The sequence below is a fragment of the Candoia aspera genome, chromosome 2 (genome assembly GCF_035149785.1).
Source record: "Candoia aspera isolate rCanAsp1 chromosome 2, rCanAsp1.hap2, whole genome shotgun sequence".
In the NCBI taxonomy this organism is placed as follows: domain Eukaryota; kingdom Metazoa; phylum Chordata; class Lepidosauria; order Squamata; family Boidae; genus Candoia; species Candoia aspera.
In genome coordinates, this window is record NC_086154.1 from 167,399,144 (window position 1) to 167,521,039 (window position 121,896).

The window sequence follows — 121,896 nt, forward strand, 5'->3', positions numbered from 1 at the left end:
TTTGTGTAAGGGAATGGTGGAATTCTTCCAATCATCAGGCATGGATGCATCTTCACACACTGTAATCAACTCCATAAGCAAACTGCCTCTGTATTTTAACATTTCTCAAAATGGTTCTACATGTTCAGCCTCCTCACCTTTTAACAACATTCTTGCAGCATTGATAACTTCCTTTTCATTATTTTTTTTTCTTGGACAAAAGCATTCATTTCAATTCCACTCTCTGAAACATTGCAATCATTGCCATGCAAATCTCTGCAAAACTTCTTCCAGCATTTACAAGTTTCATCCCACTTGTTTAATTTTGTTGCTTTTACTCTTAATCCCATTCATTCTGCTAAGACTTCTTGTTTAGCCCTTTTCACCCTTTTCTTAAACACTTTTGTTGATTTCTATTAAAATTGTTCTGCGTGATCCTTTCAGCTTTAATCTTAACCATTCCTTGTTGTCTTTGACTATATAATTTGCAACTCTCATTTTTCTCTATCTGTATAATATACACTATCTTTCTTTCATCTTCATTTTGGCAGTAATTACTCTCTTATATGTATTTTCCCTTCATCTACAACATTCTTCATTTCATTCCATTAAACATCCTTTTTCATGCTTCTCAGTAACATAACTCTACACTTCTCTGACCCTTTGCAACCTAATTTTTTTCACTCTGTTTGAAGCACATATAGAAAATTGTTTTCTGAATTAAAACAGAACATGTTTATACAAGCTTGGGTGGATGGAATACTAAAGGAGTGAAGGGGACCTTTTTCAGTCTTCCCCCAACTTCAGCTGGACTGGCATCATGGCTTCCCTGTAATAGCATAAGACAGAACTTGTGCAGTTTGTGCAATCATAGCATCAGGATGTCAGCTGAGAAGTATCAACCATCCTCCACGATATTGTATAAGTTGAGCCTGAAAGTCAAGGAGAGAGGTTTTACAGGGATTGAGAGGAGTGACAGAGTTAGCATCTTTTTTACAACTTCTGGGCCTCTCTGACATATCTCTCGCTGTCATGAGCAGAACTCTTATTCACTGCATTGGCTGAAGTGTGGCCTTTGTTTGCTCTTCTGCAGAGTACAGCTGTGGACTAGTTTCAGAAAATAAATTGGTAACTAGCTAATCTCATCCCATTCATAGATGCCATGCAAAAGATGCCCCTCCCCTAATCTTGATGTAAGTTTTTTGTGAGGGGGGTGGGTTTTTTCTTTTCTGTCTTTCTTTTTTACCTTTTTGTGAACAGCATGAATAAGCAGAAAAGTGAACTTTGCCACTAGTACCTGAGATCTATTGTCTTATGAATGACAGATTGAAAAGAAGGTGAAAAAAACCCAACCCCAGAGACTGTCAACTGGGTGAAAGCATTCCTTCTCCTGCCCCTGGGTGGTCCTCTCTGAGGCTCCCATCATTTCAGCACCATTCATCCCAAAGAGGGAGCAGCCTGGGCGTACAAAAGCAGGCCAACTTAATTCCCTGACTTTTAAAAGATCAGGTTATTGACTACATATTTGTTCTAAGCATTGTATGCACTTGATTGCAATCTTTTAAAAGAAAAAGGAACGCATCAATAAAAAGCAAGGTAGCGAGAATCACTTCCAAATTTATTTAAAATATTTTTATTCCACTGTGGGTCATCTTACTTCAAAAAACACTCCAGGCAGCATTATACACTTTCTTTCACTCACCCTTCCATTTGTTCATCCCATGTTATCCGGATCTCTTCAATTCTTCCCCTTTCTCCCTTGTTTGTTCCCTAGATTTTTTGTTATGGATTCTTTTTCATAAAAAGAAATAGTTAACACACCAGCCCCTAGCACCACCTTATGTCTAAGCATGGCTCTGGGCATAAGCCCCACAGGCATTCTTATAAAATCAAAATGATGGTAGGTTAGTAGCTTTGGGCTTTGATTAGGAATGTACACACTTGCCCAGAAGAAAGCTAAGAGTAAACTGGGTGGATAGAGAGTATTCTATAGACTTACAGTAGCTTTGTAGGATATACTTTATCATACTCAAGTGCCCTCTGCCAAACAGCTGTTCTGTGACTGATTCTGCCCACCCTAGCAGGCAAGAAGATTAGGAAGAGGACCTGACTTTCTGAGCACTGACACTCAGCATCATGCCTATCAATTCTGGCAGAATCCTCATTCCTGGAGCTGATATAATTGCTCAACTATTAGCAGAGAGACAGGGAGAATCAATTATTCATATTCAGTAGATTTATTTTCCAAGGCACATCTCAGTTTGTCTCAAATGCACTTCTGGAAATCACTGATTATTATTAATCATTTGTTTTAAGACATTTGTGGGACTTAGTTATTGTTCTTCTTAGTGTTTGTCTGCTTGGTTGCAGGGTCCCTTTGTTTTGCCCTGTGCTTGCCTAGTTCACACAGCAGAGCTATCAGTGCAAATATTTGTAGCTCAGGGTTGAACTGTGGAGTCCTTGGTGCTGTCTGAGCCTTGTTGTTTTCTTGCAGATGTTTCATTGCCAGACTAGGCAACATCTTCAATGCAAAGAGGGAGTGGGCCCCGCTCTCTGTTTATATACCGTGGTTTGTCCAGCTTGTGTTGGTGGAGGTGTTGTTCTCACCTTGGGAGTTCCTTGATTGGGCTGTTGTTTGCTGCTTGATTGATTGACTGATAGTTAATAGTTCCTTGATTAGGGTATAGTGCTTGATTAGGGTATAGTGAGTAGGGTATAGTTCATCTGGTGTTAATCTTAGTGTTAAACAACACTAACAGGAGTTATCTACAACATACAGTATAAGGACTGTAGCAGCCACTATGTAGGACAGACAGGCAGAAGACTAGCAGAGCGCGTCCACGAACACCAACTGGCAGTCAGAAGACACGATGAAAACTCCTTAATCTCACAACACATGGACAGACTTAACCACACTTTCAGCTGGGAAACTATGAGCATCCTAAACCAAGCCAAATCCAAAAATGCGAGAGAGCACAATATACCCTAATCAAGGAACTATTAACTATCAGTGGACAGTCAAGAAAACAAACAAATGGATCATTGAATAAATCAACCCACAGTTCTTACTCAAGGCACAAATGACCAGGCTCAAATTACCCCAGTTCAGACACATTATGCAAAGACCTACCTCTCTGGAGAAGGCTGTAATGGTAGGAAAGGCGGAAGGAAAGAGAAGAGAACAACCAGCAGCAAGGTGGATGGACTCAGTTGCAGTGGTGATGGGTGTACGGTTGGAAGACCTGAAAGACCTGAGTCAACAATGACTTGATGGACATAATTAATCAATCAAAAAGTCCAGCACCTTAACCATTACACCACACTGGCTCTCTTCATTGGTGAGACTTGGGACCTTTGTCAAAGGAAAGGCCAAAAGAATAAGCCACTGCCTTAAGGATAAATCCAGCAATGTTTGCCCTGCATGTTGTATATGCCCACTAACCTAATTCTGAAAATGTATCCCAACCCCATCTCAGCTCAAAACCTGATATAATTCTTCGATCAAAAGAAGGAAGTATGCCAGAAACTGAGAGGAAGGAACAGAGAGGAAGGGGTAATAAAAGAAAGGCAGTTTCCCTGTCCATCTATCTCATATGGAGCTAGGCAAAAGTTGGGTGGATTCTCCAGGCTTTGTAACCCTAAATTAGAGTACATGATGGATTCTGTATTAAGTGTGAATGACAGAGACTCTTCCGGTTCCTCCTCACAATATTTTTCAATGAAGAAGGAAAGACAATTCTGAAAGTTTAATCCCTACATTTTACAACAGAAATTATCAGAGGGTGGAGGACAATAGTAGCACTATAATAACTCTCTCTCAGCCCAACTCACCTCACAGGGTTGTTGTTGTGGGGAAAATAGGAGGAGGAGGAAGGAGTAATAGGTATGTTTGCTGCTTTGACTTATTTATAAAAATAATAAAGGTGGGATATAAATAAATAAATAAATAAATAAGATTTAGAATGTACACAGTATAATTGAAATACAGTCTTTCTTGTATTTTACCTCAAAAAAAATCATATTGCAGTAAGCTGATTCAGTATCACTATCAAAATCCCCCAAATCCTATAGTAGCTTGTAGCTGAGGTCAGATTTGATTCAAGGAATAACCACCTCACACTCTTAGAACGCTTCCAGGCAACCAGCCTGTCTGCCTCCCAATCCTCCTAATTCCAGATTAAACCTGCCTGAGATTGTGCAGATTGTCTTCATTATTTGTAGATTTATTTTGACATTAAACAACTTGGTCATCTCTATATGTATGTGAGTCTAGAAGTTGCTGAATCTCAGGGTTAGGAGTGCAGAGAAGCTTCACTGCAGCTGCCAAATAATGATGGAAGGCACAGCAAGGCAAAAACTCCCCCCAGTAGGAAAATTGAGCACTCCTCAGATTGGCAGAAGTGACACAGGACCTCCTTGCCAAATCTGGTAACATCGTTCAAGAGAAAGTCAGCTTTTCCCCACTTACAAAAATAATGGGAAAGACAGATCAATCACTTTTGAATGGAACCCCTTTGACATCCTGAGAATAACTGTTAGGCACACTTTTTCTTGCAAGATTAATGTGGGTATGTGGACATGCCCCTTTGATTTTATGAAATAAAATTTCCTTTATCCCTTGCAAGCACTTTGTGCCAATCATGAAGCTGAAAAGTAAAGGCTGGCCCAGGGCTCTTCAAGAATGAGCTCTATATTCCACACATCTCTATAGAAGCATCTTTAGTTCAAGTCCAGCACTATTTATTAATTGTATTTATATTCAGACTTTCCTCCCAGGAAACCCCCCTCCCCATGGTTCCCCCTCTCTATTTTTATTCTGCCAATAATCTGAAAGCTAAACCCCGTTGAGAGACAATTATTGCTGTAATGTCGCTCACTCAGCTTCCAGGTTGAGTGGGGGACATGAACTTGAGGTCCAAGACAAGTGGGAAAATAGGGACTGTTGGAGCATATGAAAAATGAGAGTAAGTCCCATCCCTCCAGTCAACATGACAGGATGTGTAATTCAACACTTTTGGCATGGGAGAGACAAATTATGTGCTGTTTCTATTCCTACATTTATGTGCCTTTGAAACACGATCCCATCCATTTCATTGGATGGAGAAGGCTGGGAGGTTTATTGAGCATGATTATGGAACAATAACAAGGGTGTCCATGAGGAGGGGGTGTCAGAAAGGTCAAGATGCAACAGCAACCACACAGCTGAAGCCCTGCCCTGCATAGTGTTCACTGCCACCTTGACCTTTTGACTCTGCCCCCCATGGATACCCCCTGAACAATAAATGTATGTCCTTGCTGCCCAAAAGACCAATGAGGGATTTTCTGTATGAGATGTGCCCAAAAAGTCAACAATGCTATGCAAAGGTTTATATTTAAATCTAGATGTTTGTATGCTATTTTGAAGGGGTTTTTTTAATGAGCTTTTTAAAAACTATGATGCTGGGAGGTTATAAAATAGTGGAAAAGATGTCAACAATTGTGCTGGTCTATTACTCATTCCTTGTTTTTAAAGAGGACTGACTTCTTAAATGCAGTACCTTCAAAGGATGAGATTATTTAATCCACTGGGGTTCTTCCTGAATGTGTAATTCATTTAACTGAACACAAATATTACATGAGCAGAAAAGTGTGAAAATGGCAATTCACCAGATCCAAAGTTCCTGGTACAGATGTAGTGACTGGTAGAAGAAAGCTTCAGCTTCTTTCTGAGGCCTTTTTAGGTGGAGGAGAGAGAAAATATTTAATTAGAGAGAACTGTGGAGAAAATGGCTGCACTTACATGTTTTTGTAGTCAATACTTTTCAGCTGCTGAAATGTAGGATACACGTTTTTGTGTACTTAGTAAAGTCTCCAAACAAGTGCAGTGGTTCGGAACGCTGCCTTCTGTTGCAAGTATTTGATCAAACTGGTTTTATTTCTTAATCCCTGGAATGTAATTTCAGCTTGCAGAACTCAACAGCCAACTGCTCATTCAAGATACTGAAAGCTTAGTATGCTGCATCAGTTTTGAAGATGTTGCTCCAATAATCTAAAGGAAACTAATATTTTGCTTTGTGTATTTAAAACACATCGGTGCATGGGGGAGAGGATTCTAGAAAACAATCGCTTCTTTAAATTGAGCTTCCTCCAGGTATATGGATTACAAGTCTGAGAAGTCGACGGTCAGCATGGCTTTGGCTGAGAATTCTAGTCCAGGGAAATTTGTGGTCCTGTTTGGTTGACGATGGGTGACAATTTTATGTGTATTTTTCTCCCCAATGTTTTGTATTTGTGTATTGGGTTTTAAATTTGTATTTGTATGATGTTTGTTATGCTGCCTTGAGTCTTGATTTGGCAGCCTTCTATATCCAACAAATACAAAATGTAAATGTATCTTGATGCTGCCAAGATTTGGGAATATTTGAGAAGCAGGGAAAGAGAGAAAGGGAAAGAGTGTTCTCAAAGTAACTGGGCAATAGACTCCAAGGATGTGTTGCAAATATTATTATTTATTTAGATTTTTTTATCCCACCTTTATTACTTTTATAAATAACTCGAGGTGGGGAACATACCTATTACTCCCTCCTCCTATTTTCCTCACAACAACCCTGTGAGGTGGGTTGGGCTGAGAGAGAGTGACTGGCCCAAAGTCACCCAGCTGGCTTTCATGCCTCAGGTGGGACTAGAACTTAACAGTCTCCAGTTGGTCTGGTGCCTTAACCACTAGACCAACTGTTAATCATGTGACAACATCTATGCTCTGAACCCTATTATGACATGAGACAGAACAATCAGGAAGAAAGGGGCTGGTTTTAAAAATCCTGCCAACCCCCTTGTGGCACCTCATACCCACAAATATCCTCCCGGCCATTTCCAGCCCCTTTCTATATTAAAAGAATCTTGCAAGTCTGAAAGCATAAGTCTCCTGCTGTCTCTTTTTACAGCCTGATCAGTTAGGGCATATCCTTTCTTAGTTTCTTTCTCTGTCCATTACTCAGTTGTGGGCTCCTCCCCCTTTTATCAGATCATTCCCTAGCAGCATCTCTTCACCCCGTCTTCCAAGGTCATTCTCACATTCCATTACAGATTCACGTGGCGGATCTGTGTTAACATTTGGAAAGAAGTCCAAAAGAAGCGAACTTCTCAGAGAAGACATTTCATTTTCTAATGAGACTATCAGGAAGGCCACAAACAGACTGCAACTTGATCATCAAGTCTGTCATGCATATTTGAAAGGTTCCCAAATATTTGGGATGGCCTTAAATGCTTTTAAAATACAGCAGGTGGCAGCATATAGTTGACCCTGGCTGATCTTGAGAAAAGACTAAGCAGGATTGGAACTGGTTAGTTCTTAGATAGGAGATTCTCAGGAAAACTCTGGGCTTGAAACTAGACTGAGAAGCTTTAAAAAAAAAACCTGGAGGAACGCAATCACAACCTACTTCAGTAATATCACCAAGAAAGCCACATGGGCAGATCTGTGTCCATGACCTCACCTGGAGTCAAACTCAGCTTAAGGAAACCTTTACCATGACCTTTTCCTACTGAAATGCCACTGTGAAAAAAGAGGGAAGTAAACATTGTCTGCCATCCTGTCATGTCATTTCTCAGACATACAAATTGTATTTGTGGTCATGACCTGAGACTGGGAAATTGCTGAGAGATAACCACATCAGACTTTATACATTCACACAGTCTTCTATGGGGAAGGGAAGTTGAAATGGGTTAAGAAGCTGGTAGGAAGGTAGTCCAACTTCAGTGTTGAAGTTGGACTCAGAGCAGGAAAAGAAGAAAATGGCTAGCAAGCATAGACGGAATTAGTCAGTTTTGGGCTGCTGAAGAAATGGAAGTGTCTGGCTGATTCAAGAGGAGTGAAGAGGAGTCAGCGTAGAAATTTCTATACAGGGAGGAGTATGACATAGCATGAGATTTGTCTGTCTAGTGTAGATGCCCAGAAGAAGAATATTTAAAGGAACTGAAAATATGAAGGTTGCACTAGCTGCAAGAAGTTTGCTAGATAGGTTTTATCTGAAGATCTTGATTAACTCTTCGGGGAATTTAGTTATAGCTACATACCTAGGTACAGCTTAGGATAGGCACATTGTCATATTAGAAGAAGCTACTCTATTGAAGGCACTGAGATAGTTAATGTTGGAATGGTAGTAAAATCAAGCTATAAAGCAATTTATTACATTCCTTTGATGGCAGAAACCAGAAAGCATGGGGGGTCGGGGTGGGGGGAGACTGAAGCTCCGTTGGTATGCTTTAGCTGATGGCTTCATTACTTAACTGGAAGCCTCTGTCAGAGAAACTACTATCTTTCTATCCTTAATATGCTGTGAATAGGTAAAAATTGATCTGGTTCACAAGAAAGCTCTTGTGTGCTGTGTCTTGTCTGATCAATCTTACCAACTCAAGACATCCACAAAAACAGGAGAAATAGGTACATCAACTAGAACCTGAGCAAGTAGGTTAGCAAACACAAACAGTTAGTGCTTGCTTTCTGCATACAATTATTTCTGAATTTGAAAAATTTCGTACGTTGCTTCAGCCTGAAGAACCCATGACCCACAGATGTCTCATGCCATAATGAATTTTTTTGTAGCTCCTTTAGGATGTTTTAATATGCAACCCTTGAGGAGACAGAAGATGTGCCAGCTGTTGATATCACCACAGAAGGCTGTCAGAAGTCAGACCAAGATTTGTTTATAGTATTACAGCTAATTGAGAAGCTGGATCTTGATGAATAATTGGAAATCGTCACGTTCTATACTGAGACAATAAGATTTTACGTAAGGTTCTTTCTTAAGAGGGACGATGGCAACCAGGCAGGCATTGCATTTTTTATTACAAAAGGTCTTTATTATACAAATATATACAAAATATCCTGGGTGTTCACTTGCTAAAGACTGAGATTTTTTATTTGTAATACTTTTAATTTTATCCCTTAATATTTCTAAGGGTTTGTTCTTGTTTATATTATTTTAACCCAATTCTTTCTAAACAGACTTCAGTTTTTGACACTTCTTTATATATAAGATCTTTCTCTGCCTGAACACTGAATTCTTCTTTTGTGGACTAGAGTCCATACATTAGAACAGAGATTCTCAAAGTGTCCACCAGGAGGTCTGCCTCAGCCTCTCCCCATGCACCTGCCAGACCTTGCTTGCTGCCAGGAGTGAGCATTGACTTAAAAGCACACCACAACCACAACCACCCTCAAAAATTGTCCTAACCCTGAGAGTTTCTTTCTGCAGTTGATTGTCCTGATCCTAAAACAATGAATGGCTGACCTAAAGACCTGGGAATAAAAAAGCAGAGTCTGCAGAGACCTAGGAAGGAAAATTAGAGGGGAAAAAAGAACTCCAAAAAGGGAATTTAAAGATGAAACCTTAGCAAAGGTAGGAATGAACATCATCAGGATCTGTAGAGGTAGAGAAAGCTGAAATGTATACAGAGACTTGGAAAAACTATCCACACACCCCTGAAACTCATAAAATCAGAACAACACAATACACATACAGTAACCCACGAGACCCCAGACAAGAATGAAGACAGAGCATCTCTCAACTGATTTTCACTTGACAGAGGATTCACTTTTTATACTTAAAGCACCCTTATGTGTTGTGGGGTGACCTTGATCTGCCCTCAGATTGGCCACAAGATTTCACCATGTGCCAGAGCAGAGAGGAGCTATGGATGGCTAGTAGAGCCACACCTTGCTCTCATGATCCTGGCAACAAGTAGGGACTGGAGACTGTGCAGCACATAAGGGATTAAGCAAAGGCCTTGAAGCCAATCCAGCCCATTCAAAGCCATAGGCATTATGCATCCGCCACAGGCATTTTAGAAGGATTATTCACTGCAGCACTGTCACAATGTCATGGAAAAGAACACCAGGGCTACCAAAAAGAGTCAAACTGTTTTGCAGTAGACCTCTGATGCACCACTAGTTCTCCATGTTCCTCTTTGTCAGTAGATAAAGGAAAGCCTTGGCCTCCCTCTTTTCTGGATTGGGCTGCATTTGTCAGTGCATTTTTTGCAAACCAGGTACGCCTTTTATCTGATCAACAATAGGTGACCTTTTCTGACTTCAAGGGAAACAATGGAGCGGATTTCGCAGCAGAATTTCTATACATGACAAGATTCACTTTTCGTCTCCTAGAAAGGAGTTTTAAAAATGGATGGCTGAAAGAATGAATGAATGTGGTTTTTCTTGTTGTACATTGCTGCAGGTGTGGCATGTTCATCATAATCTTTAAGTACCTAAGAATCTGAATGCAGTTGTTCCATGCTCTGACTTCTAGTTAAGCACTTGCATAGGCACTCTTGGGGTACCCACAGTTCCTTCCTTGGAGCCATGTCCATGCTGGAGCTGGGAGGAGATGATCTGATGGTTGAGCCCAATGGATGAACCCAACCAGAAAACACAGCACCGAAGCTGAATCTACCCATTTTATAGCTGCCGTTCCATGAGATCGCAAACCAGTGAAAGAAAATTAGCTGTGCCCACAGCACTTCTGAGAAACTGCCTAATCTTCAAAGCTCTTCCTCAAGCTACTACCGCAGGCTACATGAACAGTTTTCATCCTAGTTTGGGGTTACATAAGAGCTGTAACAGTAAACTGTTGGTTTGGCTTTTTTTTTATCCTCCCCCCCTTTTACCCTTTTTCATGTTTATCTATCTTGTAAGCTGCCCAGAGCTTTTCAAAAGAGAGCAATGTATAGATATAAACAAATAAATAAATTAGGAGTATATTGGATTGTAAGCCCTGAAGGCAGGGGATTGTTAAGTGGTTTTTTTTTTAACTGAGTTCCTTTGAGTGGGTTTTGTTGAGAAGGCCCTGTTAAGCTTCTTAAAGACTCAGTTTTACTTGTGGTGCGTGTGTATCTGAGGGAAATGTTCATGGTGTTAGCCCAGAGTCAAATCTAGCTGGCTTGGGCAGGAAGTGTCATCCTTACTCTTAATTGGATTTGTGATGTCACATCGATCCAGAGATGATTGGCTACGCAACAATATTGTGAAACCATCATGTTAGCTATGTGGTTTATGATTGGCTCCATGCTTGTCTAAAACAGAAAAAAAAAGGCAGTGAACAATTAAATAAGGGAATAAAATACAATTTGATTCAACTCCAATTCTAGTGCACTTACAGCAGAGGGCTGGATGTAAATATTGGCACAGTTGATTAACTTCAAGAAAGTTATTTTGTTTGAGAAATGTCTTGTACTCTTTGGCCAGCCTTTCAGCAGGGGAGGAAAATACTAAAAATAAATAGAGGGTATTTGTTTATTTAATAGGCCTTCCCTGGGCTGAGCTAGCTGCTTCAAATACCTTTTCACGTGTTTAGATGTCATGTGTTTTTTTGGCACAGTAGTAATAAGACACAAGGCATAAAAATACAGCAACCTCACCAAATCATCACGCATACACAGACTCATACATAATCATCCACCACTTTTTTTCTGGAAAGAGATCTTCATATCACTAAATTAAATGTGCAAATGTTTACATAACAATGAAATGTGTAAGAGGACTATTCTCATTTGCATTTGCACATATAAGAGCATGCAAAAGGCCAGAAGCAAATGAGCTGTTGCACCTTTGATTGTTGGGCAGAAACAAGAATGTCAGAAGGGGTTTTGCCAACTCTTACTGCCACACACGTTATTCAGGTAAAAGGCTCTCTTATCAATTTTGAATTACAACACTGATTTCAGGTATCTTTCCTTGAACACAATCCTTCTCACCACATTTTCCTTCTGATTACAGGTGGCTTTGGGTGCTTCCAAGAGACAAAATCAAAGCACAGCTTTACTTTAAAAAAGAAAGAAAGCACATATCATCTTCAGCCGTTCTTCAAAGGAAATCTACACCTTGGTTTGGCTTCTGAGCAAAACTGCTCCCACCTCCACTCCATCCAACTTATCAACAAGAGATTTCCAGAATCTCTGCAGCAACATGAATCACTGACCACGTTCAGCCTGACTGAAAACCACTGGCTTCCCCAAGGAAATCAGCAACATTTATTCCTCTGCCATTCCTGTTTAGACCAACTGTGGTGCAAATTCAACATAAGCTCAGGATAGGAGTAGGAATCACTGATAGACATGTATGGACAGCATACAAGAACTGCTGTGCCTTACAAATGTAACATCAGTAGGGAATTGTTTCCTGATTTAAATTCCAGCTTCAGAGCATGGAATTTCCTGTGGTCCAAAGCAAAGGGAGGAGTTTACATTCCTGCTATGATCCAGAAAATCATCAATGATCCGTCTGCCTTCACTGAAGCTGTTTTAAAAACCCTGCGATCCGGCAAGTGAACTTAACCTCACATCTACTTTAGTGTCGGTCTATAGGTGAGAATCGTTGAGCAATGAAAGTTACGCATTTGTAAAAGAATAAAAATAAAAATGGGGAAGATGGAAGAAAATAAAAGGTGACAGTGAAAGCGAATAACTGGCTGTGCCTGTAACTGCTCATAGTGTAGAAGGTACACCAGATCTTCCAATAGATCTCTATTTTTCATTAGATTTGGAAAGGTTTTAATTTCATGTGATAGAGTCCTAATGACTCAGAAGCTTTACTCCCCCTAGGTGGGTAGTGAAAAAGAAATTTCGAAGCAAAACTAGGGTGGATATTTGTTGAGAAGAGTCGAGAGTATCACTGATCCCATATGCCTGGGCTGAGCATTTGTTCACAGTTACCCAAGCTCTTTATGTTGCAATGGTAAGGTTTTGTGTGAATGGAAGTTCCCTGTCCCATGGACCTGAAGCCCCATCTGATAGTCTCCTTGGGACACATGCGCCCCACTTGTACCACTCTTATAGACTTGGATTCTCACTGATAAACCTAAAAGGCCTAATAAAACAAAGGAGATTCCATAAGTTGAATATCTGTCCATTCCTAGCTTATAGTGACTTGGAGGTGAGCATTGAGATCCACAGATGCATTCCATGAGGTTAATAATTCCACCGCAGAACTCCAGTGTTGCAAGCTGCCAAGCGGAAGTCTTGCCGTTGGAGCCATGGCACAGCCAGCCAGAAAAAGTCAGTATGGCTGCCCAAAGAGGAAAGGTCCTGAGAATCCAGCAGCACACCATTGATGGTCGATCAGTGTCCCTCCACTTGCCATAATGCAGAAGCAGCTTTTCAGTGGCTACTGCTTATTTATTTATTACATTTGATATAACCATCCACTCCAATGGACTCTGGGTAGGTTACTGTTGCTCCGAGAGCGAGGCCTCAGAGCTCAGCCTGCGTGACTCAGGAACTGTGGTGCTTACTTCACAGAAACTACCCTTTTTCATATTTGTTAAATATTTACTTTCTGCTTAGGTAACACTCAAGGCAACTCACAACGTTTAAAACAAAATGCCAAATCAAAAACATGACAGTATTATCCATGCAATTAAAATCAATTAGCAGTAACATATTGGGCAAAAGAGATGCATTTTTGCCCTTTTCCTAAATACCAGGAAGGACTTCTGTGTAACTATATGAAGGAAATATGAGAAAAAGAGGTACAATAAAAGAAAAAAATTAAACAACACTTTTGTTCCTTTTTTATTGAGGACAAGGGGTCCAAGCAATTTATTTTATTTCTTTGCTGTGTGGTATGGCAATAATGCACGCACGCACACACACACGCACACACATACCAGGCCTGCAACACTTTGGGGCAAGAAAGTGGTTAAAACATGCTCTTTACTCCTTCTCAAGGTTTTGAGGCTGACAGAAACAAAGATTCCTGTGGATCATCTTAAACTGCTTTTGGGGAATTAGGAAATGGAAAAGGTGATGTGCAAAGGTGCTCTGAACATGCATGCCCAATGGCTTTGTTGCCCAGAAAAATGCTTCCTGAATTAACATCTGTAGCTGACCTCAGCTCATGATGACTTATCTCAGGTACCAGGGTTATGGCTAGAAAGGAAGAGCTGTTAGAATGAGCTTCAGTCACATCTTACTTTCCTCCGCACATTTTTAACGATCTTGCCTTGAGGACGTTCTTGGAAAGTCTAAGCCTATATTATTTTGTGAACCTTCACTGACTTAACAATGGAAGTGCACCGAGAAGGAACTTGGACTGCATTCCAGCGATCAGTGAGGCTGCTTTTAACAGCAACAGCAACAATAACAGAAGTTGACTTCTTGCAGATGGCAGGCAACAAGTAGTTGGGTGGATGGAAGAGACTCTCCAAGAACCTTTTGTTTGCTTTGGAGGGAATTAACTCTTACCTTTAATGTGATCTGCCTAGGTGTGGCCTGTTCCTGCTGCCTGTACATGTATAAATAAAAGGTAACTAAGAAATACTCAATTTTCTCCCCGCAAAGGGAACAGACTCATTAAACAGGTGCTGCTCAGTCTTCCCTCTGCTTGGGGGAAATGTGATGTCTCCTATGAAATAGGTCGCATAAACCTTGGACAAAACCACAAAAGGCAAAGGCCAGAGTAAGTGTATCATTGCGTTAATATTCTCTGCAAATCAGGCTGTAACTTACAGCCTCCCTCCTCAGGATCCATGTAACCAACAGCATTCCTCTTCTCTTGAAGTGTTCCAGTTAGACAGACGGATGGCCCTTAGCTGCTTAAAGGCTGAACATCACTCAGCCAGGCGTGCAGAGATGATGGAAGAGGAGCAACAGCTGCCCAGATACAAAACCAGATTGCTTACAATACTTAATGCAAGTGTGGCAGACCATGGTAGTGTTGTTACAGCTAAGGACTTTGAGGGACAGGCTAGATGCAAAAAATAAGAATGACAAAAAGGAATGGAATCAAAAAAAATTAAGCAACCCCTTATATCTTACTGATGGATTCTTCAAAAGCAAGGAGGGGGGATGGATTTCAGGCTTTGTTTTTTAATAGCATTGCAAGATTCATGAAGCAGCACCAAACATAAAAGCATTAGGGTCTATATGTATTGCTCACAAAAGTAAAAGAAAGCTTTTTTTTTTATCGTGTCCGATTCTCAAAGACTGCCTGGAGATGTCCCTGCAGTTTTCTTGGCAAGGTTTTTCAGAAGTGGTTTGTCATTGCCTCCTTCCTAGGGCTGGGAGAAAGTGACTGGCCTAAAGTCACCCAGCAGGCTTTGGGCCTAAGGCAGGACTAGAACTCACAGTCTCCTGATTTCTAGGCTGTTGCCTTAAGCACTACACCAAACTGGCTCTCCAAAAAAGAAGGCTAGTTTGTGTCCAAATATTCTTTACATCTTTAAAATGTTTTCTGATTCCATTTTACTTCTGAGCAAAATTTGGAGCAAAGCATTTACTGTACCCTAATCAAATTTGATAGGACTGTCTGGGTCAAAGAAGATTAGCTTGGGGACAGTTCTCCTTGCTCATTGATACTCTGCCAACTCTAATTTTAGTGAAGTATCTGCATTTAGTGGACATACCTGTTCAAGTATTTATTGAGGATGACTCCCTCGAGAGAGAAGAATACCTTCTCTGCACATATTTAATGCAAAGCACATAGTATAAGAGTCCAGAGAATCAGTGTCCTTGTGCAGAGTCCAAGGTGGTTAAATTCTGAATCACCCCTCGTTGCCGTGGTCTGCATATCAAGCCACTATTAAAATCACTGGCGCAGAAATACTGTAAGTTGAACAAACAACAAGTTATTATCATCATGATAAGTTTTTCTCCAACCTGTTTTGGGTGGCCAGTCTCAGTTGACCATGTAGTTGGGAATTCTGTGAATTACATTTGGCGAACACCAGCTTGAGAAGGCAATTGTAATACTTTGAGGCCCTATATCTAATAATTTGTTGGGCTGTTCTTATCTCAAATGCATAATCTGCCATTTCCAGGGAATGAAGTGCTAAGAAAGCATTGGCATTCAGCTGAAGAATTAAAATGTACAAATTCTAGCCAAGGCAGATCACATGTATTAGATCAGATATCTTAAGCATATTGGAATGAAAATCAGTATTTGACCCCAGACAACCTATGTGGCCACGTACTTTTACTATACCAGTTGAAAGCAAAGGCCAGGAACAGTTACTTTAGAGATACTATACCTAAAGATTTGAATATGCTCAGTGGGATTTTTAAGTCTATTATTTAAACATTAGGACTCCTTAAAATCTAAGGAGAACATTTGAACATTTCTTCTATTGAAAACAAACTTGCTTTGTGGTATTATCATAAGCTGTTGGTTTATTGAAAAATAAGAATCAATGTTTCTTAGACATGTAAGTTTGCACAGTTCTTTAAATTAAAAAAAATCAAGAGGTTAACTATTTAGATTTTAAATAACATTTCACATTAGAGGTTCAAATTCAAAAAAATCACATTCAAAACTGAATGAGGACACTGACAAATCAGTCACAATTCAAAATATCTGTATATTTCTATTTCAGTTCTCATACAGATGTTATTGATCTACTTTTCATATATGCTTTTAGTAGACATCCACTAGGTTCTCTGTTGGCGTTTTGAAGGCCACAGAAGCTCCTCAGAAACACTTGTAAAAAAGAGGATGCCAGATAAAACGGTGGAGTTCCTATGCACAGCATGTCTGAAAGCAAACAGTAGATGCATGTGAAATAGGCTTTTCTTTCTAGCTCTTCTAATATTCCCTGAACACCTTCTCAAATTGTTTCTTGTTCATGTTATTTTATGCATCTGTTCAATACCTCTTGCTGTACCCCTGGGTTTCCATTTTGTTGTTGTTAGCTGCATGATTCCAACCACTAGAAGTCTCAAAGCCAGCATGAGGATGTGAAAAGCCACAAACCTATCACACTCAGCAATATGGTGGCAATATGAAATCAGTTCAGAGTAAAGTCAATCACCATTGCCATAATTCTGGAGAAGCATTGTGAAAGAAGATGTGCAAACGCTTGTACACATGGTCACAGCTGTTGCCACCTCTGTAAAAAAATAATGTAAGGAATAATGCAGTGGCAGTGGGCAGTGGGTTGAACATGTTCACAAAAAGCACTATTAACATTTAGCTGACATAAAATATAAAAAGATACTGCCTTAAGTTATAGAATATTGTCTACATACAGTATATGAGTGACACTTTAGGCAAACTTTTTAGCATACATGATAAACATCTGATATGTGTTGGAAGTGTTAGCAAATCAGCATGCCTCAATTAGCATGTAAATTGAGTTTGTTCCCAGGATGCAAATCTCCATGCTTGTTAGAGGAAGCTGTTTGTTGCCACTCCCACTTCCTCTCTCCCTCTCTCTTCCTCCTTCTTCCACTGAGGGAGAAGCAAGCATGCTGCTCTGCTCTCCATTCATCATGGGCCACGTGCTCAGGCCTTGATGAAGAATTCTGCCCCTATTCTGCATGCAGCTCTTAGCAGCTATAGGGCTGAGAGATCACCAAGTATAGATAAAGAACAGAAGAAACAAGGAACTTCATTTTCCACCAAAGATGAATGTAATTGGACCAAGGAATAAAGTCAGTAAGGCTCTTTTTTACTTTACTCTGAACCTACTCTGTCTAAGCGTGTAATTCTTTATGCTTGGGAGGGCTAAGTATGTAAGATCAATAACCTGTGTTTCTCTGACATGCTCATTAAAGCTATTTTAGATACTATTCTTTTTCTGTGCACAGCTTCCTCCACTGTGATAAGCTCTGCTCCATTTCAGTGGTTCTAGCAGGCCACTAATGGCTTCAATATGGTTATCAGGGACTGAGGTACACTGCATACAAGACATCGGTTGTCTGTTTTGGTTGATCAAGTCTGTAATACATCAGCTCTGCTATCATCATGAAATGCCGTTGACATCAGTGATTTCATAACCCAAATATAATACCAGTCTTAGCTCTCAGGCATGTGCAATACAAAATGCAAAGGAAATCCAATATGTTTAATTGAAATATGTGTCACCTCTTTTGAGATCTTACATTCAGACATGCCATTACTTTGTGGGTGGTGCCATTCTTTTACATTTCCTTCCATTGTTCAAGATGTCAAATAAATGACATGGAACTGACTCAGAGCAGACAATGCTGAAATGTTGCTCCATTTTTACACATAATCATCAGACATCTTCCAGCAGTGTTCGCAATATTCTCATCCATTTATAGGTAATCCTCCTATGCATTTGCAATTTACCAAATGCTGCTCCTGTGAGAAAACTTAAAAAAAATCAAATACCTTAAGAGTGAAAAAAAAGTTCTTCCTCTCTCTCCTCTCCTCTCCTTTCCCCTTTTCCTTTCCTTTCCTTTCCTTTCCTTTCTTCCTAGGAAGGTATAACAAGGAATAATCAGTCTGAGTATTAAGTGGCAAAAATTTCAAGGCTGAGAAGAAATGAAGAAAAGCAATCTCAGTTTACGTTTTACATTTTTAGCATACATGATGAACATCTGATATAGTTATCAGAGACTAAGGCAAAGCGAAGCCAATGACAAATAAACAAGCTTGAGATATTTGAAAGAGCCAGTTGTGGAGTAGGCAGTACTATTTAGCAAAGATCCCAATTCATTTAGCCTCACTGGAACTTAGAGAAAGCCAGAAATTCAGAGAAATTCAGTCTCCAAGTGGGGAGTCACGCATGGATGGGATGCAAGCTGGTTGATAACATACAGAGCAGTTTGAGGATTTTACATAATAAGCCCTCTTATGCTAGAAAGGATAGGAGATGAAAAGCAGTGCTTCTCGCATATTAACTCCAAGCTTGGTGGATACCCCCAGTAAAAATTGTAGCAAAAGTTGAAGTGATGATGTGACCAACTCTCACACCTGAGCATACAACTGCAGAGCAGAAGCTAGCCCTGAGCTGTGCCAGCCCGGCATTCCCCACCCTGCTATCCCTCCACTTCCCACCTTCCTCCAGCTGGTATGGGAGGAAGGGAAGGGACCACCAGGTGATGCACAGCTGGCATCTCTCACAGCATCCTGCCTGACTCTCTTAGCCACCCACCCACCCCTGGTGCATCCCAAAGGGCTAGTCCCCATTTCTCTCCTGGGCTGGCTGCTTTCCACTTTCCACCCACAACAGCCCTACAAGGTAGGTGAGGCTTAGGCCCAAATCTTCAATTTGATTCAAAGCCCCAAACTGCCAAGCTGTCCCATGAATAACATCTGGAAAACACCAAGTGGCAAACTTTTTCTTCTTCTGTGTGACAGAATTATTTATTTCATTGAAGTTTCCATTGAAAGGAATCTGAAATTGACTTACATTTGCAGGAATTACAAGAGGGAAGGCACATTTATTTATTTATTTATTTGCTGCCCAACTCCAGTGGACTCCACATGCCAAACTGAAAAGGAAGCACAATTTTTCCCTCCTTTTGGGTAGTGCTAATACAGTATTTTTATTTCTTGCTTTCAGGCACAGTTGACCCTTCTGAGGTGATAAATCCTGCCAAATGTTCAAAAGTTTTATCTTGTTGTTCAGCAACAATCCGAACCAAATATTGGTGTTCTAGTTCATTACAAATTCTCCCAGATAAGTGGCCTAAAATAGCTGTTTCCCAGTAAAATTATTATTAAGTAAAAGTTTAATGGCATACCCTGACACCCTTTATTTTTGAGTGACTGGAGACTTTTGTGCATATAAAAAGCCAGTGTTGTGGCTTTCAGGCTTATGAATTAGTCCTCAAGTGAGCCTTGTCACTATTTGAGTTTGAGCCCTCTTTTCTATGAGGCACACAAATTCACCTCCATGCTCCAATTTTTCACCATTGATGTCTAACTTGCAATTATTTGCTCCGTTTTCCCTGCAAACACAACTACCTTGGCTTCAATATATTAATGTTCAGATCTCTGCTTTGTTGCATCCCTCAGTCTAACTAACATAAAATGTTTTGCTTTATGAAAATAACTTCAGAAACTTGATCAAGTACTGTAAAAATAGATGCAAATGCACACATTCAATGTACCAATAGGTGGCGCTTGGCGTATGAGGTCATTTTACAGTAATCATTAAATCCACCCCTCCACCATTGTAGACACTATTTGGTTTTCTTGAGCAGAAAGCAGCTGTAAGTGTCAAATGTAATCTATGGCTGTTTTAGCAAAACAGCAGCGGAGAGAAAAGACAATTGTTTTAAACACTGGTTTTTGTTCTTCATTTTAAGAGTAGAGCTCAGAATTTTAAAAGAAAAGCCATACAGTAGTTGTCTGAAATGTCAGTGGTGTGAGGATTACAGATACTTCAAAATGAGCCAGAACTCCATAGAAGAGACCTATAACCTATAACCTATAATTACTAAATATCAGGAATAACATTGCAGTCCTTTACATGTCTATTTAAAACTAAAAAGTGACTTTGTATCTTTAAGGGCAGAAATATAGTTCATTCCCTGATTGCTATGAAATCTGAGGAATCCTGCCGTCTTCTTTTGAGCAAGGGAGCAAGCCTATATTATCTAAGTGGTTTACCTTTGAGAATATTGGAAGACTGCTCCTAAATACTTAGAGCTTCTGACCTGCTCTATAGTTCAATTATTAATATACCAGTAATGGCTTTTGAAGTGACCACAGCTTTAGGTTTATAATTTGTAATTAACTGCTCCTCTTTATAGTGTCCTGCACGCTTAAACATAAGCGTGAGCTGTTATTCAAGCATTGCACATTCCTGGTAATCTCTAGATTTGAAAGCATTTGAAAACTCAGAAGTAAAAAAGGAAGGGGCAAGAGAATCAGCCCAATAACTATTGTTGAGTCGCTGGGAGTCAGGCAGCACATGCATTTAATATATTACGGTTGGTCACCCAGTCAGCCAGATGTTTAGACTGGATTTGGCATTTTTATCCACCTATTGAGTCCCTCCCAAGGACCTAGGATAGGCAGTTGTTGTTGTTTGATGGTGTTAAAGGTATGGATGTAAGCTGTTCCAAGTAAGGCTGTCTTTTGCAATTGACTGATGGTGATTTTGTCAGTGCCGATGGTGTTCAAGTGGTGCTCCAGATGTTTTAGAATTGCACCCAAGGTGCCTTTTACTATTGGTCCTACCTTTGCTTTCTTTGCCACAGTTGTTCTACTTCTTTTTGCAGGTCTTTGTATTTTGTGATTTTCTCCAGTTCTTTATCTTCTATTTTGCTGTCTCCAGGTATTGCAATCTCCACCATCTGGACTTTTTTATCTTTCTTATCAACAATTGTTAAATCTGGGTTGTTGTGCAGCAGATGTTTGTCTGTTTGAATTCCAAAGTCCCAGAGCACTTTGGTTTCTTCATTTTCTATTACTTTGTCTATTTTGTGGTTTATTATTATTGTTGTTGTTTTTGTTGTTTCAGATACAACACATTTGGAAAGCATCAGGTTGGGGAAGTAGGAAGGATTCTAGGCCTGCTGCAATATTGGCATAACAGAAGTATTATGATTGATTATGTGCCTTCAAGTCATTGTTGACTCTTAGTGACCACATAGATATTCTCCATGACAATCTATCCCTAACCTGGTCTTTCAGAGCAGCGGATTCCTGGTCTTTGCACTTTCACCCATGTTTCAAGATGGGTTGTATGCTTGACATGGAATCCTGATTAAACTCATGAATAGGTCTCTGCCACAAAATGAGCTATCTGGATTGTGCTGCCAGGTATAAGCCTGGTCTTCTGTGTTGGAATTATCAGGGGTCAACTCAGCATTGTCTCATGAGCATAAGGGGGTCTTTCTAGTAAACAGGTCACATGGGTCACCTGATTTCCACTTCCTCCTTCTTCTTGGGTTTGGGGATTAACAATCTCCATTACCCTTTTGGCACACCTGCAAGCAGGAGGTGCTGCAGAATGCAGCTCTCGTCCTTTCATCTCGCTTGCACGCAGACATTTCTATTTCCATAAAAATGTCTATAAAGAACCAGTGATGATTAAGTACTTTCTACTATGAGTCTACTTGTATCCAAATCTACTGAATAAAAGTAAGCTATCTCTACTTTTTCTTCATCTAACTACTGTGTGAAGACTGAATTCTTTTCTGAATGTAATTAAGCTTAATGTGCAAGTTTCTTTTGGGTTCACGCTTCTGCTTTGCAAGATTGTTGTTAGCTGCTTGGAGTTCTTTTATTAACCTTTAAAAACTCCATCATTCTGAGCAGAACCATACTGCTGGCAACTACCCATATCACCTGAGCTGTTGTTCCAGAATTAGGAAGTGTGCAGTGCACACCTCTTGCCAGATCCTTTGGCACTTTTTCCAGTGCATGCATGGAGTTCTTGACTGCCTGTCACATCCCATAAATCTTCTGGTGCAATCGCAGGAGATCTCCATGCATTATCTCTTATGCAGTGCACTCACAGTGGTGGAACTTCCTGCTGATTCCTCTCTAAATCCCTTGTAATACTTTCAGCGATGAACTCTGTGCTATGTACTTCCTTTTTCCTCATGGGCAACAAAGCCAATCTGGATGCTGGAGACAAAGCGGTGACCTCTAGCATGGGCTGGGGATGAGGCGAAGGCAACATCATCAGGACATGGCAGGAAAAAAGGGGTTGCCAGGAGATATTCGTGTTGTGCAGGAAGCAGGTGGTGAAGAGCCCTTGGTAGTAGACTAGGGATGGGATAAGGGCAATGTCATGGGTACAAGGGGGAAACCGGTGTTGTCAGAGCATAACCGTGTCATGCCTAAGTGCAAGTAGGCTAGGGCCTCACATCCAAACACACACACAGGCATACGATTTTCCCTCCCTCTAAAAGAAAGCTAAAAAGAATTTAAAAAACAGAAAGAAGGTGGAGGGAGGAGAAGAAAAGATAACTGCACAGGGAAGGGAAGATAAAGTGGGGAACAAACTGGATGGAGATGAAGCTAGGAGAAAAAGTAACTGGACAGGGAGTGTTGGGGGGGGGAAATGGGCAACTCTACTTTTCTACATATGGGTTGAGCAACTGTGACATTTCTAAATTTGTTTGAGAATAGTAAACAATGCTCCATCCTCTGAAAAGGCAAGACATAAAGAATAGAAATTATGTCAAATTCCCCTCGGATGCAAGAAGGAAGTTTTTTTCTTTCTTGCAAAATCAGAAAACTTCAAGAGACAAAAGGAGTAGCTTTGGAGCAGTCATCTCCGACAAAGGATAAGGCTCAGTTGCAACAGAGAGGTCGTTGGCAATGCCCTCAAGATCCAGCTCTCAATTAATCCAAAACAATTTCTGCAAACCTGGGAACTCTCCTTAATCCCATGGCTTCCTAATAAATGGATACAGTCTGGCGTAGACGGGATCGAGGACATAATCTGTTGAGGGGAGAAAAGCATGCTGGGAGCTTCCAGTTGAGGCCTTTAAGGTGGAATAACCCTTAAGAGTTCACATTATTTTATTGAGAGGCCAGATGATGTTGATTTTCATTTGCCCATCTGGAACCACCTAGTGGTCTAAGATATAGTTTAAAGCTATAAGAAAATTCACCAGTCAGCTGGTGGTTTGTGGAGCCCAGTGTTGCCCATTTTGGTTAATAGCTGATTCCAAAGTATTTGGCTACAGCTTTTTCCCAGGTTTGGATTCAAATATCTAACTAGAAATGCCAGAAATTGACCTTGGAGCCAATTTCATACAATAGCTAAGGACTCTCAGAAGTAGCAACAGTATGAATATTGGCATTAGTGTTCAGAGGACTTCATACACATCCTCCTATTGATTCTTATTCTCAGGGCTTATAATACTCAAGTCCATGTTATAAAAAGCTAAACATTCTTTTTAATTCAGAAATCAGCCCTAACATATGCATTTCTGAGTCTTGAATTTTTAAAATGTTGAAGTGTGCCTGATGTTCCTGAGGGTTTCTCTGTATTGCAAAAAGTTATTTGAAACAAAACTGAGATAACAGTATAAATTATGTTACAATTAAATAAATGTTCTGCTTGCTTAACCTCAGACACTAGCTCCAAAGTCTTCCCATAAACATGGCGGCATAAAATAGCTTTCCTAGCCCAGAGTCCTCAAAATAGATTAGACTTTAACTCCAAGAATTCCCAGCCAGCACAGGAGGGAATTCTAGGAGTTGATGCTGAAAGCTCGAGATTGGAGGAAAATTGGACTAAAAGATCATTAAACTTCAGCAAATCTCCAAAAGGAAGGAGTTCTATAAAAGCATGGCTAATCTGTCTCAGTATCACCTGCTTAATCAACAATGGAATCCGTGCTCTAACAAAGTAATGGGCCATTTCAACACAGGGGATTGATACCATCTTATAGCATCACCCAGCCACAGCTGCAATGATAGATTGACACATGCAGAAGAGTGAGGCTACAAATATGAAAATAGCCATACACAATGCTGCATTGTCTCCTGCTTCTGCTCCTAAAGTTGTTTGCAGCCTCCTCTTTCTGCCTTTGCTAAATAAAATTGCCAACCTGCCAGAGGAATTGGGGTGGGGTGGGGTGGGGTATCTTTTCATATATATTCTTTTGTTTAACATCTTAGCTGGAAGCTAGATGTTTCATGTCTGCAAAAGTCAGCAATATGACTAGTATTCAATGCACATGCTGAATATCTGTTGTATATTCACCACCGCATACACCAGTTTGCTACTTGTAAGACTGCAGGATAGGTGCATTCATTGTTCTTCATGTCAGCTCTCCAGAGACTCTGTTGAGACAAGAGAGGTGGAGCAGAACAAAATGAGAATTCGGCAACATCCAATTTTCTCAGTAGCTCCCTCCACTCTGACCTGTTCCAGGCTCAGCAACCTGGTTGCAGGTGAGACACAAAATTGACCAGGAGAAGCGTAATAAATGTCCTAATTTTGACCCAAGAAACAGAGGGGCTGATAAACACTTGGAAGTTGTGCAGGCCCCAGCTAAGCCTTCCTTCTCCACCTTCAAGTTCTTTCTCCTGTGGCACCACAAATATGCATCCAAGATTTGAAGGCATTTCATGGCATGGATTCCAATTCATTAATTCCATGACCTCAGCTACTAAATTAGAGCTTTACAAATCACTAATTGCAAAAGCAGTATTGAGAAGTATTGTTATGAAAGGATTATGTTACCACAATTGAATCTCCCCTGTTAACGACAGGAAACAAGTCTTACTTCATACCAGACATATTGCTCGAGAAAGGCGTCGCCATGGGAAGTGGATGCTATGTGTAAGTACTGCAACCCCCCTTTTCTTATTTTCCAAGATTGCATGCAAGATATTTATAATTGAAAGGGTTTCATGAATTCTGCTGTTGAAAGCTCAAACTCTATTTTGTGACTGGCAGGCTGTAATTTTGTATGAAAGCCATATACTACAAAGAAAAAATTTCAAAAATATTAAGTAACAAGGAGCAAGCAGCTGTGTCTGTTTCAGAAAATCAGATCAGTGGCAAGCAACTTGGGGCTCTCCAGAAATTCTGGATCACATCATGGTGGCTCAGTCAGATGGGAACTAAGATCCCAAATGTCTAGAGGATGGCAATTTGCCTCTATTTTATTCTCCCCCAAAGACTTCAAAAAAAAAAAAGCAGAGTAAGGATAAATAGGACCAGCAACAAAAGAGGATTGCATGAAAAGTGTTCTTTTTAGTATATTCCATTACATTTCCCTTGCTCTGGAATTGGGCTTTGCTTGTTCAGCAATGGCCATTAAGCATGCTCACTCCCCTAGCATTTTTTTTCTAAAAGAGAGAGAGAGAGAGAGAGAGAGAGAGAAACTTCTGAGTTTCCCCAAAGCTGCTAACCCCTCCCTCTTCTGTAGGCAGTGATGCCTTTATTACATCTGCAACGGCATTCAGCTCTGAACATCAAAAAGGGAAGGAGTGATTCTCTGACCTCAGAAGGTACCACCCTCTGTGTTTCTGAGAAATAATTGTTCTAGTGCAACTCTGCAGTTGGAGGAGGCAAGCCCAGAGCAATAAGGCATACAGAGGCAAAACAGCCTGTGAGAGCAAGTCATCCTGCTATCTTTGCCTAGGCATCAGGAATGACTGTACTGTAATCCAGTAAAATGGCTTCATTAACAAAAAAAAAAAAGTAATATAGGGAGACAGCTGTGAATAGTGCTTCTTAGATGCATTATTAAGAAGTCATCTGTATATGCAAGGAAGGGACAAACTTTAGTTCTGCACCAGCTCCCACCCTGTTGCTATTTCCAGGGTTAGGGTTAGGGACATCTTTTTGCAACATGGAATTTACTCTTTCTTTGCTGTTCAGTTCCAAACCTTGCCCTCCAGAAAACATTCACAGAGAGGGGAAAATGTTTAATGCACAAAGTTGCTCTTGAGACCTTTTTAAGACTCTAAGTCAGTGTTTCTCAACTTTGGCGACTTCAAGATGTGTGGCTGGCTGGGGAATTCTGTGAGTTGAGGTCCACACATCTTGAAGTCACCAAGGTTGAGAAACACTGTTCTAAATGGTCCAAGAGAAAGATGTACATTTCTCTGTCTCTCCTGTATTCCACAGAGCTTCAGCATTATGTTGTTCTTGCTTGTCTGGAGGCGTTGTTTAAAACGTATCTCTCCTCCTTTCCCACTTCAGCCACCACAACAACCTGCAATGACAGTTAAACCTGTTGGTTTGTAAAGCTGCTGGTGTGCTATCTTTTAATATTTTAATTGTATGAAGCTTTCACATGCAGGAGGAAATGCTTCCTTACAGTCAAGGAGCTTCCCCTCATATCAGCTACTCAGATTTTTTTTTTCAAACAAACAGACAAATGCATGCAACATACTGAAAACATGGAGGAAGGACATTAGGAAGAGAGATGAGGGGATTTCTGTTGTTGGACTGCTTAGAATCAGGTCACCAGTTGGTTGGCTTTTATTGGCCTTGTTCTTATTGGTTAGCTGGAAGGAGAACTGAACAATTTTATTATGTTACCTGTCCTCACCGTTTGAAGATCAGCAGACATGAGGACTATTGCAAGTAGATTTCAAATTGTTTCTGAGAGTTTGGAAGATGGAAATGGTGATGCTGTGGCAATGCCCTGCGTGTCCTTCAGGGTTGTTGTGGTAACACAGCTTCAGTAACATTTCTATTAAATAAAGCATCCCCTGATATTTTTTCTCTCTCTCTTTCTGCTTCTTTTTTTGATTGTTGTTGCTCACATTTAGTTTTTCATAAAGCAGTTTAAAGACGACCTGAGATTGTCTTTCTCTTCAAGTCTATATAACCTGATAATGCAAGGAACATGCTGAGATCACCATAAGCCAGAAGTGCTGTCCCCAGCTGATTAATCAGGGAATGTAAATTACATTATTCAGTCAGGCTACCCTGAGTCCCAGGATAATAAATATCTCCTCCATGCTAAAAAGAAATAAGATAAATTCCTAACAGCCCCTTAACATGCGTTACTGTAATAGGAAACTTCATTTGTAAAGAAAAGGAAATATCCAAGCTGCCTTGAATCTCTGGGCTGTCCAAAGGTGAAACAGTAACATATTGGCAATGCTGAAGAAATAAAGCCTAAACAATGCAGACAGGCTCAAGGAATAGGATGTTGAGTCTTTATGGTGATGGTGGGGGAGTGATAATTCAGAAGGTGGGATGCCAGTGAGGAAATTAATCATCACCAAGTAGGTTAACAGAGGCTTTCTAATGAAGTATCCATTTTGTGCAGTTTCAGATAAACTACAACAGAGTCCCCCTCTTTCAAATAAAAAAAATCAATTCATCACTAATTTCTTCACATTGTTGTTTATGGACTTTTTTTTTTACTATTAAGTATGTACTATTAATATAGAAAATCAGAGCTGATAGTGCAGAACTGCCAGACTTCTCCCCACAAGGTACCCTAATCATGCAGATGGAATAGGAACACTGAACCTTCCACAATATTATTTCTTTTTTGAAAAATAAACATAGGATTGATAACAATGTGAATGACAGCACTGATAACAGTTTGAAAAAATAGCATTGAAAACAATGATGAATTAAAAGGGGGAAGACACTAATGCTGTACAGGACAAGATAAGTCACATGTTTTAAAAGATCTATGTATGCGCATGTGTGTTAAGCAACTATTAAACCAGGAAGTTGGATCAAAAATTTATATATCAAATATTTTTTCCAAAAATTAAGATGAGCTTGGTGTGGTTGCACTGTAAGTTAAGGTGCTTAACTCTCTTTGAAATGAATCGGAGATAGATGATAGATATGGATATGGATATGGATATAAAGTAGATATAGATATAAAGATATATAAATATATAGATCTGATTTGACCAAGCCATGTCTACAGTAATGTTGACTTTTCTATTGAGTATCATATTGGGGCTAATATTACTAACAGCCTCTTATTTTCAGAGACCATATTAAAGGCAAATGAATTAAATTAGGTAGTTCATTTTACCCTGGCCTATAGGATGGAGTGCTGCAGCAGATGGCAGCAGCTGCCTGGCTTTGGAAGCTAAGCAGGGATAACTCTGGTTACTATTTGGAAGGGAAACTATCTGGAAATTCCAGGACTGTAGACTAGATTAAGAAGTTATGGAAGAAGGCAATAGCAAAACATTCCTGTACTGTTGGCCAGAAAACAGAATGGATGTTGCCATGAAACTAGGAGTAGAACTCAGCTAAAAGAAACGTTACCTTTATATGATGGAACAAGGAGGAGTCTGTAATGAGTGGAACAAAAACCAAGTATGAGCTTTGATATTTGCAAATTGACCTATCTTCATTGCAAAATATACTTTGCAATTATGTTGTGCGTGGGCACACAAATGAGGCTTATGTTGCATTTGCCTGCAGCCTGATATGACCTGGTCATGAACTATATGGAAAAGAGATAATTATATTCAAACTCTTGAGAACCATCTCTAATCTCTTCTTTCACACTATTGTTCAGGTGGGAATAGGTGACACTGAGAAATCAAAGCCAGAAATTTGACCAATAACTCGTTTGACGGATCTTTCTTGCTGCAGAATATTCAGATTGACTCCGTCAAGTTGATAAAAGAGAGGGTCTTCTCTGTGGTAATGCCCGGACGTTGAATTGACCTCTTAAGGAAGGTCATCACAACCTACTTTCAGGTGACAGCTGAAAACAAATAGAAATATATGTAAAATCTGCTCATTTCCTAGTACATTTCACATTTGGTTATTTTTAGCTGGTGGAAAAGTTGGATCTTCTCAATTCTACCCTGCAAGCTTTTTGTAAGGTCAGAGTTCTATGTTATTTTAAATATACCATTGAGTGTTTGAACATTTATATATACTGCTTTGGATTCCATTTTGGGGCTGAAGGTGTGGTTTATAAACCTTTTAAATAAATATGTGCATTTTGCCAGTTAATTTGCAAATCCTAGTTCATTTTCACGTTTCAGCATATCTTACTCAATGTTCAATTAAATGTCCCATTACTAATTGAACATTCAGCCTTCATTATTACATAATCTATTCTTTATAACGTCACCCATTTACAAATCCTTATTTTTGTGCTTAACGGAATTGTTCAACGACCAGTCAGTTTACCCTCTATGAATCCTACTGGTGTTGAGTACCTAACAATGGCTGATAGCTATCCCTCACAGCTTTACAATTTTGTTTGATAAAACGGATTCAGACTAAATGAAGAAGTTAACTGAGTTGCACTTCTAAAAAAAGAGATGTGCACCATCCATCAATATTTCTCATTAAAAAGAAAGAACTCTGTCTCACTCCAATCTAATTCACTAGTCAAAATCACCTCCAAAATGACTTCCATATGCCCTTCCAATGCCACCAAGTTTCATTACTGAAAAAACTTAAAATATGATAAATAGATAAATACATTTGACTTCAATCTGAGGACTAAACTAATTAACTTTTATAATCTTAGTTATGATCCCAAGATTGTGGATTGAAATTCTACCCTTGCCAGCATACCTCTTTTCCCCTTCCTGAATCCCTATTTTATTATCTCAAAATAGTTTAAAGTCCTGCATGAATTTTGTCTTTTAAAAATGCTTTTAGGACATTTGGTCATTTAAAATTGCTTTAAGAATGGATTGCAACATAGATTAGATGGACTGGCACCAGGTACTGCAGCTTATCACTAGTGGCTTCTGCCTTATGTAGATGGGGCGTCTGAGGGAGTCAAAAAGTCAACATGACAGCCACAACCGCACAATTACAGGCCACTCCCTTTTTATGTCCATCACAAGTAACCTGAAGGGATGGGGCTTCCATTGCATGGTCATGGTTACCATCTTGACTTTTTTGACACACACATATAGTCATGAATGTCACTGATTTTACATACAACTCCTTCCTAGAGCTCCTTTGAAAGCCTGCTTTAAATGAATTCTCACTGATATATTTTCTTGGCCATGCCATCATTTTATTGTTATAGGTATGTCTTTGTAATTTATGACTGAACTTGGTAATCTTAATGTCTTATATGGGGGAGTTTTTCGATGTCAGAGCTGCTTTGAAGTTACTATATATTATTGTATTCTTCTTTTTATGCTTCCATTACATACGTATTGACTTCCTTGGGTGGACTTGATCACAAAAGATGCCTTTGCAATATGGTATTTATATAATAAATAACCATAGCAACCTTGAAATTAAGAAGTCAAAAATGAAAAGTAAGCACATTCATTTCCTCCATTTGGAGAGCATTCTCCTAATTATTTTGCTTGACTTTCTTCCCCCTTCACAGACATAGATGAACCTTGAAACTATTAGATTGTTGAAAATTGGTTTTAAAAGAGCAGCCCAATAGCATCTTGCTTTTCATCCAGTGACAGGCAGGCCATTATCGCTAATTAGAAGCCTGTACCAACACAATCCTTCCCTGAGGAGTCAGAACTTTGAGGAAGGCGTGGCTGCCAGGACTTGTGTTCGACATGCAGAGGTACAAAAGAAAATTTGAGTGAAGTTTCCAGTTTCCACCCACTCATCTGTGGAACATGTTGATGGAAAAGAACAATGATGGCCGATTAGATTCTGTTGACAGCTCTTGGGAAATGCTGCCTCAAATCTAGAAAGAGCTGGTGAGGATCAACTAAATGTACTAAAAGGGATGGAAATGTTTAGATTTTTCAGAAAGTCATCCCATACAGGTAGTCCTCAGTTAATGACAGAAGTTGGGACCATAATTTCCTTCACTAAGCGATACAGTCATAAAGCACAACATCACAGGACCACTCCACATAGCAACAGTAGTGCCAGCAGTCCCTGCTTACCATCATTAAGTGAAACACTGTAGGTCATTAAGCAAGGACCTCATGTGACTGCAACTTCCTACTTCATGCCAGCTTCCCCATTGACTTTGCTTGTGGGAAGCCAGCAGGGAAGGTCACAAATTACAATCACATGACCGCAAGACTCTCGGAAATCTGGGCCAGTTGCCAAGCACCTGGATCGTGATCACATAACCATGGGAGTGCTGCAACAGCCAGAACTCTGAGGACCAGTTGTAAGTACCATTCATTCAGCACTGTCCTAAGTTCAAATGGTCACTGAACAAGTGGTTGTTAACCAAGGACTGCCTATATTACAGGCAGCGTTGTTCCCATTTGTGTGCTTGCTTGGTTTTTTTTAAAGACGTTGTAAGGCCATTTTGGCTGCAATGTGGCTGAGAAGTAAGCCCCATCAATCTCAGTGGAACTTACTTCAGAGTAAATACACCCAAAATTGCACTGAATCAAGGCACCCTAGTTCTCTTCACATTAAATAGTGCTATCATCCCTGGAGAGGTTTTGTGCTCCTCCAAAGAACACGGCTGGTATGCTGACAAGCAAACAAGGAGAATCCCATTATTTTTTAATGGGAGAGAATAAAACAGAGGTTCAGTTCTCTGCCAAGGGCAGGCCAGTGGGAACCTTGAATCAGGATCAGCAAGTGGGGGTGAGCTGGAAATGGGCTTGAGTCTGTGCAAAACTGTCAGATATGCTTCTGTTTGCAGGGAAACTCAGGCCAGGGATAGGTATTATGTTGGAAGGAAAAGTTTGAGCTCTTATTCGGTATGTCACATGACCAGGAAAGGGTACCTAGAATAGAGCAGCTGGCAAAATTGCTTCTCCTACAAGGAATGCACAGGAGACTTTATTTTTCCAGCTTCTCCTCCCTCACCAAATTTGGTCCGTTGTTTTTTACAGTTTGGAGAGTTATCATGCTGATGGATAAACAGGCTTGCAGAGACCCAAACCCTTTACATTATTTTTTTCCAATTTCCCATTGTGTTGGAAAGAATAACAAGACTACAATTAGGTGACGATGGAAAACACTGTGGGAGGGCAGAGAGGCTGGTAGAAAACTAGCTAGCCCATTTGCCTTCTATGAGATGCGTTTTGATTGACCAGGCCCATCATGCCAGCCATTTTGCAGGAACCTTCACCATCTGCTCTCCAAATTTGAAAGGTGCCCACAGTTCAAAAGGTACTCTCCTACTCTCTTGTGTCACAAAATGTATACCAGTTCCCACCTAATTTCTCCCAACTCACTGAGATTTTGTGAATTTAGCTGTATGGATGTTCGGGGTCTTTTTCATAAAAGTGTAGAGGTATGAAGGTCCAAGAAATCCTGGAAAAATTTAAGGGGGGAAACTCTTCCTAAAATGGAAAAAAATGGATTATGAAATATTTCCTAACATTTTCTTAAAAAAAAATACTTTAGGTAGTTAATATATGAAACCAATCTATGTTTGGAAATCAAGAAATCAACCTAAGAAAAGAAACTTGTCTCAATACCAAAACATTCAGAAGTTTGTGAAAATAATGAAAATAAAGGATCAGAAGTAGAAATCAATGGTCAATATTATGTCAGATTCAGAGATAAGAGATGATCCTGATACAAGGTGTGTATTTTGAGATATTTTTTTCTCTCCTTCCTTTTTTCTCAAATTTTTTTTTTCCTGAAAATTAGTGCTTTCTGTATCAATTTCAGGTTGAGATTCTGCCCTACCTTTTGTTCTGGTTGTTTTATTATAATGTCGATGATTTCTTCTAGTTTTAACATTAACTTTTTGTCTGCCCATTTCTCCCAAACATGCAAAAACAAAGAGATGCAATATTCATTACAGTCCAGCAATTGTGGTTTGGTTAGAACAAAAAAATTAAAATGTTTTAAAGCAAATTAAATTCTACATTTATAACTATAGCCTGTATAGACAGTATTTTTCACTACTTCCCAGTTTATATGCTAAACATACTTTTTTGAACTATCCTAGGTATCCATAGCACACTTTATATAATAACCAAGAGATTTTATTGCTGCAAAAGGTGTCCATAATTCTATATGTATTTCAAAATTTCCTAAAGTTTCCTTTTTTTGCTAGAAAGAATGTGACTCCCTTCTTTCAATTTCTTTCAGCTTTAGAACTCTGCTGAAAGGCAGTTCAGATATCTGAATGTAACTAAAGCATGAAGGGCAAGGAGCTTCAAGGGGGACAAATGGAATATGGACCTGATGCTAGTTTTGAGCCCAGTCTCTCCATTCCATTCCATTCCATTCTATTCCATTCCTCTGTTTCCATTTTTCACCCAACTCTCCCTCAACATGTATAGCTCTGTAAACATTGGAGTTCCTCCAAGCTTGCCAATGATGCCTCTTGTGTGGGGTGATGTCTTTTTGGTTGCCTGAGCAACCACATTCAGAGTCCACGTTTAGTAGCAGAAGGAAGTGAGAACCGCTGCAGCATGGAGCATTCCCATTAAGGATATTCCAATTTCCATCCCATTCCTGATTTTCTAATCCTTCCCCACTCAGCAGCCATAGTCCTCCCTGAGCGTTCTGTTTCATTTTCCTAAAACCTCTGCACAGTTTACTGTTTTCCTATGCCTGCTGGTAATTGCCTTTTCTTCCTGACTGATGAAGTTTTCACTGCATAAGACCAGCGCTCAGATCATCTAGGCTGCTATTACAGTAGTATACATGGTGCTTTGTTCCAAATATAGTTTGTAATAAAATAAGAATAGAAAAATATTTACAATAAAAGCAAAGGATATTTTTTGAAATAGCTGTATTTGTAAAAGGCAAACGTATGCAGTGCCATTTTTTAAATCACACAGTCAGCCCTAAAATACAAGGGAAACAGGCTAGAGGAATTCCATTTTTAAAATATTGAATCAACCTCCCCGACTTGGTCTTCTCCAGATGTGTTGAACTGCAAGTACCAACATCCCTAACCAGTGCGGTTCATGCTAAGTGAGATGCTGGGTATTACTGTCAGCATATCAAGAATGTACCAGGTTGGAAATGGCTGCAGCTGATGTATGGAAATTTACAGTAAATTTTTAATTCTGGGTGTTTCACCCAATGGGTATGGGAATCATTCTTGTGCCAAGTGCTCACCAACCCCTTCTTACACTGTGTATAATTTTGATATTACCCTAGGATCTAAAAACCTGACAAAAGAAAAATTAAAGCTTGTAGTCATCTCTCCTGCCAAGCCATGCACACTTCACGTTAAAAGGAGTGTGTCGTCTTTACTTCTTCACCTAACCTTTGAATTATATTTGGTAAGCAATTGCAGGTATATTTTTTTCAGGGTGATTGTTGTAATACATGGGTGGTTCCTTGGCATGGTGTCCTCCTCCACCCACCACCCAAACATTACGATAATCACCTAGAAATTCACTCTTTCATTGTTTCGTGTTGTGTAAGCCTTATTCAAGTTGCCTTTGACTGTGCTAAGTGATGAAGGTGCCATGTTACATGACTTGCCATAAGATACTCAGTAAGTAATTCTTGGCTATATACATCACTGGTTTCCCACTGCAGGAGCTAAAATAAGGTACTTTCAAGCAAAGTGTTTCAGGCAAAACCAGCCAAAAATCATTGCACAGCTATTCCATCACTCCTTTGCTAAAATATCTTCTCTAGGCAGAAGTTTGAGAAATGGTGATTTACTCCAATTTTGCGGGTGTCACCAGATATCAATATTCCATAGATGCAGTAAATTGTAAGATATGTGGATATGAATTCATATTTCACACAAAATGCCAGAGAATTTCAGACCAATGTTTCAAGGTGATTTTGGAGATTCTATTTGGGTCAAATATTCAAAGAAGTTTAGAGGAAGCAAAAAGCATTGCATTAAAATTAGCAACGTTCAGAGATTTTTAGTGTATCCCTGTGCAACGATCATGTTAAGTAAACCTGTTCTTTTAACAACAGTTTTACCTTCAGACATTAGCTAATGAACCTTCTTATTTCTATGCAATAGAAAGTTTCACCTGTTAGGTTTGACAAAACAAGCTGCCATAAAAGGCAGAAGAACATGCCAATATTTTTTTCTGTTGGCTGGCAACCATAAGCCTCTTTCTCAGCAACTTGAGCATCTATATAAGCTGTAGAATGTATAGGTAAAGGCTTCCTGACTTGTTGAGATCAACAGAGGGAACACCTGGACGTCCTGATGTTGTTGATCTCATCACTGCCCATGTGGAGGACTTGAAGGCCCACATGGACCTGGAGGCCACATGTTCCTCTTCCTGTCTTGATAAACTATTTCCTCTGGCTATGCTGCTGGTGAAATGGAATGACACAGATGAGACATTTCTGGGAAAAAAGAGAAAAATACTGGGATGTTACTGATGGAGATTTTGCCCCCTTCCAAATTTGGTAGGTGAGCAAGCTCTCAACTGCTGCAGCCTGGAGTGAGAAAGGGGGAGCAGCTGCATTTCTTCCTTGAAGTTTCTTGAGGTTGGAACATACAGTAGGTGGCTGCTCCTTGGTCGAAGAGGAAGAGGAAGGGTGCAGAAGATTACGGGTGGACTACCCCCAGCCACTCTTGTACAAGAGCTCTAAATCAAAACTGAGGAGTAATAAGACAATTCTGGTCTGTAATGTGCTTGTAGTCCTACCACTGTGACTGTGTATGACCACACTTCTTTCTGGATGCTTTATTAATGCACCATACAACCAACCCTGAAAAAAATGCAGTCCTATTACTAACAGGGGGAAGATCCCTCCCTCCCTCCCTCCCTCCCTCCTTCCTTCCTTCCTTCCTTCCTTCCTTTCTTTCTTTTCTTTCTTTCTTTCTTTCTTTCTTCCTTTCCTTTCCTTTCCTTTCCTTTCCTTTCTTTTTTCTTTTCTTTTCTTCTTACTCTCCATAAGCTTAGGAGCTGTTGGGCCACAATGGCTGCCAAGCATTGAATCAGGCAATTTGTTATTTTTTCCCCTGTTCTTTTGGTTATACATCACTTAAACTGTCATGCACCAAGCCGCAAAGTCTTACTGCTTTGTGGCATTTGAACTTCTCATCCCCGCCACCTCTTTCTGCCAATCCCAGAGCCAAAAGTGACTCATTCCATCAGGATTAGCTCTTCTTTCTCTGTCCTTCTATTCTGGTGTTGCCCAGACTAGTTTTTGCTTTAAAAGAAATAGTGACACTCCCCATATAATGGAGCACTATTGCAAATGCCTGGAAGAATAGCTTCACCTCCCAAGGTATTTACATGAAGCTCGCAAGACCATGCTTCTCCACTTCCATGCTGCACTTACCTGTTTGTGACAATGACAGCAGTGGCTTATATGACATGTCTCTCCTTTGCAGAGGGTTTATTATTCCATTGTTTCTGAAGAATGGATTTCACCAGCTATTACTGTCATAGCTGGATTCACTGCAGAGATGGTCTTCCAAGAACTGACAACTTGGGTCACATCAGCATGGAACCTGCCCCAACTCCATCTGGGGCATGAAGCAAAATATAAGGGAAAGATTTGTTTTCAGTCCTAAATGGCCTACACTAGAAAACTCGGGGCCTTTTTTTTCTCCCTACATTTTAGGAGCTAGTGGAGACTCCCATTCTATTGTAGAATATCTGCTTGGCTTACAGTTCATTTTGGGGAGATTTGAACTGAAGAGGGAATCTCAGTGGCTTCCTCATCTTTCTCTCTAGCTCTATGCCAGAGGGAGGCTCACTCACTGGCTGTGTTCACATAGCACGTTAAGACATGGTTCAGTTTACTATTGCCAAGTTATAATTGACTGGAATCACACAACACATGAGGCTATAAATCAGAAATATACAACTGAGGACCAAGTGCCAGATATAACCTCTAAAACCTGTGGGTACAACTTATAGAAGCCTTAGAAGGCTGTTATCCAGTTGTAATTTTAATGTGACAGAAGAGGAAAATTACAAACCGCATTACTAGAAAGCATCATTATAAACGGCATTTAATTTCATTTGAAATGTAACATTAAATCAAATCACATTTTTTGCTCTGATTCTACTTGCTACATTTTGCAGCGTGCCCCCTAACCCACCATTTAAAGCCCAGATAATGTTGGATCCAATAAAGTTGCATATCTTTGTCATCAATCATGATTTACAAAGCACATTAACTGAATCCATATTACACACTTAACCAATATGAAATAACCCACAGTATGACTTATGGTGATGCATGAACCCAATACCTGATCAATGTTTTTCTGCAGAGAGTACCAACATGCTTAAGAGGTGCAATGTCAGGACAGGTCTGAGTTCAGTCAAAGGTGATTTCAAGCTAGTCCCTATTGCCTCCCAGGGTTATTGTGATCATATAATACCTTGAGCATCTCAGAAGTAAAATGGGAGTTATGCATGTGAAAATAGTAAAGATGACCATATAAAGCAGCTTTTAATTTGTTGGCTCTGTTTCTGTGATTGTACTTGCTTCCAATTACAGCTGTTGTTTCACAATTGCTTGGAAAAATAATCAGACTTATAATTATGGAGATGCTTTAAACTTACTTATGTTCATGGTTTTTAATTTTTTACTGTTGGACAATTCCTTGTGGATTTGATGACAGAAATAGTTAAATAAATTGAACAGGAAGTGTGGGAAACACCTCTAACATAAAAGCTTTGTGAATCAGTAGAGCTTCTTCATCCAGGATGGTTATTACATAATTTCCAAGTCTGCATTTGTATTTGGCGTGCCCTCAGAAGAAGGAATCTATAGCTAGTTTCAAGTAAGTTTCTTACTGTGCATCAAAGAAGTGAGGAGGTCTTATTAAATGCAATATAAGGCAACAGCTATATTTATCAGGTTACATGAAATATTTTATGTGTATTAATTTTTTACCCTTCCTGATAAAGCATTCCAAGGATAGTCATATTGTAATACAGTACATGGTCACTGTTTTTAAATTCCAATAAAATACACAATTGTAAGTGTGATTTTAAAAAAATGCTTCAACTGTCCCTCCCTTTTATTTAACCCCACAGTTCAGTAGACTTGGTGGAAAGAACTGCTTTCATCTGGTACCAAAGAGTAGCAAATATAGGTGCCACTAAAACCTCCAAAGGAAGGTTGTGTGTCACGTTGGAGTGCCACTACTGAGAAGGCTCTGGATGTTAGTCTACTAAACCATTTCTTGTTTATTCATTTAGTCGCTTCCGACTCTTCGTGACTTCATGGACCAGCCCACGCCAGAGCTTCCTGTCGGTCGTCAACACCCCCATAACCACATCCAATTTGCCCTGGCTCATAGATCTTACATTCCAGGTTCCAATGGTGTGTTGATCCATAGAAGATCGGATTCGCCGTTCACCACCAGCACCGTCGGCCGCTAGCCGTCCTTTTGGCTTTGAGCTAGCTGCGTCATCACGTCTGGGGCTAGTTAAACTCATCCTCTGTTCCTCCCCAGTAGCATTTTGACCATCTTCCAACCTGGGGGTCTCATCTTCCGATGGTATACCGACATATCTCTGGTTGTACTGATCCATTTAGTTTTCACGGCAAGAATACTGGGGTGGGTTGCCATTACCTTCCCCAGGGATCGCATTTAGTCTGACCTCTCTGTCATGACCTTCCCGTCTTGGGTGGCCCTTCACGGTTTAGCTCATGGCATCATTGAGGTGCTCAAGCTCCAGCACCACGACAAGGTAACGATCCTTTGCTGAAGCTACTAAACCATAGCTTATTATAATTTTAACTGGTTGAATAAACAACATGCTGGGCTATGAAACATGCCACAATGGCTGGGTGTACATAATACCCTAAGCCAAAACCAAGTCAGTTGTGTTATTGCATAGAGCAATGCATGAAACTAAGTTTCACTTGGTGATGATAGAACTCAGAAACGAGGCACTTGTCCCATTCTACTTTTTAAAATGTTCACCCGATTATTTAAAATCGTTTTAAAGAAAAGCACCAGCCTCATATGGCAATAGCCAAGAATGCCCTTGGATTCCACATAATCCCCATAGTTTTTTCTTAGAAAATAAAAAGGATGAATGGTGACAACCCAAAGCTTTATTTCAACATGTGTCCTAATCCAGAAAGTGGATAAAATTAAGTTGGGAATGAATAATGAGTATCCTGGGATTGGGGTGGACAGGAATGCAGGGGGGAAACTTGCTAGTTGTTCTGGAAAATTGGGGTTTTGTGACTGGATACACCCTCTTCAGTAGCCACTTGGAGGATGGGTATGCAGTTTTCTTTGAGTGTCTGAAATATCCTCCTAAAATGTAGAATGTGCTCACTAGTATCCCTGATACAACCACAAAGACATCCTGAATAGATCCCAAAAACAAAGAAATGAAGATTTGAAGAAAAAAGAGGCTCCACCATAACTATTGTAATTTCTTAAGTATTACTGTTGAATCATCAAAACGTACCTTCAAAGTAATACATTTTAAACAGTAGCAGATAAAAGCATTTGAACTGAAAGAAATCTTTCCTTAGTAGAATTTGCTGTAGAGTGGTTGGTCCTTATTTTCCCTTTTCAAACAAACAACAAAACTAAACTAAACGAACAAACAACAAAAAAGCCCAAATGTTTTTCAGTTTGAAGAAAAGATGAACTGAAGAAAAAAAAAAAAGACACCTTCAGTAGGCAAGCAGGCTCTTGTTCCAGTTTTGCCCACCAAAAAGGTTTTGCCCACCAGTGAGTTTTGTGCACCACTTGATTACGTCTGCTTATTTTGGCTGCCTTGCACGTTTTTTTTCACCAAATGGGTTAGAGTTAGCATTATTATCAATGCTTGGCAGTTACTTCACATTTATGTTGCATTACATAATTCTCATATTAATTGTAGTTGTATTTTGCCATTTTCAAGTTTTATCATGCTTTGTCTACTCCTGTTTTCCTGCTAAAATTAATTGGTTGCAAATTTTGTTATATACTCTTCTTGTTCTGTTTTGTGACTGTAATAAATTATCTATCTATTTATCTATCTCTACCTACCTACTTACCTACCTACCTATCATCTATCATCTAACTATTATCTATCTATCATCTAATCTATCTATCTACCTTAAACTGCAGTTTATTCTGTAGACATTAAGAGGTCTACACATTAAGATGTGAGTCATAAAGTATGCAGTATACAATTTTTTTGTGAAAATAATCACCTTATTGCTGAAGAAAAATAAATTGGGATATTTTTTTCTGTTTCCGGGTCATTTGGCATAATAATGAGCTGCTGTAACACTGTTTTCCCCTTTCCATGGGGCTCATATGACTCTGCCTGCCCCTTACCCCCTAACATTATTCTAAATGGGGAAAAGACATAGCATGTGTGGAAGGACCATGTGCCCAAAGAGATGCTACATTTACAATGATCTCCACCTTCCCAAAAAGTAAGATTTTTCAGGTTAAATGATAGGAAACAGGTTCTTTGGGCATGGCCAATTTGCATTGAAAGAGACGGTCTGTGATGAATGCCTACCCAAGTTTCCAACCAGACTCACACAAGAAGCTTATGGATATCTGATTTATTACTGGATGGTATGCAGGTTCAAGAGCAAAGCTGAGAATGGTAAAAGCACGGATCTTTCAAACAATTAAAGTTTAGACAGTTCCAATCCCTCCCCCCAGAGTCAGTAAGAGTCCACTCCCTGCAGCCTGCAGTGTTCCTAACAGTTCCTGCCGGTCTTCGGGAAAGTGTCCTTGAACAGGCAAGAGAACCCAGATAGACATTCCAAAGTCTCTACACCAGTGCCTGGTACAAAAGAACAAGAGCAGCCCCCTCCCGAACAGTAACACGTGTCAGCACCAGCATGGCATGGGAACTGGTTACGATGTTCACAGGAACATTGGAACAGGAACCATGACACAGTCCTTGATATCACTACAATAAAAGAAACCAAAGCTCAATAGCTGGTATTTTTAGAACTATTTTTGCTTACAGTCTTCCGTCATTTTCATATACTGTACATATATAATTTGCTATAGTGGGGTAGGAAGCAGCATGACTAAAACCATGACTGCTTATACAAATGAGGATTAAAATGGAATTAATCTTGAAAAAAGCAACAGTGAAATGAATCTACCCTGGTATAACTAGAGTGACAAGCTTCAGTCTGTGGCAACCCAGATGTAAATCCTTCTAAGCTATGGAATTCAGCGTCTAGGCCCACATAACATGTAAAGCCACAGTCTGATTTGTTTCATTTTTCACTTACATTTATTTATTTATTTATTTATTTATTTATTTATTTATTTATTTATTTATATGTCAAATTTGTCACCGCCCATCTCCTCCAAGCGGAGGAACTCTGGGCGGTTTACAATATAAAACAATAAATATATAATAAAACTTCAATATAAAACACACTATAAAACAGTTTCACAGAACTACCAAATATAATAAAATCCAGATGGCTGTGATCTCATTCAGTCATTGTATAGGAGGGGCACTTCAAGGCACTAGCCTACATATTCTGTGTAGTTTGTAAACCATGGTTTACAGCAATGTGTGAACCCAATAAATGGTTCAATAAAATATATATCATTAAAACAAACCAGGTTTAGTGCAATGTGCATAAAAAACAGCCTCCGGTGAAAAACAGACTAAGCCAAACTACCAGCTGCTACGGCAGCTAAAATACAGCTCCAAATCTGTAGAAACCATAAGATGCCAATTGAGTTGGCTGAGGAAGCAGGATTCCAGTTCCAACTTCATAAAAACACAGCCAGGGAACACCTGCTGATCTTTTTCTTTAATATATACTTTTATTTGTTTTATTACAAGTTTAAGAAAAAATACCAAAAAAAATACAAGATCCCCCTCCAACTAATTACAAAAAAGTACAAAAAGCAAACTTTAAAGAACAGTTCAAAAACAATGATAAAGAATAAGAAATGAAACAAACAAAAAAGGGGGAAAATAATTATAAACAATCTAAGTGTATCACCTTTATATGAAACAGTAAACAGTATATGAAGATTTCAAGTAATAAAAAAATAAAACTGTATTGTAGTAAAATAAAATATGAAATCTGTGCCAAATCTTGAGTCTTTTTTTCTTTTGTTTGGCTTAGTAGAAAAAAGCTGTGTTTTCAAAAATGGATAAATTACACATGTCCTGAATCTAATGCTTAACATCAGAATAATAATACTTCATTAATACTTCATTAATACATTCTGTTCATGAATGAATTCAAATCTCCAAAGGCAGATAGATTACACCCTAGTGTATTGAAAGAATGTGCTAATAGTCTTACCAAATCTCTGTCAATTATCTTTGAGAAATCCTGATGAAGGAATGAAATGTGAAAGGAAGGCAAACATCTGAATATTGGAATAAAGGCAAATCTGGGGAAATACACACCAGCTAGTCCGATATCAATACCTGGAAATAAAGCAGATCATTAAGCAAATGCTCTATTAGCACTCTGAATACATTGGAGTAGTTACTAGAAATCACCATGGGTTATCAAAACAAGATTTGTCAGATTAATTTTACTTCCTTTTCTAATTGAATAACTTTCTCAGTAGATGGTGGGAATGCTACAGACGTAGTATTTATTCATTTCAGCACAACATGCTGATGGAAATGGCTTGGATGGCATGTCTATCCACAGCTGCCTTGAAAACCATAATCGAAGAGTTCAGACCAAAAGTTCCACAACGAATTGGAGTGAGAAGACATACGGGGTGCTGTAGGATATTTTCCTGGGCCTGGAACTCTTCAACATTTTCATTAATGAGTAAAGTCAAGATGTGGAAGGAATGCTCACACATTTGCACACAACAAAAGCTGGGTAGGATAGCTAATATTCTAAAAAAATCAAAATGATCTTGGTAGGTCAGAAGAGTGGGCTGAAAATATCAGAATGAGTATCAGTAATAAAGACAAGTGCAACACTGTTCACTTAAGAAAAAGAAATCAGTTATACAGGTATAGGACGGGGTACCACTGGCTTGCAAAAAGAGTTTTGGAATAGCAGTTGATTATTTAATGGAACACCAGACAGCAGTGGGATGTGACTGCAAAAAAGGCAAAAGCATTTTTAGGTTGCATGAATAAAAGCATAGTCTCCAAATCATGGGAAGTAATAATTTCACTCTCTTCTGCAGTAGCCCAATCCCATCTTCAATACTGTGTCCGGTTTAGAGCAACACGTTTTAAGAAAAAAAAATCAGAAATATTGCAACAAGTACAAAGAATGACAACAAAGAGGATCAGGAGGTGGGGAAAATGCTATATTAGCCTTGAGAAAAAGTTAACCAAAAGGGGACATAATAGCGCTTGTCAAGCACCTTAAAGGAAGCCTTCAGAAGGAGGCCGAGGCTCTGTCATCTTCATGTGCAAATTACAGAATGACAATTTTACTTTACAGGAAATCAGATTTGGCCCAATGTTTTTAAAAAACAACCTTCCAAGCAGTAAGAATAATTTGGTAGCGGCATCAATTTTCAACAAGAGGGTCAACTCCCCTTTGCTGAATGTGTACAAGCAGAGACTGGATAGTCATCTGTTGCAGATGCTTTAATTTGGATTCCTCCACTGACTCTGTTACATAATTAGGATGAAAAAGTTTAATTAATGGCTTAATCAGTCATCCTACAGAGCATGCACTACGCAGTATAATGCACACCCAAAACTCATTAAATGGGATTTACTCCCTAGTAGGTACACCCTCCCCCTATGGAGAATACATGTGCAAACTTTATTACAATTTAGGCACATGTTTTTTTAAAAAAACTTATTCTTTTTGGCATTGATACTTCATGATATTCCTGTATTCGTAGCTACTGGTGTATATGGGTTATATATTTTAACAGTTTTATGACTTTATCAATTTCACTGTTTTGTAAATTTCATGAAGCATATACTTCATGGCACAACAGGCAAAATATAAGTATTTTAAACATTATCTAACATCATTTAAATACATACATTAAATCAATCAATAAAAAGTAGATTTAGGACTACAACTAACTTGAAAAATATGTTTCAGTGATTGTTTAGGATGAAAACTTTATTGGATTTTGTGCCCCCTTAGAAAATATACATGAACATCTTTCGCCTGCAAAGAGAAAGCCATTATACTTTGATTTAAAAAAAAAAAAAGAACATCTCCCATCAGTCCACCAGGTGAGTGCCTAAATTTGGCTGCAGGTGCTGCTTTCTGATGCCTGGAACCAAGGGGACAAAATTGCAAAACGGGCAGTCGAGCATAGCAAGCAGCTTTCAGCTTCAGAATAGGAAGATAGTTTGCTTCTATCCAAAGTACGTCAAGCTCAGTCTGGTACATTTGCATCTCTGTTTCTGATTTGCTGTAAAAGGGAAGGACATAGCTACCATCTCTGTTCTCCCCATTTTTCCTATCTCTTCTAGCCAGCCAGCTAAGAAAGGCCATTCAGGCTGTTCAAAATGATGGAGTTTTAAAGGTTAATAAAAGAACTCCAAGCAGCTAACAAGAATTTTGCAGAGGAGAAGCATGAACCAAAAATTGCACATTTAAGCTTAATTATGTTCAGAAATAAATTCAGTCTTCACACAGTAGTTAGATGAAGAAAAAAATAGAGATAGCTTACATTTATTCAGTAGATCTGGATACAAGTAGATTCATAATAGAAAGTACTTAATCATCACTGGTTCTTTGCAGACATTTTTATGGAAATAGAAATGTCTGTGTGCAAACAAGATGAAAGGATGAGAGCTGCATTCTGCAGCACCTCCTGCTTGCAGGTGTGCCAAAAGGGTAATGGAGATTGTTAATTCCCAAACCCAAGGAGGAGGAAGTGGTGTTGGTTATCACCTTTTCAAGGTGTTGGTTATCACTTTTAAAGCCCTACATGGCATGGGACCGGGTTACCTGAGGGACCGCCTCTTCCCCGTATCATCAGCCCGTCCCACCCAATCATGCAGAGAGGGCATGCTACGGACCCCGTCGATAAAAGAATTCCATCTGGCGGGGTCCAGGAGGCGGGCCTTCTCAGCAGTAGTGCCCACCCTTTGGAACATCTTGCCCCTGGAGGTGAGATTAGCCCCATCGCTCCTAGCCTTCCGGAGGAAGTTGAAGACCTGGCTCTGCCACCGGGCTTGGGGCAGGGAGGAGAATCGACATACTTGGGGTTGGCTAGTGCCTTGAAGTGCCCCTCCTTCATAATGACTGAAGGAGATCACAGCCATCTGGATTTTATGAGCTGGGGTAGTTAAGAAATTGTTTTAGTGGGATTTTATTAGAATTTTATTGTATATTTATTAGAATTTTATTGTATATTTATTGTTCTGTGTTGTAAACCACCCAGAGTCCCTCTGGTCAGAGGAGATGGGCGGCGACAAATTTGATAAATAAAATAAATAAAATAAAATAAGTGGAAATCAGGTGACCCGTGTGACATCCCACAAGCACAATAGAGATGCATTTACTAGAAAGACCCCTTTATGCTTATGAGACAATGCTGAGTTGACCCCTCATAATTCCAATACAAAAGACCCCCACCCGCCCAAGTTATCAGGGACTGGAGATGGGAGAAGAGGACCATGACTCACTCACTGGCCATATACAGGCATTTTTAGATTGGTACTTCATCAGGGGATGGGCCTAATGGGCAGAGCCTCCCTCTCCTCTACAGCTCCCTCAAAATGGTGTATATGTGAGATATGTAGAAGCTGGTTCCTGGCTTCTAATTTTCTTTGACATTCCTGGAGAACAGGAATGGAGGCTCTGGAGACAGAATGTGACGACTCTTATGGAATGTCTTCTACGTCTCATAGGATAATATAAATAGGCTACCACAAGCAAGAATGCCACGAATGAGACGCATCATAGCCATTAGAAGCAAGGGATCATTAGTCATTACTCAAAATGATGAGGATATTCTGCTATTTGTCCCTATTTAAGGACTTCCATTCTCTTCTATGAGAGAAAATCAAGTGCTGTACTTGTCAATGCCATTGCCACAATGGCAATACCACTCCCTGCTATTAGGTGGTACAATGTCCCCTAAGAAGAACCCAAGAGAAAGGACACAAAATATGCCCCTGTTGCAAATGGTCCAGAAACACTCATGAGACTGTGGAACATCACATCCTTCTCCTCTAACTGGCATTTTGTAGTGATTATTAATGTTCATTATTATTGAAGAGATTTATGTAGCCACCCATCTTATGTAACATGACTTTGGGCAGGTCACAAAAACTTAGTTTCTAAGAGTCGAGTTAAACTCAAAGGAGACCAATGCTTTGGCTTCAGCCTACCATACAGCACTTGTTCATTTGTGTTCCACTTATATCCCGTCTTCTCTAACATGCAGCAGAGTTGGGAAATGCCATGTTATGTGGGTGCTACTGATGCAATACTAGCAAAGGACTCGATGTCCACCATGGGAGACAGAAAGGAGGGAAGACCCTTTAATAAAGGTCAGCAATATTATATCTTCACTCAGCAGAGTCCTGTGACGTCATTCCAAACTGGGTCTCCTTGTGTGCACTATTACACATTATGATGTATACTATTGCATAATATCATGCAGGATTAAACTAAAGGGTGGTTATGAGTCTTATTAGCTATACTGATGAGTTGGAGGGCACTCCCACTTCGCCACTGTTTTCATTCCCCAAACGTAGAAAATCTTTGAAGCCTGCATTTGTTCTCACTTCAGCAGTCGCAAACACCGCACTGCTCCTTCCAGATGACCAACCGGAGAGACCAAAGAACAGCATCTGGCCAGTGCTGCCACCATGACGTCTTTATTTCTTGGGTTATTTCAGCTATGGATGGAAGGAGCTGAGACATCACTTCAGTACCAACGTTCAAGGCAAGCTATCCATCAAAAGCTCTCAAGATGCTGGTGGAGAGTGGGGAGAACCCAGGAGTTCCCACCAATGGAGATATCACCAAGGAGCTCCAGCATCTCAAAAAAGAAAATCAGAAAATGCCCTGAAATGCAGCTCAGCCAGAGATAAATCAGCTCAGCTATCTGATGATGACAACAGCCTGAGAGGACAAGTGTGGACTCCCTAGGTTGAAGGGCCCTTAGCTTATCAGGGTAAAATTTGTACACTGCAGTTCAGAAAAGCTTGGGATGCCTTTTTACCAAGTCTACCTGGGTAATTTGTCCTGGGTAAAATCAAGAATCTTATGAGAATGATTTCTATACATACTTACTTTAAAAGAGTGCAATGCATTTTCTTAATATTAACTCTGCCCATCACTGTTTTTAAAGTATGTATTATTGTCAGTCATCTCATAGGCTCATAGGCCAGTCTTGCTTTTAAAATGGCATATAAATGCCTTCAATTAAATGAAGGAATCTCTCCATAAATAATCAGAAACACCTGAATTAAACTAAAAGCTGAAACTTCCTTCCTGATTTCAACCCTGTTGTTTTAGGTATTTCTTCGCAATCTAAAAAAACCAAACAAAACCTGAGTACTGTGCTAGCAATACTGAAAACCCTGACAGTCATCAGCCACAGAAACAAGGCAAAACAGGATACAGTAGTAACAGGAAAACCCTGACTCCTTCTGGGTACAATTAAGTCCAGTGCCACCTAGTGACGAAATACTATCATAACATGATCCAAACACACCAGGCTCCAGTAGTATTCCTGTTTCAGTGGGGCTTGCACTGGGGAACTTCTCTGCTGACTTGAGCAAATGTAAGGTATTAGCCTGGTATTAGCAAGAACTATGGATTGCCTTATAACTGGAAATTCTGGCACAATTACATATTTGTGAAAATTGGACTGGCAACATTGACCTAAATTAGGTTTCCTGGTTCTTATTTGTCATGAAACTAGAAAAACATAGACGGGCTTATGCATTCAAAATAATTCCAGTCCATCCTGAGACCTCCCAGGCCCCATTAAATTCCACACTTAGCTTTCTTTCATCAGCCACATTATAATTCAACACATTGTTATGTCCATTGGTCTGATGCAGGTGAGGCATAGCTGAAAGGTTTCTGCTTATTAGCCCCTGCAATCCCCACCCACCCAATTTGTTGACAAAGTAAGACAAAAGTTAATCATACTTCCTGGCTGACCCTGGACTTAAACAAGTAATGTTGAGGTCATATGTGGATGCCATTCCCTTTTCCAGGGAATGAAATATTACTTTACTCTACTCTAGTCTACTCTACCTTACTTGATTTAAGTACTGCCCAACTCCAAAATAATTTTGGGCAGCTCACAGTATAACAGACAAGATAAAATAACAGTATGAATGAGAAAAAGACAAGCTAAATAAAGAACGAATAAAAATAAAGAACAAGATGGTAAATCCACCATCAACACAGAAAAACATATATAGGTAGTCCTCGTTTAGTGACTACCGTTGGGACTGGTGACTTGGTTGTTAAACAAAGCTGTCACTAAGTGAAAATCACGTGATCATGACTGTGCTAACAATTTTACTTCAGCTTTCCTTTACTGTACAGCATCAGAAGGATATGATCCCAAACAGCCAGGTGATCCCAAGCAGTGGGGGAGGTTTTTGGAACTTGACTCATGAGGAAGCTGGGTAAAAGGGCAAATCTTATAGCCCTTTTTCCCCACTCTCCCACCCTTTGGAATGCTTACCCCAATGCTGGGATAATTAACAAGAAGAGAACTGATGTTTGTATTTACATTCATTGGAGAGGAAGAGATTACAAGAGAGTAAGCAAGCACACAATGGGGCAGGCACCCTTTGAAAGCAATGCGCTGGTGCCAGCTGTTTGCCTAGCTCGCTTGGACTAGCAGCTTAGAAGGCAAAAGAATGCCTTTAGTGTGAAACTGATTAGGGTCTTGTCAATTTCAGGCAGCTTCTGTGTAGGGAGGGTTCTAATCAACTAATTAAGGTCCTGGAGCTGAGCTAGTCGCCCTGGGGAGCACTGTCCTGGGGAGAAAAGCAGCTTAGGAAGAGATCACTTTAGGCAATCCCTCTGTTCTGCTAGGAGGGGTAGGAAAAAACGGGTCAGGCCCAGAACAACCAGTACTAACTGACTGTAATAGCAAACATGTGACTAAGATGAGACGCTGTGAAGGCCGTAAATGCGAGCCCTGATCACAACGTTACTTTTTCATCACTGTTGTAACTGCGAACAGTCATTGTCTGAGGCAGTCGCTAAACAAGGACTACCTGCACAGAGGTGTCACACAAGGGGCCTCAGCCACCCTTGCCAAGACCTTGGAAGAATTGGAAGAAAAGGGAACTGTTCTAAATAGAATCAATTACTTTTTATCATTTCCCTGTAATAGTAAACTCAAGTGCCTGAAAGTCTGTCATTTTTAGAAGTGAAATGTTACATTTCTACATATATGTGGGACTCCTTAGATATGTGCCTGTCTGTGTGTTCAATAAAGATCCATCTAAAATGGCCTGACAATGAAATTTTCAGGCTTATAAGATGCTGGTGACGGATGGACAAAGAGAAAGAGGTCTAAGTCAGAATGAACACGCTTTTATAGCAGGGAGCTGCCTTGTTTCCAGCATTTTCCACCATCAAGAGCAGCAGGATATAGTGATGGCATCATCAGTGGGTGCACAGCCAGCATTTTTTAAAATCCTTTTTCATATTTGTGTGTTTTCTAATTATGTATATGAGTGTTTTATACCTAAAATAAATGATGTAATCCAGGTAAACACAGCTATTTTACTCCTTGTTTTGCATACTTCTTCCTCAAAAAACTTAAAAATTGCCCCACTGTTATTTGGCACTTTGTCACCACATTTTGGTTGGCACAAATTCAGGAAACACGAAGGAAACACATGAAAGGGACTGGAGACTGCATGTGCCTCACAGAGTCAGATGGATTATAGGAGGTTATCAATTAAATCTGTGTCAGAGAACATTAGGGTGTCATTTGAGTAGAAACTGAGAACAGCAGAATAAGAAAATTGGCTTATTAAAATGCTTGCAGTTTACCAAAATTATCCTAGAAGACGAGATTGCAGGTGGTGGAATGTATGCTATGAATTAGCAAACCAAAAATTCCATCTTCCACTGTAAAGGGGTATTTCAGAAAGAAAGGAAAAATTGGACTTTGCCCCTTTCTCATTCCACGGACTAGGTGATCTCTGCTATATGCTCAGGTTCAGGAGAAGACAGAAGACCCCTTAAAAGCCACTGCAGAGCCCCTCTCCCTGACAGCCTGGAGCTCTGAGCAGGATCATGCCTTCTAAACCAGAGGTGGGCCTCTCCAGAGGTTGCTGACTATCAACTTCGATCAGTACTAACAAGAAAGGTCGAAGTTCGGAATAATGGAATCTGGAGTCTGACAACAGCACTGCCTTTCAGATCCCACATGTTATTAATACAGTTATGATTATGATGGTCAGGAGGGTTTGATAAAGAGACCCAACCTACAAATTATAAGAAACTTGGATTTCTACATATTCTGTAACTTCTAGCATCTTCTAGAGTCATCCAATCATTCTCATTCCAAAACCACAGTATGAAATGAGGCTTTATGTTGCTTCAACAGTGGCAGGGTGACATCCAGAGATGTTATACTGTAAAATCACTGATCAGGATCCTGCTGAAGACAAGTTATGCCATTCACGACTTTTTAAAGTTAAGGCTTAACCATCCAATAGGCATTTCTCATCACCACAGAGTGGTGGGATCAGTTTACCGCTTGCTTCCCCACCTTGGAAGTAAATTACTGCTATCTATGTGTACTTGAGGAAATGCTTCCCTTTGGTCATCCACATTCTTTGGGAAGAAGTATTGTGGAGTCCTTGGTGCTCTCTGAGCCTGGTTGTTTTCTTGCAGACATTTCATTGCCAGACTAGGCAACACCATCAGTGCGAACGGGGAGAGGGCCTTGCTCTCAGTTTATATACCGTGGCTTGCCCTGCTTGTGTTGGTAGGGGTGAAGAAGTATTGCTCCTTCATTTCAGCAGGGCTGCAACTAGGGTCTGTGTCACCTGGGGCAAACATGGATTCCACGCCCATTTTGGTGCCCCCCCCCAGCACTCATGTTGGTGCCTCCCCAGCACGGCGCCTGGGGCACATGCCCCGCTTGCCCCCCCCTGCATTTCAGTCATCCCATTGCTAATCCATTGATACCACTCAAGCAAAACAAAAACGAAAACAATCACCCCTTGTTGGATCTCTAGTGCACTACCAGACTTATGCAGCACCCCCTTCCTCAGTCATTACTATCAAATTGCAGTCCACATACAAAACCTTGGTGATATTATTTTTTCTCATTTTCTTAACAAAACCACAGGGAATATTGTAAGAATATTAAGCTTCAGCAGGCTTTACATATGCATTCGCCTTTAAAATAAAAGTCACAAATTCTCCCAAAATGAAAAAAAGCTGAAAATTCCTGTCCTACTCCTCTGATCATGTCACTGGCCCACTATAATTTCCCTGTGACCCTTGAATGCTGCTCCCAAAAATTAATAAATAAATTCCTGGTTGCTGTGATTCTTGGACTATCTGTCTCTTGGCCCAGCAGTCTTCTAACCTTCTTCTAAACACAGAGCCACTTGATGAGACTACTGTCATGAACTGACCAGGCTATTTAATGAAACTGCTTGGGGGTCCATCTATAACACTCCTATATTTTTTTACCACTGCTTTTTTCCCTCAAGAATCCATCAAGAAGGGAAAAATGGAATAGCTGCATAATGTCTTTGGATTGGTATTACCAGAAGCCCTCATCTGGAAGTACGCTTATTCAAAGTTACAGAATAACACATATTGTGAAAGGTGAAAGCTCCACTGTGCAAGCACTGAGTCATGTCTGACCCTTTGGGGGGATGCTGCTTTTGTGATGTTTTCTTGGCAGACTATAGAGTGGGGTGGTTTGCCATTGCCTTCCCTGGTCGTCACCTTCCCCAGCAAGCTGGGTGCTCATTTTACCGACCTCCGAAGGATGGAAGGCTGAGTCGACCTGAGCCAGCTACCCGAGAATCCAGCTTCCGCTGGGATCGAACTCGGGTCATGGGGAGAGTTTCGGTTGCAATACTGCCGCCTACCACTCTGTGCCACACGAGGCTCTATAACACGTATTAGTTATGCTTAATCTTGTTTAAGTACCCTTGTCTGGACACTGAAATTCATTGAGGCACAACAGGGATTCTCAATGAAACAAAAGTAGAACATTCAAGACGGGAAGTACCCAGACTGTCCCAGTTCTCTGGTCCCAACATCTCACTTGCATAACTCCACCTCAGGTCCCATTTCTTTGTCATGTTAGAATATGATAGAGTACATCAGGAACTGGCTTTTATATATACATTGCCTTGAATTCTGTGTTGAATGATATTACTGTATAAATACAGTATTCATGACATAACAAGCACCATAAATGGGACTTCAGTTGGTGGCAATGCCATTGCCTTGAGCCACACAGGAAGTGGAAGCTAGCCACATCTGACTAAGTAAGAACAACATGCAAAACAGCTCACTGGATTAGATCTGCTGGATTCCTATCCGTGGTGTTGAAAATCCAGCCCAAGTTGCCACTCACACAAAGCATTTGGGCCAGGCTGCAAAAAATTGAGGGAAAACTTCCAATAAAAAATGAGCAATGAACTGCAGTAAACTCTTGGGTGGTTTGCAAGATATTGAATGAAATAGGGCTATTGTAGAAGGAAAGCCCTCAGAAAGAGTCTGGTAGCACTTTTTAAGACTAACAAATTTTATTATAAGCTTTCATGAGCTGCAGCTCACCATCAGATGAGTGGAGTGGCTTAACTGAGGTAGTGTCATGTTCACATTCTAATGTCTGGTTAACATTGTAACGTTTCACATGTCATTCTCTGTTCCGTATCCCTTCACCCGGGGTTTTTCCATTCTGTTGCCCTCCCTTGTTTTGAGGGCTTGGAATGCATGTTTGGGTTTGCGCTCCTGTTCAAGGTTACTTTCCCAGGCGCATCTAACGGCATTCAGCACCTGGGAGGGGGAGCGTCCTGACGGGCGATCGGGCGGGACCTGCCCACAAGCAAGGCTTTTAAGTTTGTATTTGGCGCGCTTTTGCTCATTCTCAGCTTTCTCTGTATTTGCATACTATTCCTTTAATAAATCAGTTATCTTTAAGCCCGAGCTTGTGAGACTGAGTATTTGGGTTTAGGCAATCATTACATAAAGCTGAGAATCATTTTTTACATTTTCCGCTGGCCCCATCCAATCCCTGGATAAGAGGGAACGCTAGCGATGACAGAACCTCAACTTCGCGTAAGTGAGGGAGGCGAAGAAGAGCGGGAGGTGGTCAAAAGCCGGCCAGCGCTAACCTCGAGAGCGCAAAGAGCAGCACGTCGGGAGTTGCGAGATACCCAATTGGACGAGCTGTTGACATCCATACAGGAGAGTCTCAGGAGTGAACAGAGATCTGTTATGGAAAGAACCACGGGGAGGGGGTCTCCCCAATTGGCCTGGGAGCACGAAGTCCCTCTGTCACCGAAGGTGGTGATAACCAACCAACCCCCGGAGGAGCCGGTCACTCCGGCCCGTATGAGGGCATTGGAAGATAAAATGGATTTAATAGTAACGATCCTCAAGGATCTACCCAGAGAGGATCAGCCCAGAGAGGCAGAGCCCACCCCGGAGGATTGGGAGGAAGAGCCGTCACAGTACCCCAGGCACAGCACCCTGTCGACCCGGGGGAGAAGTAAGACTCGATCAGCCCATCAAAGGGGAGAGCGAGAGGCAAGACCTCCTAGGGATCGACCACTTGTGGGGGCTCGGCGTACGCTGTCATTCGCGGCACCGCCACAGCCAGCTGAGCCGGCAAGAACCTTCCCACCATTTGGAGTGAAGTTTGATGGGGATCCCGCAACGCTCTCCTTCTTTATTACGAATGCCAAGCATTATATGGAAGATTGGGGTCGGAACTTTCGGTCTGAACACGGCAAGGTCAATTTCATTGCCAACAAGCTGAGAGGAAGGGCAGCGGATTGGTATGTGCAACTGTGCCAAGCTGAGGCAACTGAGTTAGAGGACTTCGATGAATTTTTGTGGGCACTTAAAGAGCATTTCGAAGACCCCCTAGCTCAAGAAACGGCTAAAAATGACCTGCGGAAACTTTACCAAGGGTCCCTCTCAGTTGCCAAATATGCGTTGGAGTTTAAAGCCTTGGCAGGAAAAGTGGAAGACTGGTCTGAGCCAACAATCATCGAATTGTTCAAGCAGGGGCTTGAACCCGAAATCCTTCGATGGGCTCTGGGCAGAGATGATCCCAAAACGCTATATGGGTGGATTCAGTTGGCGGGAAGCGCAGAAAATGCCCTACGAACCTATGCCCATACCAAAGAGCTTAGACAAACACGTCTCGCTAGAGGAGCGCGCGCATCTGGACTTGCCAGCCGCCCCAAACCGAAAACCTGGGAAGAAGAGAGGGAGCAACGGTTCTCCAAGGGTCAGTGCCTCCGATGTGGAAAAGAAGGGCATCGAGCCACGTCGTGCCCGAGACGCCGTCCAGAGGAACGACAGACGAAACCCGCGATAAAGACGCCTGCTCCTGCTCCACCGCGAAAACTGAAGGCAGCCCTCGCGGAACTGGACCCCCCCGACCTACCCTTCGGAGAAGAGGAGGAAGAGTTGCAATTCGAGCAGCCGGCGGGAAAAGCCTACCACCTGCCCTGAAGGGCGCCCTAGGGCAGGTGGAAGAAACCGGGCGTAACCATGATTCGGTGAGTGGAAACTTTCCCACACTGACTGTTAAACTTAAGCTGGGCTCACAAACCAAAACGGTGGAAGTGTGGGCCATGCTAGACTCGGGTTGCTCCCGTTCTCTAATGCACCCTGATGTCGTAGCGGCCCTGGAACTGCCCACGTTCCCTTTGCCAAGACCCATGATTTTCACCCAGTTGGATGGAACTATGGCGGGAGGGAAAGCAGTTAATCTTTCCACGGGACTGGTCGCCTTGCAGATGGGCTCCCATCAGGAAAAGCTGCCATTTGTGGTAGCTCCAGTGGGGGGTCCTCTGGTAATTTTGGGGATGCCTTGGTTTGTGCAACAAAACCCTTTCATCAACTGGCTGCATAGAACTGTGACGTTTGCGGATGGATTTTACAAAGTACCCGAAAAGGACCTATTGGAGGACATGGAGGGTGGAGGGGTAGCGTATACCACTGTACAAACGCTTCAACCTCTTGAGGGGCTACCCAATCAGTACCAAGATTTTGCTGAAGTATTTGGGGAAAAGGAAGCAGATCGCTTGCCACCCCACCGAAAAACGGACTGCGCCATTGAGTTTTTACCAAATGTCAAATTGCCTCACCCAAAAATATACCCCATGTCTCCCAAAGAGCTTACCACGCTAAGGGAGTTCATTGACAAAAATCTGGCTAGGGGTTTCATTGAGCCTGCTAATTCCCCGGTAGGAGCTCCTGTCCTATTCAGGCCAAAAAAGGATGGGTCATTAAGGCTTTGTACCGATTTCCGCGGGCTCAATGCGGTCTCAATATTAAATAAATATCCTTTGCCCCTGATCAAAGATATGTTATCACATCTGGCCAGAGGTAAAATTTTCTCAAAACTGGATTTGAGAGAAGCTTACTTTCGCATTCGCATAAGAGAGGGGGATGAGTGGAAAACAGCGTTCAACTGTCCCCTTGGGGCTTTCCAATATAAAGTTTTACCATTCGGTTTATCTGGGGCACCCGGGGTTTTTATGCAGTTAATCAATGAGGTCTTGCATGACCACCTATTTAAGGGGGTACTAGTATATTTGGATGATGTATTGATTTATACTGAAACCATGTCAGAACATATCCACTTGGTGCGTCAGGTACTGGCTAAATTGGAAAAAGCAGAGTTGTACGCAAAACTGTCAAAATGTGCGTTTCATCAATCGCAAATTGATTACCTAGGCTACCGAATTTCAGCTCAGGGCATTGAAATGGACCCTGCAAAAGTAGAAGCTATTGTAGCATGGGAGCCTCCCCGTACCAGGAGACAATTACAAAGTTTCCTTGGATTCTCTAATTTCTATCGGGCATTCGCCCAAAATTTTGCAGAAATCGCCCTCCCCCTTACTGAACTGTTAAAAACTAAAGGACAGGGGGATACGCGACGTTCGAAGAACCCAGGCGCGCTCCTTAAATGGACTCCAGCCTGTCAGCAAGCGTTCCAAACGCTCAAACAACTTTTTACCACCGAACCAATTTTACAGCATCCAAACCCCTCTCAACCCTTCGTTGTACAAGTCGATGCTTCGGATTTTTCCATAGGCGCAATTTTGTTACAATCTGACCAATCTGGCGCTTTAAAACCCTGTGCCTACCTCTCTCGCAAATTCACTGAAACAGAGAGACGTTGGCACGTTTGGGAAAAGGAGGCTTTTGCTGTGAAAACGGCTTTAGAGACGTGGCGACACCTATTGGAAGGTACTTCCAACCCTTTTGAAGTCTGGACTGACCATAAAAACCTGGAAGCTCTAAGCACCAGCCGAAAACTCAGTCCCAAACAGCTGCGCTGGGCTGAGTTCTTCAGCCGCTTTGACTTCACTCTTAAATTTATACCAGGCAAGAAAAACTTTTTGGCTGATGCACTCTCGCGCAGACCCCAAGATGATGGCCCAGGGCCAACGGTCCAAGGCACCGTCTGGACCGACAAACAATTAAGTCTGGCAGCAGTGACTCGCAGCCAGACTCGAGCACAATCGACTCCGCCTCCAGCCGCTCCGCCTTCCAGCAGCTCACCTCCCTTGTCAATTCCCTCCGATTTGCAACAACAGTTGCTCTCCCACCTTAAAACGGATACTTGGTTGCAAGCCAACCGACACATGTTAACTTTCACCGATGATCTTGCCTGGCGCAACGATCGTCTCTATGTACCCGCAGCTATGCGGAAAACCATACTACAACGCTGCCACGATGACAAGCTAGCTGGGCATTTCGGCTACGTGAAAACTTTGCACCTCGTTCGCCGGCAATTCTGGTGGCCAACTTTACTCAAAGACTTAAAAGAATATGTCACTGCGTGCCCGGTATGTGCGGCGATAAAGCGCAAACCGGGCAAACCCCAGGGTCTCCTTCAACCCGTAGCCACTCCGTCGGTCCCTTGGCAGGATATCTCCATGGATTTTATCGTTGATCTACCCCCTAGTCAACGCAAAACTGTCATTTGGGTCGTCAAAGACTTTTTCTCCAAACAAGCCCACTTTATCCCCTGCGCTTCTATCCCTACCGCGCAACAGCTGGCACGCCTCTTCCTCATCCACGTGTACCGTCTCCACGGTATCCCCGCCCGTTTGGTGAGTGACAGAGGCACACAATTTACGTCACAATTTTGGCGCGCATTTTTGAAACTTCTGGGTACGAAACAATCACTTTCTACTGCTTGGCATCCAGAAACGGACGGATCTACAGAGGCTGTTAATTCTACCTTAGAGCAATACCTCAGAGCATTTGTTAACTACCAGCAAGACAACTGGGTCGATCTACTCCCATTTGCTGAGGTCGCTTACAACAATTCCATTCATCAAACCACTGGTCAAGTTCCCTTTAAAACAGTTTTTGGACGCGAATTTGTTCCCATTCCTGAACTTCCTCATCCTCAACCGCTCCCAGCCACCCTCGCTGGCTGGGCGGACTCTCTCAAAGACTCATGGTCTAATATTCTACTTGCCCTCCAACATGCCCAAGCTGCCTATAAACGCCATGCTGATGCAAAGCGTTCCCCAGAACCATCCTTTGCAGTCGGGGATAAAGTCTACTTATCAACTAAGTTTATCAAGTCCCCGCAACCCTCTAAGAAACTTGGTCCTAAATTTGTCGGTCCTTTTTCAATTGTTGCTCAGCTCAACCCTGTTACGTTTAAACTCGATTTACCTCACAACCTTAAACGTTTACATCCTGTTTTCCATTGCAGCTTACTCAAACCCTGCCTGTCATCGGACCGTTGGCATCCACAACCCACTCCTCCACCTCCCCTCATGATCGACAACCAGCAACACTTCGAGGTGGCATCTATTCTCGATTCCAGACGCCAGCGCTCTACTCTACAATACCTCGTCCGCTGGAAACATTTCCCTCATCCTGAATGGGTTGCTGCCCCAGACGTGCATTCTCCTCGTCTCGTAGCCCAATTTCACTCTGCCTATCCTGACAAACCGGCTCCCTAATTTCTTTTGGGGGGGCAATATGTCATGTTCACATTCTAATGTCTGGTTAACATTGTAACGTTTCACATGTCATTCTCTGTTCCGTATCCCTTCACCCGGGGTTTTTCCATTCTGTTGCCCTCCCTTGTTTTGAGGGCTTGGAATGCATGTTTGGGTTTGCGCTCCTGTTCAAGGTTACTTTCCCAGGCGCATCTAACGGCATTCAGCACCTGGGAGGGGGAGCGTCCTGACGGGCGATCGGGCGGGACCTGCCCACAAGCAAGGCTTTTAAGTTTGTATTTGGCGCGCTTTTGCTCATTCTCAGCTTTCTCTGTATTTGCATACTATTCCTTTAATAAATCAGTTATCTTTAAGCCCGAGCTTGTGAGACTGAGTATTTGGGTTTAGGCAATCATTACAGGTAGGATTTAAATAGATCGGGACCCTTTTCTCTACCTGCCAAAGGAATTTGATTCTCAGGGCTTCCGAGCTCCAATTGCCCACTCAGCTGCTACTGGATGTTCAGCAACTGTATCCACCACCGAATGGAAATCAGGAGCGAAACCTTAAAAATGAAAATGTTGCTGATTGTGTATCTAGGCAATGTTGATTAACAACTCAGACTGTAAGAACAGTTTTTGAATAGTGCTTAAGGAAAAGGCGGACACTTTGAAGGAGCCTTCCATACATACATAGAGATGAGGCAGTGGGAGAAAAAAGGAAGGGGAGACAAGGGGGTTGTGTGGTCATGCAAGATGCCAAGTACCTGGTCCATTAACCATTGTCATGTGTCAAAATCCCACTGGGTGTGTTCAGAACCTCCTGAAATTGCCCCAGACGTCTTGATGTATGTAGGTATAGCTGCCTCACAGTCAACTGGCATTCCAAAACTGTTCCTTTGTGAACTCTCTCATCTTCATTGCTTTTGCCACAGCCTCTCTGCTTCACTTCTCCCAACCCACATCACCATCTTGGGAAGAAGAAAGGCAACGTCTTCTTCAGCTCATACACGCACGCAGTTTTCTTGGCAAGAACCTGAGAGTGTTTTTCTATTGCCTTTTCCTGGGTTTCTTTGTTGGTTTGTTTACTGCATTTCAATTTAGCTTTTTCCAGAATGTTTTAGTGGCCTCTCATCAAAATGCTAACCAGGTCAGAAGCTGCTGAACTTCTAACTCAACCGAATTTGACTAGCTGCTGCAAACAGAAGTAGCCCTCTTCCCTCACAAAGAGAAAGTGAACTGGTGCCACCTTCAAGGATTAAGATGAGAACCTGTGCCAGGCAACTTGGGATTCTACAGTGGAACCCTTCCTGCAGTGTGGACCTTAACGGTGGCCCCCAAATGCCCACTTCGGACACCAGCCCCTGTGAATGGTGCTTTGATTTGTATTTGCACTTCTCCACTGTCACAATTCTCATCTTAAAAGGTATGGACCATTCCAGCAGGCTAGAATTCATTGATTGATACCACTGAAAATTAGAATTGTCCCAGTGGAGAAATGCTATAACGGAAAAAAGTTCAACAGTTCCAAGTAACTTGATTGAACTCCAGCTATTGCCATGCCAAGCTACATAAGGGGCACTTCCAGACTTTCTGAGGGAAAGCAAGCAGCAAGATAACAAAAGCTCAGTTGAATGAAGTTTTCCACTAGGGTTGGGGTTGGGGCTAGGGAAAAACAGTGGCTCTAAATAATAATAATAATAATAATAATAATAAAGCTTATCCAGGATTAATTTTTTTAAAGTATTGAAATAGTTTGTGTCTCTGAATCATACTGCTAACTCTGTGGGGCTTAATTCTGATTAGTCTGACAGAGGATTACATTGTTAATCTCTTACTTCCCTCTCCTTGCACATATGGCATAGGATGTTTTTTAAATGTATGTAAAACTTCATGTAAACATTATGTAAAACAAATGTATGTAAAACATTAGCAAGTCCCAATTTTTTAAAAATAAAAAGTATTTAACATTACATACATCAGATAAATGACCTCTTGGTTTTGTAAAAATGACCTTCCCTCCCCACCTCCAGCAGAGGCTCATTGACATCTATTACTTACTGAATAATATTATTCAATTGTTTTGTGTTGTTGCGGAAGAGAGATCTTGCTAATGCTCCTGTGGAAATAAAAGAGACTGACCATTGGCACTTTCTGCCAGTGCTGCCTGGAAGAGCTAAATAGACATTGGACAAATGTGCTGCTCAGAGTTTACCCCCCCCCTTTTTTTTCTTTTCTTTTTGGTCCCTTGGAGTCATTGTTGACTCCTGGAAACTGTCTGGACTAGTCCCTGCAGTTTTCTTGGCAAGGGTTTTCAGAAGTGGTTTGCCCTTGCCTCTTTCTCAGGGCTGAGAGAGAGTGACTGGCCCAAGGTCACCCAGCTGGCTTCGTGCCTAAGGCAGGACTAGAACGCACAGTCTCCCAGTTTCTAGTCTGGTGCCTGAACCTTATGCCTACCTGGTCAGATTTCTCCAGATCTTTTCAATGGTGGAGCCTCCTTGTCAAGTCTCTTAGGCTCTCCTTGTGCCTTTCTTTGGTTGTGAACGGAAAACTTACATATATGATGGTTTTTAATGTTTAAAATGATAGGATGTATGAAATTTGAAAGAGATGCCCTTTTTAAAACGACACAACACCACAGAATTGAATGCTACAGCAGAAATGCGAGAGGCAGTGATTGGAGTGACAGGAATAGCCGTCTCGGTTTTCAGCAAGCTTTTAAAGTTCAAAAAGAGAGCGCCTCTCTGCGTACGGTTATGTCTGCCAGTGAAGAAGGCTCCTCCAGTCGTAACTACTAGGTCCGTTTGAACGTCCCCGGCAAATGAGCTGCTCTGAGAGTTTGATTTGGGACCGGATCAGCCAAAAGGGCAATAAACCCTCTCCAAAAAATGGGTTTCAGACTGGGGGGGAAACCCGATGTGTATCTAGATTTGATGGGGGGGGCAGTCTTCTTCATTGTCACTTTTGGTTTAGTGTAATCATTGCAAATTCGGGTCCCTTGGTTGCTGATGGACAGAGGTGGGGATGTGGGGAGTAAGGTGGGTGAGCAGGAGGGCGGGGCTTGGGATTCCCAGAATAGATAGAAATAGGGTTCTTCGAATAATAAACACTACTTTAAATATTTTTAAGCGGAGGGTGGGGGGGGAGGAACTCGATGTACTTGTCCATGACAAAATAGCTGTGTCTTCATTTATATCTAATAGTCTGGGCACGTGGGCATTACTTTGAGCACCATAGTTACAAAGATAGATATGGGACACAGATGCCCCAGAAACAACTTGCCTCTCTTTCCCTTCCCCACTCCGCGAGGAAAAACACTCGGCGCGATCGGAAAAGCCATCCTAGAATTAAGCCCCAAGCAAAGGAGCTTGCAGCGCCAGAGGTCTCCCTGGGTGGGACGCGATTCCAGCTCGCTTTGTAAACTGAAAGAAGTTTTGGACCAAATGTAGCGAGGGCTTTTTAAAATCCATCTCTTCCTAAGAAATTTAGGTTTCAATGAGCTCATTGCTTAAACAAACGAGTTGTTAGAGATTAGGGGGGGAAGACACCCCAAAGAAGACACTACAGTAGTTTAATCATCATTATAGGGGGATAATCAGGCTACCAGCTTCGGCCAAAGAGCAGTCCACCATTTATTGCCTTAAACTTTCTCAGGATATTCTGCAAGGGCAAAATAGCCCGGCGCGTCAGCAGCTTAGCTGTCGTGTGAGCAAGAAGTCGCCGACTGTAGGACTCCGACTTGGAACTGAACTTGTCCTCCTCCTTTTCCCTCCCCGAAAAGAACATGCCACGAAATCCTCTTCCTTTCGCCCCACGGTCACTCCGCAAGCCATAGCTAAATCTGCCGGGACATAGAGCAAGCCCGGGCGTTTTGTACCTCGAGGCCCGAAAAGGCCACTGGAGACGGTCTCCGGAGCCCTCCAACCCTTTCGAGGAGACTGGGGGGCGGGAGTGTCAGTAGGGTGGGTTATGTCTCCCTCCCCCTCCCAGGGACAATCCCTGACCCAAACAAGTTCAGCTGGCAGCAGAAGGAGGTCCCGAGGTGGCTTGGCGTCTAAGTAACCCCCCCTCCCCGAAATAATCGGGTCTTTGCTTTCCTTGCAGGGGGCTGAGGATCCGGGCTGGGGACCGTCTGGCGTCCAGCAGCTCAGACTTTTCCTCCCCGATTAGCAGTCTTCCTTTGCCTCCTTTTCCGCTCCGACGAGGGGTCCCGGGAGAGCGGCGGCAAACGCTTCTTTGAAGCACCGCGCCCGAAGGGCAGTTCCAGGAGCAGCGGAGCCCCATTCAGCAACCTTCTGGGGGCTGCTGATCCGCACAGCCACGTGGACTAAAAGAAAAATTAAAATCGGTTTTATTCCCAAGGCTTGTTTATGCAAGAGAGGTACAAGATACAAAAACTTCAAACCCAGTCCGGAAAACCTTTATGCACACAGGGTGGGGTGGGGGGGGGAATGTGATTTCTGTCGGCAAGAAATCTGGAGCCTTGCCTTTTTCTGTCCTGGAAAGGGGTTCGCTCGCTGTGCAAGGTCGCTCCACGGTTTTGACTGCCTTTGAAATCGTTGATCTTTGGGTCTAAATATATTTCGTTTTTCGATGTTATCGTGAACGAATCTCGGTGTATTTATTTCTGTTCCCAAAATAAAGGGGCAAAACGCGCTTCCCGGCCGCCTGACAGCGATTTGATTACTTAACGTGAAGGACCTCGAAAGGGTCTTGAGCCAGATCGGCCGGCTGTGGTGGGCGAGAGAAAGCCGCCGAAGTTTGCTTTTCAGCTGGAGCGTACTTCCCGTAAAGTATAAACTGGAAGGGCTCGATGCAACTCAAAAAATGACCGTCTGTAAAATCAAGTTTACAGAATGATCACCGGGAGATTTCCCCCCACTTTGCCCACCCGCAAGCGGAAGCGATCCCGGTCTCCTAAAGACGTTTGTCGGGTCGCGGCTGTGGATCTGCACGCACCTCGCGAGAATCCCTCGGGCCGTGCAGCGTGGGGCGCGGACTTTCGGTGGCGGAGTCTTCCAGAATGTCCTGTTAGAATCGGCGGGAATCAGATATACTTCTGAATATTAGAATACAGTATTAAACTCAACAAATCAATTCACGGAGAATCGGTACATTCGTGAGTTTTTGAAGAGTTCACATTATTAATAGCTTAAATCCAATAGATCCAATAGAAACGTTCGTGTAAAGGGACTTCCACCCAGGACTGTATAGGTGAAATTCAACATGGACCAGGATGAAGTCTGGATTTATGAAGTCCTATTTGATAAGGTCTACTTTAAATGGGAGTAAATCTGGCTTTTATCCCAATGCAAGGCTTCTGTCTTGTACCGTGAATTTTATCATATGAATATCACTCCCCCCCTCCTTCCTGCCCCAAATAACCACCAAGATTTGCCTCTTCTTTTTATGGCACACGTTCTTCCTTCCTCGGAGCCTGGGCCTCAGCTTCTTTCTAGCTTCTCTAGATATATCTGTCCAAAAGAAGCTGACAGGTCTAGAGTTAGAATGATCAGAACTAGTTCCTGGGTTAGTTATATTATCTTGATTAAAAACTAGTGGATTAGTTTATAAGATTAGTTAAAAGCTAACTAGTAGGCTAGTTAAAACTCAGATTGTCCTGGTAAAAGGATATTTGTATATTGAATTAATTCACACCAATCATATTGAAATACTTAAGATTTGCTGTTCAAGACTAATACTGAAGCTGGTGCCTGTTTACTTGCAAGTAAGTGGCTTAGAATCCATTGGGCTTTACTTGTCAGTAGAGAGACATTGGTAATGTTTCGCACTTGAAGCAAATCCCACTGAAATTAAAAGTATTGTTTTGGGGGATAAGTGATTGGGATCAGACTAAGCAAGTGAGCAGATGATTCTGGAAAACTCCTGATCAGAATGCTTTGAAAAGTCAGGCATTCTGGCCCAGTGAAAGGGGCTCCTTTTTGGTCTATTAGTTTTCGTATAGCTCATTGTGATGTTAAGGCAACCACGACACATTCACTACTGCATTCTTATAAAGGAAAATCGTTTTGGTCCCCCTGAAATAAGTGTGTGTGTGGAAACCAGCAACACTATGCTTGATCTGGGGCTTCCTTGGGGACCATCACCAATCATGAAATAAGAATACCAGCCAAAAAAGAGATCATTAAAAATTCTTGCTATTGTGGGCACAACAGAGGTAAAATGAAGAACTTTTAAAGGCGAATGTAGCTATTAAAGTGTGAGATAAGGACTGAAGAGGTTTAAATTCCTGCTCAATGTCACTGCAGATTGTAGGCTGTCATTCAGGTTACTGTGACTCAGAGGAGTGTAGTGTGGATAATGGCAATGGCAATGAAATTCTTGCATGATTGCCATGAAAAGTACACGGGTGCGCCCATGTAATAACCAGAAACTGACTTTCACACAAAGAAATCTTTACCATTTAGTATATTGCCAAGGATAAGATTTTATTAAGGCCCATTACCATCTTGAATTTTACACTTAATACTTTTGTACTTTTATATTTATGTATATTTATATTTATATCAATTTTATATTGTATTGTTTTTATTGTTATTTTATGGTCTGTAAGCTGCCCAGAGTCGTCGTGTACAAGATGGACGGCAGAGAAATTTGATAAATAAAGGGTAGAGATGATGGCAGGCATAATCTAACACATTTGCAGGGCACCAGGGTTGGAAAAAGTTGCTGTTTGGATTGCAAACTTAATCATGGTGGCTTTGCATTATAGTATACTTATTGTTCCTACTGATCTCTTTGTGTTTTTATTGCAGTTCTTTTTTATTGCTTTATCTACTACTTTGTTATTCTTGTTGTGTTTTTTGATGCATTGTTGGCTTGTTTTTATTGTATTTCATTATCCTTGCATTAGCAGCCTTCAGCCAGACAAGGAACAGTGCCCCATAACAATTTGAAAGAACCTACATTTACACAGTCATATCACAATTCTGCCATCTATACACGTCTTTTCAAATTTAAGCCATCAAATGAGCTTAAACCATTCAGTATACTTTCCATACACATTAATCCAGGAATCCTTATAACAACTTTGTGAGATAGACCAGGGATTTATCAGGTTCACACCTCAGCCTCTTAGGCACCATAGGGTTTTACTTCTTTGGGGCAATTTGTTCATTCTAGTTGCGTTCACATGTTATTCTGACAGGGTGGAATGAGAAGATTCCAATTCACCTTTTCACATCCTAGCCAAATTGAATCCTATTCAAACAGGAGATGAAAGAAAGTGAGAACTTCTACAGTTTATTCACTGAAAGGAATAAGAGAGTTTGCATTTCCAACATTCATGCTGCAGTGCTGTTATTAGAGTTCATGGAATGTGTGGTTTGATTGCTATGAACTGTGCAGTCTTATGTGTTTTTGCTATTCTTGTGACCTGCTTTGGATGTTATGGTTGCAAAGAAACATAAATATTTTTACAATTCTTTTCAGTGAGGTGATGGGACAACTGCTCCTAGAAAGCCAAGGCTTGAACAGAGCTGCTCCTGTCCTCACTGTGTGACTGTTGGCCTCATCTGCTTCTAACCTGGGAATCTCCTTTTTGCAAGATCCAAAAAACGAACTATTTTCTACAATTTTGTCTCATCCCCTTTCAAAACGCTACATGAGAATGTATCTGAGGGCAGAAAATGATACATTTACCCGATGTTATACATATCTATGCAGAAACATCTGTCCATCAATTTCACTGGTTTATATCCCCCTACACACGTCTAGTATTAAAATGTCGCTGTTGTTATTATTATTATTTCAAGTTACAATTTTCTTTCTACAAAGAAGACATCCCAACTCCACTATTGGTCAGCTTTCCTTTAATTGAAACTAAACATTAAACAAAAAGATTCCTGTGCCTTGATTAAATTCTGTGGTATCACACACCAATCAGACACCCAGTCCCTGAAAACGGTGGGAAAACTGAGTAGAAGACCAGGAAGGAGACATTCTCATTCCTGAGCACTGCAACAGGTGAGAAAGAGAGAAGTATTTGCTTACCTCTGCCCTGATCCATTTTTTCTCTTGAAGAGAAAGGGCAGGCATATAGGCCCTTGCCTCAATCTGCTGGCCTGATCTCAGCAACTGAGACTGATTTTGTTAAAGCAACCATTTGCGGAAGACCTGATGAGTGATTGCAGCAGGATGGAGTGGTTGCTCAGCAAACAAAAGAAATGAAGAGTGCAACCTGAACGGTGTCTATTCGGGGGTCAGTTCTGCTAAATTCAGTCAGGTTGAATATTTCAGATAAGTAGCTGTAACATTACCGGCCTAAGGTTTCATATATCACTGCACACTTTTTGGCGATAATCCTATTGAGCAGAGTCAGACATACTTCAAAGAGAACTCTGCTAGAGATGTGAGGTCCTCCACTAGTGAAAGGGGGACCACCCTCCTCCCCATTTAGTAGAATATCTTCTGAACCAGGCCCCAAAACAACAACGATGGCATGGAATTCTGTTTAGAGAATTAAACATGAGAACTGGAGTTGAAGGGACTGTGGCTAACCAACCCAGCCTCCTCACTTGCTTCTAGAGCAAAATGAGCTTTATTGCTGCAACACGTGGGAAACGGTCCCCAAATGTCCCTGCCTGAGAGGGCAGCGTCCCACGACCCTCGACCGCCGGAAGAGCCCCGCTGCGCTCCTTTCACCAGGGTTTGCCCCGGGCGCCCGCGGGTGGCTGTCACTACTTGAGGCGTCTCTCGGCGGGGCTCCTTCTAAGGCGGGGGAAACCTGGCAGTAGGGCTCGCCCGCTCTTCTTCCCGGGGACGTAACCCCTCCCGGTTCCTGCCTGCCTTGGGCCAGGCCCCTCCCTCCCTCCACAAGCCCTGTGGGTTTGCTGCGCCCCTGGCATGCTCAGGAGAGGCTGCTTGGGCAAGCTTGTCTCCACCCGTCCCTTTAAGGCACGGCAGCTGGAAAGGAGTGCCGGCCCACGGCTGCCCAGCGGCAGAGAGAGCGCAGGCAGCCCCAAAGTAGAGTCCCTGTCTCGAGAGTGCCTTTCTGCTGGGGTTGCTCGCCTCCTCCCACGGCAAGGTGCGCCTGCAGCTCTCCAGAGGTTGTTCAAATAGCGCCGGGCGGGGATCCGGCAAGTCTCTGTACGGAGCGTTCCCGGGGCGCCTCCAGTCGCCAGCCTCGGAGGAGCGCCGTCTTCGGAGAGATTGGCTGTCTTCCCGTCGCGTTGTCCCACCGGCTTCTTCCATCGCAGGAACCCGGCAGGTATTTCAGGACCGCTTCCCACCTCCCGAAGCCAGTAGCTCCGGCCCTCCGTTTGAGCCGATAAGCGATGGAAGCTCTGAACGCGCGTTGCCCCGCTAGACCTCGGAGACCGGCCTCATTTTAGGTGTGCCGGGCATCGCAGATTCAGACTGCCGAGGAGGCTGAAGGTCCTGAAGGTCATCGTCCCAGGTTTCTCCCAGCAGTTCCCAGGCCCCAGCGCCAAAGCACAGAGGACTCCAAAGCTGCCCCGGCCCGCGGGGACCTCTGCAATTCTGCCTGCATTCGCGCTCTTTGATCACCGCGAGACCGAGGGTGCCTTGAAGATACTCCTTCCGACGGCCGCCAGGAAAAGCGAGGCTGGCGCACCCCCGTCCTCAAGGTTGCCCGTCGATTTCCTGGAACCTGCGTCGCCGTCGGGGGCGGGGGCAGAGCCTGGGATGACGGCTGAAAGCCCTCAGCCGTCGGCTTGCGCGGTGGGCCGAGCGGACGGCGAAGCCGAAGCCGCCTCCAGGCTTCCCGCGCTGGTGAAAGTGGAGCCGGCACCCCCGGGAGAGGCCGTGGAGCCGGAGCCGTCGGAGGAAGACTTGGCTGCGGCTGGGGGGTCGCGGCCCATCGGGCGCCGCAGGAAGCGGCCGGTGCAGCGCGGGAAGCCCCCGTACAGCTACATCGCGCTCATCGCCATGGCCATCGCGCACTCCCCGGAGCGCCGCTTGACCCTGGGCGGCATCTACCGCTTCATCACGGAGCGCTTCCCCTTCTACCGCGACGGGCCTCGCAAATGGCAGAACAGCATCCGCCACAACCTCACGCTCAACGACTGCTTCGTTAAGGTGCCCCGAGAGCCCGGCCGGCCGGGCAAAGGCAGCTACTGGGCCCTCGACCCCCACGCCCGCGACATGTTCGAGAGCGGCAGCTTCTTGCGCCGCAGGAAGCGCTTCAAGCGCAGCGACCTTTCCACCTACCCGGCGTACATGCACGAGGCCCCCGCCCAGCCCGCCGGGCCTTCGCTGAGCTCAGCCTACGCCCCTCCCGCTGCTCTCTGCTACCCCTCCCAGCCGCCCCTCTTCAGTCTGGGCCCTCTCATGGCGCAGCCCAGCCCGGAGCTGGTCCAGCAGCACAGCGCGGACATGAGCCCCTCTCCTGGCAACGCCTGCTCCTTTGCGGGGTCTGCGGCCTACTCCAGCCAAGCCTGCACCGCAGCCCCTAGCCTCCCAAGGCCCCACAACACCATGCCTTACTCTTACGCGATCCCCAGTGCCCAGCAGCTCCAGGTTAACCAAGGGTCTTATGCCCAGAGCAGCAACAATAACCTCTTTGGGGCTTCTGCCCGCCTAGGAATGCCTACCTCACCCCCCATCACTAATGACACGATGGATTTCTATGGCAGGATGTCGCCTAGCTCCTACAGCTCTTTGGCTCACGGGTACAATGCCAGCGGGCAGCTCAGCAGCCCCGGAGCCTACCTGCGCCACACCACTTACTCCAGTAACATGGAAAGGTTCGTTTCGGCCATCTGAAGCCAAGGAGGAATTTGGCTGGGGAGAAGAGGAGGAGGCAGGGCAGGGGGCAAGATCTCTGGTTGTGTTACCTTCCCCTTGGGCTTAGGTCATCATCATGAGCGTGTTACCCTGCACTGGCGGTGGGGCTGTGGAGTTCATTCAGTGCGACTGCACATGGATATGCCAATCAGCACCATTATTTAAGTCTGTAAGAGGAACAGGGCAATGGAGGTGTCCACAGTACTGGGCTTGCTCTGTGAAGCGAATGCACTATACAGTAAGAAGCTAGTGACTCTGCTGCGTAGGTGGGGGTGTTGAGAAGACACAGGGGATCCTTTCATGCTGTGAGGTATGAAACACCACCTAAAGTCAAAGGCAGTGCAACATACTAGTCCTTTTTGTGTGCTTTCCCATTCCTGTTAGCTCTCCTCCACTTTCTGTTTTGTGAGCTCCCTATCTTTCCAAAATAATGTGTTGCAGCAGTAGCCTCAATAAGTAGTGAGCTTCTATTTTTTCATTTTTTTTTTACCTAGCCCAATTATTAGCAAATTACGAATAACTAGTAGGTGTATGCTTAATACCCCCAGTGTCAAGTTTTCAATGACTCACAAATTCATTTGGGTAAATAAATGTCAATGATTCACCTTTTGTTTGAACACTTAAAGCAAATGCTTTCTGCTGGCTTTGGAAATGCAATAAATAATCTTTGAAATGGATTTTCTTGGAGAGTTCTGTTTGTAGCAGGCATTCTCAGTTAGATAACCTTTGTTGCAGCAGATAAAGGAACTTGCCTCCACACTTCGGTGTGCTCATTATTCATTGACTCAAGTCAGATTTATTTTCATTTCTGTTGCCTGTAGGAATTCATGGTTAGCAGCCATATAGCCAGACAGGAGTGCATTTGCTAATTGCTTATACATTAGATATAACAGAAAGTCCAATTCACCCCTAGAAAGAAGACATCCTTTTCCATATTCAGTGTAATTCTCTGCTTTTCAGCTTCAGTTGTTGCTATCTAGAAATACGTATTCAAAACGTAACATAGAAGTTATTGTATATCTTTTGAATAGTTAAGAATAATACCGTAATCAAATGAGTCACCAGTCCTAATTTTTCAAAATGACGCTGCACACCAGTTCTTACTTGAGGTCTTCTGCTCACCCTGCTTTACCTTATCTGTCATAGCAATCAAGACTTCAGTATTGTCATACTGGTGGTTAAGGCAGAAATGCAAGGAAAGGCTAGAAAAGTAAGGGCTAAACCCATATAATTTACTACTGTATATTACCATTAAAAGTAAATTCAGGTTCTCTAGGTTATCACCTTGCAATCCTGGATCACAAATCTAGGGGGGTTTTATAAGAACCGCTGGGATCATGACTATCATGAGCTGAACGCTGTTCAGAATCCAAACAAGACTAATTCTACACATGCATATAAATGATAGAGTACAACATTGTCAGGACTGCACCATTTCAGACTTCAGGGATAGAGAGACCCACATATTATCAATGACCAGGAATCTTTTGCAAATTCAGGGTAATACAGATTAAATAAATAAGTAAATATTTGAATATTCCCACAAATGTAAAAGCCGCAACAAACCTCAACCCTCATTAAGGTAAAAAGCCCTAATGAGCCTTTCCTTAATATTCTATGCATAGGAAGTTCTTAAGACAGAAAACATTCAAAATTCAGTTTCCACAGACATGCCCCTACAGTTTTGAATGAATTCTGGAGCATAACATTCATGTGATTCCCCTGAAGGGTTTGAGTCAGATGGTGCAGACAGTCCTTCCTTCAGGATGATAATCTTGCCTTGGGTTGGACCAAACATACTGTAATCCAGCAATCTTAAAAACAGTGGGTAGCTACATGCCTCTGGGTACTCACAAGGAGGCCACAAAATTCAGTGTATTCTTTCTATTGTTTGTTCTCAGCATCTGTACAGCTTTCCTAAAGTAAAGTATTCATGAAAACGGATTTCAGTTTGTAAAAGCCATAGAGAGAAACATCCTCTGTGTAACGTGTCAGATTTTTTTAAGTCAGTGGCTACCACCAGTAATTTTGACAGCACCTGCGTTCCATGTGTCAATTCTATGTTTAACGTAGAAGTGCTTTGGTGGAGGAAGAGTGAGGAGCTGCCTGAATGTATTGCCGGTTAACTCTGGAGGGTTGAAATGAAGATACTTTTCTTCAACCACAGACCAATCTTATTAGTGCCCCTTTATTCCACTATTGTTTTTTTGGCGTTGTTGTCCGAGCATGTGCAGAGGAGTGAAATGCAGTTCGGGAATTCTGTTCTATATAAAATTCTGAAAACTTTTTTTGCTAAAATGCCACCAAATTCTGTATCAATAAATTAGATGCGTTGGACAACCTTGCATGCTCTTCTGTCCTTTCAGTACTTCTTGCTCCATTCTTTGGCCCAGTCTTTTCCTCAGTCTTTTCAGCCATACATCTACTGTATGTTTGTATGCCTCTATCTGAAAAAGAGAGAGAGAACTCGGGACAAGGATGAGGATCTACTAAGTGAGGTGGACTTTGTTCAAGTCCTGTGTGGATCAAGATGGACACTAAGTTAAATATGTGGCTACTCCCCCAGGCCCCTTTTTAGTTTGTCATTTGAGCTTGGTGGATTGATCTGGACTGAAATTACTGCTATGCAGGTGCAAATTTTCCAGCCAAAGGACATAGGAGGGATTACATTTTCCTCCTTGCCCCCCAAGATGGGAGAACAGTTGCAGGCTACGTATTTCACCTGTTGTATTGTATAGTTTGCCTCTAATTTTTTAAGCTTTCTGTAAAAAAATATCTGCATTTTCTCTCCCTGTGGCATCCAAATATGGAAACTATTTTACTAAGGCGATTTGAGAAAGGATTCTGCAAGGATAATTTAGACTCCAGTAAATTATATTTTATTCCATTCATTTTATAGTTTGTAAAACATTGAGAAGGTATTTTTATGAGGTTTGAGCCTTAGGGTGCAATCTGTTTTTTTGTCAGAACTTGTTATACACACACTGACTTTTCTACTAAGGAGCCCTTGTATGTTGTATATCCTTGCTGTTAAAAGTCAGAAGTCACTTCTTTCTGTAACTTAAAAAAATTTTTTTCACTTTTTTTCTCTACCCCTTTTTAGTTCCTTTTTTTCTTTTTCTTTTTGTAGTTTTTTGCTTTTCTGTAGTTTTTATCTTGCTTGAAATTTAATAAAATTCTTATAAAAAAATAAAGAGCCCTTGTATGTGGGAGGTGATCTTGAGAATGCTCTGGCACGTGGATTCCATGGGTGAGCAGTCCTGTGGGGCCAAATTATTTTATTACATGAACTAGGAAGGCACTGAACAATGATTTTCACTGCAGGTGAAAAACAGTGGTGGAGGGAATGATGTTCTTGCAGGGATGTTTCTGTTGTTTCCAGTCTTCTAGAGGAACTACAGGCATTCCTGCACATTACCCAGAACAATTGGAAAACTACTGCTCCAGAAGTAAAGATGAACAGAAAGCAGAATGAACCGAAGCAGACTCAGATTTACTGAAATCTGTGGGTGATTTACAATAGATCAGCAAAAGTTTCTGAATCTTACTTGGTTAACAGTAGGTTTTCTCCCTCTGAAAAGGCTGCTGAAATGTAGAAAATGGAAGGGTGGCACCAGATTCAATTCTAGTAATAGAAGCATAATCCTGATTTTCACTCTGTGTTCTAAGGCAGAATGCTCCTTAAATTTGCAATGCGTGAGCTTGCCCTGTGCCACTTTTTTGCACATTGCACCAGTTGATGCAATTTGAGGTTCTGATAGTAATAATTTAAAAACGCAGAAGTTTGAAGTTTGCTCTCCTTTGCACTAAAACATCCACATTGGTAATATTTAGGTCACTTCCTTGTATATTCTGTGCTAGTTTGCAAGGTGCTCCCAACCTCTGTGTCTCCATGGCATCAGCAGCATGGAAAAGCTGTTCCCAGTTCAGGTGTGGTTTATTTGAAACCTCAACAGGGGTAAGTGGATGATGTTTTTAGATGCTGTAACTCCATTTCACCATTGGATGGAGCTCTTGCCTCATTCATCCTCCTGGCTCCTGCATTTCAGGTCCTGTGAGGTTAATGCTGGCTTAATAATTTTGCAGCTTCCCTTCAACAGCCCAGTTGAAAGAATAGGAGTAATGTTGCCAAGAATTTGTCAGTTTCCACATTCACTTCATTAGGGAACAAAATCTACTAGGCTACTGGCCTTTTTTCTTTTTTTAACGTTTTCTGTAGGGAGTGGGGATGCGTTGAGAGGGGCAGGGTAATTGTTGCAGGACCTCCAGCTGCTCAGGTCTGGGCAGCAATTTTCAGTCCTTGTTCTCAGCATTTCACATAGAACTAAAAACAACTGTGGATCATAGGAATATGCAAAACATTTCAAATTCATAAAATATGTATTCATTTATTAGATTCCTAAATCATTCTCTACCAAAGTCTCTGAGAGGTATACAAAAATCAAACATATTATGGCAGGACATTTCACAATAAATTTAATTATTCATTATTTTAAACACTTCCAAATCTCCAGAACCACCTGTTTCAAACTCGAACAATGGATTGCCTTCAAATTGCTTCTGAGAGTTTGAGAAATGAAAACTCCAATGGTGTAGAAGTGTTGCTCGTCTATATTTTTCTACACCTCTCCTTCTTATTCTTAACAGGTGAAACCAGCAGAACAGGAGGTATGTGTAATTATATTATTTTGCATATGTACATATGGACTACTCACTAATTCAGTGCCTGGGATGGGCTCCTCATACATGGTCTCAAACACATAATTTCTACATACAAATGGAAAAGGAGACTAGGCTAAAATCCATTGTCCTAATATGTGGATTGTTCCAAATGGAGAGTTCCAAATGCTACCAGTCCAAAGACCTTGTACAGTTCATCTTTCTCCTCTCAGCTGAATATTTGAAAATATAAAAATGGTGGGAAATGACAGAAGTATACAAATGAGAGAAGTTGCTTCCAAGATGGCCTATAAGCTTGTACGAACGAGGCAGAATAATTGACTTATCAGTTCCTTGTCATTCTTTGAAGGGATTTAATAAAAAAAACAAAATAATTATATTATTTTGCATATGTACATATGGACTACTCACTAATTCAGTGCCTGGGATGGGCTCCTGGAGGAGCGTTCAGCCATGTAGGTCCCATCTGCAGCACCAAATGGTATAGCTCAAATATTCACTTCCCCAATAACTACAAATAAGGAGAAAAAAATTGCTAGGGAGGTATCTGTCTTTGCTTGTTCCTCTAGGTTCTTCATTTTTGTTTTTTCCTGTTCTAACACATTACCTATAAGCAGAGGAAGAACCTGTAGATGGATGCAGAGCATCTCCCTCTAGAGTTCCAATGTGAGACAGTGATTGCTGCTGCCTGGCAGAGGCATTCTACTTGCCTCCATTTCAACTTTTCCTAGCCTGGAGCTACACAATGTCTTGGATGAAAGCTACCATTGTCATCGGCCATCATGGTTGAAGATAATGACCCTTCCAATCTAACACATCTCAAAGATACTCGATGAAGAAGGCTGCTTCATCTGAATATAGGTCAGTAAACCCAACATTACAAATTACAAATCTCCTGTCCTCCAAAGGAAGGTGGAGCCATTGAGTATTTAAAAAAAGAAGAAATCGCAGGAAGATGACAACAAAGGCTACCGGACTTTTATTGCTCACACAAGAATGACAGGTATCATGTAGCCTAATAGCATTTCCACATTGAATAGGAACAATTATCATCTGCACCCAACTTTTAAATTAAAAGCCAAATAAACCTTGCTCCAAATGATCATTTTCCAAAGACTGAGGGTCCTCTGATTCTTCTGGTCTTGGCGTCTCCTCTAGTGCTGGTTGGTGGGCTGGGAGGGAGTAAACAAGTTATCACTTACAAATATTTCTATTGGTTTGATCTAAAGCAGTGTTTCTCAACCTTGGCAACTCTAAGATGGGTGGACTTCAACTCCCAGAATTCTCCAGCCAGCCATGTCCACTCGTCTTAAAGTTGCCAAGGTTGAGAACCACTGCTCTAAAGAATGCTGGTGTCTCTGGGTAATAACCATAGCCAAGCTTAACTAAGCACTGTTTAAGCAAAAAAGGAAAGAAACATTGACTCCCAAATGTCCTCAAAGATTTTTCATTACTGATGACATATTCACAGTTAACAGAAACAAAGAAGAATTATAGCTAGTAATTCTTCAGACACTATTGTTATGAAAACCAGGTCTATTATCCTTTTGCATGGTACAAAATTAGAACATATAAGCCAGGTGCTACTTCTCTGCTACCTAGGCACCAGTTCTTTAAATATTTCATGGACTTCCTTAAATCATTGCATTTGTGATTATTTCACTATAATCCCCCTTGAGATTTTTTCAATAAAATAAAAAGCTACATTCAAATCTGAATGGAATGGAATAAAATAGAAGTGGACAAGCACAAAAAAGGGCTCCAGTGCTGAAAAAGGAATTACGGTATGTATTAAAATTCCTTTTTTTTAATACTTCTGTCCTCTTTTATGCCACTTAAAGCTGTACTACACTAATCAATAAATAAATAGTCTTTGATAGAGGAACCAGCTCAATCACGCTGAACTACGGAATTACTACATTTTGACAATGCTGGCCCAAGTAACTTATGGAAAGGCATGAGATGAGATCCCCTCCCATTCCACAAAGAGAAGCCAGCTGGACTGAAAACTGGACTTACTTTAACACAGGTAATGGGATAAAATTCTCCATCACCTCCAAAGGTAGCAGTCCAGTTTACGGGCTACAGCGCAAGCTGTAGACTTCTTTTTCTAGTATATAATCCTATTTTAAAATATAATACATCTACTTTATTTCCTGAGACTCATCAGTAATTCTCTAGGAAAGATCTTGAGTTTTCTACTTCCATTAAAAGTATTTCTACTTTGTAAACTTACATTCAAAAGGCCAGACTACATATTAAGCAAGAGACTAGTCATCTGATCTCTTACAAGTTTCTCTCTGAAACTTATGTTTCAATAAGTACTTGTTCTGAATGCCAAACAGTGGGGGGAAATGTCCCATACCACTTTCCTAGTCTAAATATAAATACCACAAACAGGGGATTAATAACATACAATAGTCCACTATGGCATGGGATAGGGATACTTGGGGACCGCCTCTCCCCAGTTACATCTACCTATCCCATCAGATCCAGCAGGAGAGGCAGGTTGCAGGTCCTGTCTACAAAGGACCGTCATGAAGAAAGCCTTTTCTGCCGGGGCACCTGCCCTTTAGAACATTGTTTCCCTGAAGCTTAGATTAGTTCCAACCCTGTTGGCCTTTAGGAAGGCTCTGAAAACATGGCTGTGCCACCACACTTGGGGATCTGGTGGTAGTGGTGAGCCTCTTCAATGGCTGTGCTGAAAGTGGGGTACTGACTGGATTCTGCCACTGATTAGGGTTATGTTTTTGTTTTTAATGCAGTTTTTATTGACAGTTTGGAGGCTTTTTCATCAATTTTTGTTGTTGTTTGGGGTATTGTTTTAATTATTGTGAGGTGCCCAGAGTCACCGAGGTGAGATGGGTGGCTATACAAATGGAATGAATGAATGAATGAAATATTAATCTAATATAGCATTTGGCCCTAATATTGATGTGGTTGTCCTTTCAGCCAAATTACTGAAGAAAAATATGAAGCACTGCAATGATATTAGAAATGTGAAGCTGGCTAAGTTATAATTTAACAGTCCTAGCAAAACTCTAAACTAGGGCTACCAAATCAGGGTTGCAAAGATCTAGATGACCACCAGCTGGCAGCTCTTTCTTGTCCCTTAATGGTCATCAGGATTTTTGCAGATCAGATATGACAGCCCTGCTCTTATCATATCTAAGTGCCCCTACTGTTGAAAGATCCAGAAGGGAGGACCAGAGCACTACATTTTTACCTTATTTACTTCTCCGTGATAAAGTAGGGGTAGCTACTAGATTCTTATCTGATCCAACTGATTAGTGATTCCAGAGGAATCATGGAAAGGGACAGGGAAAATGATCTCCGAAATTATTTGAGAGACCTTATCATCCAGACCAAATTTACTTCAGGTTGAATAATAAGCTTCTCACTAAAAGAGCTTTTATTTTCAAAGGCTGCTAGTTACAGAACTTACCACATCTGAAAACAGATGGAGTTACTTCCTGTTGGGAATATAGCCCTTCAGTTACCACCAGAGGGGCAGAACATTCTTCATGGAGTCCATGAGTGACTTCAGCCTTTTCCTCCACTGCGGCCACCTGCGTTTCATGGCTCTCTGCTTCCTCTGGCTGCGATTCTGGTTGTGCTTCTTGCTGTAGAGCCTGACGCCGACCTCGGCCCTTTCTAGTTGCTCTTCCTTTCTGTGCTCGCTTGTGCTTCTTTTGCTCCCTACCAGATTGTACACAAAAAAATTATTTTGTAAATTCTTGGAACTGATAGATTACTCTGAAGGGCCCTTTTCAGAAAACCATTAATACCCTTCTTTTAATCACATTAAAATTCTTAGCTTGGTTTTTAAGATTATTTATTCAACTTTTTCCCATTCAATATGAGCAAACCAGAGTTCATACCACAATTCATGAGAGGACAGAATGTGCTCCTGGTCAATGATTCAATATCCTGCAGAACTCAAAGCCATGGTCGTACCTGTGCAGCAGAGGAAGGCTTGGGCAACGAAGGAAGGCGGTGGTGTCTCTAACTTTGACACTTCAATCTATTTATCTTCGAAATCTGTTTGTTTGTTTAAAGGGCTTATACGGCTACCTATCTCACGTAGTTCTCCATGCCCTGTTGGGGATTCTTTTCATGGTTGTTAGGTAAATACAGGTCTCCTTAGGGGGGCGATGGGGGGTGATAAAATATAATAAACAAACAAACAAATAAATAAAATCAAACTTATTAAATGCAGTGTGGGTGGGAAGGGGTTGGTTTTATAACAGCAGCAGCAGCAGCAGCAGCAGCAGCAGCAGCAATGAAAGGGCTGTGAAGGAACAAATTAAACCCCTAGTTGAAACACCATTTTGAAGCCTTATCGTCCAAGGATATTGTATAATGGCAAAAAAAAAATGACCTTACATCTGAATGCAAATTAACAAGCTTTGATATTTTATTCATTCATTCATTCATTTTTCAAATTTCTATCACTGCCATCTCCCCCAAAAGGAGGACTCTGGGTGGTTTACAATAAAGTTATATATTGTATATATCTACATCTACATTCACACATACCTACACACACACACACACACACGGTTTTATCATTTATTGCACAAAAATATGTCTACTGAAATTTCAGAAGCCAAAAGGGTAACTGAATAGAATGTGTGGTGGTCAAGGGGGATTTTCTGTGTCTGCTTTAGCTCCTTGTTCTTGCCTCTATCAGAAGCAAAATAAATGATGCCCAATATGAAACACTGCAAAATAAGTTATTTTAAATCAAATGTTGCAAATATATTCTATTGGCACCATTTATGCATTGCAGAATTCCGTTTTCTGGGCATAGAGTAGACTCGGCCGGTGCTGAGTATAAAGAGTTTACCCTGGAGTTTACGCTGCTGTGCAAATAAGTAAAACAGATGCATTTCCAGAATCTTATCATCTAAATCCCATCCATTTGTGTGAATGCATATCTGTCAGTGCAAGAATGGGCAGGGCAAAAGATCCAAGGATACAAATGGGGGATGTCATGTTGTCAAGGAATGGAATAAGTAAAAGCTTTAATATTTGAGTTGGGAATGAATCACTGGCAGGTCAATCTATGAGGTGTACTAGGAGAGCTTTCCAAACAAGAGGGAAGGCCAAAAAAAGGTTAGCATACCTTCCCATTCTTCTTTTTCTTAGAAGAGAAATCTACCCTTCTGCTAATTTAACCCTACCCATAGCCCTCCAGCTCATGGCCATGCAAATCACAGGATTTGTTAACTATGATTAATTTGTCTTATTGATTTTGGTGAAACTTTAACAGGACTAAATTGTTTTTCATCAGAGCAAGAGTAACTTCGGTGTCATTATTTAGACACAAAACATCCTTTTTAAAGCTATGCGTGAACAAACATATCACAGCAGATTGCTTCGTCTCTAAAATGAACATCACTTTGTCACCATCCTAATTTACCCCAGAACCCACTGTTGAGTGTCTTTTTCGTCTGCTTCTGCTTTCCTTTTTCTGAGAAGTTCTCGGTCTCTCAAGCGGTGTGAAATGCCAACATCTGCAAGAGGTAAGCAACAAGAAACACAGTTGCAGGAATTATGCTAAGAGACTACTCTGATAAGAAATCTGATATTACAGGAAGAGAGCACACCTGATAAAGCAATGACAGAGCCCTTTCAGCAACTCCTAAAGAATATGTCGGGTTAATCATTACATTTATAAAATTAACTGCACACAACAAATATTTACATGATGGTTATATTGAGGAGCGGGTTTCAGAAAACCCACATGTATCTCATTAGCTACATGAACACAAAGTGAACCCTATTCCAATCAAACACTTCCACAATGGCTGAAGGATTTATCACATATGATCGTCTTTTGTCTCCATTAAAAAAAAATCTGCTGAGACAAGCCAGAGAAACAGTAAAGTCATGTAAAGTCACAATCACAACAAAAGCGACTATTTTAGTTCTTCGTGAAAACCATTTCAGGGGGTTAAAATAATATTCCAGGAAAGTATGCAAAATTTAGTAAGTCAGCTAAGCAGCCCAAAGCTTTTTTAAAAATGCTAAAGCTTTATTCTCTAAATATAGTATCTTTATACAATTGCATGCAGTCTAGGGTCATGGTTGTCCATTTAGTTACACTTGCAGACATTACGATGTAACCTGGCAGCTGCAGGCTGTACAGCACATTTCATGAAAAACAAACCTGGTGCATCTTGCTGTGTTGCATTTCACTTTTGACTCACCGATCGCTAACTCCAGATGAGAGTAGAAAGGGTCGTCTTGTCCAGATCAGAGAAATGACGTCAAACACTTTTGTCCAAACAGTGGAATATATGGGAGTGACAAGGCTGCAACTAGGGTTGTGTCACCTGGGGCAAACATGGATTCCGCGCCCATTTTGGCACCCCCCCCCCAGTGCTCATTTTGGGGCCCCCCCCGCAGTGTGGCGCCCGGGGCAGATGCCCCGCTTGCCCCCCCCAGTTGCAGCCCTGGGTGTGAGAGCTTTGTTTGATGATTAACAAATTCAGCTGTAAACTTAGAAACATTTTGTTGTTGTTGGAGATAACATATATAGAACAACCTTAGGAAAGATTATAGTCTGGCCTGATGATTTGGGCATATAGGGTTCCATTTGGTACAAACATTTATTGTCATCTGAGTAACACCCAACTTGCCCAATATCAAAATGGGAAATACGCTTTTTTTTCTTTCTTGTTTCTTTCTTTTGGAAAACCATCTATCAGGACTTCTTTCTACGGACATTAAAGGCCGATATTTCACAGTCAGTTAAGATATGAAAGCTATAACATGTGGTGAATAACAAATTTATTTTCTAGCTGTGACAGAATCTACATTTCATTTGCTTTTAACAAGATGCATAACATGTGTAAAGATAAATGCATCTTGTTCATAAATTCTTTTAACAATTTCCTTAGGCGTTAAAGTAATGGTTTCCCCAAAGTTTGGGACATTTCTACTTGATTCTCCCTCATTAGAATTGGTGATGTCACTAACAGCAATTCATAATGCTATTATAATATGTTATGAGGATATCAAGAGGAAAAGTGGTCTAGATCACTCAAACTAACTCTACTTGTAATAGAAGCACATCAGCTGTAGCAATGAGCTTTTTCAGTGACATCTTAAGATTCATTTATCTACATTCTACAGTATTCAGATGTAACCATTAAAATGGTATCTATCTTAAATGGACTGTACCATAAAACAAAAATAAAAACAATGCATCAGCATATTTACTAAACGCCTGCCACCTGAGGCTTCTCTGTGGCTTGGATTCATGGGTTCATGCAAGACACAGATGTCTGTTTCAATCCAGATGTGGAATATTATGCATAGTGTCCACTTCAGCAACAAGTAAAGAAGGTCTGCCTATGCATGAGGTGAATCTGTCCTCCAGCCTTTGATGTGAGGGCAGCATGAGATACCTTGCAATTTAAGAGACTTGCTCTCTATACCATTTGGCCAGTGCCTAGTGCACCAACCTGTCTCTCATCATTTCACCATTAGACTTTATCATTTTCTTTAGTTTTTTGCTTTGTGCTAATGTGCAACTGGTACAATGAAGCAAACCTTTTGAAATAATACTGTACTTCTTCCCCCAAGCGGAGCATAAATTGGACAGGTTTGACAAACTGTTCTCTCACAGTAAGGACCCCAGCTGATAGCCCCCAGCAATTCTACGGCAACATCATCTGCTCTTATGCCTTTTGTTCAATATTACAACAGAATTGGCTATGCACATAGGACGGGGGTATGTCAGACTGGCTGTACACCCAGAAGAACAACAGCTATTTGGGAAGGTAGTTATAACAAAATAAAGGGGAAAGCACTGCACAATTTGTGATTGTGCATCTAGAATACACATTCGGAGTTCAATCTAGGGTTCACCAACATGTTGACTTTCTTCCAATGGCTAAATATGGCGGTAATGGCCATTTACAATAGGGATGCAGGAGGGAGATCTGGCTAGGAGGAGGAGTTGTTTTTAATTCTCTTTCAATTATTTTCCCATGCCAATTCCTCTTCTCAGCCATTTTATCCCATTTTCCCACTGCAAGGCTCCTGGACTAGAAACAAATCCAATAGAGCCATTGTAGTTACTTGCCTGTTTTTCACATTTACCCCTGCTTTTCTATATATTATTCATGGCAGTTTATGGGAGGTGTGCAGGAGGTGTGAGGAGAATTAGCAGTAAAGTGGGCCTAAGACATTTGCTTGTCTGAGGCAGAACATAAAACAGCACTCATCCTTCCCCCAGATCAAGATACACATGGCACCCAGCATAGGATCAAATTATTTTGGTACCTGAGGCATAAAATCCCATCAATGCTTCTCCCTCTCCCTGGCAATAAAACCAAGGCAGCAAAGTAATAATTTGCACATCTTTCCTGACACCTGAAATAAAATGCTGGCATCTGTTCCCTTGACTTAATTGGTGGCTAGCTCTACTATAGAAATGCTTCAGTATTCCTCCTGGTCTTTATTTCTCCCTTGCAAATGCCCTGGGTCTCCTTCATTGGCACCACTGTAGCAAGCAGTGTTATATAACTAGCGCATGTATATAGGGATATACATGCGCTAGTTATTGCCAAGGGTGGATTATTCTCCAGAGTTTGAATCTGAGGATGAAGACAGATGGAACATTTTAGGTGGAAGCAGTTTGAACAAATCAATGTTCTCTTGATCCACGTTTATATCCCATGTTTCCTCTCATTATATGTTTGCAACAACCTTGCAAGATAAATGAGGTGAGGAGTGTCTACTCTAAGGTCACCCAGCGAGCTTCATAGCTGAATGGAGATCCAAACCTGATCACCCCAGTCCTAGTCCAACACTGTTTAGGGAATGCCTTCAGCTATAACGTTTTGCTTCCATCCTCACTTGTTCAAGGGAAAAGGGCTGAAGCCTAAAGATGCTACTGCACACAAACAATATTTTCAGAAGACCCTCCCAACATTTATTCACCAAAAGCAAAATAAGAACAGAGGTTTATTAGGGGCAAGGATCAGAGAGCCGGTAATCCTTGAAAAATGCATATCTGTCTCCAATAAAGCACTCCCTTTCCCAAAATAAATTGTATTACCTGGAACGGCATACTCCTCAGACGTGGCCCCTGGCTGCTGTGGATTTTCAGAGTATGAATGATCCTTTTCTAAGTTTGCCATCTTTAACAGTTTATTTTAAGTATTTATATGGAAAAAGGAGCTGAGCTCCACCATAGGATCACACAACACATCTAATGGCTTAGTGCAAAATGAGAGTTTCCAAAAAGAAACGGAAAAAAAAGAAATGAACTACCCGCCCTACACATCTTATCTGCCATGGACATGGCTATGTTAATACTACTTTTTCTTATCAAGCTGCAAAGGTGTTTATATTGATGCTAAAAGTCTGACCTATCCATTTCCAAACATTTTTCCTCACATGAAATAATTGCTTTTTGAAAGAAACATGCCGTTTTTCAAACATTTTGAGCTTGGAAATTCCTGGGAAAAAACCCTACCTCACCATTTAGAAATAATAACCTCCTTAAACAGCTTTGGAAAGAAGAATTTATTAGATAAAATTGCAAGCGAGGTTTAGGCATAGTAAGAACAGTTCTCTGGAAAAAAAATCTGTTCAAATCTATGTGTGTCTGTATTTGCATTCATGTTTGCATAAAGATCCCTCATCCTATGTTTTAAGTTCTATGAGAATGAGCCAATAAACTAAACGTGACATGGACATTTTTGAAGAGGATCCAAATGAGAAAATACTCCTGAGATTTTGTGTCTGTGTGTGTGTGTTTTCCAGGTAGTGATCAGTACAATTCTACAAACATCTGACACATTTACTGCATAGAAATTAATTCTGAAGAATGTTCTGCAATGGAAAAATTATATGGAAGGATTCCCTTAGTTTTCCACATCAAACTTCATATACATTAGCAGTCACTACTACAAATACCTGAAATGTGTTGTATCTCCAGGTTATGTTAAAAACACTGGCATTTCTTAGTTTGCCTAATTTCCAGTTTCTTTTCCCTTCCTCTTAAACCATATTCTTGAAATCCACCTCAGTAAAATGTTTGGCATCACCTTTTAATATTGGGAGTTCCTTTTCCCCTGTCCTTTGGACACCTCCCTTGGGCTTAAAGGAGATTATTTTACTGCTCTAGAAAGGTGGGGCAGACTAAAACTCACAAGAGAGAAGGGTGGAGGTAAAGGGAACTAAATGCACATCCTGCTTTTTGTGATATGCAGAGGCAAGGCACTCAGAGCCAACAACTTCAGACTTCAATAGTTGAGAAGGAATCCCAAGGACCTTATTGTGGCACAAGATACAGTTCCCCACATTCCATATTCTCAAACGACAACAAAGAATCCTCAGGCATTTTAAAGATCAACAAGTTTGTTTTGGCATAAGAGTTCATAGGCTAGTCTATTTCATTGGAAGCATTCAGTGCTTTTCTAAGCTGGGGATACTTATTCATACAGAGGTGAGGTGTTTAAAGTTAATTTTTAGTTCCACAGGCCTTTTTATTGTTTTGGTTGTAACCAAGCTCCGTGACTGAAAATTAAAGTTTTTCTCTGTCATTTTTGTAGAAATTATATGTATTTCTCATACATAGCCTTGGTTGCAATCAAGCTAAGCTGTAACATGTGAATTTTGAAAGCAATTTATGGTTTAGGACGTTGCATAAATTCCCAATGGTAACTTATTTAATAAAGTTAAATAAACCATGGTTAATCATATCAGAGAGATGACTAGCATAGAATCTCTTTCACATTTTTATGTGGAAAGATTTTTTTTTTAACATGGAAGAGCTTCTACCATATGAACCAGCAGACTGAAATGGTAAAGACAAAACTGCTGGGAAAAAAGTAGTTTCAACAGCAGCAACTATACATTGGTATGATTAATGGATAAAAACAGAAGATGGTTGTGTCTAATTGCTACATCAAAAGTGACAAATGGATCAGCCTTCCCTGATTTTGTTTGATCAATTTAATATCTTTTCCACTCTGCCACACTCCACTTTGTGTATGAATAGGGCAGAAATGCAAACACTGCTATTGCTGTTACATCCTACTTGGCCTACAGACAGTACCATTAATTCCCTTCAGCATAGACTCTCAGAGTGGTGTACAGTTAAAGTAGGAAGATAAATAATACAATTAAAAAACCATATAACAATATAAAACACAGAAACAATGCCACCAATAAACCAGATCAATTATACAACAATTAAATTCATGAAAACATCAACATGTTCTCATGACTGGGCAGATTAAAAAAAGTCAGTCCCCCTGAATACAATTTGTTATCCCAAGATTAATATGAAGAGCTGGACTGACGTTATTTGAAGTACCAATTTCAATCATGGTTATACTGCTTGCTTTTCTAATTTATTCTTACTTATTATTGCTGGCAAGAAAGTGGGTAGAATTATCAATATTTTCAACAAAAGGGATAGAGAACTCAAAATTATCTTCCAAGCCACAAACTATATGTTTATCATGTTAACTGATACGGTAGAGAAGTTATGTGCCAAATTTTTCAGAACTTCAAGAAAGATCTGCTAATACTAGCTTTCTTTAAAAGGTAGCTCCTAGAGTTGAGTCATTCAACTTAAGTAATTCAGTTTGGTCATACTGTACATCAAAAGGTTGGACTGTTGTGTTTTGTTTTGTTTTGGGTTACCTAAGTGATTTAAATACTATACTATATATTACCTTTGGAACAAGTACAAAACTGAACCATTGCTTGCTTTGGTTGCTATAAACTTTTATAAACATATCAGCTGGGAGGTTAAGATCTCATACTTAAGGTAAGAATACAAATCTATCACCGTTTCTGATAAAATAAACATTTCTGTGAAACTCAGCAATAACATTTCCCTGTTATAAAGAAATTATCTATACAGTATTTTGTTGTGTATTTTTTTCTATATGAAAAATACAAACTAAATATTATTTTTGACAAAAAGGAAATGGTTGCCCTGAGAATGAAGGAACTTTTCCCCCAGGAGTCTCCTGATTTTGGGGGCAGGCAAACATATTTTGCAGACATATTTTATATTCTGAGAAAAATGTTATGGACACCATTACAAAACTTTTGTTGTGGTAGGTATAATCCAAAATGGATTTCACAGGAAAGCAAACTAGTGAGGGTAAAAGACAAGTAACTATTCCAAGAAACGAAATACAGGGCAAATATGGGATATAATTTTTAAATCAAATACTTTTTCTAACCACAGTTTTCATTCAGAATCTCCCACACTATAACATACACTTTCTCCCTACAAGCCTCATAGTAATAGTTACACTCTAACCCTAACCAAATAAATCATATTATGGTTTGACACAATATGAGAACCAAGTCATTGTGATCTGTTTATAAACAAAATATAAATATAAAATAAATATAACATCTGTTTATAAACAGCACTGTGAACTGCTGTTTGTGTTATAATATATGAACCCAGCTGTGATATATTTAATAAGCCATGGCTTACTGCAGGGATGGGTAACCTGTATCCCCACCCCAAATCCCATTTTTATTGCTTTCAGAACCACCTCTAACTACATGTGCCAATTCTTTAAATCCCTTCTAAAAACCAGACACTAACCATCAAAACAGCAGCTCTGGAGAAAATTTGGGGAAAATGCAATCATTAAGCTGCATTAGACTGTTTACCTGGACTTGGCATTGACATGAGAAATCAGTGAGAAAGCCCAGATCCACATCATTCTAGGGATGGATCCACACAATATGTTAAGATAAATTTGGTTGGCTACTTTGTGGCTCAGCGTACGATCATATTAATTGGGTTAAGGGCTGCCATTTTGGAGAAAAAAAGAGTCACTGCCTATTTCCTCCAATCCTGCTAAGTATTCCAAGAGCCCTTGACCCAGAAGAATATTGTACTAGAAAGCCTTCATTACATCAATGGCTCCTTTTTAATCATCCAGGTAAGCAACAGGGAATGTGCTGTGGGGTGCTGCAGTCCATTTGCTGGGAAGTGTGTTCTTAGGCTGGTAAGTGTTGGTAACAAGTTTAGTAATGATATGCTTTGGGTTCTCGGTCATTCTGCACCTTCATCTCATTTCCTTGGAGAATGGGCTGGGCAGGGCAAGCTACTAGCCCAAAGTATCTGGGTTTGTCATCTGCAACAATGTCAGACCAAATGAAAGTACTTTGACTAATAATTGATCTGAATATTTGGGTGTCAGAATGATCTAATTCCTGACCCTGAATTGACTATATTTTGAGGTTTGCAGAACAGATGTATAGATAACCCAGTTAAGCATTTTGTGTGCACCTAGCTATCCATAACTATTCAGTGGGTTTAAATCTTTCTAAGCTAATGCTAGGACAGATTCCTGCTATGATAAATTTACCATCTTTTAAAATATTTAACTATATGCAGCAAGGTTCACACAAACTAAGTGTGATTAGTCTTTGGTCCAGTGTTGTTAAATGAACCCAGAAAATAAACAAATTCTAGCTTAACCATGGGTAAGTATAAAAGTCATATATACCCTGTTGATAGCTTTTAAAATTAAAAATTGTAAATTGAATACAGCAGAAGGATATATGCTTCCTAAAGCTTTTCAAATGACCTGCATGAAACTGTAGAGCAAAAACTGCTGAGTTCTTCTTAAAGCCTGTTGAAAATTGATAAGTACATTATGACTATGACCCAGCAAAATACTGAAAATGACAGGCTACGTTAGATAATTTTTCCTAGTTTACGAACAAGGGGAAATAGTTATTTCTGCTTCCAGTAGCACTGAATGTGAACAGATAGTGCAAAAATACAAGACTGTCTGTTTCATCCAATTTTTCAATAATGGGTATTTACACAACACTTGTGGCTAATTTAATCATGGCTTATTCAACCTCTCTTTCTAAGTTGATACTACACATTGAGTGAAAACTAACCACATGTAACCACACATAATGTAGTTGGCCAGTTTGTGGTTCAGTATGTTATGCAAACACAGCCAATCTCAGAGGATACTTACTCACAGACTACGGTAAGAAGCCTCTAATTGGATATAGTAGCTACCAAGCCATACTGTATGCATCTTTTTCTCATTCTGTAAGTTTCATGAAGAATTTCCAGAACGTCAGCTAGGGACTGGGCAGTGGCAATTAATTAAAGAGAAATAATTGAAATGGGGCCCTGGCATGCTGGGGTCTTCTAATCACATATGATGGTGTTCATACAAAATTTTAAACGCGCTTGCTCTTTTTAGAACTTCTGAGTCCTAGGAGAAGCAGGAAAACTTCTAAGATTCTTTTATGCATTTGTCCTGCAACAGAGAGGTTTATTTTGGTCCAGACAATATTTTCTTTCATCTATAAGATTTTTTTTCATTCCTTCCACAAAATATTATATTGAGAAGGAAAAGACATAACAGCTGCATAATACCTTTTGACTGGAAGTGCTAGGAATGCTTTGCATGGAGCTTCCCCCCCAAAAAGAATATTGCAATTATTCTATTGGAACTACTTGACTGAATTTTTGGTGGTGTTCTTCAGATTATAACAAAGGTTTTTGTGGCTGTGAGCTCTGCAACCTGTGTTCTAGACCCATGACCCTCTTAGTTGGTTAAGGCTTCCCAGGAGGTGATACGTGCTTGAGTCCAAGTGGCAGTTCATGCCTTTATGAGGGAGAGGATGATTCTACTGGCCTTGAAGCAGGCAGTGCTTCACCCTCTTCTTAAGAGGCCATCATTGGACCTAGCTGTGATGGTCAACTTTTGTCCAGTCTCCAACCTTCCCTTTTTAAGGAAGGAAGGAGGGTGGTAAGTACTGAGTTCTTAAGGAACCTGGAAGAAGCAGATTATCTGGACCCTTTTCAGTCAGGGTTCTGCATTGGACATGCTTGTGGATGACCTCTGGGCTATATGTCACTGGGCTAGGGTATCTGCAGGACCTCTTCTCCCACTAGGTTGCATATGTTGGGGTGTGCAAGCCCCAGGTCCCCTCTTAAATGCTGCCATCTGGTAGGACCTAAGAAGCAAGCTTTTCCATAGCTGCGCTTACCTTGTGGAACAGCCTCCCTCCTGATGTGCAGAGGGCTCCTACCCTCCTTGTCTTCTGGAAAGCTGTTAGATCAATAGGAAAATATGTGGAGCAACAGCCTGAAATTCACACTGAATTATAACTTGAAAGAGAATTTTTATAAGATGATGTATCATTGGTACTTAACTCCTGATAAATTGTCGAAGATGTATAAGGGAATGTCAAACACATGTTGGAAATGTTCTCAAGGCAAAGGTACTTTTTACCATCTTTGATGGACTTGTAAGAAAGCTAAGATCTATTGGGACTAGATATGTACCTTAATTCAAAGGATTCTTAAGGTGAATGTACAACTGAAGCCCAAAGTTTTTCTTTTAGGCTTGATGGATAAACAGTTTAAAAGAAATGTGGGACTTTGTTTTTATATATAACAGCAGCAAGACTTTTGTATGCGCAAAGATGGAAGGATTTACAGATTCCCACTGTGGAAGAATGGATGGTGAAATTAAAGGAATTGGAAGAGATTGTAGTGAAACTGACTACATTGATTAAAGAACATAATTTGTCTAATTTTGTTTCTACTTGGAAACTGCTTTTGGACTTTTTGCTTAAAACTGAAAAAAAATGAAGTTTTGATTTTGGGACTTGACAATTAGGACTGTTATAAGAATATAGAAATAATGTGTACCATAGTTAAAAATAGAGTAAGAGGTTAATGTAGTTTTATGTTTTTATCTACTGAAGATGGTCGGAAGTCACTCTTTTTTCTGTTTTTCTATTTCTGCACTTTTAAGTTTGTTCTTTTTTCATTTCTTCTTTCTTCAATCTCTATATGTTTTACTTGTACTTTGAAATTTAATAAAGTTTCTTTAAAAAAAAAAAGACCTGGCTTTTCCCTCAGGCCTTGCATCAGGAAAGGGGAGCCCAGCATTTGTGGTTTTGTGATGGGATTATTATAGTGCTTGGAGGCATGAGAGGGTTTTTAAATTTTTTGTTATTTTGTTATCTGTATATTTGTTGTTAGCCACCCAGAGTTATTTTATATAATATGGGCTGCCATACAAATATTTTGAATAAATGAGTTAAGTTTTTAAAAGGAAGATTATTTTCTTATTTGAGGCCATGCAAGTAATCAATTTTAATTAATTATTGTTAATACAATTTAAATTATAACTGGCACAAGTTAGTTAAAATGAACCATTTCCTCATTAATATAACATTCAGCCATTCCTTTTATATTAAGAACATATAATTATATAACATGAGCATCACCTGCTGTTGAAACTGAAGTGTTGTGACATCATATAAATGGAGTACTGTAAATTCTCCGTGTGATTAGTATTACACTTTGTACAGTACAAGGCTTTTTAGAGATATACGTCTGAACACAAGTTGCAAGTCTGTGGAGACACATTAGACCTGTATTAATGCTAAAAGTTGGACTTGTAAGGTAAACATTTAGCAATAGGTAGCCCATTTCAAGAATGATAAGCAACAGACTTTTAAAAACCTAGGGGATAAACTAGTTGGTTTTCAAGGACAGACAACTCTGTGGATGATACTAATATATATTCTCCTGCTACTTCATCAGTTTCATACAAGATGCAATCCTGGGTTAACTTAGGAATCATCTCCTCCAAATATACTCTGCCTGCTCTGTGCAATCATTCAGCAAGGGGATACTTAGCATCCTGGGAGCAGGATGTGAATTCCAAAGTAAACTGTCACCGTGGTAGCCCTGTCTTTTGGAACAACTTGCCCACAAACAAGCACTTGGCTTGTCCTTCCATAAGTTAAAATGATATTGTTCAAGCTAGCTTTTGAATTTTAGTACAGTTGCTTTTTTTTTGGTCTGGATTGTATCTGTTCATCCAAGTTTGATAGTAAAGGTGTTTTTGTGTTCCATGTTTCATAGGATTTTTTTGCATTATACTTTATTGTTTGTAAACCCCACCTGGAATCTTGGAAAAGGAGCAATATATAAACAAATGAATAGCAAGTCCAAAGTACTGCTGCCAGCAACACCTTGATATTTGTTACCCTTAAGTTGCTAATAGTGGTGGGAATTTATACACAGGTTATTTAGATGCCGACCACAAATGTAGCTCCACTACTTTGCCTAGTGTATTTATTTGGGGGGCAGCTGGGTGGTTACAGTGGGAAAGTATCAGATCTTTCATCTAGCCCAGAAGCCCTCTTCCTCTGTACTTACGACAGCTGATGACCCTACATTCAGAATCTACTGGCCTCAGAGATTTATGTATCTGTACATTTGAAGGGATACAAGGTTTCGGAAGCCTTTGTAACTGTCATGAGTGCCGTTGAGCTAAAGTAATCAGCGCAATGGCACTCATGACAATGACAAGGAAATAGGTGAAGGGGTACAAGTTAAGTAGCCATCAACCCACAACGACTAACGGCTAACAAACAATAGATAAACGGATCACGGAGCCACCCAAGCCATCAGCAGCAATACCACGGGGATCGCCCAGCTGAAAGCAATCAGCAGAAGAATGAAAACCTGAGGATGGGCGATCCTAGAAACCCTCAACCAATGGCAGGGCAACGCATGGGACAAAGGGGGGTGACGTGACCGAGAGCGAGGGGGCGCTGACCGGCGCGGGGTATTTAAACCCCGCACCGGCGCGCTCCTGTCACTCTCAGCTTTTTCTAACAACGTTGTACCTATCCTGAAATAAACCAGAGCCTGCTTTGCAACCCAGTGTCTGAACGTTATTCAGAGGTAGGCAGCGCATGACATAAAGCTGAGAGTCATAAACTCAGCCTCGCCGAGCCCCACCGGACGACAACGAGCCGCGGGAGGAGTAGACGGCGAGAAGACCAGCAAGATGAGGCCGGAACGGCGCGGGCAAGGAGGGCGAGCCGCGCGGCAAGAGACAGAGGAGGACCGACCGAGGCCAGAGGCACCGCGGACTCCCGGAGCCATGGACGCCCGCCCCACCCGACCCGAGCCTCAGCTCCAACCCCAAGGGGAGATGGCGACGGAGGCAACCCGACCGCGGGAGGGAGCAGCACGACTTCCGAAACCAGCGGAGGACCCCGCGCCCCACATCGCACCCCAGCAACGGGCGTGGAGCGACAGCCCCACGGTGCTCGACACGGAGGAGGACGACGGAGACACCCATCAGACGGAGGAGGAAGCGGACCCGCGGCGGAGGGACGATGAACCCCCCCCCCCCGAGGACGCGCCAACGGAACCGGCCCCAGCGGCGGTGCGGGCTGTGGACGAGGAGGCACGAGCTGAACTCGCGGCCATGCGGGCTCAGCTGACGGAACTCCGGACCATGCTCCAGGCGCTTATGCCCCCCGCGCCACCCAATGACGTCCCCGCACAAGCCCACACCCCGAGCGAAGCACCGAACCCACACGAGCCAGCGGAAAGCCAGCAGACGGCACAGGCGGCCGACACCACATCCCGGGAAGCGAGAGGCGGGGCCGCGCAAAACGCCCGGGCCCCAAAGGACTTCCCCATCTTCTTCGATGGGACCCCCTCAAAACTCTCGTTTTTCGTCACCAACGCTAGGGAGTTCATGGGGAGGCACGGACACTCCTATGACTCCGAGGCCGACAAGATCGGCGCCGTGGCAATCAAACTCCAAGACAGGGCGGCGGACTGGTACGTCCAACTGTACGAGTCCAGCTCCCCCGCCCTCGCCACCTTCCCTGCTTTCATCAACGAGATGAAAAACTATTTCGAAGACCCCCTAGCCAAAGTACGGGCGAAAAGCGCACTCCAGAGACTTAAACAGGGCGCACGCACGGTCCCTGACTACGCCCTGGAGTTCAAAGCCCTCGCGGGAAAGGTCTGCGACTGGTCTGAGACCACCCTGCTGGAAATCTTCAAAAAGGGGCTCAACCGCGACGTTCTCCAATGGGCCCTCTACCGCGACGACCCAGAAACGTTACACGGGTGGATCCACCTCGCGGGGAAAGCCGAACACGCGCACCGCACCTTCCTTATGACAACCACGGAAGACACAAACTACGTCGGGAAAAAGGTACCCGCACCACACGGGGGGATGGCCGGCCCCATATACCCTAAAAAGAAGTTCAACCGGGAGCCCTGCGGGAGGTGTGGCAAATTAGGGCACAAGACGGCGGACTGCTTCGCCAACCGACCGCCGACCAGCGCGCCCAAGCCCGCCCCGAAAATTAGCCCCAAACCACCCAACCCGGGGCCGCCCCCTCACCGCCGAATGACCGTGGCCACAGCGACACCGGAAGAGGGCTGGGACGCTTACTGGGGAGAAGAGGACAATACCGACCCCGACCAGCCGGCGGGAAATGCTCCCCGCTTGCCCTGAAACGCGTGGCGAGGCAGGCGGCGGGACAGCAACGCGAACCACCTCAACGAAACGACAAAAGCTCCGTAATATTGGCAGCAATTCAACTCTCTGCCGGCAACGGAGCCACCACGGCCGCGGCACTAGTGGACTCGGGGTGCTCAAAAAACCTTATCCACCCCGACCTAGTCGCCAAACTCGAACTCCGCTGCTTCCCCCTCCCCACGCCGCTGGCATTCCACCAGCTGGACGGCTCCACAGCGGGGGGGAAACCAGCCACGCTACAAACCGAGCCGGTCACCCTGCAAATGGGCACTCACACCGAGCGCACATCGTTCGTAGTCACGCCCATCGGACGGCCCATTGCAGTCCTGGGGATGCCATGGCTCGCGAAAAACAACCCGCGGATCAACTGGGCGACCCGCACCTTCACATTCGGCGACGGCGAGTATCGAGCACCAGTACCAGCTGGCAAAAGCAACCCCACGGTAGGACGAGCGGAGGCGACCACACAAGACAACGCCGCTACCACTGCAGACCTACCGGAACAATACGCCGACTTCTCCGAGGTCTTCGGAGAAGCAGAGGCAGACCAACTACCCCCCCACCGCAAGACGGATTGCCGAATCGACCTACTGCCCGACGTCCCCCTACCTAGACCAAAGATCTATTCGATGACCCCGAAGGAGATGGCAACCCTCCGGGAGTTCATCGATAAAAACCTAGACAGGGGATTTATAGAGCCAGCATGCTCACCGGTCGGAGCCCCCGTCCTATTCCGGGAGAAGAAAGACGGGACCCTACGGCTCTGTACCGACTACCGGGGCCTAAACGCGGCTTCCCTGTCCAACAAATACCCCTTACCCCTGGTGAAGGACATGCTCGCCCACCTGTCCACGGGCAAAGTCTTTTCCAAATTGGACCTGCGCGAGGCGTACTATCGCATCCGAATCAGGGAGGGGGACGAATGGAAGACGGCGTTCAACTGCCCCCTAGGCGCTTTCCAGTACAAGGTACTGCCCTTCGGACTCGCGGGGGCCCCTGGGGTGTTCATGCAGCTCATCAATGAGGTACTGCATGAACATCTGTTTAAAGGGGTCCTGGTCTACATCGACGACGTCCTTATTTACACAAAAACATACGAGGAACACGTAACCTTAGTCAGGCAAGTCCTCGACAAGCTCAGAAGGGCGCAGCTCTATGCAAAGCCCACAAAGTGCGAGTTTCACAAAGACCGCCTAGACTATTTGGGGTATCGAATCTCCGGGGACGGCATCGAGATGGACCCCGCAAAAGTCGAAGCGGTACTAAACTGGGAGCGGCCCCGCAACAGACGGCAACTACAGAGCTTCCTGGGATTCGCGAATTTCTACAGGTCCTTCGCCCGGGGGTTCGCTGAGATAGCCCTACCCTTAACGGACCTCCTCAAAACCAAAGGGGTGGGGGACACCAGACGCGCCAAGAACCCAGGCACAGTGCTGAATTGGACTCCCGCGTGCCAGACCGCATTCGACAAGCTGAAAGCGCTGTTCACGACGGAGCCAATCCTCGCGCACCCGGACCCAGAACGGCCGTTCGTGGTCCAAGCCGACGCCTCAGACTTCTCCCTGGGAGCCATCCTCCTACAAAAAGACTCCACGGGGCTCCTGAAACCATGCGCCTACCTGTCAAGGAAGTTCTCCGAGACAGAGAGGCGATGGCACGTCTGGGAGAAAGAAGCCTTTGCGGTGAAATCGGCACTAGAAACATGGCGTCACCTACTCGAGGGAGCCACCCAACCATTCGAGGTCTGGACGGACCACCGGAACCTCGAGGCCCTACGAACGCCTAGACGCCTTAGCCCAAAACAGGTCCGATGGGCACAATTCTTCAGCCGCTTTGATTTCCAGTTGAAGTTCATGCCGGGCAAGAAGAACTTCCTGGCCGACGCCCTCTCCCGGCTGCCCCAAGACGAAGAGCCCGCCCCAGACACCATTGGGACGGTCCTATCCGCCTCGCAACTGGGGATGGCCGTGACCACCCGAAGCGGCGCACGGAGGCAGCTCGACGCTACGGCGCAGCCGACGGCAGGACAACCGGCGACGGAAAGAAGGCAACCGCAACTACCAGGGGGAATGCGCACGGACCTCGCCGCCGCCCTCAAAACCGACCCCTGGTTCCTGGCAAACCCCGACAAGGTAACGATGGCGCAAGACCTAGCATGGGGGGAAGGCAGAATCTACGTCCCGGACTCGCAACGCCAGGCGATCTTGCATAGGTCACACGACGCCAAGCAAGCGGGACACTTTGGGTTCCTCAAGACCCTACACCTAACACGGCGGCAATTCTGGTGGCCCGCGCTCAGGCGAGACGTAAAAACCTACGTGGCGTCCTGCCCAACGTGCGCTCGGGCCAAACGGGCACCAGGCAAACCCGCGGGGCTATTGCAACGGGTGGCAGAACCCTCCCGCCCATGGGAGGAAATCTCTATGGATTTTATAGTGGACCTCCCACCCAGCCAGAAGAAAACGGCCATTTGGGTGGTGAAGGACTACTTCTCAAAGCAGGCCCACTTCATCCCCTGCACGTCAGTCCCATCCTCACAACAACTAGCCAAACTCTTCCTCATCCACGTGTACAGGCTACACGGATGTCCCGCACGTGTGGTGACCGACAGGGGCACACAGTTCACCTCCAAATTCTGGCGGGCCTTCTTGAAGCTGACGGGGACCCAACAGGCCCTGTCTACGGCTTGGCATCCGCAGACGGACGGAGCCACTGAGGTTCTTAATGCCACCTTAGAGCAATTTATACGATCCTATACGAACTACCACCAGGACGACTGGGCTGAACTGCTCCCGTTCGCCGAAGTCGCATACAACAACGCCGTCCACACGAGCACGGGAAAAACCCCGTTCGAAGTAGTCTCGGGGCGCGACTTCGTCCCCATACCGGAGCTACCTCAACCCCCGGAACCCCAGGTGGACGCCAGCGACTGGGGACGGAAGATCGCGGAAGCATGGCCAGTAATCACGGCGGCGCTGAAGGAGGCACAGGCTGCTTACAAAGAGCAGGCCGACAAGCACCGGCGCCAACAACCGACGTTCCAGGCGGGGGACATGGCCTATCTCTCCACCAAGTTCCTAAAGTCAACCCAACCCTCGAAAAAACTGGGGCCTAAGTACATCGGGCCGTTCCGAGTCACGCAAATAGTGAACCCGGTAGCAATACGCCTGGACCTGCCACACAACCTCCGGAGGCTCCACCCGGTGTTCCACACCAGCCTCCTAAAACCGGCAACCACCTCCCGATGGCACCCAAGCACGCCTCAGCCCGCACCGCTTATGATCGACGGGCAACACCACTTCGAGATAAGGGACATCCTCGACTCACGCAAGCAACGAGGAACCCTACACTATCTGGTCAGGTGGAAACACTTCCCCCACCCGGAATGGGTGGCGGCGCACAACGTTAAAGCGCCTGACCTGACCAGAGCATTCCACCGGGCATACCCCGACAAACCGCAATCAAGGTCAGCAAAACCAACCCCCCCCCCCGCAGGCCTCCCCCCGCCTCCCGTGCCCCAAGGGAAGGGGCCCCCCCCAAGCCCGCGACTTGGGTGGACCTTCCCCCCCCCGGGACTCACTCCCCCCGCCCCGGGCCCACGGGGTGGTGACAAACGATCGCCAGCACCCTCCCCCCGCCCCCTGGCCGCGGGGGAGTGGCAAGCAAGTCAACAGGGCAACCTGGGGGCAACGCCCAGGAGACACAACAAAGGCGACGCACTCCAAATAAGCAAAAAAAAGGGCCCTACCTGGAGCTGAGCAGCACCCGACCAGCCACGCCTCTCGCCTCGCCGAACTGAGCCAAACAAACAGGGTGTGGTTGGAGCATGCGCACGCCAGGTCAGAACCCGAGCATGCGCACCATGGACACACCCTGGGAAGGCACGTGGTAGAGGGAGGAGCAAAGGGAGGGGCGACAACTACTCCGGCGGGAACTTTGAAAAAAAAAAAAAAAAAAAAAAAAAAAAAAAAAATGGCGTTTTGACAGCTCCATGGGGGAAACCCAGAAACCCGGGGGAGAACACTATTCGGAAAGGGGGCAGTATGTCATGAGTGCCGTTGAGCTAAAGTAATCAGCGCAATGGCACTCATGACAATGACAAGGAAATAGGTGAAGGGGTACAAGTTAAGTAGCCATCAACCCACAACGACTAACGGCTAACAAACAATAGATAAACGGATCACGGAGCCACCCAAGCCATCAGCAGCAATACCACGGGGATCGCCCAGCTGAAAGCAATCAGCAGAAGAATGAAAACCTGAGGATGGGCGATCCTAGAAACCCTCAACCAATGGCAGGGCAACGCATGGGACAAAGGGGGGTGACGTGACCGAGAGCGAGGGGGCGCTGACCGGCGCGGGGTATTTAAACCCCGCACCGGCGCGCTCCTGTCACTCTCAGCTTTTTCTAACAACGTTGTACCTATCCTGAAATAAACCAGAGCCTGCTTTGCAACCCAGTGTCTGAACGTTATTCAGAGGTAGGCAGCGCATGACAGTAACCCACACTGCTGTCTAAGTACACTACATCCAAAAAGGGTGGAGATTCTATGCTTTTAACAGCTGTATAACAACTGAAAGTTTTCAAATTTGTGGTAATGGGAAATACTAATTTACCTGCTGATTTTTGCTTAATTCTGTTGACAAGTCTTTTCCCCATAAGAAGCCATAAGACAATGGGCTATTGTTTTCAAGGGGGTTCCTGAATTTTCAAACAACATGCAAAAACTTTCCTAATATAATGATATGGAAAAATCTTCCCAGCTGGCTTTCCCTGTCAGTTAGATATTCACTAGGAAGACATTCTTGTCTGAACAGTCATAGTTGCTAACTGAATTTTGATTTATTCAATTCCATTTTCTGGGTTCATACTGTATTACACACTGATTAATAAATCTACCACATCGGCAGGGTTCACACAACCTACTAGGCTAAAACATGATTAGTAGTTTATAGTTCAGTGTGCTGTTGTCATGTTCCCCGTTTCAATGTTCTGTTAACTTCGTAACGTTTCACATGTCAAACCATTTCTCCGTGTATACTCAGCTTGCTCTTTGCTGGTATTTTCCGTTCATGCTCTCTTCTTTGTTTTGGAACTTTGGAATGTATGTTTGGGTTTGCAACCATATTCAAGGTTACTTTCCCAGGCGCGTGTAACGGTTGCTAGCACCTGGGAGGGGGTGCTTGCTGACGGGTGCTTGGGGCGGGACTGGATTGAAGGCAAGGCTTTTAAGTTTGTATTTGGCGCGCTTTTGCTCATTCTCAGCTTTCTCTGTATTTGCATACTATTCCTTTAATAAATCAGTTATCTTTAAGCCCTGGCTTGTGAGACTGAGTATTTGGGATTAGGCAACCATTACAGCTGTGCAAATACAAACTCTGTGCTTTTAGCAGCATCTGCCCAGAAGCATCAGTGCATCTCCATGTTGGGGGGAAAATGCCACTAGCTGATTTGAGTATGTTACACTGTTAATAATAAATAACATGCACATTGTTTTTTCTGGTCAAAGGAGAAAACATGGCATTTATTTCAATGAATCTTGCATCATTGCATCACTAACAAGGCCACAGTATTTACTTATTATTTATTAAATGTGTACACCACCCAAACTCCCAACAACTGGGTGATTAGAATGCCCGTTCATGTCTATACAATCAAAATATTTAAAGCATGAGAAGTCTAGTTAGAAACATGGGATTTCAGTATCTAATCTGGTCCAGACAATATGAGATGCCAAGCTTAAAGTAGGGAAATCCACAGTAAAACCTAGTTATTAACTGTGCTTAAAGTGTTCCATCTTAATTAATTTGTCTTGTGGTCTGGGTACAGACCAGCGTGCATATCATGGGAATACAGCCAGAGAAACCCTACTGCAGGTCTGTGTTCAGAGTCTTACCAGGGAATGGCATATAGACCAGTTTAATAAACTGGATTATGCAATCCAGTATCTTGAAGGAAGAGAGGATTGCCTAGTTCCTGCTAGGAACTAGTAAGGAAGATTGAAAATAAACATCCTTGGGTCACCCATCAAAGTTATCTCCAAATTCCAGAAATCCACAAGGCATAGCAAGACTGCTGACAGCAGAAAATCCTTCCATCAGAAAACTACTTGAATTCCTCAGTCAACAGGATGAATAATAAATTAGTTATGATGTTGCTACCTAGTCAGATATAAAATGACAAGTATCTGCTCATGAGAAGGAAGTTCTGCCAAAAGTCTGTCTTTTAGTGAAGAAAACAGGAAATATAATGAATATTTTAGAACTGTGCAGTGTATGAAATGTGGATACAATAGGCAGAGGGGATATCTTTTAATCTGTGATACCAGTTATAGTTTTCATGTTTCCTATCTCAAAATGGTAGGAAGCTGTGCAGTCAAATCTCAGTAACCTTACAGAGGTATCCCCCTTTTTCTCCTGCTTTAATAATAAAATGCATCTAGCACTAACAATCAAAATTATTGTGCAACTAGCCTTTATCTGTGTGTGAAGATGAAAAGACCAAATCTATGGGGAAAACAAGAGGGGATTGCAAGAGGAAAGCAATGGCCAACGCAAAATTTATGAAAGGAGAGCAAGACGAAAATTTTCAGACTAGGTTTTTAAGAATGTGTCTCAAGCCTGTTCGTGGCAATTACCCAGAATAGCTAAACTCCATATTTTAGGCTGTGTTCTGATCTCTTTAGTAGGACTCTTTAATTGCCTTTTTATCCAACAAGCTATAATTAGGGCTGTTTAAAACAAAACTTTATACTCTATGCGAGGTATAAAGCCAGCCTTGCCTCTGATCTTACGAGAAGGGCTCTTATGTCGAAGATAAACAGAGCAAATATAGAGAAACCTATCAGATGAAAACTCCATCCTTGTTTTTCAGACAGGAAGGGAAACAGCACATCTACATAGCGGGCTGCATTTGGCTTGCATTACAGACCTTGGGAGAGCCTAAATCGTTTATTATGCTCGGTCGAAGGAGCTTCTGGGAATTGGAAAACCCGTACAACTCTCCTGCGGGGACAGGGACATTAATCGGAGAAGCGTCTGAACAATTCTTCCTTATACAAGTACGGCGCCACCGGCGAAAAGACTGCACCGGATAAGACGACGCTACTGTCAGCGGGGAGAGAAGGGCGTGGTTCGGACGAGGACGTTCCGGGCAGCCTCTTGGGACCCTCCGCCGCGCCTCCTGGCGGCCACTTGCTTCGGCTCACTCCAGGCAAGGGCTCCGTTGCCAGTTTAACTGCAGTTGCGGCCGCGGCGAAGGCTGCGCTGAGCGCTCCCGCCCTCCTGCCTGCAACTCCCCCTCCACCGTTTCCCTTGGAGTTGACTGGGCACCGTAGGCTCAGGGCCTGAACTCGGGCCCGTCCCGCCGCCGTCATGGACATGAAGAAGCTCATCTATTTGGAGTTACAAGACCGGACCCCGCCGGATGTAAGCCTGGGTGGGAAAATGGGAAGCCGGGGACGCCCGCCCTTTCCATCAGCCTGTTCTCTCGCCGTCTCTACACGCGCGCACCGGCCCGGGGAAAGAGAGCTGGTTTTTATATTTAAAGCGCTGAGGGGAGGGCGGACGTTGCCAGTCCGCGGGCGAGGCCAGGGAGTACCGCAGCTGCGGCTGTAGGGGAAAACGAGCGCCTGACGGACTCGAGAAGGGACTCCGTGGCCATGTTGTTCCGCTGCTGCGTCGGTCCTGCAAGCGTGGGCTGCCCCTGCAGAGGGGCGGACGGTGCCCCGTGTGCGCGCAGCACCCACCCCGTCTGCCACCCTCGACGCGCGGTTCTCCCCCTCTTAAACGGGCAACCGTCGCATGGAAGGGCGCGCGCTCTTTCTTGACGCCGCGTCTGTTGCTCCTGGCCGTGCACGCACGGTCTGGCCTTCGCGCCTGTCTGTCCTCCTCTTTAAAGGGGCCACAGCTGCAGAGCCGGGCGCTCGCGCCCTCTTTATTCCGCTCCCCACCAAATCGTATTCCCGCCAGAAACTTCCCTCTTCATTCACCCCTTCGTAAGCTGAAGGTGCTTTCCGCCAAATCTTAAGCTCTGATGATCTCCGTTGAAGAATTCGAGAGATTTGTAATGAAGCATTTCCAATCGAAGCCAATATTTGTAGCTCAGGGTTGAACTGTGGAGTCCTTGGTACTCTCTGAGCCTTGTTTTCTTGCAGGCGTTTCATTGCCAGACTAGGCAACATCTTCAGTGCGAAGATGGTTCGCACTGAAGATGTTGCCTAGTCTGGCAATGAAACGCCTGCAAGAAAACAAGGCTCAGAGAGCACCAAGGATTCCGAAGCCTTTCCAGTTGTCAAGCTGGTTTCGAAGGGCTTTGTGGAGCAAAATATAATAAAATGTTTTGTAGCCTGATTTTTTAAAGAAGCAGTAAAGGGGGCGGGTAGAGATTTTAATATCATAAAAAACATGGGTACCTTAGAATGGCAATTGGACCAGAAAAATATGTTCATGGTTTGAAGTTTTTCTATTCAGATTATTCTTAAATTAAATTGGATCAAAAAAGATCACTATCACTAATGATCTTACCATACCTTGTTAAAAGGTAGATCAAGGTTTTCCTGTTATTTAATATTCTGCCTATAGTTTCCTATCAAAGCTAAGCTTTAGCCGTGCTGTTACTTCTGGGTTTTTTTTAACCCTTCTTAATATTTTCTCAGCAGTCCTTATATGTACCCTGTGAAAAAATATGTAGAAAAAAAAGTTTCACTTGTTTATTTTGAGGCAGGAATCAAAATAAACTTATCATATTTCTTCACCGCCTGTCTCGGTTGTAATAGTCTGAGAGATTAGTTGTAGATGTAAAATACTTGTCTTCCTAAAAGTATTAACAAGAAAAATCTTGAAGCAGCATAGTATCCCAGTGGATAAACAACACAGATACCTGTACTCTATACTGTAAGTTTAAATCTTCTGAGCTTTGGCTTTTTCTCCAGCTAAAGTGGAGGCCATTTCTGGCAGGTATCAACCCCAATCTGTTACTCTGTTCTTATACATCTGTCAGCCCAAGGCAGTTTCAAGCCTGCTCGAAAGAGCTTGTAGGGGGATTGTTCTCTCTCTTTGAGGCAAAGGGAAGCAAAAGGAGTCTATAAAGTCACTTAGTATGATGATTTTTCTTTCACATATGGACACTTTGAAGAGATGAATGTTTATGAGACACTAGCTTTCTTTAACATGATATGCTTGCGTGTGGTTAACCATGATTACTTTTTTTAAACCTGAAGCATAACGGGAAGAGGGAACACTAGGTATACCACCTTGAATTGTACAAAATAAAGGTGGAATATACATCTAATAAACTAAATTGCACGGTCTGAGTTTTGTACAACATGGTATGCTGAAATGTGGGTTTGTTAATTAGTAATTCAGCCACTACCATGTCCCTTTTAAGGCCCTTAAAAAGTGTATGGCTTTTTAAATATGAAAGTATTTATATTTAGAGAATTAGCCACATTATTTTATTTTAAAGTGTAATAGAATATTCTTAAAGTGATACTGATAATATATTGCTAATGTTTATATAAAGATTGCTCACTTAATCATTTGTAGACATGGGGAATAGAACAGCATTTACAATTCTGTATAACTGTCACAAGTATTTAAATACTTTGGTAGAAGTTGACTAAAAAAATTAATAAGTATTTATTTGGTGTCTCTAGTAAAGGACAAACTACACCTTCCTCTTTAAACTGATAATTTTATAACAGTTTAGTACAAGATGCATTATCACATTATAAACTTTGAAAATACTTTGTTTAGAAACCGATTATGAGAGTATACTGTGTAATCTATGTGCTGATTTAGCAGTTTGAAAAGTGCATAGTTGTATTAATTACTTCCTTAGTACTGAATTTGGCCTCTGAAAATTGCTTTGAAAGTTTACTCAGAACACATGAGCAGGTGGTCTTGTTTTAATTTCATAAATATTACTTGACTAGAAAAAGGAAGATGAATTGAATTGGCTATTCCTATCTGCTGAAATAAATGAGAAGTATATAATGCTAACAGTTGAAAAGGGGTCAGTGCATTACATTTAAATAGTGGATATGTTTTTAAAATAATGGTAGTAGTAAGGGTAGCAAGCATATTATAGTTGAACATCTTTTGTGGTTCTAGTTCTTTTTCTTACGAACTCACTGCAGAATTACCTATGCAAAGACTTGCATTCTGCTGTAATACTAGACAGCCCTTGGGCTGGCCCAAATTTGGCATAAGCAGATAAAATCCCTAATTTGCATTCTTTTAGGGGGAAGATGCTTGCTGATTTTCACAATTAAGTAGCGTGGCTGCAGACATCGTTACCTGTAGCGTAGTATTGTCTTACCAGATTGTCACTGCTGGGCAAGAATGGGGAAAGTTATTTATTGGAATTAAAGTGTATTTTAAACGTATTGATATGAAATTGCAGCTTCTGTTTTAATAATAAAGCTATGAGCTAGATTGCTTTACTAATAACTTTATGGAAGCAAATATCTTCAGTACATTCTTAATTTCCATATTATCTTATCTCTTATTTCTTAATTTCTTTTAGATGTCTGTTTTGTATAGCAACATGCAAATTTGTAAATTGGGTCTCTGCATGTCCTCTCTTAAATTCAAGTGCAATCTCCTTCATAATAAAAGGAAACTAGCCTGCTGCATAGTAAAAGGAATGGACCAAATTAATTTGTAAACTGCCCAGAGTCCCCCTGTGAGGGGGAGATGGGCGGTGAATAAATTTATAAAATAAATAAAATAAAAATAAATAAATAAAATTTTATGTAGCTAGAAATAAATGGCTTTAAATTACAAGAGCATGCATGCCAAAAAGAAGTAATAGTTTTTACACATTCCTTACTATAATTGCTAAGTTTTACCTAAGGACTAGGTAGCAGTCCTAAAATCATTCAATAGGAAGTAAGCTACATTGGACGAATGACAGATGTTCCCAAGTACAGAGATAAGATTGTACTGCAAACCTGTGTGATTATAACTTGGTGCAAGATTGTAGCCCAAGAATTATGTCTTTTTGTTATCCATTGTAGTTTTGAAAACCAAAGTATAATCCATATAGAGTTTTTAAATTTCCCAACTAACTACACTGTCTTGGAAAGCCTAATTCTACACCCTGCATGAACCTGTTGTGGGAAAAATGTGGTTGAATGAATGGTCCATGACACATGGAAAATATTTGGACAGAACTCAGGCTTGTGGAATCTACATTAATTATAATGCATTTGTGTGTGTTTACTAGCATACATACCTGATTTGAATTAGATAAAAATCTGCACTTCTATATGATAGAACTTCCTTTTGCAGCTGACTTCAGTTGCTGGCTCTCAGATATATATATTCACCCATATACACCCCTGAGAGCCAGCAACTGTCAAAAGTCAGCTGCAAAAGGAAGTTCTATCATTTTACATGAAGTTTCCAAAAGTGTACTGGGAGATGGCAGAGCTTCATGCATTTGGGGCATACAGAACCAGTTAACTTTTATGCCCCATGAGACTTGCATATAGCAGATTTTTATCTAATTCAAATCAGGTACGTATGCTAGTGCAAAATTCCCAGACTGGTCAAAGAAGAATAATTAATATTATTACAGGTGAGAAACACTGAGTTAAGAGATGAGTAATTAACAGAGGACCAACAGAGAGATTTTTTTCCATGAAAAGAATCCCCACATCTTTTTTTTTTAAACCTAGATGTTTCTTGAAAGTAGAAGTATGAATGGCACAGAGACAGAATTTAAAAAATTAAATATAATGTTAGTAATCAGACACAGACATACAGGTTTTGATCTGTACTAACATAGTTGCTGTTACACAGTTGTAACAGAGTGGGACAGAATGGGAGAACTATACTGATAGGAAAAGTGTCAAATCCTATTTCATCCTTCATTATCTCCATCAAATTTCTAAACCTAATGCGAGTGAATTATAATTCTAACCTAATCTACATCCTGACTTTTTGGGCAAGTTTTTTGTTAGAGCAGATTGCTTTCTTACAATAACAGTAGTGGAAATCCAAAGATTTCCTCACTACTGCCACACTGGGTTCTTTTATGTTGTTTCCTGAGGATTTTGGCCCAGCTTGTTTTGGCAAAATAATGCTTATCTCCAAACCATCTTTCTTCCCACAAGTCTTCTGATATCGATACTTTCAGCTCCTTTTCTCACAGGACTTGCTATTCCTGTCTCATGCTTTTTCTTTCTACCAAATTTCATGCTGATCTGTCTTCAAGGTCTATTCCCTTTACTAGGAAGCCAAGGCCTACACAGCTTTCTGGGACTTTTTCCATTTTCTCTTGCAACCATCCACTTTCATCACTAGATGGAATCACCTTGAGAAGGTCCTCGGGTGAACACAGTGAAGCTTGACTGGTGCCTTCATTATGGTATTTTCCATCCTCTTTATTATTTATTGCCATTATTGGTGCTCTTGGTTTGATCACATCTGTTACATTGCTTTATATGTTGATTTTTATATTGTTCTATTATTTTACTATTTATAATGTTTTAATTGATTATGCATCATCCACAGAAATCCTGATATTGCAAGTTATAAAAATACAACAAATAAATAATATTTCATTGGGCGTGTATGTGTTTCAGGTCAAAGAGCTTGTTCTTGATGACTGCAGATCAAACAATGACGAAATTGAGGAACTCTTAGAAGAGTTTGTGAACTTGGAGTTTCTCAGCTTAATAAATGTTGGACTGGTCTCTGTCTCAAATCTCCCTGAACTCCCCAAATTGAAAAAGGTAATGGTCTTGTCTGTTATTTCATTTGGGGACAGAATATCATGAAGAAGGTCTATCTATGTGGTCATTAAGAGTTGACACCAAAGCACTTTATATTCAAAGGCTAAAAGGTGCTTTAGAGCACAAAACTTGGACAAACATAGAGCTACAATTCACAGCAGACAGATGATAGATTTATGCTCCAAAGCACGTTTTTGGCTCGAATCTGAAGCAGTCCATAGCTGTAATGGTTACTCCTACAGATGTTGCTAGCAGCAAGATCTGTAGCCTGTTGTAGATCTGGAAAATGAAACATTAGAAGCACCGTGTAGTTTCTGTTTTGCCTTTTAGAAATGATAGTGGTAGTGGGGGAGGAGTCAAGCATTTAGTGCTTTCAAATAGTTATGAAAATATGGACTGGCAAAATTTTGATGACATTTCTCAGAAAGCACAGTGTTTATAGATGAATAGATGAAATTGCCTGTGGTTATAGTTGCTGTTAAAACTATTAGGCATATTATATCATAGTTAGCAGCCAGGAGTGTGGAAGAAATACATTAACATGCTTAAACAATATACACTAGAAAACAGGGTACTCTCTTCCCTATATCTCCCACATAAGACTATGTAGCATTTCAGAATTAAAAGCAAAAATGTGCTTCAGAGTGCACATGAATGCAAATTTATCACCTTTCTGCAACTCCTTAAAGAAGCCACACCTTTTCCTAAGAACCCTTCACAGTTACCACTCAATCCTGGGAAACTCATGTTTGAATTAAAGACTGCAGATGGATGCAACATTGATACCTGCACACACTCTAAAACACTTTTACCTTGCAAATCCAAAGCATTGTACAGTTCTGCTACCTAACATCTTTCTTAGTCACTTCATCATTAAGACTTTAGGTTGTTGCTATAATCTTATTTGTAATATCTATTCTAAACTGATTGTTTAGAATGCATATTATATACAAATACATGTATATAAACATTTTAGCTACAACTGCTATAATTTTTGTCTCCAGTAGTTAAGGAGACAAATTAAAGAACTGTTTGTAATTACCATGTAATGAGTTGTTGGGTGAGGGATCAGTTCCCTGAATCAGCCAGGATTTGATTTAGCATTTCAATCAATCAGTGAATCAATCAGTGTTGTACGCTCTAAAATACTCAAGTTTTCCAAAAGGTGTATGTGTATAGAATTAATTTAAAAAGTATAGTGCAAGCTGTATTATAAATGCTGTTTGACAGAAATTTATAAGTATTTGGAATTATCTTTATGGACATGTTTGTGAATATTTATGACATAACAACTAAATAAAATACACTAGTAAGTACTTTTAAAAATCGAGGTACTGTATTGATAACAGTTTGCATGGGACAGAGATCCCCAGCCTTTTGGGTGTGGTGTGATAATGGGATTTTTAGAATAGGTTGTACAAGTATTGAACAAGGTACTTCACTCTGTATGAAATACTCCCTTGGACCTGGTCCTTATCTTACTTGCAGCCTTGTTAAGGATACCAGACTGAAATCTATGCTATCAATATCAGATTATCCCTTCATCTCTCCAAGCCACTTGATCCAACAGAGAAGAACCTCATACATAATCTCAAAGTCTTCAAAGCCAACACCTGGGGCAGCCTCCCACTGCCAAGGCATGACCTTCACCAGCCCAAGTAAGGGAGCTACTGAAAGAGACTGCAAGCATAATTGCACAGCCACCTGTTTCTTCTCAGTGCTAATGTAGTGATGTCTGATGACTTGCCATCTGACCCTGGGGTATATTGTTCTAATTTGGAGGAATCAGAAAGATCCACCCTCTTCTCTGGACCCCATGGTTGGAGAGCAGTCAGTGGGATCTCAGTCTGAAGAAAGTCAAATACATGCTGAACAGCCAGTCAGGTTGCCTGAGGTTCTTGATCTCTAGTTACAGCAGACCCCATCTCCAATAGATGACCCAGTATTCTGTTGTGTTCAGGTGCTTATGCTCCAGAAGTATTGCCAATATTACTGGCTTTGTTGAAATCGATAAAAAACATATGGCAAAAGTCAGCCTCCATGCCTCTGAACAAAAAGCTTTTGTAACAGCAGAGGTACCAGTTTTGTTCTGGCATTTGGCCTTGACATCACTAGTAGTTAAGGTAGCACAGAAACAAAGTCTAGTGCAAAGTGTCTTATGGCCCCTATTGATAAAGGGGAACACAAATTGGATACTTTTCGTATGTTCTTAGTTCACAACAAAGTTACTGTTTTGAGTGACAATTTCCAAGCCTATAATGGCTAATACCAGATTTTTCTTTATGGAAAGATGACCTATTTTCTACTGTATCTGCTAGATGATAAATGAGACCCTGCTTCCGTTTTCTTAGCAGAGGCCTCCCAAATCTCCATGCAGCAGATGAACACGGCTGAGTATAACACTGCCACATATGCGGCTGACCACATTAACAGGAATTACTGCTTTCCGCTGTTACATCTGATCAGGATCATTGGTGCCTCTAGAGGCTTAGAACATAGTGGAAGATCTTCTGCTCATCACATAAGCATTGTTCTGCCACAGTACAACTAACACTATGGAGGACATTAAAATCCAAAACATTGCACAGAAATGCATCCTGTTGGGCAATAGCAATACCTCTGCTGCAAATAAGACCCATAGTTGGAGTTAAGTTGCCCTTCTGTAGCATTGCAGTTGCCATAAGCTAATGTGCAACATGACGACCGACAGGAAGCTCTGGCGTGGGCTGGTCCATGACGTCACGAAGAGTCGGAAGCGACTAAACGAATAAACAACAACAACACAATGTGCAACATAAGGGGACAACCTCTCCCAAAACTGCTGCCTCCCCCTTTACAAAAGACTCTTCAGCAATGCTCCTAAGTGTCACCTTGGATGTAGCATGTAATCTCCAGGACCACGTCTTTGGTTCCCACTGGCATGTCCTCACCAAGCATGGAAATCTAACTCTACAGACTCTTAGTCTTGACTTCAATAGCTATGGGGTATGCAGTAGAATTCAAGCCTTGCAGTATGTATTGCTTATCCTTTCCAGCTCAGCTGTTGCTATATGAAGTTGTTGCTGCACTCAGAAAGGAAGTATGAGCAAGTACCAGTTTCTCAGATGTGAATTGGATTTGATTCGTTTGTCATCCCCAAAACCGACAGTGAAGTGAAACTGATAGATCCTTGCAACTCAGCAGATAATATCTAGCCCAATACATTCAGGATAGTCACTTTTCAGATTAGTTTATTTTGTTGTGTTGAGGGGGATGGTTTTCCTGAATGGATCCCAGGAATGCATGCTCCCATATAATACGTCACAGTGTATGGTTATGGTTGTTATATGTCTGTGTCTGTATGGCATACAAATTCATCCTATGTTGACTACTGGCTGCATTGCACAACATAACATTTTGTTCAGCTTGTTCAGTGTATCAACAAGCAAGGAAAGCTTGGGTACCCTCCTCCTGTCTGTGCACCTTTGGATAGATGTGTTTCTCATGGAAGTTAATGTATAATCTGTTCAACGGAGTCACTCAGTGCACTGACGGATGCCCTGATTTTCCAGCATAGCCGTCAATGGGTATTCCAATGGGAAGCGTCCTCAGTGGGCTTGCTTGTTGCTGTAAAGAATGCCCAGTATGGTGTTTTCTGCACGAAAAATAACATAACCCAGTATTGTTAGAGGACACCTTTCCAGTCTGAATCAATTACTGTTGCATGGGTTTCCTTGACCCCAGTATGATTGATTCCTGTGGTAGTTATACCACTGCATGAGTCCTTCTGATTGCATCTTTATGGCTGGCAACCCTGATTGCCAGTGCTTTTGCTTCTCTTCTCAGATATTGTCCTCCAGGCAGGAGGGATTTTTTTTAACTGAACGATGCTCGAGCATATCACTCAGATCTTCTGTCCCTGGGCTTTATGATGTAGCTCCATGCCTGGCAATTTTGCATAGGACTTAAAACTGTCAATGATGTTTCTGTACAACAGGAAGTGGAGCCGGTTATCTCCTTTTATTTGGTCATTTTAGAATATTTTTTTCAGTTCTTTTTTACCTCTTAAGATGTACTGTAAAGTCTCTTTTTTGTTGTTGAAAATCTGTTCCCTGGTAAGTTCTGCAGTGTGTGTTTCTGCATCCATTAATGAAGCAATTTGTGAACCTCTTCAAGCAACTACCCACCTCTGAAACATTCCATGCTAGAGGGGAGTACTGAAGTTGTGGAATGGATTTCTCCATTATATGCTCCCTAAAGGATCTTCCTGGGAAGGTTGTTTGAACTCTCTCTCTCTCAGCCCAACTCACCTCAGGGTTGCTGTTGTGGGGAAAACAGGAGGAGGAAGAGTATTAGGTATGTTCGCCGCCTTGAGTCATTTATAAAAAATGATTAAGGTGGGATAAAATAAACAAATAATTAAATATTTTTTTAAAAACTTACCTTCCTTCAAAAGAGGAGGCTAAATGCAACTCTGTGAGCCTCTAGGCCTTCATATTCTAGACTTTCCCTACTTCAGACCTGGAGCTTTTGGGGTGGAGGGATTGGTTCAAAGTGCATTGTACATTAGGTTTTTACATTGATTGTGCTAAGGCTTTGCATGCTTCCTCCTGCATGCTTGTCTTGAGCTATGATAGTCTGAGGAATGCTAGTCTTTCCTCCATCAAATAATTATGTGGACAAACTAAAGCTACTATTGTCTTATGTTTTTAGTTGGCAGGCTTTCTCTGGTTTCATTTTATCAGCTGTCATTGAATTTACAGTATTTCATTTTTTTTCAAGGTGTGTCTTTGCCTGAGGTCTGCAAAGTTCCAGTGTAGACCCTTTGAGGCTAAGGCTGATGTTTTGTTTTGCCTGAGTGGTACTGTCTAAGGTAGTGGCTAAGCTTGCTGTTCAACCATACATATGAATGCAGAGACCATGATGAAGAACAGATTGCTTATTTGTTACTGGTTCTTTGAATGGTTATCTATATAATCATACTACCCACTCTCTGACCTCTCTTCAGATGCTTCTAACCTGTTGGGTATTGCTGGAACATCAGGAAATAAAGGTAGAATTGCATAATGGAGGCGACTTCTCTGCCCTAAATCTTCTGAACTAAAGATGGTTTCCAAAGAGATTCAGGTACATAAAAGACACATAACCAAACAGAATTCTCCCATAAAACTTGGGATAAGATTGTCAACAGTAGTATCGGAGGATAGCATGTTCTCCTTACACACTAAATACTCTTAACTTTAATCAGAACTGTATTTATAGATATGCTATACAAGCCTGCATCGTTGTTTTTTTTTAAAAGTGGGTAGTGGGTAGATTATAATGAAGCTGGGAATGCTAAAGAAAGTAGTAACACGCCTTCCTATGCATAGAATGATTTCTACACAATCCATGTGTGAATGTTTCCTAACAGATATGTAGCACTAGTCTTGGGAGGGGACAGTGAACATGTGTAATTTTAAAATAAAATTATTAGTAGATCCAGATTTGAAAGGCAGCCATGACTTTTTAGTATTCATTTAAAAGGGGAGTTGAGTAAAACTAGATTCATAAAATTTTGTTGCAGATCTTTATAGAAATAACATAAAGATCCTCAAAAGGATCTGTGAGTACTTTCAGCTGAATATGCTTACAGAATTCCTGGTGAACTTTCTGAGTTGAAGAGACTTTCAGAACCTTTTACAAGTGTTCATGCTGAATGCTTCAAGATAGTTCAGTGAAAAAGGCTGTTGTAGGGCAGAGATTATGTATGCATCACACCCCCAGTTTAGCTCTACTTGTGGTAAGCAAGTGACATTACATATTTTATATCAACATGTCTCAAAAATAGAAAAAAAAATGAGATAAAGCAATACATAGTCTTAATTTGCCAAAAAAGTTGTAGTTTTGCAAGGAATCTACTTTTAGTACTATTTGGAGGACACATAACTACTTGGCCATATGGGAAAATGATATTCTGAAATGAAGGGATTGAACATTTAACATTATGTTACTGCAGTATAGTTGGAAACTTTTTTTATTTTATAGCATCATCAAGATGGTGAAAGGACAGCTTGCTCTAGATCAGGATTTGAGTTTAGAAATAAAGAGTTTGGACAACCAGTCATCTTACCCCATTCCTCCTCTCCAGTAACTACACACACAAAAGGGAAATTGGCATAACAGCTCTTGACATGACAGCTGATGAGAATAGGCTTTCTAACCATTTGGCAGATTAGAGATTTGTCATTAGACTTTGATGTGTACAAGGCAAAATATTGATGGCAGTAAGCAGCTATCACATAAAAATGGGGGAAATGGAAAGCTATATTGTATCTGATTTTGTTTTCTTTTTGGAACCTCTTGTCTCTTACATGATTAACTGTAGGGGTTGTAAAGCTGTCCTTGGCATGAGGAAATCTGTTGACTTCATGGAATCCAGTCATTGTGTTTTGGTTGTACAGTGGTTTTCCTTTAAGGTTGGTGTGTGATTTAGCTTGACATATATTCAATCATAAATGTGTCATCAATCCAAATAGAACTGAATATCTTATTCAAATGCAAACATCACAACTCATGATTTTGTTCAATTTAACTTTTCAAATTGCTTTAATTAGGACTTTTAAGGCTGCTCAGTAATCCAGATATGAAGAGGAAAATGTGATTTAGAGTATGTATGTATGTGTGTGTATGTGTATGTATGTATATGTATGTGTGTGTGTGTATGTATATATATATAGCACCTGTTAGTCACACCTTAAAGCAGCTATGTATTTTCCTGGTCACATTTGGTTTAAGATGTTTAAGGTATGAAACTGATTACTCTTGTCAGCTTTGAGCCGGAAAACAAGTAGTGGTCATGTGATTCCCCACTTAGTGACCACTTCACTTAGCAACCAAGTTGCCAGTCCCAAGTGTCACTAAACGAGGACTACCTGTAGTCCTCGTTTAGTGACCACAGTTGGGACTGGCAACTAAATTGTTAAGCAAAGCAGTTACTAAATGAATCTGTGCTCATGATCTTACTTTGGCTTTCCTTTGCTTTACAGACCTGCAGAGGTCGTAAATGCGAGAATTAGTCATAAAGTTACTTTTTCATCACTGTCGTAACTGCAAACAGTCACTAAATGAGGCATTTGCTAAATGAGGACTACCTGTAAACCAAATTTCTGTCCAAATATTCTCCAGAAATAACAGACAAATCCATTGCATCCAAAGTAGTCCAGCCAAGGCAGTTAAATATCTGCATCAATTTATGGGATTCACATCAATAAGATAATGACACAAATCATTATGATGACATACTTTTTTATTTAACATTAAACCTAATTAAAACTCTCCCCCAAAAGGTCTATTAAAACAAGGTTGTGATGTACCATAAATGGGTGATTGGAATGTAAAAATTGGACAAGGAGATAGGTTAATAGAGTTCTGTGAAAATAATTTGTTTATTGGCAATACCAATTTCAAATAATAAACCCAAGCTCTCACACCTAGATATCACTGGATGCACAATACAAGTCAAATGGCCTAGATAATAGAAACCAGAAGATGGAGAAATGTCCAGTCAGCCAGGACATTTCTAGATTCAAACCATGAACTAGAGAGGTTAAAATTAAAATGGGATAGGTGTGCCATTCAGCTGGAGGACATGCAACATATAATGTAAGGAACTGATTCAGCACACTTGAGCAAAAGAGAACCTGAGGAGTAAGATACACAAAACTCATCATAAAATTCCAGAGAAATTTGTATCAACAAATTTGGCACATCTCTACTTGGAAACTCTGGAAAGAGATAAGTAAAAACAAGAAGAAAAAACGTTATGAAAATGTCAGAGAGGAAGAATATTGAAGTGGCTTTCAGAATAGGCTAGGCAGGGAAAAATGAATGAAAGAAGGACACACAGTGACCAAACATCAACTTCCAACTTCAAGAAAAGATAAGGAAAGCTCTCCCAGTGAAGAATGTCTAGAAGAAACCAACGAGAAAGGAGAAAGAGAGGTGTTTTTGAGAAGATCAGAGAAACCATAGAAACGTGTACAGTTAAGGTAGGAATCCTGAAGAATAATCACAGAAGAGATCTATGTGTGTAACAATCTACAGCTAGTTTATGTTGGTGCATCCTTTAATAAGAGATTCACTTTATACATTATTGAAATACTATCATTAAATATTTTACCTGGCTGGCCTTTGGTTGTAATAATAATTCTTTTTCTTCTAGATCAGAGTTAACTGATACTGAATTTCTGCTTGGGTTACAACTGCTGTTTAATAACTGTTGTTCTTATTAATCATTTTACTTTACGTTTACGGACTGTATTTTTTCACTTTCATAGCCTAGTAGTAGCACTACAACTTTATTTTACTCATAAAATTTAGAGCTTGATCTAAAAAGATAATTATGTTAGTAGTATTTAATTTATTGCTGAAATGGTTGCAGTTCTTGTCTCTTTCATTTTGTGACATTTTTTGCTGGTCTTTGACCAAAGGAACAATTTGGTTCGTTTGATAAAGAAATTGAAGTTAAAGGAAGATAGAAAGATCATACTGAAACCCTTGACAAACAAAATTATGGAGTGACAGAAACATTTGTAGAGAAAGAATATATTCTCTGCACTGACTGCCCTGTCGTCACTCTCAGCCCAACCTACCTCACAGTTCATTGTTGGGATAAAGTGAAGGGAGCCCATATAAGCTCTCCTGAGCTCCTGGTGAAAAGGCAGGTGATACAAACATCACCATCACAGTTATTCAGCTCTAAACAGGAAAGCACAAACTTCAGGTGAAACAGTGATCCAGCTGTTTAAAGCTGCGGGAGAAGAAGCAGTCAGAGTGCTAGAATTCTGTCAACTAATAGAGAACAAGGTTGTTTGGTCTGTCTCAATGCAATTGCTGATAAGACATGACTCTGCAGATTGGAACACATTTCTAAATATGTCTATTGCAGAGTAAACCTTAAGTGAGACTGACTTAGGCTTATATGCACTAATTATTTTAAAATTTAATAAGACTTGTTTCCAGGCAAATATTCATAAGGTAGCTATAGTGCTGTGAGGAAACAAGGGATCTCCAACAGACAATTTTCAGTATTTCACCAAGCTGCAGTTCTTGGGATTCCACTGCGGAAATTCATGTAGAAAACTGACCATGCGTGCCTGTATATCTTGATTTGTGTGATTGGCTAGAGCCTGTTTGGCAACACTGTGTGTGGCTTGTGCTTCTTATAAATGTAAATTAACAAGATGTAATTCTTGGCAGCACCGCTACATGGCCGAATAATTTGAACATTTCTTTGTCAGTCTGCTTTTCTGTCAGCGCAAGTATTTGGTAATGAAGACTGCTTGGGCTACCAATGTTATTTATGTTGCATCTTTAGACTTCTGGGATTCTGATTGTGCTACTGCAAATGTGTCATTACCCCTGCATATCTCTTTTCTCATTGCAGCTTGAACTCAGTGAGAACAAGATTTCTGGAGGCCTTGATGTATTAGCAGAAAAACTTCCTAACCTCACACATTTAAACCTCAGTGGAAATAATCTGAATGATATTGATACTTTGGAACCCTTGGTATGTCGTTTAAAGGTTATCATACGTCTCAGTGGGATTAACAATACTAATACCAATGATAGATGCTGAACTCACACTTAGTTTATTTTAGTAAATGTATCCAAATCCTACGTGTTACATTTTGTACATAATTTTAAGCATGTTGGGCCTAACCCCATTTCTGTAGCTAATATCTTGGAAAGGTACATGCTTTCCTATATGCGTCAAAAGATGCCAGTTCATCTTAAGTCCAAGAGAGCATTGAAATGTTTTTGCATGACAGTTTCATTTCTTTGTCAGCTGCTGGCATTGTCTAAATTGGCATTGATATTTTACTCTCTATTTTTATTCAAGGTTATTATATTATCATGTCAATACATGTGGTGTGGTTTGGGTTTCTTTCTAATTAGATGACACTTTTTGTCTCTGGCAGATTTTAATTCTTAAATTATTGCTCTACCACACCACACACCCCAAAAATCAGATTATTAAAGCTGCTTAGTTCAGCTGTGATGCCAGACAGCCAATAACTTATTGTTACAAATCATCCTAAGATTTTAACTCATAAGATTTAACTCCTAATCATCCTAAGATTTTTAACTTTAAAAAAGTATTAAAATAGGAGTATATTACATTTTTACGCAATCTGCCTTTACTATTATCCAACTTGGAATGTAAGAGGTCAGTGTGAGATAGAGAGAAGTGCCCTCATGGGCAGGCAATAGGGGGTTCTTCATTTTTGAAAAAAGTAGCATGTTAGGGAGAAGGCCTTAGGCAGCATAGCCTTCTTGGTCTTGTTTTTCTTTTTTGCATGGAGTCCAGAAAGGGATCTCTAAATGAACGGAAATAGCCTTAGATTAATTGACATTGATTTAAATTAAGGGAGATTTGTTTAAAAAATACTTTAATGTAGTAGATGTAATAAATGTCACTCCTTTTATGACATCGACTAAGTAAGAAATGTATTTGGTAAATTCAAAATTCAAGTCTTTTTCAGGGAGGTTAGGTTAGGCCAATTACACTGTGAAATCATCTTTAATTTGGGAAAAGAGTATTATACATCAACTTATTATGTGGTTTTGTTTATTTCACTTTGCACCCCCAAATCCAAATTGCAATTATGAGCATATCTTACCAGTTTTGTGTATGATGGCAATGTAATAACAATACTTAAAACTAACAAGAGCATATTTCTAATTCAGAAAAAGTTGGACTCTCTGAAGAGCCTTGACCTGTTCAACTGTGAGGTAACAAATCTAAATGACTACCGAGAGTGTGTCTTCACACTTCTTCCACAGCTCACCTATCTGGATGGATATGATCAGGATGATAAAGACCCTTCTTTTTCAGAAGCTGAAGTAGATAGTTTTGGTGAGGAAGGTGAGGTTAATAATACTAATTGTGGATTGGAGAGGGTTAATTCTTGGCTATGGCCAAGGTCTGCCTAATGTAAACATGAAATTTGATTCATTTGGAGCACTGCATTAAGCTGATTTACAGCATTTGAAATATCTGTGCACCATATTTGAACCAATAACACTGAAGTCAGCTAAGAAAGATCAGTTTTAAGGCACAGAATAGCTATCAGTATAGCCTATCACAAAACACACCAATTTTCCAGAAGGAAGACTAGTATGGATGCTCCCCTCTATCCCCTTTACCTGGCTGTCTGGTTGTAACCTCAATTTACTCTGTCTTCTGAATAGGTGGGCACATTTCCAAATAGAGCATTGCTCTTCAGCCTCCTACATTCTAACTTGATTCCCCCTACCTTAAAAAAAAAAGAAAAATGTTTAAACAAAATTATCACTGGGGACATGGAGCTGGTGGGTGCCTAAGGGAGATTTTTGGGGATACTCAGAAGAATCACATTGGGGATCCAGATTCTAATATATTAAGGAATCTGTAGTAATATAGCAAACTGTTGTAATAGGCTTGCAAATTATTAACCTAGTCTCTTTTAGATTGACAGTTTAAATTCATACTGCCTCTCAGACTGCTTGATTTATAAATTGCAAGTCTAGACATAAACTTCTATGAAACAATAGTCGATATCAGTATACGCTCTTTTTAGCAGTTGTTCCGAGGATAGTGTTTAAAAAGAGACACCCTTTGAATTAATGTTGTTGTGATTTTGTGACAGCATCCCTATTTGATATATCTGGGAACAGGGTATAAAACTCTTCTGTCTTTCTCAAGATGATGATGATGATGAAGACGAGGATGAGTACGAGGATGAGTATGGTGAGGAGGAATCACTTTATGATTGGTTTGAGTATGGAGGAGGACAAGATGAAAAAGATGAAATTAGTGGAGAGGTTGGTTTAAAATATTGCTTGCTTTTTTACTCTGCAGTAAAATCTTTATGCTTATTTATCAAGTTACAAGAAGAGTAGCTGCGTCTATCTGCTTGCCTGGCCTAAAGAAATTCCCAAGTTCATTGAGTAGTGTTAGAGCTGTGGACAACTGGAATTATTACTATTATTATTATTATTACTAGTAGTAGTAGTAGTATGCCACCCAACTCCCAATGACTCTGAGCAGCTCACAACAAACAAACAAAGAAATTAACAATAAAATCAATGAAACATAAAAGATAGAGGGCAAGTGTGAGGAAGCAAGGTGTCTCATTCTCCCTCACCCAAGGCCTGGGTGGAGAGCCAGATCTTCGTGGTTCTTCTAAACAACAGCAGAGTGGGGACCATGTGGATCTTGCAGGGAACCTTGTTTCAGAGGACAGACACTCCTACAGAGAAGGCGTGCTTCTGGGGTCCTGATAGATGATATTGTGTAACCGATGGAACCTGGAGTGTGCCAACCCTGCAGGATCAAGTCAGCCAGGCAAATGCTATAGATGACAGGTGGTCCTTCAAGTAACCAGGCCCTATGCCATGTAGGGCTTTATAGGTAACAACCAGCACCTTGAATTTATTTATTTATTCTTCAAATTTCTATTACCGCCCATCTTCCCCAAGAAAGGGGGACTCTGGGTGGTTTACAATAAAACCAAGATTAAAATCATAAAATGTAAGTTACAATAAATACACCAATAAATAAGAATAAGATAAATACCAAACCCAAGGGGCAACGTTCTTATTCGGAGAGAAAGATCTATGGTGCTAGCCACCCCCAAGACGAGCTATTACCTCTCCTGCCCCAAGCGAGGCGGCAGAACCAGGATTTCAAGTTCTTCCGGGAGCTCAGGGGCCTGCCTTACCTCCGGGGGCAGAATATTCCACAGGGTGGGTGCCACTGCAGAGAAGGCACACCTCCTGGACCCCGCCAGGTGGTATTACACCCAGAAGCAAACTGGCAACCAGTGCAGCTTGCAAGGCAGAGGTGTTACATAGGCATTCCAGTGCATGCCCTTTACTGCTCATGCTGCTGCATTCTGGACCAGTTGAAGTTTCTGGGTGGTCTTCAAGGGCAGCCCCATGTACAGCACATTGCATTAGTCAAGCCACAAGGTGACTTGGGCATGAGTGACTATCTGAAGCTCCCTCCAATCTAGGAAAGGGAGCAACTGGTGCACCAGATACAGTTGTGCAAAGCCTTTTTGAACACAGCTGCTGTTTGCTCTTCAAGCAGGAGCTGAGTCCAGGTAGACCCCCAGATTATACACCAACCTTCAAGGGGAAGTACTACCCCATCCAAGGTTTAAGTTGAAATATCCCCAGATCTGGGTGGCCCAAATACCTGCAGCCACTCAGTCTTGGTAGGATTGAGTCGGATATGGTTCTTCCCCAGCCAAATTCACACAGCCTCCAAAACCGGGACAGAACCTTGACAGCCTCACTTGGCTGGCCTGGGGTCAAAAGGTGTAATTGGGTATCATCAGCATACTGATGATGCTGAATCCAAAACCAGTGGATGACCTCACCCAGTAGTTTCATGTAGATAAGGGGCAAACTGCCTGATACCTGAACAGCTGAAATAATGAACATTGGATTGTTCTGTTTATGTTCTCGCTGTGTGCTAGTAGCATGGTAGCAAACAGTTGAAGGCTGGATTACAATGTATTAGCATCAGTGTTTTTCTAAGAAGTTTTGCCCACTGAGCAGAAAATGAGAAACAGATGTGATAATAATAGGAACGAAGGTATTTACTTTCAAAGGCAAACCTATTGTTATTTTTAGGAGGAACTGCTTGGGCATGATAGTGAAGAAGAGGAAGATGAGGAGGAAAATGAGGAAAACAAGAAGGAAGACGAGGAGGAGAAGGAGGAAGGTATGTATAAACTTTTATGCCAGCCTTTTTGCCCTCCTGTGGCTTCTGCCAACCTGCCCACACAGCCTAGCGCCCACCTGCAGCACCTCCCCGTAGCACCCCCCCCCCCATGTGCCTTACCCATGTTTCCTGCCTCTTCCCGCTTAATGACCCACATGTCCTGGAGTTACGACGGCAACCGGGATGGCCATCGCTAAGTAAAGCCATCACATGATGATGTGCTTTACAACCGCATCACTTAGCAATGACAATCCCAGTCCCAATTGCTGTCGAAACCCAAGGACTACCTGTAATAATGAAAACAAAATGTTCCTGCTAAAATTATGGTTCATCCTCTTCTGACTTTAGCTCTTGTCCTACTTCCCTGCCATTAATACCGCAGCTATTCTTCATTTTGAAGAATGAATATTAAAATATTCTGTGTGTGTCACTCCTGGGGTAGCTATACAAAAAAATGTGATAACTGTTTTTGGATAAAAATTGAAAGCTACCATTAGCTGCTGTTCTATATGTAGGGATGATAAAGAACACCTTTCAGGTATTTTTAATTAAAACTGTTATTACACCCAGCCAGCATGGCCAATGATAAACAGTTATGGGAGGTTTCTAGAACTTCTTCTTTTATGGAGCCTATAATAGGCATATTGGATAATTCAACTGAATTTATGTCCTTTGAATAGTCATTATGGAATACTTTATTGTTCTGCAGATGAAGAGGATAGTAGGAAAGGTGAAAAGAGAAAAAGAGAAACAGATGACGAAGGGGATAAAGATGATGACTAAAGTCTTCTGTGTCCTCAAAGGACTGTTCAGTATTTCTTGGGCTACCCCTTGGATGATCTGTGACTTGAGGAGCACATGTGGCACACCTGTAGTTCTCCCCCTCCAAGCGCAGCATTCAAAAGAGCCAAAGAGTGGGCTATTCCTGTGACATTCCATGTACCGTGCAGCTGATTTCTCCAGGTGGTTACAGATCTGGCCCTCTTGGGCTGGCACCTTCACTTAGCCTCTTGGGGTTCCCAGGCCTTCGTCTCTTCCCGTTGCCCTAGCAAGAAGACCAAGTGTGATGGGTCAGTCCTAGCTATAGGGGCTCCACTCTACCCACTGACTGTGCTTCCCTTTTTACTCTCTGTGCAACAAGGCTTTGTAAATAGATTCCTAAAGTTTTGGGGACTGTTCTTCATGCTTTGATTTCTCTGCCTTCCTTTTCCTTTTCTAAGCCATTGGATATTTTTTACATTAGGATGTTTTATGCAACAACAGAAAAAGTATTTTTAAGAACGTGAATTAAATAAATGCTATTTGATAAACTAATTTTGCAGTTATTATATTCAGAGAAATCTGAAAATCTGTGCTTTTTTTTTTTCTTAAAGTTAGTACAGACAGGGTTGTGTATACTCTGCATTGTGAAATAAAACTGCTTCAACAGCAGAAGCTGGATTCTTTGATCGATAAAAGTTCCTTAGGTTACATAATTTATTTTGCATCAGCTAGGAAAGTAAAGAACACAGGAAGCCCTGACTCATCCTTCTCCCCAGCTTCAGAGACTTCAGTATTGCTAGTACACTTCACAGCATAAGTAAGTTTAGAATAGTTTTACTTTTGAAGTTTATGTGCTTCCAGCTTGCTGAGTGACCAATACCAGGCTTGAAAGATTTTAGTTGTTCAGACAGCTCGAGTTTAGGTTTTTATCTAGATGTGTTATTTCTTATTTAAATAATAATATTGATTGTAGCCAATGACATTGTATTTTATAGCTATTTTGCATAAATATTTCAAATAGCAGATTGCCTTTTCCACCAATTATCACCTTTCTTCACCATATCCCAATAAGGACCAGCTCCATTATTAGACTAGCAGTGGTCACAAACCCTGATTTTCTTTGCACAGCCACGTTAACATATAATCCTATGTATACAGGATAGTAGTGGCCCTTATTGTGCCCAGAGCAATTTACATGTGTAATGGATTCTGGCTTAATGCCCATGTTTCAATGCTTGATAGAAATCATACATTCAGTAGTAGCATGTGATTGTTAGAGCTATTCTGAGCAAAAGCTGAATTCTGGACTCTGTTCAAATGAAATATTAGAGGTTGTATTTGCAAAGTTGCTTTGAATACATTTTGCAATCCTGCCAATCAGCAGTTGTGTTTTAAGGGGAGCTCTGAATCCAGTCTTACTAAAAAGCCATTTGATGGGATTTCAGCTTTAAGGGAAAAAAGAGATATGTACATGCTTTAAAGCTGTTGATGTGCCATTGGTGACTTACAGGCATGTTTAGTTAAACAATAGCAAAATGCTGCTGTGGACTAATAACTCTGGATTTGGTTACATGGTTGGTATAGTATTAACAATGCTTAGCTTTGCCAAGATCATCCCTTGTATTTATTAAGTACAAGCCTTGTCATTCTTTCATATGGGGTTATGTCCCCAATGGCATTTCAATTTCCTTGCTTTTAAATCACTGTAATGGGAAAAAAATACCATCACCCATTTATCTTTAAATATAGTTAGGCGCTATTTAATAAAGCATAATCACTTTGCCATCACTGTATATAGATTTTTCTTTTCTTTCTCTCTGCTTCAGAAAGCATACATGACTAAAATTTTGCTCTGCATGTACTATCTCAAAGTGTTTTTAAAAACAAGTGGTATTTTTAAAAATAACTTTCAA

At 41.7% G+C, this 121,896-nt stretch overlaps 3 protein-coding genes and 1 long non-coding RNA gene across 6 annotated transcripts; 2 read left to right on the plus strand and 2 right to left on the minus strand.

Annotated features, from left to right (window-relative positions):
* The first annotated feature begins 62,795 nt into the window (after positions 1-62,795).
* FOXE1 (forkhead box E1) lies at positions 62,796-68,685 on the plus strand. Its single transcript, XM_063296616.1, has 4 exons — positions 62,796-62,969; positions 66,856-66,985; positions 67,076-67,168; positions 67,268-68,685. The coding sequence occupies exons 1-4, from the start codon at positions 62,796-62,798 to the stop codon at positions 68,683-68,685; spliced, it is 1,815 nt and encodes a 604-aa protein (XP_063152686.1).
* Positions 68,686-74,342: 5,657 nt separating this feature from the next.
* On the minus strand, positions 74,343-83,546 carry HEMGN (hemogen). Of its 3 annotated transcripts, XM_063294811.1 has the most exons (5): positions 83,457-83,546; positions 82,463-82,544; positions 78,812-78,905; positions 76,832-77,085; positions 74,343-74,558 (listed from the first exon to the last, which is right to left on the minus strand). In XM_063294811.1, the coding sequence occupies exons 2-5, from the start codon at positions 82,542-82,544 to the stop codon at positions 74,458-74,460; spliced, it is 531 nt and encodes a 176-aa protein (XP_063150881.1). In that variant the 5' UTR covers positions 83,457-83,546; the 3' UTR covers positions 74,343-74,457. The 3 variants fall into 3 exon arrangements, with proteins under 3 accessions (XP_063150881.1, XP_063150880.1, XP_063150882.1); XM_063294810.1 differs by lacking the exon at positions 83,457-83,546 and having other exon boundaries at positions 82,463-82,654; XM_063294812.1 differs by lacking the exon at positions 83,457-83,546 and having other exon boundaries at positions 78,824-78,905; positions 82,463-82,650.
* LOC134491220 (uncharacterized) lies at positions 81,481-82,232 on the minus strand. The gene is made up of 2 exons (XR_010067302.1): positions 82,069-82,232; positions 81,481-81,869 (listed from the first exon to the last, which is right to left on the minus strand). It is a non-coding gene; the product is annotated as an uncharacterized LOC134491220 (long non-coding RNA).
* Positions 83,547-99,951: 16,405 nt separating the features above from the next.
* On the plus strand, positions 99,952-120,004 carry ANP32B (acidic nuclear phosphoprotein 32 family member B). Its single transcript, XM_063293061.1, has 7 exons — positions 99,952-100,171; positions 105,337-105,486; positions 114,893-115,015; positions 116,197-116,374; positions 117,194-117,312; positions 119,131-119,221; positions 119,931-120,004. Exons 1-7 carry the CDS (start codon positions 100,118-100,120, stop codon positions 120,002-120,004), a joined length of 789 nt encoding a protein of 262 aa, XP_063149131.1. The 5' UTR covers positions 99,952-100,117.
* The last annotated feature ends 1,892 nt before the right edge of the window (positions 120,005-121,896 follow it).

Excerpts from the sequence above, each read along its gene's own strand:
- FOXE1 (XM_063296616.1), top strand. The coding sequence starts at position 62,796 with ATGATCACCGGGAGATTTCCCCCCACTTTGCCCACCCGCAAGCGGAAG. Across the intron at positions 66,986-67,075 it reads TCGCCTCCTCCCACGGCAAG|TCGCCAGCCTCGGAGGAGCG; the intron begins GTGCGCCTGCAG and ends GGGCGCCTCCAG. Across the intron at positions 67,169-67,267 it reads CCATCGCAGGAACCCGGCAG|ACCTCGGAGACCGGCCTCAT; the intron begins GTATTTCAGGAC and ends TTGCCCCGCTAG.
- HEMGN (XM_063294811.1), bottom strand. The coding sequence starts at position 82,544 with ATGGCAAACTTAGAAAAGGATCATTCATACTCTGAAAATCCACAGCAG. Across the intron at positions 77,086-78,811 it reads ACTCAACAGTGGGTTCTGGG|GGAGCAAAAGAAGCACAAGC; the intron begins GTAAATTAGGAT and ends ACAATCTGGTAG. Across the intron at positions 74,559-76,831 it reads TCCATCTGTTTTCAGATGTG|CCCACCAACCAGCACTAGAG; the intron begins GTAAGTTCTGTA and ends ACTCCCTCCCAG.
- ANP32B (XM_063293061.1), top strand. The coding sequence starts at position 100,118 with ATGGACATGAAGAAGCTCATCTATTTGGAGTTACAAGACCGGACCCCG. Across the intron at positions 117,313-119,130 it reads AAGATGAAATTAGTGGAGAG|GAGGAACTGCTTGGGCATGA; the intron begins GTTGGTTTAAAA and ends TGTTATTTTTAG. Across the intron at positions 119,222-119,930 it reads CGAGGAGGAGAAGGAGGAAG|ATGAAGAGGATAGTAGGAAA; the intron begins GTATGTATAAAC and ends ATTGTTCTGCAG.